The sequence below is a fragment of the Microcaecilia unicolor genome, chromosome 5 (genome assembly GCF_901765095.1).
Source record: "Microcaecilia unicolor chromosome 5, aMicUni1.1, whole genome shotgun sequence".
NCBI lineage: Eukaryota > Metazoa > Chordata > Amphibia > Gymnophiona > Siphonopidae > Microcaecilia > Microcaecilia unicolor.
The window spans coordinates 245998414-246142592 of NC_044035.1; positions in this window are offsets into that span (position 1 = coordinate 245998414).

Genomic DNA, 144179 nt, shown 5'->3' on the forward strand with positions numbered 1-144179 from the left:
TATCTCTGTCCTGAGAGGTCAGCCAGGTATGACCTTTCCCTCCAATCGAGGGCCATCCTCTAGCACCTCCCTTGCCACCTGGTGGCAGACTTTGTCCCTATTGGTCCTTACCTGCTCCTCCCTGGGCTTGTGTGAGCCTTCTTGACCTCTTTGTCCCCTTCGACATGAGGCATTCGCCATCTTGCTTCAGACAGCTATGTCCTGCTGAAACTCCCTGCAATGAACTTGGTTTTTTACCTTGAAAATATCTCCTCCCTAATGAGATATCGCACATTCCAGCCACCCAGCTTTGAACCACTTCTATCTGCTCAACTATTTCTCACCTGCAATAAAGCTATCTCTCTTCAGATTTCCACCTCCAACCACTGAAATAGCTCTAAGGATTACGGAGTCTCTGTGCCCTGGAGCAATACTTCTGAACATCTGACTGTGAGTAAATTACCTGTGATTTATTCAATAAAAGAGACTTCATAAAAATAATAGAGACTCCAGGTGTGACTGGTGTGCCAAGGTTATACTCCAAGATATTGAGACTTTAAGTTAACAAGCCTCAAGAGTCTTGAACAGTGAATCTAGCAGGGAAGGGACCTTTGGAGGCTCTTCCTGAAAACAGCAGATTGGTCCACCAGGACAAATAGGGGGCCCAGTGAAGGAGCAACCTTTGGGAGCATGCTCAGGGCAAAACAGCGACAGAGCAGCCCTTGGGAGCACGTTCAAGGCAGAAGAGGCCTTGAGAGCCCGCTCAGGGAAAGGCTTTGGGGGACACAGTGATCAAGGCCCAATGGCAAAAAAGGTCCTGGGTGTGAAATTGGTGCTCGGAGCCCTAGCGAACACTCCTGGGGAGTTCTGTAGGCACTCAGATCCCAGAGAAGGTGAAAGCTTCTGTGAGCACAATCGGCACTCGGAGCCCGGAGGAGACAAAGGCTCCTGTGAGTGAAATCAGCACTCAGAGCCCAACAGAGGCTCCACAGATCATAAAGGCGCCCAGAGCTCAGCAACAGGGACTGGCCAAGCCTGACTGAATCAACCCCTTGAGAGCATCCAGCAGCTACCGGTCCAGAATGCTCCAGTAGGAGGGTGAGTTCTGGGAGGCCTAGTGGGGATGGATAAAGGAAAAGACTCAAGGAAGGAGTAAGGGGGACATATGTAATGCTGCCACTCCAATAAAAGGACTTAATAAAGGACCAGAGGGATCTGCAGAGTGGAGGAGTAGCCTAGTGGTTAGTATAGCTGACTTTGATCCTGGGGAACTGGGTTCAATTCCCACTGTAGCTCCTTGAGCTGCTGGGCAAGTCACTTAACCCTCTGTTGGCCCAGGTACAAATAAATACCTGTATATAATATGTAAACTTCATTGATTGTAGTTGTAAAAACCACAAAAAGGCAGTGTATGAAGTCCCATTCCCTTCCCCTGTTTAAAGCTGCCACATTGGCAAGGAGATTAACTGAGTTCAGGAGCATTGTTTAGTAGTTTGCTTATTGAACAGAATACTTAGCAAATGTCTTAATGCTTTCATATAATATAAATTGTAAATATTTCAATAAACTGTTTGACATAGCCATACTGAGTCAGATCAATTGTCCATCTAGCCCAGTATCCTGTTTCTAACAGTGGCCAATTAGTAGCAACATTCCATCCTACCAATCCCAGGATAAGCACTGGTTTCCCCATGTCTATCTCAATAGCAGATTATGGACTTTTCCTCCAGGAACTCATCTAACCCTTCTTAAAACCCAGGTACACTAACTGCTGTTACCACATCCTTCAGCAATGAGTTCCAGAGCTTAACTATTCATTCATTGAGTGAAAAAATATTTCCTCCTTTTTGTTTTAAAAATATTTTCATGTAACTTCATTGACTGTCTCCTAGTCTTTGTATTTTTTGAAAGAGTAAAAAAATTGATTCACTTCTACTCATTCTACACCACTCAGGATTTTGTAGACCTCAATCATATCTAACCTCATTAGCATTTCCTCATATGAGAGGAGTTCCATCCCCTTTATCAGTTTGGTCGCTCTTCTTTGGACCTTTTCTAATTCTGCTATATTTTTTGAGATACGGTGACCAGAATTGAACGCTATAAAGGTGAGGTTGCACCATGGAGCAATACAGAGGCATTATAATATTCTTGGTCTTATTTACCATCGCTTTCCTAATAATTCCTAGCATTCTGTTTGCTTTCTTGGCCACCACTGCATACTGGGCAGATTTCAGTGTGTCAATAGTTAAGCTCTGGTACTCATTGCCGGAGGATGTGGTTACATTTCAGCCAGCCTTGTTCACAGCCTGTTTTTTTAATTTCATGGGGGAAAGGTGAGAAATCCCACCCACTAACACCTTTCTTCCTCAGGTAAATGGCCACCAACCGGTTAAATCATTTGTTTGAGGCTATACAGTCACTGTCAGCTGCACTTACTGGTTATCTTCACTGAAAATGACCATTTAGGGCCGAATTAAAAAGCGGCTCACTTGTGGACATTCCAGGGGCAGAGTTGGGTTAAGTGCCGATATTCAGGCCCTCACCACATAAGTAAACCACTTAAAAATTGGGCCGCATAAATAGCAGTCCTATCTTTAAGCTGTTTGGCTTATGCAGTCAAGGACTGAATATTGACTTAGCTGACTATCCAGCTTATAATCGAAAGAGAAAAACGCCTATATTTCGACCCAAATCGGGAGATGGGCATTTTTCTCGCAAAGGCGCCCAAATCTGTATAATCGAAAGCCGATTTTGGGCGTTTCCAACTGCACTCCATCGCGGAAACGAATAAAGTTGATGGGGGCATGGTGGAGGCGGGACTGGGGTGGTTATCAGCCAAGGAGAGATGGGCGTCTTTAGCTGATAATCGGAAAAAAAGGGCATTTTTACCGTGATTTTGGGTCACTTTTTTTTTACCCTTTTTTTTCACGAACAAGTCCCAAAAAAGTGCCCCAACTGCCCAGTTGACCACTGGAGGGAATCGAGGATGACCTCCCCGGACTCCCCCAGTGGTCACTAACCCCCTCCCACCAAAAAAAGCCCCACTTTAAAAACTTTTTTTCCAGCCTCTATGCCAGCCTCAAATGCCGTACCCACCTCCATGACAGCAGAATATGATTGATCCTGTCACAGCCTTTCCCTGGGTCAGATGTGGCTCTCGGGTGCACTACAGGGTCACATCAGCATTGCATTGTGGTTGGTGTAGGGTATTGGGCTCCGTGATTTCATTAGCTTGTGTTACAGTCTCACGATGTTGGTAGTTGGTAGGCTCTTCTCCCATGGTGCTTTTCCCCCTGCCTACTGGGTCAGAGTGTGTCCAGTTTTGTTTCCGGTAGTCCATGAGGTAGTGGCCATTTTTGTAAGCCAGTTTTAGATCCCTTCCATGTGTTAGCCACATTAGAGAACTTAGTTCTTACCTTGAATGTGGCTGAAAGAGAGCATTGTACAGCATTCTGCCAGCTTTGACCTACTGCTAATCTCACTACCAGGGAGACTCGTTGCCAGTGGTGGGGCACAACCTCTGATCTGCAGTTAACTGTGAGTAAGCGTGCTTATTCCAATAAAGGACGTTTTCAGAGAGATTGGTCTTCAGGTGTAAACTGGTGTGCCAATGTTATACAGCAGTAACAAGTCCTAGAGGCCTGCGTGTATGCAGGTCCCTGGAGCACTTTTAGTGGGTACTGCAGTGCACTTCAGCCAGGTGGACCCAGGCCCATCCCCCCTACCTGTAACACTTGTGCTGGTAAATGGGAGACCTCCAAAACCCACTGTACCCACATGTAGGTGCCCCCTTCACCCCTAAGAGCTATGGTAGTGTTGTATATTTGTGGGTAGTGGGTTTTGGGGGAGGGGGGTTGGGAGCTCAGCAACCGTGGTAAGGGAGCTATGCATGTTGGAGCTTTTTCTGAAGTCCACCGCACTGACCTAGGGTGCCCAGTTGGTGTCCTGGCATATCAGGGGGGCGAGTGTACTACCAATCCTGGCCCCTCCCACAACCAAATGGCTCGGATTAGGACGTTTTTGAGCTGGGCATTTTTAGTTTCCATTATCACTAAAAAAAACATGCCCAGCTCAAAAACGTCCATTTTTTTCGAAAATACGGTTCGGCCCGCCCCTTCACGGACCCGTTCTCAGAGATAAACGCCCATGGAGATAAGCGTTTCCGTTCGATTATGCCCCTCCACATCTTAGCTGGCTCAAAAAAAAATGGATATTCAATGCCAAAGCCCAGACAGGGCCCAGCATTTAATATCTGGAAATAACACCAGCCAAACACTTACTGCCGCCTGCTGAATATTGGGGGGATCACAACTAAAAAAATCATAAAAATTCAATATCAAAAAAAGACACACATGCTATGTCTAACAGAAGTCTGATAAACATATACGCCTACATGTATATGTGCCCTACACATATTTTTGTTATCAATAACGTGAATGCCAATATACATATACACATGAAACAGCCTTACAGATTTAACAGTCTGTCAGCCGTTCAGATACCACACATGTACAGTTCTGCACAAAACATTAAAAGTATACCTTTGTTCAACCAAAATTTTAATCGTGATTAATTGCATTTTTAATTGTGGTCCTGAAGATCCCCCCCTCCCAGGCATGAGATAAATTTGCATAAAATATAAATCATTTAGGGGTCATTTTACTAAGGTACACTAACAAATTAGTTTGTGGTAACTGCCATTCAATCCATAAGAATATAATGGAATGCACGGCATTTAGTGTGTGGTATTTGTTAACACACGCTAAATTCATTAGCGCAGCACCTTAGCAAAGGACCTCTTAGACTTTTATTATATAGGCAGCATAGCAAATAAACTGAATCTTTGAACCTTCAATGTATGTAAATAATTCCCATGCTTAGTGTTGATATCCTGAACGCCCAACTAACTGGTGTGGGTGGGGGTTGGGGGGGTGAGGGAGGTCATCACAACAGATCTGGGATGCCCTAAAGCATTGTATGTAGTTTGCAAGTTAGTGTTAACACAAAGGGGAAAACAATAGCCACTGACCCATGTAATTGTGTCCCATAAATATTCTCTTTCACAAGGTAGAAGTATCATGTAATCCAGTGATTCTCAACCCAGGTCTCAGGGCACACCAAGCCAGTCAGGTTTTTATGATATCCATAATGAATATGATAGATTGGCTTACCAAAGAGGCAATGTATGCAAATCCATCTCATACATATACATTGCAAATATCTGGGTAAATATATTGCAATATAGTGATACCAATTGTAACTATCACAACTATGACTTGTTACAAATATTTATTAAATATTATAGACTTACCAAAATAATTTTTAAAACTATTGCATACAAACCACATTGTTGTTCACCACATACACATATATCACTATAACTCCACACACATACTGTCCTTTAAAAAAACAGCACACAATATACTTCCTTGAGGTGGAGCCAATAATAGAGTGTGACAGTCTTCATACTTATCTCCACAATCATTCAACGCAATGTTCCACATGTATAGATATTATTTATTTATTTTATTTATTTATTAGGATTTATTTACCACCTTTTTGAAGGAATTCACTCAAGGTGGTATACAGTAAGAATAGATCAAACATGAGCAATATAATATTCAAGTAACAATACAAAATATGGTATGCTACTTGCAATGACAACACAATACATAATAGAACATTATAATTGATAGTGAAGGGGTAAGACAAAGTTGTAACATATAGATGAGTAAGAAAGTAGGAAGAATTTGAAAGTAAGGTGACTGATTTGAAGAAAGTTGCACATGAGGTCAGAGAGATGGTTAAATATTATCTCAGTTAGGCTAGGAGTGGATAAACATGTCCTGCTGCAGTTTGTGCAGCCCGAGTATATATATATACATTGTGGATATCCTGAAAATCTAACTAGTTGGGTGTACTCCAAGGACTGGGTTGAGAAGTATTGATGAAATCCTTGCAAAAGTACAAGTGGCACAAATACCGCTTTAATAATAATCAAATATAAAAAACAATAGTGAAATACAATTTATTATAAGCAGCCTGCAACCCAATTTGACAGTCAGTCTAAGCCAGTGTTCACCCATTTCTCAGTTGGTTATGCACCAACATGCTATTCAACCTTTCTTCCTCAGATCATTTCAGATCTACAGTACAAAAGTCAAATATAGCTATATTTACTCTACTCTACCTATTATATAAAGCAACATTAAACTCCTACTGAAAAAGAAAAGGGCACAACTTAAATCTAAAAAAAATCCAGATTTCGTTACGAGCCACAGGAGTCAACTTGTCAAAATGACTGGGGCTGCTAAACACAATCCAGCCAATATTCAAAGCAAGTAAACCAGCTGGAAATAACCGCCGACTGGTTAACTCACTTGTATGAGGCTATCCGGTCATTTTCAGCGGCCACTGAAAATGACTGGTTAGCGCCGAAGTGGAAACGGACTATGTCAGGGACGTTCTGAGAGCGTTTCAGGAGCAGAGTCCGGTTAGCTCCCAATATTCAGAGCTCATCAGCCATGCTTAGCACAAAAATAGGACTACATAAATAGCTATCCTATCTTTCGGGGGCTTTTACTAAGCCGCAGTAGCATCTTTAGCATGTGCTAAATGTTAGAGAAGCCCATATATTCCTATGGGCATCTCTAGTATTTAGCATGTGCTCATCATTAGCGCATGCTAAAAATGCTACCGCGCCTTAGTCAAGGACCCCCTTTATGCACTATTCCATGACCGATTGAATATTGACTTAAACGGGCTTGCACCAGCCAGCTTTTTATTTTTTAATGTAAATTCAATGCCGAAGCCTGCACAGAGCCCAGAACTGAATTTCCAGTCTTAGTGCTGGTAGTGGACAAAAAAACATTGTCCACCACTGGCTGAATATACCCAAAATTCAGCCTGCAATGATCTGCAATTTTAAAGTCAGAATATACCTTACCTAATCCGTGCACCAACATTGAATATCCAGACCTTGTCTGGCCACCGAAAGTAGTCCAGGCGTCAGATGATATCTAGACTGGGCTAAAGTTAGGACAGCCTTTTTGCTGTCCTTACTTTATCTGGGCATTTATCTGGTTAATAGTCTGAAAATTGTTGGGTAAACCCAGACTCCACCCCCACTCTGCCCAGACTCCACCCTAACATTAACCAGCTAGTTCTGAAGCAGTCCCTGTGAAAATTCAGTGGCGTTATATTTGGGTGCCGTTGAAAATCTGGGGTTCACCTGGTCACCGTGATTTAACTGGACAAAAACTCATCTTAAATATCAGACCCAACACAAATCACCCCTCCCTAGCAACACTGAAGGAGCTTCCTTAATATTAGGGGTGCTCAGCACTCTCAGGGTTGGCACCTACGGTAACAACAGCTGCCCAACAATGTCTTCTTGGATACTGTTGAAATAAGAGTCAACAAAGAGGTTATAGAAGAAACTAACCCATAGCAAGGCAAGATATTAAAAAATATAAGAATTAGAAACCCAACCTAAAATCAGGAAGGGAGAATTATGTAAAACAAGCTATTCCCTATAGACTGACTGGCGAAAGAAAAAAAAGAGACAACTTTACAGCCTATGACCATTTTTTAAACCATTCTGCACTGAATGTTCCTCTCACAAATCTGCAAAGAAAGGACGATATTAGGAGTCATTCTAAAGGGGCTATAAGCAAGGATGATTATCTAATTACTATCCATTCAGCATTTCTTGGACTGCAATATTCAATCCTAAATGGGACATGAAATGGACTGCATCTGTTCATTCACGTTTCATAAGAGGTTGGAGGAAGGGAGGGGGAAGGCACTTTGTACACAGTATTCACAGAAACAAGACATAAAGATGATCCTTTTCTTTTACATTTCTAAATCAGCACTCTCCCCTAACTTTCTCAACAAACTGACATCGCGTGTGTGTGTGTGTGTGTGTGTGTGTGTGTATGTGTGTGTGTGTGCGTATATCAGTTGTGTGTTGGATGTGTACTGAGCATGTGTTTTGTCTTTTGGAGGTGTAGTTGGGGGAGATGGGTCAGTTGCAGGGAAGTAGTTTTGGAGGGCAGAGAAGTTTCTGAGATGGTGGGAGTGTATAGTTTTGTAGTTTTTAAGAATGGGGCAGTTTGTGGGTGATCAGGAAGTTGGGTGGAAGTTTTGGGGAGTGAGGGTAGTTTGTGGGGTGATGGGGCAGTTGAGGAGGTAATTTTGGGGTAGGGTAGTTTGTAGTATAGTGGAACAGTTGCTAGGGGGTAGTTTTGCGAGGTGGGATAGTTTTTAGGTGGCAGAACATTTATAGGATAGATTTTTTGGGGTGGGTTAACATGCAGTGATGGTGCAGTTGCTGGGAAGTACTTTTGGAGGTAAGGGTAGTTTGGGGTGAGGGTAATCAGGAGAGAACAGGGAGAGGCAGTTCAAAATGAGGCATTCCTATGTTTCACTGTCTGTAAGTTTCTATGCTTCAGGGCTGGAACAACTTCTCCCATAGAAAAGCAATGGGCCCTATTTTAAAGGGGCTTATTTTTCTGGAAACCCAGTCTAAAATTGCTGTGTCTTTTTACTGGTTTTTCCCACATGCCAATTTTCATCCCATTACATTCAATTTTCAGAAAGTTATTTTGCTCCCAGACAGATAGATGGATTAACAGACTCCTTCTGTACTGGAAAGAAGAAAAAAGTTTGTCAGTTCTAGGATCCCCTTCCCTCTCAGTTCCCCCTCCCCCCCAACCACAACTTTTAAACAAAATTTATCAGGTTAGGTTTCTACCCAGTCTGCCCAGCACTGGCCTTGTTCTCCAACTTCTGAAACTGAATGTGTCAAGCCATGATCACAGCACAGACTGTATAAGTCTGCCCAGTACTGGCTTTCTTTCCCAATTACCGGTGTTGCTATCTAATCTCCGCTAAGCTTCTTTGGATCCATTCCTTCTAAACAGGATTCCTTTTGTGTTTATCCCACGCATTTTTGAATTATATTACCGTTTGCATGTCCACCACCTCCCACGGGAGGGCATTCCAGGTATCTACCACCCTGTTGGTAAAAAAATATTTACTGGCATTATTCCTGAGTCGGCCCCTTTTCAACCTCGATTCATGTCCTCTAGTGCTCCTGCCTTTCCATCTCTGGAAAAGGTTCATTTGCGGATTAATACCTTTCAAATATTTGAACATCTGTATCATATCACCCCTGTTTCTCCTTTCCTCCAGGGTATACATGTTCAGGTCAGCAAGTCTTTCCTCTTATGTCTTGCTATACAAACCCCATACCATTTTCATCACTTTTCTTTGAACCGTTTCAAGTCTTTTTACATCCTTACCAAGATTCGGCCTCCAAAATTGAACACAATAACCCAAGTGGGACCTCACCAGCAAATTGTACAGGGGCATCAACACATCCTTTCTTCTGCTGGTTATACCCCTCTCTATGCAGCGTAGCACCTATCTGGCCGTGGCCACTGCCTTGTCGCATTTTTTCATCACCTTGAGATCCTTGGACACCATCACCCCAAGGTCCCTCTCCTGAGCCCCTCCTATCTGGTACATCTCTTTTGGATTTCTGCACCCAAAGTGTATCACTCTGCATTTGTCAGAGCAACAGAGGATGCCAAGCTGGAAGCAGGTAAAGGGCAGTTCTGGAGCGTTTCAAAGGATGCTTAGTGGGGGAGGAAGCACAAGGAAGATGTGACTATGAGCCCAAAGTCAAACTTCAGAGATTGGAGGGGGAGTGAGATTCAGAGCTGACAATTGTTTTCTGAAGGATAAGAGAGAGATCAAGCAGAAGACCCCTAACCCAGCCAAATTTCTTTAAACAGATATCTATCTGAAATAACACAAACCACATAACAAAATTTTGTGACATGGCTAAAGTTATTTTGATTGCAAAAGAGCATGACCGATATTGATTTCTGTCCTGCAGGGCTGGCTGGCCCCTTAGCCACCTTTTGCTTTTGTACCCCCCATCTTGAGGCCAATCTTGCTGTATGAAATGCAGCATCAGCACCTTCCAGTCCTAGCCCCCTCCCCCCCGGATCATCCCTTCCATTCCCAGCCCCCCCAGCATCATTCCCCTTCCAATCCTAGCCCTCACCCAAACCAAGCATCAGTCCCCTACCAATCCCAGCTTCTTCCAAACTCAGCATCAGCCCCTTTCAGCCAGACCTCTCCTCCAATCTTCAGCCACCTTCCAGTCCAGCCCCAGTATCAACCCTGTCCCAGCCCCCATCAGCTCCCTTTGAATCTTAGCCCCTCTCCAGCATCAGCTCCCCAACATCAACCCCCTTTCAGCCAGAGTCCCTCTACCCCAATCATCAGCCCCTTCAAACTGGAGTCCACTGACCTATCTGCATCAACCCCTTTCCAGCCAGACACCCCCACCCCTCCCGCCCATTAATCCTTTACACAGCTGGCAGTAGCACATTCTTTTGTTCCTGCTGCTATGATCTTCTTCTGTAGTGTGCCAGCGCTGCTGCTGGAAATGTGGAGCTGTTGTTGATTTTAAATGCAAGAATCAGCAGTACTTCTATTTTTACAAGAATACAGTAAGTGCCAGTTCTCACTTTTAAAATCTGCAGGTGCGATGCAGAAGAGCACAGCAGCAGGAGTAAAGGAATCCAGCTGTAGTGAAGGGCCAGCCAATAGGGCAAGCTTTCGGCGTCCTTGAGCCTTTGGTGTCCTCAGCAAGTGCCTCACTGGCTCACCTCTGATGCTGATATTATTTTCATATTTGCAAACAAAAGCATATTCCTGCTGTTCAACAGTCTAGCACTCGGTGACACTGATGCTAGGGGGTTGTATACTGAATTCCTTGGCCTCCATTCAACTGATGTAACTGAATTGCCTTCATCATTGAGCTGGTGCATGCACACTGCACATGCTTTCAGTTGATGTGGCAGCTTTTCGTAGCCAGTAATCTGTGACTAATTAATTTTTGAAAGTGATATTAGCAGCCCTGATAGAGATCAGGAGACAAGAGACTGAAGAAAGGGAGTGGTGAAGAATGGAAGCTGCGCTGGAAGTGACATTTAAAGAGCAATAATTACAATAAAGAAAGTGCAAAGTTGTGGGTCAACCAAATGACTCAGTGGCTGTGCTATTCATGGTCACATAGAAGGGTTTAGGTGTAATTCCCAGTTCAGGTTTTCTACTCCTTGGCTACAGACTATTGACTGAGAGAGGCTGCAAAATTCCCCAGTTAGTTGTAAACTGGGTTCCAACGGAGCTGGAAGCCCAAAGGCATAGGAGGAAACAAAATTTGTCTCTGCAATTTGCCTATTTCTTCCTAAGTCCCCTTTCTTTTAGGGCCTAACCAACGTATGACGGGGCTCATTTTCAAAACAGAAAATCATCCAAAAAGTGGTACAAAGCAGATGGACGTTTTTTTTTATCCAAAACGTCCAAATCAATATTTTCAAAACATATTTTAAAGACTTTTTCTATACAGTTTGTCTGCTGTGTGTCCAAATCACAACGGAGGCATGGTAGAGAAGGGATTTGTGCATTCCCCAAATGTGGATATTTTTCTGCCATAATGGAACAATGCAAAAACACCCAGGGCTAAAAGATGCTTTGGTCTAGACCTGTTTCAATCATGACTAAGTCACAAAAAGTGCCCTAAATAACCAGATGGTCACTGGAGGGATTAGGGCATGAACCCCCCCCCCCCCTTTACTCCCCAATGGTCACTGACCCCCTCCCACCCCCCAAAGGTGTAAAAGAAACAGTACATATCAGCCTCTATGACAGCGTCAGATGTTATGGCCAGTCCTATTAGAGCACCAAGCAGGTCCCTGTAGTAGCCTAGTGGTCGGTGCAATGTACTGTAGAGAAGGAGACCCAAGCCCACTTGTGGTGGAAAGTGTGAGCCCTTCAAAACCCAGCAAAAGCCTACTGCACCCACATATAGGTGACACCTGCAGTCATAAGGGCTATTGTAGTGGGTCACAGTTGGGTACAGTTTGGTGGGTTCTGGAGGGCTCACTATACCATATGAAGGGGTAATGGTGAGATGTGTACCTGGGACCTTTTATATGAAATCCACTGTAGTGCCCCTTAGGATGTCCCACTTCTTTGCTGGGATGTCTGTGTGGCCAGTCTACTAAGAATTCTGCCCCCCACCCCCCATACGTCCTAATGGCTTGTTTTTGTGTGTTTTTCCCTTGGACATTTTTTTTTTTTTTTCAAAAATGGTCAAAAAGAAAACACGCTGAGCACAAAATGTCTAGGAAATGGCCATTTTAGAAACAAAAAGATAGACCTTTCTCTGGTTTGAAAATCGCCAAGTTCACCACTTGAAAACATTCAAAATCGGATTTAGATGTCATATTGAAAATGCCCCTCCTCATTTGCTATACTTTCAGGGTTTTTTCTCTGAAAATACAAACTGTGCCTTTTAGTCTATATACACCCCTATTATGAATTGTGTACACCTGGAAGTCTGCTCTTCAGCTACTCATGCTACACAGAGCCATCTCTAGGGAAGGGCAGATTGATTTACCTCAGGAATAGAAAATACTTGCATAAGTGGAATGTCTATAAATGGGCACCTATTATTATGTACCTGGAAGGTGCCTGGTACGATCCTATGCTATAAAAGAGTGTAATCCCTTGCTAGTTTGGGATTACTAGAAGAGTAAGTCCCTGTAAAGAGTCACTGGTGGGGGGGGGGGGGGTGACTGGGAGGTCCCCGGGTGGAAGGAAGTCCAGCCCAAGGGCAGTAGCTTTGGAATAAAATGTACAAAGAAAGTGCACTGGGAGGAAGAGTGACAGGTTAGATGGAGTTAGTTGTTAATAAAAGAGTAAGTTGCCCTTTTGGAGAAGGGAGGGAGAGAACTTGAGTTCTGCCGGTTACTGTGGGTCTTTGGTTGCCTACAAGCCCCTGCCAAGTGACCTGCCAAGTGACCTGATTTAGGAGAAGGGGGATCCCATTAAAAAGAAGTGAATCCATTGGCTAAAGAAAAGGAGAGTTGCTGCTAAGAAAAACAGTTAATGTGAAGGAGAACTCTGGGTGGTCAGTAGAGAGACCCAGCCCAAGAGTGTGGGATAGGAGCCAGGGAGTGTCCATCCCATAGCCAGAATGAGCCAACACAAAGGTCACCCTGAGCGGAGCTCAGACCAGGAGGGTCTGAACCTGAAACATAGAGAGGAGCACAGCCTTTGGAACACTATCTTTGGAGACAGGTACGGACTGGATCTGTACAAAGTGTAAATAATCCTGTTTCAGAGTACCTTGTAAAATATACCCTAAGGAAGGAGAATACAGGAGTTCCCCTTGAGGAATATCAGAAGTATATCTTGGTTAAAGATAGCATCTGTTGATGGAGAGTTTATGCAGTTGAAATGTTCCTGTGGTTTCAAGTTGAAGAATAGACCATTTGAGTATTCAGCTGCTAACTACGGAGTGGTCATTTTGGACTAGACAGTGTATTAGTCCCCTCAAGACAGCCTATGTTTAACTGCCATACTTACTTCCCACAGGGGTTTTGGTCCTTGACCTTTGTGTTTCCCTGGGGAGAAGAGGGTCACCCCACCCACTAACACTTCTTTCCCCAGGTGGAGGCACCGCACTCCAAGTAAGTGAGTGAGTGAGTGAGGGTTCGACGGAGTCTGTCATTCATGGAGGCTCCCTCCCACTTGGACCCTGTACCCAGAAGTGCCTCGGTAAAGGAATGTTACAGGAGCATAGGTGTCTACTTTCCTTTATAGAACACTAACATAACCAGGTATATATGCACATATGCATTTAGGTACAAGCACTTATGCCAGCCATAGAACTGTATTTCAGATGGAAAGGGATGAGAATCCAGTGATGGGAAGCCAGGAGTGGGGAGATAGGGTCAAAACAAGAAGTATGCATGAGAGGATGAACAACTTGGAGGCTTTTCAAAACTGACTGGGGAAGACCAACATAAACAACATTAAAATAGTCCAGCTTTGATAAGACAATGCATGGAGCAGCATCACACAGAAAGTATCTCATGGAATGAATGTAACGAAGAGGAACAGGAGCTGACCACAGAGGAAATATGGGGAGTGAAAGGAAAGTTGACAGTCTAGGATTACCCCCTGACATTTCAGAGTAGTAACCTGGGTTAAACGGGAAGACCAAAGGCAGGGGATGGTCTTGGGTACTGTACCTTGACCAGTAATCCACACAGCTACTGATTTAAAAGAATTTAATACTAAACGGTGCTCAGAGAGCCAGAAGTTGATAGCATCAAGAGTATGTTGAAGAGAAGAAAGATCACGACAAAGAGTATCTTGAGTGGAAACCAGGAGAATGTCATTTGCATAAGAATAGAATTTAGCTGCGAGAAACTGGATCAGAGTGGCTAGAGGACTCAAGAAGAGAGGGGAGAGAATCGAGCCTTGGGGAATGCCACATGAGAGGAGGTAGGGTTTGGATCATGAATAAGGAATAATAATCTGACATGTGTGACCAGACAGGAAAGAGGAAAACCATTTCAGTACCGTCACCGTGCTTGATATGTCTATCTCAGCCAACTGCAAGCAAACGAGAGAGTGACTTACTGGGTCAAATGCAGCTTTTAGATCCAGCAATACCAAAAGGACTCCCTTACCCTTGTCAAAAGCAGAATATATGTCATTAAATAGGGAAGCTAGGATGGTTTCATTAGAATGGCCGGAGCGAAATCCGGATTGGGCAGCATGGCAGATAAGGGAGGCTTCAATATGTTCAGAGAGTTGGAGAAAACTACTCTTTCAACTAATTTAGCAACAAAAGGGATATTTGAAATAGGTCTGTAATTATTCAGATCTGATGCATCCAAGGAAGATTTTTTAAGTAACCAGAGCAATTTTCCATTCTGGGGGGACAAAATCTAAAGAGTATATTATCAACCAAGCCTCTTGACTAGATTACAATGGCCTTGCTGGCATATACCATGCTAAAATATTCCTAAAATACACCACCTAAGCCACACAAAAAAACCCTAAAATATCAGTACCAAAATCTTAAAATTTTACTCTTTCTACCACTACATGTACTCAGTTCCAAAATTACACCCTTAGTATTCTACTTCATTTATTTTTATTTATTTATTTATTTTTGCATTTGTATCCCACATTTTCCCACCGATTTGTAGGTTCAATGTGGCTTACAAGTGTCTGGAGTTGATTGGCTACAGTTTGTATAGAACAAGGTTACAATTATATAGAACAGGCTTTATATGTTTATATTTGTCTCAGGCAAGCACATTAAGTGTTTGGGATAATTGGGTCAGAACTTTCCCTACTGAACATATGGTGCCATGAGCCTTCATCCATAGCTTGTCCCCCACATACTCCCCCCCCCCCCCCCCAATTTTTATTCCCTCATCTTCCTTCCTCTACAACCAGTCATTACACCCCTGAATGCCTTCAGAACAAGTCAGTATGCATGTATCCCAAATTCCACCCATATGTGTTACTGTTCTTCGCTGGCTGGGATTTTCCCCTTCCCCTGCCCTTTTCCTATTCAGCGGGTTGACATTCTGTATTTTAACTGGCAATTGAATTAACTAAAATCATGCTTCCCTGAACTGTTGCCTTGAAAAGAATCCTCAAATGCCCTTATTTGTTTCCTTCTATTTTTCCACACTCTCAATTCAATTTACTTTGTTGTCATGTCAAGAACACAAGAGCTGTCAAAGCAAATCAAAATATTAATATATGAAACTGTTAATGTACAGGCAACAGTAGGGATGTTATAAACTATAATAAAATGATTTCTGATGTCTCCAATAATGTACAAACCATTAAATTGCTGGTAAAAGTATCCCACCTGATGATGTTTGACCGTACTTTTTCTTGTAGTATAATCAACTCCATCACACTCCACCATATCCACTGTCCTCCCACCATTAGGCGTAGCCTAATGTTAGTGCAATGAATGAGAACCAAGAAAGCGAGGGTTCAAATCCCACTGCCACTTCTTGTGATCTTGAGCAACTCACATAGGGCTTCTTTTACAAAACCATGCTAGTGATTCCTGCGTGGCAAATGAGAGGAAGCCCATAGGAACTGAATGGGCTTCCTCTCATTTACTACACAGGAATCGCTAATGTGGCTTTGTAAAAGAAGCCCCTAGCCCTCGACAGCCTCAGATACAACTTATACATGTTTTATATTTTAATTTCTTATGCACTGTCTGCAGGCTATTGGAGCAGTGTACATTCAGGTACAGTAGATATTTTTCTGGCCCTGGAGTGCTCACAATCTGTTTCTTACTAATATACTAGCATTTAACCTAATATGTATCACATTGCAGGTATGAACATTTACACTAACCCAGTGGTTCCCAAACCTGGTCCTGGAGGCACCCCAGCCAGTCAAGTTTTCAGGATATCCACAATGAATATTCATGAGAGAGATCTGTATGCAGTGGAGGCAATGCATGTAACTCTCTCTCAAGAATATTCATTGTGGATATCCTGAAAACCTGACTGGCTGGGGTGCCTCCAGGACCAGGCTTGGGAGCCACTGCACTATAACCCTAGAGCTAGTGAAGGGATTTTGTAAATGTCTGTGCCTTATAGCATTTTATAATCCATGCACATACTTGCCCATGTACTCCCATTTTGCCTAAACTCCACCCATGTGCACACTCACCTGCGAAATATACACCTTGATTCGAAAGTGCTTATTTTGGTGTCATTAATATTCTATAAGAGATCATTTGACTTTATAGAGGTACTCCCAATATGATGTCCCAGAACACACGTGTGCTGATTTTACAATCTCTGCTGGGTTTTACAAAATTGGACATCTAGGGCCAAGTGAAAAAAAAACTCTTTATTTCTGAAATTTCAAGGTGGTTTTTAATATCAGTGAGATAATCACAATTGCCTTCTCAAATACTAATGCAAACCCAAGGTCCAAATGAGCTTTTAGACAATACTCATACCTACTTCATAGCAGCTGTACATGGCAACATCCAAAATTTTTATGTGTATATTGGCATTGTAAAATAAAAAAAATATAGGCATACACTGCTGCCCCCCACACACACACACACATCATACTATTTCCAAACTATGCATGTTATGGATCTAAACATGTAAATAGTGGCTTTCTAAGATTGTCTGTGACATTTGTATATGTAAGTACCACTGTATCCACATGTAAATGCTTTGACCCCTATGCATAAGACCTTAATCAAGGTCTTGCCCCAAAGCTCTGATGGCTTAAACACTACATAGAACATGCAGAAAGTTACTAGTCAAAATCCTAGTTACTAGTCAGATTAAGTGAAAAAAAAATCCTTATCTTCATAAGCTTTAAATAATTCAGATTGGTCATTTTGGTTTCAAGTACAGGCAGTGTGGCCCAATATTCAGTGCTGGATAGTGTTTTATGAGACGTACATGAAATACCATTTTTGAATACTTTTTTTTAATGAAGTGAGCTGTCTTGCTCAATATTTCATTCATATTATCATCCTCATCTGCAGATCCAGAACTCTCTACATCTTTACATCCCTCCTGGGTTTTTTTAAGAGTAGTCATTAACTTCTGACAAAAGGATGACGTCTTGTGGATTGCTGTTTAATTATCTTCGCGTTCCAACCCATGTTCAAACCAAAGGAGATTAGAATCAGTAATAATTTGAAGAAAGAGCTGGAAGGCATTGATGACGAGGGCTGTGGAAGCTTGTGGAGGTCAGGGCTGACAGGGAGAAATGAAACAGTGTTAAACTTCAGGGATATATGAAGAAGGGACTCGTATAATTCATGAGCAAGCCACAACAGTGTCATATGAACTATGGTATTGGCTATAGAAGGGTATGGGTATTTAGAACAATGGATGGCTGAACTGTTTCAGGCTGCATCTGAACCAGGAGAGGGGAGTGATGTTTAATGACTGGAGTTAAACAGGGACAGGCCACCAACAGGCCAATGGGACTGGAAAACTCCAAGACATACCTTTAGCCAAACAGATAAATCCAACTCATTTGGAACTCAGTTCAGATCTTCATTCTCACCCTGTTTGGGCCTCTTTGATCCAATTCAGATGCAATTATTTACATATTGGACTTATATTCGAACTACTGGAAGAGTTGTACAATTTCAGAATACTTAAAATTTCCAAATAGTCAAGTAAATCTAAACCAATCCAAATATAGTAAATACAGATTTTAAAAGTACTGCTTGAATAAGGTCAATGCTGACTCTGTTTATGCCAGAAAAAGGGTCCATCATAGTGGAGGAACAATAAAATCCCACAGGAAACACAAGGACAAAAGAGCAGTGGGAAATGGGACAATGGTTCTTTGGAGACAAACCAAAAAGACTTCAGAAAGAGAATATTTATTGATGATTGTAGACATGTCACAGCACTGTGTTTCGGCACTTTACCAGTACTTTGAGAGCACTTTTGCACTCAGTTGTCATAGGAAATCCACAAAAGGTCTTTTCAAAGACCTCTTACAACTTTTCATTCTTTGAATGGTTTCACTCTACAGACTTAGTAGAAAGACTCCTGAGGCAGGCATCATGGATGGAACACAGTGCTGTGTCAAGTCTACAATCATCAATAAATATTCTCTATCTGTTTATCCCAGTAAATTCTAGCCAAATATTTCTACATTCTACCTTGCTTTTCTAGAAGAGACACTTTGGAGGGAATTCTATAACAAGGCGCCTCAATTTATTGTCCATAGTAACATGGGTAGTGAGCCCATTCTATAAGCAAACTTGTGCACTAACAAGCTTATTTTCAAAAGAGAAAGACGCTCATCTTTCGACACAAATCGGAAGATGGGCATCCTTCTCCAAGGGTCGCCCAAATTGGCATAATCGAAAGCCGATTTTGGGGATCCCCAACTGCTTTCCATCGCGGGGATGACCAAAGTTCATGGGGGGGATGTCAGAGACGTAGCGAAGGCGGGACTTGGGCGTGCCTAGCACATGGGCGTCCTCGACCTATAATGGAAAAAAAGGGCATCCCTGACAAGCACTTGGACGACTTTACCTGGTCCTGTTTTTCTTATGACCAAGCCACAAAATGGTGCCCGAACTGACCAGATGACCACCGGATACAATTGGGGATCACCTCTCCTTACTCCCCCAGTGGTCACTAACCCTCAAAACCCACCCACCCTCAAAAAATCACCTTTAAAAAATTTTTCTGCCAGCCTCAAATGTCATACTCAGGTCCATCACAGCAGTATGCAGGTCCCTGGAGCAGTTTTAGTGGGTGCAGTGCACTTCAGGCAGGCGGACCCAGGCCCATCCCCCCTTACCTGTTACACTTGTGGTGGTAAATGTGAACCCTCCAAAACCCACCAGAAACCCACTGTATCCACATCTAGGTGCCCCCCTTCACCCATAAGGGCTATGGTAGGGGTGTACAGTTGTGGGTAGTGGGTTTTTTTGGGGGGGAGGTTGGGGGGCTCAGCAAACAAGGTAAGGGAGTTATGTTCCTGGGAACAATTTCTGAAGTCCACTGCAGTGCCCCCTAGGGTGCCTGGTTGGTGTCCTGGCACGTCAGGGGGTCCAGTGCACTATGAATGCTGGCTCCTCCCATGACCAAAGGGCTTGCAATTGGTAGTTTCTGAGATGGGCATCCTTAGTTTCCATTATCGCTGAAAATCAGAAACGACCAAGTCTAGGGGCGACCATCTCTAAGGACGACCTAAATGTCAAGATTTGGGCGTCCCCGACCGTATTATCGAAAGATGGACGTCCATCTTGTTTTGATAATACGGGTTTCCCCGCCCCTCCACTGGGACGTTTTGCAAGGATGTCCTCAGCAAAACTTGGGTGTCCCTTTCGATTATGCCCCTCTAAGTGTCCTTATAGAATACTAGTGTAAACCTGACATCAGTGCATCTAAATATAGGCATGACCATTTATGCCAGGTCTATGGCTGGTGTAAATGATTGCACCTAAATGCTACAGGAATGTGCACTACTTATAATATTCTGTAGGTTGAGCATTCAAATGTCAGTTGTACCTATATCCCACCCATGCTCTACCCATTCGAATGCCCCCTTACAATTATGTGCTATACCATTCTAGCATATAATACAAAATAGCATTTAGGAACAAGGTTGACATAGATTTGGGTATGTGCATCCTTACCAAAATGGATGTCAGGATTCTATAACTTTATCCATGCAATTGGCATGTAAATTTAAATCAAATTTTAGTATTTAGTGAGGCATCCAGTGACGCTAAAACTAGAAGTGCAGGCAATAGCTGATTTGACCACGGCACCTTGAAACACTGGCCACAGTCAGTGGGGTCCACAGCATGATATAAAAAGTACTCTGAAAAGCTAAGTTTTTTGTTTTTGATTTGTCACTAATATAAGGGTTGACCAGCAAACCTAAACAACCGTAAGATTTAATGATTCGGTACGAAGGGTTTTTTTTGTGCCTATGACTTGAACTACCCTGTGAATCCTGTCACCATACATAGAAATTGGAAGTGAAGGTTGGGTTCTGTGGATTTTTCTCCTTCCTAGCAATCATACTCAGCAGTTACAAAATGTTTTAATTTAATTATAAGTGAAACAGATTGCCAGTTTTAAGAAGAGTTTATTGTGAATAGAACAGGGGTTCCCAGTCCACTCCTTGGAACACACCTAGCCAATCTTGTTTTCAAGGTAATCACAGTGAATATGCATGAGGAAAAGTTTGCATACAATGGAGGCAGTGCATGCAAATCTATCTCATGTATATTCATTGTGAGTATCCTGAAAACCTGACTGGCTGAGTGTGTCCCAAGGACTGGGTTGAGAAACCCCTGTTATACAATGAGGTTGTTCAGTCTGCTCACTACTACAGACCTCATTAGAGTTTACGGTATGGTTTGGTTAACTGGACAGAAATTTCATCTAAGGCTAATGCTATCTAAAGTTTTAAACAATAAATTGGAAGAGTAGGAAGAGCCCAACCCTGGGGTCCTGAGCTCCTAAAATCATTTCAGTTTCCTAATGGGGTGTCACTGATGGCCAACAGCTAATATCCATGAATAAAGAAATGATCCCTGTGACATGCTGGAATTAGAAAGGCAGAGCAGAGATGTTTATCAAATGACATCGATTCTCAAATTCACCTAATGTGAGTAAAGGGTTATTATCATCATAACAGAAACAAAAGCATTTATAAATGTTAAATTTAGACCAGAGCAGTGTTAAATTGTGGTAATTCAGCTGTGAAATTGTGCTGGGCCATGACAGATGTCAGGGAGAGAGAAAAAAATGTGTTTTAAGCTGCAACCATTCAGTGAAGAACCTGACCAGATTAGTATAATGAAAATGTAATTAACCCTTGTAACTTCATAGCAGACTAGTATGAATTTATTTGCAAGCAGGTAGCTATTCCTTCTGTATATTAATCTTTTTTACTTTATATTTATTTGCATTTTAAGAATATAACCAGGCAATAAGCACTTGTACTGAAATCAAGAGGAAATATAGAGGAAATACAGGAAAAATCTATATGCTGCTTTAATGTTTTTCTTTTATTTGTTTAGATTTTGCTCACACCACCCCGCGTTATTGTGGACTTGAAGCTATGATATATTTCTTTCATCTTCTGCATAGCAATCTGAGAAGGTCTTTTGCTAAAGCGTGCTCACGTTTTTAGCACGCGCCTATTTTTAGCATGCACTAAAAACGTAAGCGTGCCTTAGTAAAAGACCCCCTCAGAGGGGACAAGGAGGCCCATTCAAATTATGGCTTAGATTAGAACCTTTAGCCTAGTGTGGGAGGGAGGGATCACTATTTTTATTTGTTTATTAGGATTTATTTACCACCTTTTTGAAGGAATTCGCTCATGTTTAGCTCTCTCCTGCATATGGGCAATTTTGAGAAGACTGCAGAGAGGTATGCTGTATAAAAATATTCCAGAGGTTTTGTTAAATAGCAGAAGCTGCATAAGAGGGAGGTACAGTCAGATAACGCAAGAATTTCATTTGTATCATTCATGCCACTTGACTTTGGATTTAATTATTTGCATTTCCAAGCCTGTGGCCAAGATGAGTTATAATTCAGATACAATAGGTAAGTCCATGCCCAGAGTTAGCATCTGAAGGTTAGGAGGGCAATTCTATAACTTGGCATCTCAATATAAGCCATAGCCAAACCACACCTTTTTGAGGCTGTTTTTAAAACTTAACCCCTTATTCTTCTCTTTATTACACATGTGTGTTTTTAATCTTTCCCCCTACTAAATAGAACTGCCTAATTTCTTCTTTATCTATTTTTAATCGATTGCAAGCTCTGTAGAGCAGGGACTGTTTCTTATGTGTATATATACAGAACTGTGTACATCTAGTAGTGTTATAGGCAGGGCCGCCAAGAGGGGGGGGCAGGGGGGACAAGTTACATCAGACGAGGGCGGGACACAGGGAGGGAAGGCCAGAAGAGAGGCGATCTGTGACTGCCGCCTTGAATGCAGGGGGCCTGGAGCCATGGAGGCAGGCAGGTGAGACCGCAGACTGCAGCGGCAGGGTGGGCGGCAGCGGCGGGGGGGGGGGCGGCCTTGCCCCGGGCCCGGCCTAGTCTCTTGGTGGCCCTGGCTATAGGAAGCAGAAGTAGTATAGCAGAATAAAATGAAAAATACGTAACAGTGATGTTATTGTCAATGAGATAAATGTGTTACAGACACAACTCGGATCATGATGTTTTCCCTATAGAGTTACTTTCTTGCACCTGCATAATTAAACTTTGATGCTAACAGTGCTTTGTCAGTTCATTAGACCTATTTCATCATCCAGTGCACCTCCTACAATTTCCTCACATCTGTCTGTTCTTTCAGAGAAGGTATCCAACTTCAGTCCTCTAGGACCACAAATCAGCCTGATTTTCAGGATATGCTTAATGAATATGCATGAGAGATATTAATGTGTGCTGTGCCTCAGCTGTATACAAATATAGCTCATGCATATTCTTAGCAGGTATGTACAGATATAGTAAATGAAAAGACATACAGTGGGGGAAATAAGTATTTGATCCCTTGCTGATTTTGTAAGTTTGCCCACTGACAAAGACATGAGCAGCCCATAATTGAAGGGTAGGTTATTGGTAACAGTGAGAGATAGCACATCACAAATTAAATCCGGAAAATCACATTGTGGAAAGTATATGAATTTATTTGCATTCTGCAGAGGGAAATAAGTATTTGATCCCCCACCAACCAGTATCTGGCCCCTACAGACCAGGTAGATGCTCCAAATCAACTCGTTACCTGAATGACAGACAGCTGTCGGCAATGGTCACCTGTATGAAAGACACCTGTCCACAGACTCAGTGAATCAGTCAGACTCTAACCTCTACAAAATGGCCAAGAGCAAGGAGCTGTCTAAGGATGTCAGGGACAAGATCATACACCTGCACAAGGCTGGAATGGGCTACAAAACCATCAGTAAGACGCTGGGCGAGAAGGAGACAACTGTTGGTGCCATAGTAAGAAAATGGAAGAAGTACAAAATGACTGTCAATCGACAAAGATCTGGGGCTCCACGCAAAATCTCACCTCGTGGGGTATCCTTGATCATGAGGAAGGTTAGAAATCAGCCTACAACTACAAGGGGGGAACTTGTCAATGATCTCAAGGCAGCTGGGACCACTGTCACCACGAAAACCATTGGTAACACATTACGACATAACGGATTGCAATCCTGCAGTGCCCGCAAGGTCCCCCTGCTCCGGAAGGCACATGTGACGACCCGTCTGAAGTTTGCCAGTGAACACCTGGATGATGCCGAGAGTGATTGGGAGAAGGTGCTGTGGTCAGATGAGACAAAAATTGAGCTCTTTGGCATGAACTCAACTCGCCATGTTTGGAGGAAGAGAAATGCTGCCTATGACCCAAAGAACACCGTCCCCACTGTCAAGCATGGAGGTGGAAATGTTATATTTTGGGGGTGTTTCTCTGCTAAGGGCACAGGACTACTTCACCGCATCAATGGGAGAATGGATGGGGCCATGTACCGTACAATTCTGAGTGACAACCTCCTTCCCTCCGCCAGGGCCTTAAAAATGGGTCGTGGCTGGGTCTTCCAGCACGACAATGACCCAAAACATACAGCCAAGGCAACAAAGGAGTGGCTCAGGAAGAAGCACATTAGGGTCATGGAGTGGCCTAGCCAGTCACCAGACCTTAATCCCATTGAAAACTTATGGAGGGAGCTGAAGCTGCGAGTTGCCAAGCGACAGCCCAGAACTCTTAATGATTTAGAGATGATCTGCAAAGAGGAGTGGACCAAAATTCCTCCTGACATGTGTGCAAACCTCATCATCAACTACAGAAGACGTCTGACCGCTGTGCTTGCCAACAAGGGTTTTGCCACCAAGTATTAGGTCTTGTTTGCCAGAGGGATTAAATACTTATTTCCCTCTGCAGAATGCAAATAAATTCATATACTTTCCACAATGTGATTTTCCGGATTTAATTTGTGATGTGCTATCTCTCACTGTTACCAATAACCTACCCTTCAATTATGGGCTGCTCATGTCTTTGTCAGTGGGCAAACTTACAAAATCAGCAAGGGATCAAATACTTATTTCCCCCACTGTAGGAACGCATATGGCAAAGGTAGGACAGACAGACTGGTGGCTACAGCAGTCTTAGAAGCCCTTTTACAAAAGGGTTGCCGTGTGGCAATCCGGCACTACCACTGACCTAATGCTGAGGCTGGCAAGTAGTACCGTCCCCAGTACGTGCCATTTCTGGTATGACTGGAATTTTTTTTTTCATTTTTTACCACCAGGGGTGGGAGCCGTTACCACCTCCTCAATGGGGTGCTGGTAAGAGCTTCCCAGAAATGGCTGAATGGCAAGTGTTTACTTACCACACAGCCATTTCCTATTTTGAGTTTTTTACCTGATGCAATAAAAGGGGCCTTAGCACATGGCAAATCCATGTGCCAATGTTACTGCAGTGCCCCTTCTACCGCAGCTCTGTTAAAGGGCCCCTTAGACAGTAGTAGAGTGAGTTCCTGGTCCATGCTTCTCCTAATACTGCACTGCTGCCCTGCCCTTCCATCTCCCACCATCAGCCCACAGAGATTTTGGTTGAAAGAGACCTAATTGTGCAACACAGGGGCGTAACCACGGGTGGGCCTGGACGGGCCCAGGCCCAGCCACTTTTGCTCCAGGCCCGCCAAGCCTCTTCTGCCCGCTCTCCCCGTCTGCGTGGTCTGCTGACTTTTACTGCCCTGAAGCGCCGTTCTCCCTCCAGCACCGGCGATTCCCATAGCCAGCCTTCTGCCAGTGCATGTCGTCGGGGCCTCTTCTCAGGCGCGTCCCGCCTACTCTGCAACTTCCTGCGTCCCACCTTTGTGGAAAACAGGAAGTTGCAGAGTAGGCGGGATGCGCCTGAGAAGAGACTCCGACGACGCGCGCTGGCAGAAGGCTGGCTATGGGAATCGCCGGTGCCGGAGAGAGAACGGCACTTCAGGTCAGTAAAAATGACCAGAACTGACCATGTGCAGGGGGCTGTCTCAGCAGGGGGGGGTAGCGGGTGGAGAGGAAATGCGGTGGCGGCGGGCGGATGGAGAGGAAATGCGGTGGCGGGCAGGGGGTGGTGGGTGGGGAGGAAATGCGAGGCCTGTGCCCACCCAGTCCACCTCCAGGCCCATCTAAAAATTGAACTCTGGCTATGCTACTGGTGCAACATATTCACTTCCTGCAAATCATAGGAGATTTCCAACGACATCAACCAAAGTTTTCATATCATGCATTCATGGGCAGATGCATTTCGGCTGAAACTTAGTGCAGAAAAAACCCAATGCCTGATACTCACCTCTCAACATAATAAGAACAAATTTACCGCCATTAACACACCAAATCTGAACCTTCCAATCTCGAATACCCTAAAAATTCTTGGAGTTACCATTGATCGACACCTAACACTCGAGAACCACGCGAAAAACACAACCAAGAAGATGTTCCACTCAATGTGGAAATTAAAAAGAATAAGGCCTTTCTTCTCAAGGACTGTTTTCCATAACCTGGTACAATCAATGGTGCTCAGTCATTTAGACTACTGCAACGCACTCTACGCCGGCTGCAAAGAGCAAATAATCAAGAAACTTCAAACAGCCCAGAATACTGCAGTCAGACTCATATTCGGTAAAACAAAATATGAAAGTGCTAGACCTCTATGAGAGAAACTACACTGGCTCCCACTTAAGGAATGTATCACGTTCAAGATTTGCTCCCTAGTTCACAAAATCATACATGGAGATGCCCCAGCCTACATGTCAGACCTGATAGACCTACCACCCAGGAATGTCAAAAGATCATCCCGCACATTCCTGAATCTACACTTCCCTAGCTGCAAAGGTCTAAAATACAAACTAATGTACGCGTCTAACTTTACCTTCCTGAGCACACAGTTATGGAATGCATTGCCGCGCAACATAAAAATGATTTACGAACTAACGAACTTCCGCAAACTACTGAAGACCCATCTCTTTAACAAGGCATACCACAAAGATCAACCAATGTGAATATACACAACTCCTCCACTTATATTCAGAACTGTCTTATAATAGTTGCTTGTTATACTACTATCATGTTTTATCATTATCATGTTACCCAAATCCTTTTGTAAGACTAAATGTCTATTTTCTAATATATGTCCACCATTCATGATGTATTGTAAGCCACATTGAGCCTGCAAAGAGGTGAGAAAATGTGGGATACAAATGCAATAAATAAATAAATAGTAACATAACATAGTAAATGATGGCAGATAAAGACCTGTACGGCCCATCCAGTCTGCCCAAGAAAATAAACTCATTACATAAGGTATAAGGTGATTTCAGGGCATAGACCATAGAAGTCTGTCCGGCACTGTCGGTAATGAATTTTGCAAGTGACAATCAAAGTGGTGCCAACTCATTGGTTTCCACTTTTTGTCAAGGCATTACTACTGCACTGAACGTAAATATCAATAAAGTGTCTAGTGTTTAAAGAGAAAAAGAGCAATGAAAATCAGTTGGCAACTCCACCCTGCATACCCTTATTTCTCCATCCCTGGTCATACCTTTATTTCTGAATCAATTAAATCTAAGAAAATGCATAATTTCAGACAGGGGAAGCTAAAAAGCCTCTGTACATAAAAACCCCTGCTTTGAATTTGTAGACTCTCTGTTAAGAACAGAATTGTCAGAGCTGTAAATTCTACCTCCAAAGTGCCTGTTAATTAGTCAATTCTCTAACTCCATCTCTTCTTTTTTTTTAAATTCTTTTATGGCATGCACCCACAGCTGCTGTTTGAAGTTTGCTATCTATTATTTTGTCATAAGAGCCTCTATCATATTGTGCCTCATTATTCTCAGCAAATAGCACCTATCCCCTCTCCCCCCACACACACTCCGGTGCTCCCGGAGTTTCAAAGCCTAACTGTTAGCGTTTTGCCGACGGAGCGCTTTTCACAAATGTCCACAGCAGACACAGACATAGCGGGTGCATGGATAAAATTTCAACTGTTCAGAAGTAAATTACACACAGAACAAAACCAAGAGAATGAATATGTGAACAATGTATTACAGGCAGCTCTCCTGTACTTCTACCTCTACTGCTGCAGCTGTTTTTTGTCATTCTTATCCTTAGAAGTGCAGTAATCTTGTACTTGTTTCCAGTTCTTTACCAAGGGCTGTGTTGTTTCCAGCTGTTTACCAAGGGCTGTGTGAGTGCTGTGACCACACAGGGCACAAATATGAAGAGAGATGCAACAAAATTTGCTCCTTGTTTCCTCTTATTGTTGGCAGGGCCGCTGAGAGGGGGGCAAGATTCCATGGGTCCAGCCTCCAAGGGGGGCCTGGCACCGAGGTCTATCTCTCTCCTGCTCCTGTTGCGCATGCGTGGGCATCCACTTGGACATTTCCACGAGGGTATGGCATCATCATCGAGACCTCAGTGGAGTGGAGGAGTAACCTAGTGTTTAGTGCAGAGGACTTTGATCCTGGGGAACTGTGTTTGATTCCCACTACAGCTCCTTGTGTTTTTTTTTTTCATTTGCCGATAACAGTTCGCACTCTTTCAAGCAATTGCTTATGTGTGAACCACTACATATGCGCACACTATCTTTCCAAAAGGGTTCACCCTCTTTCAAATCAGCGTGCACTCACCAATTTTACTCCTGTGATGACAAAATGACCAAAAGAATGCAAATAAAATGAACATTCCCGAAAACAACATGGAAGACAACACAATACAAAACTTCTGGCTGTCCATCCCTACTGATTTTACCCCCACTGCATGAATGGACTTCAATTTCTGCTTTTTACAGGGAAGCCAAATCTACAAGTCTGTGCATATGATGGGTAAGGCCAAAACTTGAGTACCCTAACATTGTGTATCAGTTTTTGATATACCGCTTTCTATTGAAGCACAAATCAAGGTGGTTTACATATATAAATTAGTAAACAGTCTTGAATGCAAAAATTATAGGGAAAGGCTTATGAACCTCAACATGTATACACTGGAAGAGAGGAGGGAGAGAGGAGACATGATTGAAACGTTTAAATATCTCAAGGGCATTTATGTACAGGAAGAGAGCCTTTTTCAAATGAAGGAGAGCTCTGGAATGAGGGGGCATATGACAAAGTTAAGAGGGAATAGGCTTAGGAGTAACCTAAGGAAGTATTATTTTACAGAAAGGGTGGTAGAGGCATGGAATGGCCTCCTGGTGGAGGTGGTGGAGTCGAGGACTGTTCCAGAGTTTTAAAAGGCATGGGATAAGCATGTGGGATCACTTAGGAACAGGAAGAATTAGGGGTTACAGAGGATGGACAGACTGGATGGGTCATATGGCCTTTATCTGTCATCATGTTTCTATGTTTCTATAAGTCTCTTGCCAGGGTCTTCTGTCCTTTCGACATTTCTTTTCTCTCTATGTCCATCATCCACCTTTCTTCTGCATCCTTATCTGTCTTGACAGCCTTCCCTCTGTGTCCCTGTCCCTATTCTCCCAACCATGTTCAGTATCAATTCTCTGTATCCCCATGTACTAAGGAAGTACTATTTCACAGAAAGTGTGGTGGAGGCGTGGAAAGGCCTCCTGGTGGAGGTGGTGGAGTCGAGGACTGTTCCAGAATTTAAAAAGGCATGGGATAAGCATGTGGGATCACTTAGGAACAGGAAGAATTAGGGGTTACAGAGGATGGGCAGACTGTATGGGTCATGTAGCCTTTATCTGCCATCATGTTTCTATGTTTCTCTATATATCTATTCAGGTACTTGCACTGTCCCAATCTAAGTATATTACCTGGGGCAGTGGAGGGCTAAGTGACTTGCTCAGGGTCACATGGAGCTGCAAAGAGAATTGAACCTGGTTCCCCAGGATCTTAACCCGCTGCTGCCCGTTAGGCTGCAGTGAGAATTGAACCTGGTTCTGCATCCTGCTGCACTAACCATTAGGCCACTCCTCCATCTATCCTAACTGAATCCTTCTCGAAAACAGAGGTAGGTCTGACAGAGTCTTCAAATCTCTGTTAACCAAGAACCACAGGACTATTTCTGTGCATCAACAATGGGGCTCTTTTACTATAATTTAGCACATGCTAAATGCTGAGAAGCTCACTGTTATAAAATAGGCTTCATAGCATTTAGGACCCATTTTAAAAAGCGATGGCACCCGTACTTCTTGCAGTAGTGTCTGCCCTCAACACCTGCCATTTCCAACGCTTAAAATATACTATTATTGTTTTGCACCAGGGGCTTACCTGGCAGTAATTGGGCAGCTCCGTTATCATGGGAGCCCTTACCGCCACCTAAATAAAACTAAAGGCCTTTTATGGAGGTGCGCTGATAAATGGACCTGCGCATGTCCAATACATACGTATACACCAGCGCAGGCCATTTTTCGGCGCACTTTAGTAAAAGGACCCCTTAATGTCCTAAACTTTAGAGCCGATCCCTTAGCTTCTTTTTAACCATTTTCCTCATTTTATCATAGTTGCCCTTTCGAAAATTAAATGCTGCTACAGTAGATTTCCTTTGTGGCTTCACTCCAGATAGTAGCTCAAACTTGATCATGCTATGATCACTGCTTCCCAGCAATTGCTTTCAATGGAAGTAATTGAGCCAGCCGGGTTTTACTTCCATTGCTTGAAAGCAATGGAAGTAAAACCCGGCAGACTCAATCCGTCCTCCTTTTTCTGGAGCCATATGGTAACCCTAGCCACACAGGCAGAGAGATTTGTATTTGGGTGGAGTAAATTTGTGATAAGTAGTGTATTTAGGAAAGCTATTTAGGAAGTGGAAGTCTTTGGGTGGGTGGGTTAAAATTTAAAACGTGTGGAATGTGTTTGTTGTAAAACCTCTCTCTAGAATTGTATTAAGCCACTTATCTACACAGCTGGTTAGGATAAGGGGAAGACAAGGTTACAAAATGCACCAGAAATGTCCAAAAGCACAGTTTTAGAGTAGGAAAATCCAGCACAAGTCTTATCTGAGTGAGTTTCCTTGAGGCAGGAGACAAGTAAGGCCCTTGAAGCTGCCCAGCTCTGAACAGAAACTAGCCCCTCAATCTGGCCTCCTTTTTCTGGAGCCATATGGTAACCCTAGCTAATCGTTTTAGATTGTCTGCAGTAGAGGAGTGTGGTAGCCGTGTTAGTCCACTCTTAAGGTTATCAATAGAAATCAAACAAAATAAAACATGGAAAAGAAAATAAGATGATACCTTTTTTATTGGACATAACTTAATACATTTCTTGATTAGCTTTCGAAGGTTGCCCTTCTTCGTCAGATCGGAAATAAGCAAATGTGCTAGCTGACAGTGTATATAAGTGAAAACATTCAAGCATTGCTATGATAGTCTGACAGGGTGGGAGGATGGGGGTGGGTCGGAGGTATGCATGGGGACATCAAAGCATATCATTGATATTCTAACAGGATGGGTGTGGGTAGGTGAGGGGAGGGTGATCAACAGAGACATACAGTTTTATGGTTTATAATGGGCTAGGAACCCCAGGTCCTTGTTAAGTCCTTTCTGTTGGGTGTTAAAATATTCAATCATTCTGACTTCAAAGGTCTTACGTTCTTGTATGGTTTTAAAGTTACCTTTCAGTATTCTCACTGTGAAATCACTGGTACAGTGTCCTGGTTCTGTGAAGTGCTGTCCCACCGGGGTGGGGGCCCTACTGGCTGTATTGTTCATGTGATGTCTATGTAAATTGAATCTTGTCTTAAGCATCTGGCCTGTTTCTCCAATATAGCATCCTTCGTTACATTTTTACACTGAATGATATATACCACATTGGAAGATGAGCAAGTGAAAGATCCCTTTATGTTGAATATCTTTCCTTTGTGGATGACTTTGGGGTCCTGTGAAATATTTTGGCATAGTTTGCAACTGGATAAATTACAGGGAAGTGTGCCCTTCTGTTCCTTTTCAGTCTGTGATGGAAGTTTACTTCTGATTAGCTTGTGTTTTAAATTGGGTGGCTGTCGGAAGGCCAGTACTGGTGGGGATGGGAATATCTCTTTCAGTAATTCATCCTCCTGGAGTATAGGTTGTAGATCTCTTATGATTTTCCTCAGTTTTCCAGCTCTGGATTGTATGTCACTACAAGCGGGATTCTGTCTGTGGATTTTTTCTTTTTGTACTGTAGCAGATTCTCCCTGGGTGTTTTGAGGGAGGAGGCAATATTCTTGGAGATTATTTTGGGGTTGTAGCCCTTCTGCTTGAAGGATTCAGTCAGGCTTTTAAGGTGTCTGTCTCTGTCCCCTGGGTCAGAGCAGATATGGTGGTATCTTGTGGCTTGACTGTAAATGGTGGATCTTTTTGTATGTGAAGGATGGAAGCTGGAGTTATGGAGGTAGCTGCATCTGTCTGTGGGTTTCTTGTATATGGATGTTTGTATACAGCCATCACTGATTGAGACCGTGGTGTCCAAAAAATTGACTTTTTCTGGGGAGTAGTCAATTTTGAATCTGATTGTAGGATGGTATGTATTGAATGCAGAATAAAATTGTTTCAGAGTTTCTTCACCCTCCGTTCAAATCATAAAAATGTCATCGATGTACCGGTAGTATTTTAGAGGTTTGGTCTGGTGTGTATTCAGAAATGTCTGCAGAAAGCCAGGTGGGAAGAGGATGGGGGATGGGAGAGAGTTCAGTACAATTATAGTCAAGGAAAGAGAGTTTTAATACTATCTGGCAGTTTTGAAATCTGAAATCTAGTTTTTCAGATTTTCAGATATCAATAAAGCAGTTTGAAAACAATCAGGTCACACAGTCAACTGTAAACTGTGCTCTTGGGATCAACTTCACCAATCCCTTCAAAATTCCCCACAGGGGTTCCCTGTTGCACCACCGTAGGCTGCTTCAGGGGAAACACATCATTTTATGACCTCCTTCCAAGGTACCGACTCCATTCAAGATAGTTCGCCATCAGAAACTTTCAAAGACTAATTTTCTGTGCATGGCTTCTCCCAAAATGGCAACCCAATTTGCCAGCTTTCCTTATTGCTGTGAACATTTCTTCATTTGTCTGTTCATTCTCTCCTGGCAGAAGGTAGTACAACCCTTCAAGAATGCTCCTTCCCTTCACACATGGAATTTCTATCCATAATGATTCCATGCTACTATATGTTTCACGTATAATGTTTCTTTTGTTTGATTCAATTCCCTCTTTAACATATAGTGCACATAATTATATCTATAATCCAATTCCAAACCTGAGTCTAAAAAGTCAGGCCTGTTCAGGTCCTTCAGAGAAAGTATTGTGAGACAGTAGCTCTATGGAATTATAGAATTATTTCAGCCTGATCATTCCATCTGAATATAAGTAAGTCTCAAATCAGGGGCAGGTGTTTTTTGTTACATATATTTATTTGTTTTTAACCCCTAACACTTGTTTTTCTCCACACTGCTCTCTTTCTCTTTTTCTCTTATCTCTTTTTTGTAAAATTCAGCAGCTTCTCCTGCATGTGTCAAAACTTCAGTTGTTTTCCCAGGCAGATGCCAATTGCTTACTCCTCTGGCACTTAACATGGACTGAACACTTCTTAGAGTAAGGAGACCACATAGGAATGAAGGTGAGTGGGAATGGGGAAATTTAGAGCAGCCAAAGATTGAACAAGTTGACTTCCCTGCAGAGAATTTATTTTCTCTCCTGGTTAATGTGCTTTACAGTGCTGGCTCCTCAGCAAATCCTCATTGGTTGGATCGCTTTGCTCTACCAGGAAAACGAATATTCATTTCTTGCTCCGCTAGTCAGGAGATTAGGCGCATTAAGAAGTATGCAGTGTGACAGTGTTTATTTTGTATGCCTTTTTTTTTCTAAATCTGGAAGCCAAAGAGAACTTAATTTAATTGCAGGCAGATAAAAATGGTTTGCTGCATTTATAAACAAGTTATCTCTCTGACACCCAACCCTGACATTGTTTGTCTAATGCACTCATTTTTTTTTAAACAGAAGCAATTCCTTTTTAATTTAACTAATACTTTTATAGATTCCTAATGCTGAGAGCAGTAGCTAAGAAACCAGAACTGAACAACAAGCAAAAAGTTCCATTCTGATCTAAAGAAGCCTCTTTCCAGGTCGTGTGTGTGTGTGTGTGTGTGTGTGTGTGTGTGTGTGTGTCATGTCCCCACCGCAATAAACTGAAAATATGGTATGGACAGGAACCAAAGAAAAAAGTTATTAGGAGACCCTCACAAATGTAGAGACATCGCAATTTCATAATCCTTTTCCTTAGGAAGGCAGGCTAATAAAAATGGTGAATGGATTCATGGACCATGTGTTTGGAAAGAGATAAGATTTTTTCAATTATTTTTCTAGCAATATTATGTCTTGTAAAGGTGCCAAATGGATACCAGTGTAACAGAAAATCACCATTTGTTCTCAGAACAAGTACAACGTGACTTGCAACTTAGCATGCTTCTCTATACTGCCCCATTACTGTGCCTCAGCTCTAGTCTGGAACGACCAGAAAGCAAATTATAGTTGACAAGACCCACTACATCACTGTAAATAAAGTAAGTTGGCACCTAGGTTTGTATCATGAAAATGCAGTTTTGATGATTCTTTGAAAGGACTGGAGATTCTGGTGGTGGGAAGACCATTTTTCTCATCAGTTTATTTAACTCAAGACTTAAGAGGATTCAATTGTACAAGTTACCTTGAGTGTGAGGAATATTCTCCTATTTTCTAGTGGTTCCAATAAGCAGGGGCAGACTGACAGTGACCTGGGCCCCCGGGGCAGTAATGAACATTGGGCCCCCTTACCCGCTGCCCACCACCCCACACCGACACATTCCCCCCCCCCCCCTCCCCGCCGCTGACCCAGGTACTTCAAGGCAGAACCGGGAAGGACCTACTACCTTGAAGTGCCCTGCTGTCTAGTGGTTTCTTTGGGGGGCAAGAAGAACCCCCACTCTTTCCTGCCCACTACCGCTACTCTGTCCTGTGTCACCATGTTTTCAAAATGGGAGCCAAGACTTTCCACAGTAGCCCTGCGGGTCTCAACAGTCTTGCGAGACTGCTGCAGGGAGTCTCGGCAGCCATTTTTAAAACACAGCAGCATGGAGCCAGGCAGAATAGCAGCAGCGGGTAGGAAAGAGAGTTGTTCTATCCTGCCCCCGCAGAGGCCAGTAATCCACTAGGGCCCTTCAAAGTGGGACCAGGAAGGGTCCACTGAGGCTCAGGGACTTTGGTGTAACGTAGCATAGTAACATAGTAGATGACGGCAGAAAAAGATCTGCATGGTCCATCCAGTCTGCCCAACACGATAAACTCATATGTGCTATTTTTTGTATATACCCTACCTTGATTTGTACCTGTCCTCTTCAGGGCACAGCCCGTATAAGTCTGCCCAGCACTATCCCCGCCTCCCAACCATCAGCCCTGCCTCCCACCACCAGCTCTGGCACAGACCGTATAAGTCTGCCCAGCACTATCCCCGCCTCCAAACCACCAGTCCCGCCTCCCACCACCGGCTCTGGCACAGACCGTATAAGTCTGCCTAGCACTATCCCCGCCTCCCAACCACCAGCTCCGCCTCGCACCACCGTCTCTGCCACACAATCTCAGCTAAGCTCCTGAGGATCCATTCCTTCTGAACAGGATTCCTTTATGTTTATCCCACGCATGTTTGAATTCCGTTACCGGAATTCCGTTATCGGGGGGAGGGCCTCTGGGTCCTCTAGAGCCTCTGGGCCCTCGGGCACTGCCAGGTTGCGCGAATGGTCAGTCCGCTCCTGCCAATAAGTCTTGAGTCTGAATCTTTAGCAAAGTACTTAGGGGAACCAAAGCATGTGAGCTTGTCTCTCCTCAGCTCTTGTTCAACCAGGTCATTTATTTATTTTATTTTATTTATTGCATTTGTATCTCACATTTTCCCACCTCTTTGCGGGCTCAGTGTGGCTTACAATAAGATATGAATAGTAGAAATACATTTGTAACAACTTGGATATGGAATACATTGTGCAGAGTTGTGTGAGACATTCGATTATCATTAGGAATATAACAATGGGCATAGCAAAAATGAGAATAAGTTGTTGTGTAAGAATCATGGATACTTAGGGCTTTCCTGAAAACCACAGGGGAGTTTGGTTTGAGGGTTTGCAGTTCAGTATCTGACCTGTGAAAAAGTTTTCAGCTATGCTACTTCATACCATGAGAGTATGACTGTCGGGCATAACACCATAACAGAACCTTACATCTTCCATCTATTAACGTGTGTATCAGAAATCCTAGTGATGTTTTGTAATTGTTTTATAGATATTTTGACCTCAGTATTAGAGGCTGACCAAAACTGTCTCAATATACTTTCTAAAGTTTATCTATTTATATTTATCTCATACTTATTTATTTTTATTTTAAAACTTTATACACTGCACAACTCCTAGGCAGATTACAAAAAACCATACATAATAACCATAAGCCAATTAAGGGGTCCTTTTACTAAGATGCGCTGAAAAATGGCCTGCGCTGGTGTAGACGTGTGTATTGGACGCACGCATGTCCATTTTTCAGCGCACCTGCAAAAAAGGCCAAAAATGGATGTGTGGCAAAATAAAAATTGGCACGTGTCCATTATGGGCCTGAGACCTTACCGCCACCCATTGACTTAGTGGTAAGGTCTGACGCCGGTTTCCGCCTTGCGCCGGAAAATAAAAATTATTTTCCGGCGTGCGTAGCAGACATGCATAAAAATCAAAATTACTGCCCGGATCATGCAGTAGTCAGGCGGTAACTCCGAATTGATGCACGTTAGGCGCGCATAAGCGCCTACACGGCTTAGTAAAAGGACCCCTAAAACACACAATATATACACTCAAAATTATAAAACAAACAACTGCTACTGATTTCCCTTTTACAACATCAAAAACTAGTTGCTCCTATCTGAATGCATCCAGAAACAGCTGTGTTTTTAACAATTTTTTAAACTAAGCCAGGAAGGGTATTCCACAATTGTACACAAGCCACAGAAAAGGCAGAAGCTCTACTGTCTGCATATCGCACATGTACTGTAGAGTCTAATGAGGGAAGGTGGAAGAACCAGCCTGCTCACAAACGCCCCCTGCTTACTCCCCACTGCAGGTCAGTGTCACAGAGGGGGGAAAGAAGTTGAGAGGTGACTTTTGGTTGCAATTGCTTGGGCGCCCAAAAGTAATTTGCTACTTTTTTTCAGTACTTGCTCAAGATGAGTTATGTTCAAATACAATAGGTATTTCCCTGTGCCCAGAGGCCTTGCAGTCTAAGAGGCCCTTTCACTAAAAGGTGTTAGAATCTGGGATTAGTGCATCTTAATATAGGACTTTCCCAGGCACTATGTCCAGATTCAATACGGCAGTATTTAGGCCTTTTTGATTTAAATATTTTTGCAGGTCCCGATTTTTTGCAGGTTTAGCATGTGGGACTTACAAAAACATAACTTGGGAGCATTTACCACCTCCTATTTGAGAGGTGTGAAATGTTCCCCCACAGTGACGATCCTAGTGACGATCCCCGGGTGCAGCATGACCCCCCCCTGGCAAAATGACACCCCCTCCCTGGCATATCAACCCCCCCCCCCCCCCACCGGGTGCATCTTTACCTGCGTGGAGCAGCCATGTGGCTCATGCCTCCGCTGGCTTCCTCTGCCCCAGAACAGGAAGTAACCTGTTCCAGGGCAGAGGGAGCAGGGAACCAGCGGAGCCGACAGGCGCGCGGCACCCCCCAGTAGCGTGCACCCGGGGCAGACCGCCCCCACCGCCCTGCCCTTGGTACACCGCTGTTCCCCCATTAAGTCCACTTTATCCAACTAGCGTGCACTGATCAGAATGCACTAGCTGGATAACATTTCCACACCCATGATATGGCTCCTCCTGAAAACAAATTACAAAATAATAAGTAACGCGTGATTAGCACACGCTCACAGGCAAATTACCACAAAACACTTTAATGAGTTTTGCGATAAGCCTTTTTTCCTGCTTTACCAATGAAGGGTTACGTGACTTGCCCAAGGTTACCAGAAGCAGAAGTAGGATTTGAGCCAGACTTCCCTGACCACACCATGAATCCTAACTGGGCACCCCAGTATATCAGTGCAATGTTGTATTTTATAACATGTTCATGCTTAAATAGGTACAAAACTTATTTGATGAACAAAAAATGGGAGGAAAAACCTTATATGACTGTGGCTACACACTTAATCTGGGAAAATGTTTTCATTTTTTTCAATTATAAATAATTGCTAGCACGCTGGCTGTACCGCAGTGATATTCTGATTCAAGATTCGAACTACAATGGTGGTCTCTAGAAGAAGCCTTGGCGAAACGGGTCCGTCGGGACCTCACTGTTTGGAGACTAATTGCTAGCAAGAGAGCAGAGCTCCAGATCAGTGCTTTCATTATTTATAATTGAAAAAAATGAAAAATAATTTCCCAGATTAAGTGTGTCTACAAGGGAGGTTTTTTTTAACCCATGATTACTTTTTGAACTGTGTGCTCCTGATGTGCTATGTGTACACTTTGTTTCTGAGGAACCATGTGTAGCCACAGTTGTATGAAGTTTTTCCTCCCATGTTTTGTTCATCAAATAAGCTTTTTTTACCTATTTAAGCATGAACAAGTTATAAAATAAAACATTGCACTGATATACTGGGGTGCCCAATTAGGATTCACGGTGTGGTTACTGTTTTACAACTTGTTAGGAGAGTGAACTGATTTACAAAATGTAGTCAAACAAAATAATCTTGTAACAAGAAGTACATTTGTAATCATTTTATCAAAGACTTTGTAATTAAACAAGAAATAAATTTACAACCCAAAAAGAAAACATATTTGTACAGATATGAATCTAAGACTGCAAAATAAGGGGGGACCAAGAATCAATAGGCAAAAAGAAGAAACAGATAAATTTTATACAAAATATTTTTTGCATTAATTCAATGCCTAACAGAAATGCTGACTAATTTATGAAGCATTCTTTACAATTGTAGTGCAGGCGTTTCTGTAATATAATACCAATACACTCCTTCACATTTATTCAAGCACAGTCTGGGGTTGCCTGTTATCCAAGAATTGCTACAATTGAGTTGTGTCAAAAAAAAAATATATATACCCCCAAATTCTATTTAAAAAAACGCTAAAAGTTGCATACGCAAATTTGGGCATGCACCCAATTTGTGTATGCAATTTAATTGAATAATGAGCTAATTAGTGCTGATAATTAGCTTTTTAACAAGAAGTTATTGGCACTAATTAGAACATAAGAATAACCATACTGGGTCAGACCAATGGTCCATCTAGCCCGGTATGCGGCTTCCAACAGTGGCTAATCCAGGTCACAAGTACCTGGCAGAAACCCAAATAGTAGCCACATTCCATGCTACCAATCCCAGGACAAGCAGTGGCTTCCCCATATCTGTCTCAATAGCAGACTATGGACTTTTCCTCCAGAATTAATTAAAATGTATATGTGAGTCGAAAAAGGGGGCGCAGAAATGTGAGAGACGGTTGAATTGGGAGCGCTCCTTTCAGTTACATGTGTAATTATAGAATAAGGTACAATCTGCACCCAATTTAGGCATGAGCATTTGCATCATGATTCCATTGGTGTAACAGGTCATGCCTAAATGTAGTCATAGTTCCTGGATGTAAGAGCTATTCTATAAATCATGCCTAACTTTAAGTGCAGTTTAGCGCTGAGCGATTATTTTTCTGTAGCAAATTTTTAGGCACCAAATATAGAATTGAATCCATATTTTTTATCACACCATTTAATCACACATACATAGGGAAACACAACAAAAAGATTGTGCCTCTTGAACAAACCAAACTTCTCATACCTGGAATGACTTTACATCTTTCTTGACAGACACATGAAATATCATGAAAAATTGAAATCATAGAACCCAGAAAGCTAGTGACCAACAATGTTCCTCGAGATAAGGACCCTAGTTGAGAGTCTTTCCAGTAAAGCTGTAACATTTAAACTGTCTGCAGACACATCCTCCAAACTTTGACCGATCACTCTTTCCTGGAGAGCCAGTGACTAGTGGAATTGTTTCTGAGAGGAACTTTAAGGATCTCCCTATAAGACCTGGAATCCAATGGGTTACAAGATCCAAGGCAACATGGTTTTACCAAAGGTGTGGAGGGGCATAATCGAACGAAAACGTCTATCTCCATGGGCGTTTATCTCCGAGAACGGGTCCGTGAAGGGGCGGACCGAACCGTATTTTCGAAAAAAATAGACGTCCATGTTTTATTCGACAATTTGTGAGCTGGGCGTTTTTGTTTTTCAGCGATAATGGAAAATGAAAGCGCCCAGCTCAAAAACGAATAAATCCAAGGCATTTGTTCGTGGGAGTGGCCAGGATTCGTAGTGCACTGGTCCCCCTGACATGCCAGGACACCAACCGGGCACCCTAGGGGGCACTTTTACAAAAACAAAAAAAAAGGTAAAAGAGCTTCCAGGTGCATAGCACCCTTCCCTTGTGTGTTGAACCCCCCCCCCCAAATCCCCCTCAAAACCCACTGCTCACAAGTCTACACCATTACTATAGCCCTAAGGGGTGAAGGGGGGCACCTACATGTGGGTACAGTGGGTTTGGGGGGGTTGGACGACTAAGCATTAAGCAGCACAATTGTAACAAGTAGGGGGGGATGGGCCTGGGTCCACCTGCCTGAAGTCCACTGCACCCCCTAACAACTGCTCCAGGGACCTGCATACTGCTGCCAGGGAGGTGAGTATGACATTTGAGGGTGAAAATAAAAAGTTGTGAAACATCATTTTTTGTGGTGGGAGGGGGTTAGTGACCACTGGGGGAGTCAGGGGAGGTCATCCCCGATTCCCTCTGGGGGTAATCTGGTCATTTAGAGCACTTTTTAGGGCCTTATTCGTGAAAAAACAGGGTCCAGGAAAAGTGCCCTAAATTCTAGCTACAAACGCATACTTTTTTTCCATTATCGGCGAAAGGCGCCCATCTCTGTTCGGGTGATAACCATGCCCCAGTCCCGCCTTCACCACGCCTCCGACATGCCTCCGACACGCCCCCATCAACTTTGTATGCTTTCACGATGGAGTGCAGTTGAAAACGTCCAAGTTTGGCTTTCGATTATACCGCGTTATTCGTTTTTGTGAGATAAACGTCCATCTCCCGATTTAGGTCGGAACTTGGGCGTTTTTCTCGTTCGATTATAAGCAGGAAAGTGTACCAAATGAATTTGATTGAATTCTTTGACTGGACAACCAGAGAATTGTATTGAGGATGTTTGCGAGTTGTAATCTACTTGGATTTCAGCAAAACCTTCGACACAGTTCCTCATAGGAGACTCTTGAATAAATTTGTCAGGCTGAAGTTTGGACCCAAAGTGGTGAACTGGATTAGAAACTGGTTGACAGATGCCAGAGGGTTGTAGTCAATGGAATTCACTCAGAGGAAGGAAAGGTGAGTATTGAAGTGCCTCAAGGATCAGTGCTGGGGCCATGTATTGGGCATACGCTGGACCAGTTTTACCACATCTACAAAAAAATGGCATTTAAAAAAAAAATCTTTATTTATAAGTTTTTAGAATAATACAATAATAATAATAATACACATATGTGTAAGAAATGAACAGGCTCCATATAGCATATCCAATTAATCATCAAACATTTTCAAAGACTAAAATAAAAGCAACAAACCAAAAACGAAAAGCAAAAAAAAAAAAAAGTAGCAATAGGTTAACAGAGAATAAAGCAGAACAATATGTGCATATGAATAAAAGGAGTTGATTTTACCTAATAAAGTTACACGCAAATACCACTTAACATAGTTGTCTAGCAATGACCATGTTTTACGGAAGGACAAAATATGACCAAATTTTATGGCAGCTATTTCCTTATAACGCCTATATGAACAGAGCAAATTCCACCGTTCATGAAATGAGATGTGCAGATTATTTTTCCAATGTAAAACAATCAAGTGAAGAGCAAGTGAAATCATCAAATTAAACAATTTTACATGCTTTAGTGGAACTGACAAACCAGGGGTGGATGCTTTAAGGATTAGCACTTTAAAAGACAAAGCATCTGGAATGCCAAATACCTTTTGAATAATGTCCCAAATCAGTTTCCAATACAGTTGCAAATTATGACAGTGAAAAAGCATATGATCAAGGGATTCCACAGCAGATTGACATGACCAGGAAAAGGGCCTGCGGTAAAAATGAAACCAGCCCAAAACCGGCCTGAGCCCTTAATGCCACCCATTGATCCAGCAGTAAAGGCTCACGCACTACATGCGCAGTGACCAGTCAGCACGTGCCAAGTGCCGATTACCTCTGGAACCAGCGCGCATAGAAGGAAATAAATAATTCATCCAGGCATTATGGGCATGCGCCAAATCTGAAATTACAGCCAGGAGGGCACACTAGCCTGGCGGTTGTCTCATTTGGGTGCACGCTACACGTGCGTAGAGCCTACCATGGCTTAGTAAAAGGGCACCACTATTTCTTCACAGGTTGATTGAAGCCTGGAATGCCCTTCCGAGGGAGGTGGCATAGACAAAAACGGTAACAGAATTCCAAATGGAGTGGGATGAACACAAAGGTTCTCTAATTAGAAAATAGATGATTAACTTAAATGACTGCATGTGTGTGGATGTGGCGAGTGATGCTCAGATGGAGACTCCAGCTATGATGAACTAAGGCCAGTGCCAAGCAGACTTGTATGATCTGTATCCTTACAAATCTAAACTGACAGAAATCACCAACGAAATCAAGAACAGCTTGAGCATCATGGACTCTTGGGCATATGCATTTCAACTAAAACTCAATAAAGAAAAAACACACTGCCTCATCTTCTCATCCCAACACAGCGCGGACAACCCCACAACTATCAACACCCCAGATTACACCCTCCCTATCTCAGACAGCCTGAAAATCCTCGGCATTACAATAGACAGCAACTTAACACTAGAGAGCCAAGTGACATCCACAACAAAGAAAATGTTCCATGCAATGTGGAAACTCAAATGCGTAAAACAATTCTTCCCGAGGGAAACATTTCACAACCTGATCCAATCAATGGCACTAAGCCAGGTGGACTACTGCAATGGAATCTACGTGGGATGCAAAGAACAAACACTAAAGAAACATCAGACCACTCAAAACACGGCAGCTAGGCTTATTTTCGGGAAAACGCGATTTGAAAGCACAAAACCTCTCTGCAAAAAACTACACTAGCTTCCAATCAAAGAAAGCATTGCCTTAAAAATCTGCACTATGGTTCACAAAATTATCTACGGTGAAGCCCCGGGATACATGACAGACCTGATCGACCTACCAACTAGAAACACATCCAGATCAACACAAACGTACCTAAATCTATACTACCCAAGCTGCAAAGGACTCAAATACAAATCTACCTACGCATCCAATTTCTCCTATATAAGCACACAACTGTGGAACACATTACCAAAAGCCTTGCAAACTACGAACAACCACCTAAACTTCCAGAAATCACTAAGAACTAACCTGTTTAAAAAGGCATACCAACCCAACATAAATGCTGATTTCTACAACACAGTAATACTAAAATACGAAAGGACATAACACAACAATTCTGTTGTATGATTCCCTAATGTGGCTGTGCCACATGAACTTTGTCTTACCACAACATCACTTTGTATTTGTTTACACCGGAGTCTTTAAACGCTGCTCCGGCACTATGTAAGCCACAATGAGCCTACAAATAGGTGAGAAAATGTGAGATACAAATGTAACAAATAAAAATAAATAAAATATATTGCAATCTGGTTTAGGTTGAGCTAGAAAGAGCTTTGACAGCAACTTCAGGGACTGGAACTTGAGGACGGACTTTTACGGTTTGTGTCCCACAAAGAAAAAGGCATAGGCTGGAGTGGGAACATAAGGACAGGGCTGGGTGGACTTTTATGATCTATGTCCCAGATAGGCCAAAGAAAGACCATGATCAAGTATTTTACATCACATTCATTACTGATTTAATCTTGAATTGATAATGAGTGTGACAGTTAAGCAGACTGGATGAACCATTCAAGTCTTTGTCTGCCTTCACTTACTATATTACCTTCTCTGCATTTCCAAAGGCAGAACCAAATCACTTTTTGGAAAAATTTAAAATATTCAGCCTTTTAGTAAAGTTCTCAAAAGTCTATTGTCTTCTACATAATGCAATAACATCCTTAATTAAGACTTTGTTAGTATTCTTAAGGTCCACTAATTTCTTCTCCACAATACCAGTCCTCTGTTCCACTGTGTCCATTTGCCTAGTGAGCTGGAAAAACAGTTGTAGAAGTTAGAATCATATCCAAGCAGGAAGCTAAAGAAACTTCCATCTTCACTAAGGCTGCCCAGATTGTATGCAATGTAATTAATAAAGGCTTTTCTGGTATAACATTCGCATAACCAGCAAAATCCCCCAAGGGGGACTTACCCACAACTTGTTGTACTCCTCTTACAGCCTCAGATTCCCTTGAGGCTATGGATTCCTCTTCAATAGACCTCTTCTGATCTTCATTCTGGAGTTCTTTCACAATAGGGAAGGGAACCACTAGGTTAGGCATTCGCTGCTGTCCCAAGCTTTTGCCTCCCAACACAGCTGCCGGGTTCTGCAGCCGTGTTGTTTGCTTCATAGCTCTTCCTGGTGGCATCAAAGGAGGAGAATGCATTTCAGGGTTCAGTGTGGTGTTCTTGCTTCTAGAAGAAGAGATGCCCTGACTCAGCCTCCAGTTATGCTCCATTTGCAAGTCAGGAACAACAAACAGGGGAAACCTCCACAACAAGCAAAACAGACCAACAGGAGTAGAGGCTGACCAACAGACAAAGCCAACTCGGGAGATGGTGCTTGAAAAACATTTTATTGATTGCTTGCACAAAGGACCCGACACAGTCCGTGTTTCGGTGTGATAGAACGCCTGCTTCAGGGGTAACAAATAGTGTTCACAGAGTATACTAACTAACAGTGTTGCCACTGAGCATGCATTCTGTAAAGCTAAAAACAACGAACGTTCCCACTGATCATTAACTCGAGGGGTGGTAAATAAAAACTGTGTTCCAACTAGTATTCATTTGCTTGTTAAAAAAAAGCTTTTAGAAGAAGAGATGCCCTGACTCAGCCTCCAATTATGCTTCATTTACAAGTCAGCCACTCTGGGAGAAGGAACTGCTGCATAAGTGGAGTGGAGAAGTGGCCTAGTGGTTAGGGTGGTGGACTTTGGTCCTGGGGAAGTGAGGAAATGAGTTCAATTCCCACTTCAGGCACAGGCAGCTCCTTGTGACTCTGGGCAAGTCACTTAACCCGCCATTGCCCCATGTAAGCCGCATTGAGCCTGCCATGAGTGGGAAAGCGCGGGGTACAAATGTAACAAAAAAATAAATAAAAAAATAACGAGTTATGCTCATCTGAATCAGGTGAGCTCCCTGTGGGTTCGGGGCTCTTCTAACTTTCACCTGGCCCCTGCACTTCCCCGTAAACACAGAGAAGTACTGCAACCAAACCTCTCCCTGTATCTGTCTGGTGGTCATCTTGACCCCAGCTCCACCCCTCATCAATCCAGTGCTTTAACCACTATGTACTCATCCATGTGAGTATGGAGAAAGTGCTACTGTTATAGGGATAATTCATGGCCAACTGCACAGGAAAGGTGGGAGAGAGCTGAACTCAAAGGCCATTACTGTCTCCTAGAAATCACTTTTTCTTTTCACTTTAAAGATTCTGTCTAAGATCTCCAAGGCTCCTCTAATGCTTTCTCCCCCTCACCCCATACACACGGGCTTTCCTCATAAGTTTGAAAAGTATATTACTTCAATCCTAGTAGTAGTAACAGGATCTCCCTTCTTGCCAGTAAGCTATTTCCTGTGGTTTCTTCCCATGTTCCCAGTCTCAAGCTCTGGCCATTCATTAACAACCCGGCCCCATGATGTAATCTGGACATTCACATTGTTCATTAGGTACTGTACATGCATGCCTGTGTGGAACAACAAGGCACAGAAAGGAATTAGTGGGAGCACTGAATTACAGTTTTGTGGTGAAAAGGAATAAAGCCTGAGGGCATGATTTAGCATAGAAAGTCCTCTGTTTCAGCTGTATTACCTCAACAATACTGGAAACATTATTTTCTCATTAAATCATTTGTGCAGAGTTCATAGTTAAATAATATAGAATTAATACATCTCTATTTGCATGCAAGTCTTGCATCAGACATTGCTGTTAATGTTTCAAATATTTTGACATTTAACATCATGAGAATATGGAAATTATTCTTGCCAGATGTTCATGTAAGTCAGTTTTATCAGGAGTAGTCTAATGGTTAGAAAAGCGGGCTGAGAAAAACAAAGCCAGGGTTCACATGCCACTGATTCTCTATGGAATCTTGGGCAAGTTGCTTAACTGTCCATTGTCTCAAGTGCAAGACTGTAATCCCTCTGGGGACAGTAAAATAACTGATATAGAAGATAAGCATTGCCATACTGGGACAGACAAAAGGTTCATCAAGCCTAGCATCCTGTTTACAACAGTGGCCAATCCAGGTTACAAGTACCTGGTAAGATCCCAAAACAGTACAATACATTTTATGCTACTTGTCCTAGAAATAAGCAGTGGATTTTCCCAAGTCCATCTTAATAATGGCTTATGGACTCTTAGGAAATGATCCAAAACATTTTTAAACCCTGCTAAGCTAACTGCTTTTACCACATTTTCTGTCAATGAATTCCAGAGTTTAATTATATGTTGAGTGAAGAAATATTTTCTCTGATTTGTTTTACATTTACTACTTAGTAGCTTCCTTGTATTTTTGGAAAGAGTAAACAAGCAATTCACATGTACCCATTCCACTCCACTCATTATTTTATAGATCTCTATCATATCTCCTCTCAGCTGTAACTTCTTCAAGCTAAAGAGCCCTAGCCGCTTTAGCTTTCCTCATAGGGAAGTTGTCCCACCCCCTTTATCATTCTTGTCACCCTTCTCTGAATCTTTTCTAATTCCACTATATCTTTTTGAGTATTCGCGGTGCGGTTGCACCATGGAGCGATATAAAAGCATTTTAATATTCTCAGTTTTGTTTTCCATTCTTTTCTTAATAATTCCTAGTATTCTATTTGATTTGTTAGCCATCCCTGCACACCGAGCAGAGGGTTTAAATGGCTACATTTAAAACTCTATCTTTGATTCTCAAGGTACCCACACAAAATGGGCCAGAGTACCTAAAGAAAAAATTAGCTCTCTACACACTTTTGAGACCTCTAAGGTCCTCTCGAAGAGCATCATCTCTACCTGTAACCTCATCAAAATAAATTACGCAATATGATACTGTCCAGTGAACCTTCTCAGGAGTAGCCCCCACAATCTGGTTCTCATTTCCAGAGGGGCTACACTGAACTTAACTGTACCTCTACTTCAGGAAGCATGTGAAAGCACTGTTCTTCTTCCAAGGTTTTAATACATGTGGCAACAGACTATCCATTTACTCCACCAGTAGCGTACCAAGGACGGGGCATTAGGGGTGGTCCATTCCGGGTGCAGACAGCAAGGGGGAGCACGGAGCAGGCGCACAGCTGTTAGCTCTGGCAGTCCCCTGCACCCTCTAATGTTACTTCCTCTTCTGGGGCAGGGGACCAGCAGAGCCGACAGCTGTGTGCCTGCTCCGTGCACGCCCCTGCTGGGAGGAAAGATCAGGTGATGCACTTCGGGGGGTGGTGTGCCAGTAGGGACATGCCAGTGGGGTGCAGTGGTGACCCGCCCCAGGTAGCAAACAAGCTAGGAATGCCACTGCACTCTAAATCAGGGCTATCCTTCAGTCCTGGAGAAAAGTGGACTCTACCTCATTTTAGTGGACCTTTTACAAGGTAGCGTGGTGCCCATGGATGGAAAGGAGAGAGGAGAAGCTGCAAAAAGATGAGATGAAAGGGGGGCATACTGCCATATGGAGAGGATAGGAGAGGAGAGGGGAGGGGACATGCTGCACATGGATGGAAGAGAGAGAAGAGGGGGACATGCACATGAATAAAAAGGGAAGAGGGGGACAAGCTGCATATAGATAGAAGGGAAGAGGTGAAGGGAACATGCTGCAAATGGAAGGGAAGAGGAGAGGGAAGGGGGACATGCTGCTTATGGATGGATGGAAGGGAAGGAGAGGAGGAACATGCTACACATGGATAAAAGGGAAGGGAGGGTAAAGGGGGGCATGCTGCCCATGGATGGAAGGGAAGGGAGAGGAGAGGAGGAACATGCTACACATGGATAAAAGGGAAGGGAGAGTAAAGGGAGACATGCTGCCCATGGATGGAAGGGAAGGGAGAGGAGAGGAGGAACATGCTACACATGGATAAAAGGGAAGGGAGAGTAAAGGGGGGCATGCTGCCCATGGATGGAAGGGAAGGGAGAGGAGAGGAGGAACATGCTACACATGGATAAAAGGGAAGGGAGAGTAAAGGGAGACATGCTACCCATGGATAGAAGGGAAGAGAAGGGAGAGGGGGGGAAATGCTGCATATGAATTGAAGAGAGGGGAAGAGCTGGACAAGTAGATAGATTTGGAAGGAGGCAGAAAAATGAAAGAAAGTTGAAATATCAGTGCTAAAGATGGATGTAGGGCAGGAAGTGAAGAAGAAAGGATGCCCGAGAAAAGAAATAGCACATAAACAGGAGGTAGTTACTGTAAGTGCACAGAGATAGGGAAACAGAACCAGAGACTGGGAACAAGATGATTAGAAAAATCATCAGACAACAACGGTAGGAAAATGATTTTATTTTCAGTTAGTGATTGAATTATGTCAGTTTTGAGAATTTACATCTGCCAGCTTTATTGTGCTAGGTCAATGACTTGCGGTAAGGTCTCAGACCCAAAATGGGCACACAGCAATTTTCATTTTGCCGCACTTCCATTTTTGGCAAAAAAGGCATTTTTTTATAGGTGTGCTAAAAAATAATTCTGCACATGTCCAAAACATGCGTCTACACTACCGCAGGCCATTTTCCAGGGCACCTTAGTATAAGGACCCCTTGATGTTGCACTGCATGCAGAATCAGGCATCTCGAGTTTCATTTTAATTTTTGTCTACATTAATACTTTTAGTTTGTAGTTGCTTATCCTGTATTTGAACAGGGGCTCTCTTGTTCTCTTGTGTGACCGAGGCCTAGATGGGGTGCTGTGGATGAGTATGAGAGAGGAAGGAGATAGGTCCCAAGGGGTTGAGTGAGGGTAGCAGGCTTACTGTGGTGCTCTAGGGTCCAGTCTAATGTTTATAGCACTGTCTTTTCATAGGTGGGTCAGGGCTATTATTGTTTAGTAAGTTTTTCCTGTATTGGTTTTGAGTGTCTTTTTGCAGAGTTTTGTGTTATTTTGCAAAGTGTCTGGCCTGTTTGAAAACAGATTCTGGGGCAAGGGCTGCCAAAGGTAGTCTTCGCATGCTATAGAATCATCACACAAACTAAAACTCAACTATTTTATACAAAGTGTCTGGCAGTGGAAGGAGCTTGTGCTGTTCATAAGGTGATAATCAAAATCTTAATTTTTTTTGTATGGCATGTTCTAAGAAGGATAACTCCATTGTTGGAGAATATGAAGTTTGTGATATAGAACTGGACCTTCAGGATTTATATAAAGGTTCTGACTAATCCTGTAGAGAACACAGAAGGCTTTATAAATAATACTATCAATTATCATGCTAATTTAAAAGTGGGTGGGGAGAGAAGGGTATGATGTGCCAAAATGTCACTTTGACTTGCTCTCCCCCCTCCCCTCCCCTCCCCTCCCCTCCCCCGGTGCCACCCCAAATATTTCTGTCTATAGATGCCACTGAACAGAGGTACATATGTTCAAAATTACTACGGATTTATATGTAGTCATTTTAGTTCCATGCCTCCCCTTTTATACTGGCCCTATTCTTTGTGATATGTGATGGGATGCATTGAATTATGTATCCATATTGGCAACAGCAGCATGAAGTAATTTGTGTTCACTTATTTTGTATTTGGTGAGGCTCTAGCCATGTATATGTTTTCCCAATAAGAGATGTGTTGGTATTCAAGGGACTGGTGTAATATTTTCAGTGATGCTCTTTTATATGTTCCATGCCTGGTAAAGGGGTGTGGCTACTTTATGGGTGGGGCCATAGATAGTGATCCCGCCCCTAAGGTTGCACTGTGTAAGTACCGGTACCTTTTTTCCTAAAAAAAAAAGCACTGGTTATGAGACTTTTAAAAAAATTCACAGAGCTTGTTTTGTGGTCGGAAGGTTTGGTTGTATCCTGATGTTGCCAAAAGTACACAGGACAGAAAAAAGTTGTTTCTGGCTATGAGAACTGAAACATGCTCTTTAGGAGCGTCATTTTTATTAACATAGCCATGTAAATGTGTTATATGTTACTTAGGAGTTAATTATGTATTTTTTTATCCATAACATTTGTGTACCTTCCTGGATACTAAGAAGATCTCCAGTGGGACTTGATATCATAGTGCAGGACGTCTACGTAATACCTGCAGTTAATTCAGTTTAGAGTATTTTTCCCTCATACTATTTATACTTTTGCTGTCCTGGTTATTTTTGTCTACCTGTTATGACTGGGGATGTGTGAGCACTTGTGCCCCGACTGAGCACGGCGAACATGGAGCAACACCGCACTCAGTCAGGCAGCCAGACAACCCCTAGCTTCACCTGCACTTAGCCACTGCCTCCCAGGAGTTGAGCCCCTGGGTTCGAGCGGCCGGCAGGACTTCTGGAACAGGCGGGGTTGCACGACCACTGACCAGACAGGTGGGCAAGCAAACACAGTCCCGAAGCCCGTAAACCGCAGAGCAAAGAATGGTCATGAAACAGTCCAAAGTCAAGGCAGGCAGCAACACAACACGTAGTCCAGAAACAAGCCAAGGTCAGGAACACTGGAACACAGGAACAGAACACAAAGAGCACCGGCATGGACCTCAAACACAATTGAGGCCGAAGCAACGAAGGACTGAAGGCAGGGCCTTAAGTAGTGGAGGAATTAGGCTCAAGCATGTGCAGCTGATTCGAGATGGCTGCCCCCATCAACAAAGGTGCCTACGTCCAAATATGGGCTTCCTTCCTGACCTCGTTACTCCAAGATGGCTTCCCAGGACTTGATCTATCCAAGATGGCTGCGGCCATTGATCCAACCCAGATGACGGTTGCCAGAAATAGGAAACAGAAACAGACCCTCCTTCCTTCCTGAAGCTTAACCAACACCAAGATGGCCGGCTACCTTCGCCGGACCACGACTCGCCGGCGAATCGGCAGCGCAGACCTGGCACCAGGTGAGGAACGTAACACTACCCCTCTTGTTGTTTGGGGTCTAAGGAAGAGTTAAAACATAGATTCCTAATTGTTTATTGTTTTCCTTTTCGCAAATTATTTCTGTATTGCTTTAACAAGTGTTGACTTGGAATTTATTTTCCTAAACTTATAACTAACTAATTTTTTAAAATGGTCTTAGTTTGACCCAGGAAAGTTGATAGAATTTATTTCTTCTAAAGAATAATGTTGTAGCAGTTCTAGATCACTAGCGCTAAGTCTCGGCTGCGTTACGCAGGTTCCCTCTGCTCTATAGTTTGTAATTGTTTCAATTAATGTAATTGAGATTTAAAAATCACATTTCCTAGATCTTGGATCAATTAATTGTGGACTAAAAACTATGTGTGTTTATTTTCCTATTAGGATTTAATTTCCTGATTTTTTCTTTATTTCTTTATATTCAAATTTATGTTTTATTGCATAAATGTAAATGTCAAAATTCATTTAAAAAAATGGTCTTAGTGGGCGGGGAAAAGAACCCACACAAGGGTGTGTTAGTAAAAGGACCCCTAAATTACCAGAATGAGTACACTGGCTCAATATTGGCTCAGTTGTCAATGCCAGTAGATAAAGACCCATATGGCCCATCTTGTTTCTCTCATGTTTCTTTTCCTGTCCCCTGAATTTGGAGGCTGCAGTGGTGCTCTGAAAATGGCAAGAACAAAATCTTTCCTAATTTACTGGCAGCTGCTAAAATGGACTTTTCCCTAGGAGCCGCATCCATTAGCAGGTGTCAGAGGAGAGAACAACTCAATTCCCAATCAATTAGAGATGCGGAACAATCACAGCTGCTGCTGCTTCTAGTGCTCTACCAAAGCAACGGGAAGGGACCTGCACATCAAGCCTGGGGTGTTTCTTCTTTTGTATTGTTATATTTTTAACAGGCCAAGTAACATTATAATAGTTCTCCATTGTGACTGCTGTTTGTCCTCTATTAAGAGCAACAAAGAGTTTGATGCAATTGTCGAATGATAATAAGGACAACATATTGGTCTGGTTTTCGGGATATCTTGCATGAATACTCATCAAATATATCTGTATGCATATGTTCCAAGAGCAAGGTTAATTTGCATAGTTTGGTTTCCATGAAAACCAAACCTTCTCTAACAGAACTTTGCTTGCCTGACATCCACATATTCTTGTGTGTATATCACAAATGCTGTGGTATCAGTCCTTGTTTAACTAGCTTTCCAATGAATTTAAAATGTGTTTCTTCAGCAAAGCCTTTGATACGGTCCCCCACAGAAGACTCGTGAATAAGCTGAAAGGGTTGAACTTAGGACTGAAAGTGGTGAACTGGATAAGAACCTGGTTGACCAACAGGTGGCAGAGGGTGGTGGTAAATGGAATCCACTTGGAGGAAAGGAAGGTGAGCAGTGGAGTTCCTCAGGGGTCGGTGCTGGGGCCTATTCTGTTTAATATATTTGTGGGAGAAATTGCTGAAGGGTTGGAAGGAAAGGTGTGCCTTTTTGCGGATGACACGAAAATAGCCAATAGAGTGGATACCCTGGAGGGAGTAGAAACGATGAGAAGGGATCTCCGAACGTTAGAAGAATGGTCCAGGGTCTGGCAGTTAAAATTTAATCAAACTACCCCTGGTGTTGTAAAATCGTTCGGTTTCTCTTATAATTCCTAAATGGTGTTCCAAAAACCAAAATATGTTACCACTATTTACTACCGTTATTACTTTGTGTTATATGATATAATAGTGCTCAGTGTCCTGTGCTTGTGTTTTAAGCCAATAGACAGCTTGTACCATCGCACCAGCATCCATCGATCATTGTACTATAGGTCCCTTCCTACCTTTCTGTATGTGCTTTATTTTCTATAATGTTCCCTCACCCTATGTTGCTCTTCCTAGAGGTTTACATAGTCAGAGTTGTCCAGATCACTAGCATACCCGACATCCGAAGTGGATCAGCACAGGGATCAACAAGATAAATTATCCGCACTGACTGTATAAACCCTAGGAGGTGCAACATAGGGTGATGGTACATTATAGAAAATAAAGCACATACAGAAAGGTAGGAAGGGACCTGTAGTGCGATGATCGATGATGCTGGTGTATGGTACAAGCTGTCTATTGGCTTAAAACACAAGTACAGGACACTGAGCACTATTATATCATATAACAGAAAGTAATAGCGGTAGTAAATAGTGATAACATATTTTGGTTTCTGGAACACCATTTAGGAGTTAAAATTTAATGCCAAGAAATACACTTGGAGTGCAGAAACCCAAAAGAGAGATACTGGATAGAAGGGGAGAGATTAGTAAGCTCGACTCAGGAAAGAGACCTTGGGGTGTTGGTGTCAGAGGATCTGAAGGTGAAGAAACAATGCGACAAGGTGACGGCTGTGGCCAGAAGGATGCTAGGCTGCGTAGAGAGGGGCAGTGGCGTAGCTATGTAGCTCCTGAGGGGGCCTGGGCCCCCCGTAGATTCCAGCCTGGACCCCCCTCCCGGTGAACCCGCCCCCGTCTACCTTCACTTTTGCTGGCGGGGGACCCCACTCCCCACCAGCCGACGTCCTCTCCGTCCTGCTCCTGCTGTTGCATGCATTGCTGACATCCTGCATGTACAACGTGCAGGATGTCAGCAATGCATGCAACAAGAACAGGAGCAGGACGGAGAGGACGTTGGCTGGCGGGGAGTGGGGTCCCCCGCTAGCAAAAGTGAAGGTAGGCGGCGGCGGGGGAGGGTTTGCAGCGGGAGGGGGGTCGGAAAAGACGTGGGGGCGGCAATGGCGGCGCTGGGGGGAGGGCTAAAATGTGCCCCCCCCTCCCCTCGGGCTTTGGACCCCCCCCCCCCCCACGGAAGTCTGGCTACGCCCCTGGAGAGGGGCATAACCAGCAGAAGAAAGGAGGTATTGATGCCCCTCTACAAGTCGTTGGTGAGGCCCCACTTGGAGTATTGTGTTCAGTTTTGGAGGCCATATCTTGCTAAAGATGTAAGAACACTGGAAGCGGTGCAAAGAAAAGCTACGAAAATGGTATGGGATTTGAGTTGCAAACCGTACGAGGAGAGACTTGCTGACCTGAACATGTATACCTTGGAGGAAAGGAAAAACAGGGGTGATATGATACAGATGTTCAAATATTTGAAAGGTATTAATCCGCAAACGAACCTTTTCCAGAGACGGGAAGGCGGTAGAACTAGAGGTCATGAAATGAGGTTGAAGGGGGGCAGACTCAGGACTAATGTCAGGAAGTATTTTTTCACGGAGAGGGTGGTGGATATGTGGAATGCCCTCCCGCAGGAGGTGGTGAAGATGAAAACGGTAATGGAATTCAAACATGCGTGGGATAAACACAAAGGAATCCTGTTTAGAAGGAATGGTTCAGTGGAATCTTAGCGGAGATTGGGTGGTGATGCCGGTAATTGGAAAGAAAACGGGAGCTGGGCAGACTTCTACGCTCTACTCCCTGATCGTGACTGAATAGATAGGGATGGGCTGGAGTGTAAATTTTAAGGGGCTTTAATGTTAGCTTCAGAACTTAGTACAAGAACAGTACTGGGCAGACTTCTACGGTCTGTGCCCTGAGAAAGGCAAGGACAAATCAAACTCGGGTATACATATAAAGTATCACGTACTATGTAAAATGAGTTTATCTTGTTGGGCAGACTGGTTGGACCATACAGGTCTTTATCTGCCGTCATTTACTATGTTACTATGTTCTTCTACACTGTAGGAATCACCTCTGATGCAAAAGCAGAAACGTAGAAATGTGGAGGCGGATATTCAAAAACACTTTTCCAGTTAGTGTAAGGGGTTCAATATTAAAAAAAAAAAATAAGAGCCACTTACCTGGGCTTTGCAGGGTCCCAGGCTGACTGGAGCCAGCATGGGTGCGGAGTCACAGCTGCCTGTGAACCCGGAAGTGCTCCCGTGCCGAGAAGGGAAGCGATTCAGGATTCATAGGACCGCACTCGGTGGCTGTAAAGTACTTTTGGTGCCGAAGGGGGCATGCAAAGATGGTTGGCAGCTGCATTCCTGTGTTGTAGCAGGCCTTAGTGCTAGAGTGGCTGTGGAGGAGTGGTCTAATGGTTAGTGCCATGGGATGCAGACCTGTGGAACCAGGTTCGATTCCCACTGCTGCCTAACAGTTGGCAGTAGATTAAGATTCTGGGGAACCAGGTTCAATTCTCTCTGCAGCTCCATGTGACCCTGGGCAAGTCATTTAGCCTTCCATTGCTCCAGGTACAATATACTTAGATTGTGAGCCCACCTGGGACAGTGCAAGTACCTGAATAGTTACATATGTAAACCATCTTGATTTGTGCTTTAATAGAAGGCGGTATAGACTTAGACTTAGTTGTGTCAGTGGTATTCCCGCGCTTGCATGATCAGTGTGCATGTACAAACATGAGGAAGAGGTTCCCATGAGGGGAGGGGGAGCATAGGAGTGAGTTTAAAGGCCCGGATGTTTATGGCACGAAAGCACCAGGTAAGGAGAGAGCCCTGATTGGCTAGCTGGCCCAGCAACAGAAGAAGGGAAAAAGAGAGAGTCCCCAGTGAAAACCGACGGCGCTCCACAGGAGTTTCACAATTTGCTTTGACGGTTTTTACTGAATGACGGCGTTCTACTGGAGTTTCTCAAATTGCTTTGGTGGGGATCTGAGTCCCCAACTTGCATAACTTGACATTAAATTTAGATCCCTGAGGTAGGCATTGTTTGCGCCGAAACATGGCCTGTGTTGGGTCTGATTTCAATAAAGGACTCCTGTTGTCTCAGTCATGAAGGCCCAGTTGTGCTTTTATCTCTTGTATGCTTCTTGTGTATACTGCATTACCCTCTCTAGTTGCTTTGAGTGAAAAAATATCAAGTGAAAAGAAGACACTGCATAAAACAGAAGACAGTGGGACCAAAGCGAATAGAAAAACTAAATGTTCAGACAACAAAGGTAGAAAAAAGTATTTTATTCAGAATTTATTAATTGGAATATGTCAGCTTTTGGAAATGTGCATCTGTGATATTTTGCATTTAAGTTTCAATTTCTCTAGTATTGTTGCATGCCGAATCTGAGTTCTTGAGGTAACTTTCCAGTTCAGTATTTTGCCTTCATCTTTTTTGATTTCTAGTTCCTTGTGTCATGTCTGTTGTGTCATGTGTTTTTCATGTGTGATCAAGGTGCAGTATTCTACTAGCGTGTAGCATTTGCAGCCCTTTTTGTTTTGTTTTTTTCACGAGGTAATGTATTGGTGTTTTAGAGCCTGGTGTAATTACAGTTCTGCCTTTCCACGCATAAGGTTGTAGCTCGTCCTGTCCTTGGAATTAGTGCTATCATGGTTTGGTAAGGTTATGAGTGTGTTTTTGCAGAAGTTTTTGTATAGCATCTTGCAGTGGAGAGATTGAGTATTGGCCTTACTGAGGTGGCATCAAAACATCAGAAAGGGTTTTAGAGCCTAAATCATGACATACTACCTCTTGAAGGATCTACATATAGAGCCTATGCATTTCTAAGGTCAACACTGGCATGGTATGGGAAAGGGGGTGGGGAAATACTACTGGAGAGGAAGAGGGAGTGCTGGGTAATGAGGAAAGAAGGAAGGGAGAAAGAGCTGGCTTGATATCTCATACATATTCATTATGGTTATTCCCCAAAAAGCCAGCTCTTTCTCTCTTCCTTCCTTCCTCCATATTAGCATATTCATTTGCATATATATATTATATATATATTTTATATATATAAAATGACAGAAAGTAAAAAATAAAAACCACCCATAACTCACTTCTAGCCTCCAAGGGAGAAAGACCAATATAGTGTTACCAATTCCATTTGACTTTCAAATGACAAAGAGAAGAAAATATATTAATGTGATGGACAACACTTCTTAACTAACTCTGATCTAGTGGGAACAGCCTGTTCTGGGTTTTCAGCTTCCAAAGCCAAGTTTTCTGTGATTTGTATTCTTCTATGTTATATACCAGAGCTTTATGGATTAGAATGATTTTGAAAGGTAGTATGGCTCAAGCTGCAGTGATGTCACAAGACAGTGCTTTACAAGAGCGATAAGAAGACATGGTCCATCCAGCTGTTGGTAACATCTGTGTGCATGGAATCATTTCAGTCCCATTCTGCTACCTACAGGGTGGTCTCTACAGATGAAGACAGCCCATGGGGCTGCTGCTGGGAGATAGAACCCATATTTGTCTTCATTTTCCATTTGCTGGCAATCCATTTCCATTTTGATAAGCTTTCAATTCATTAAAATATTACAAAAGAAAAAAAAAGATATGATTGATAGAATGGGAAAGCTTTTAAGTTTGAAACAGCCAGAAGGTCAAATGAGCCTTACATTGATAACAGCTGAGGTCACTGAACAGAATTTACTGGTTTGGGACAAATTCATTTTCAAAATGAAATAGAATTTTATATATGTCTCATAATCTAAGCCTATGATGTGTAATATTTATCTCAATCTCCCTTTTTCCTAGTTCTATTAATACCTTTAAACAGCTCTCTTTACTGTGGGCTTTTCTTTTCCTATTTTTCAAAGTTTAGAGAAAACTCTAAAGTTGCAGGCTGGTAATATTTGCTGGAGCATAGTATAGGAAAGAATTAGATTTATAGGCTCTCTTAAAAATAAAAAAGTTCTTTTACCTCAAGCCTGCACTGCAGTACCCTCTCTGTCTGCCCTCTTAGAATGGGGTTACCAATAGGATATATTTCATCAGTTCTCCTTCTACAGATCTGCACATGTAGGCCTTTAATTCAGCCTTTCTTATGGGAGTCTGTAGTGCTATGTCTATTTGCATCTAGCAGTGCTGGAGAAATAAATAGGTCTAACGGTTGCAAACCTGAACTATCAATCCATGCAAAGAGTTACAATTATGGCTGGCTTGGATGGAGTCAGATGGCAACCTTATCCTGGAATCTCATCAGGTTACCAACTGTCTCTATGCTTCATGTTATATTGAATGGAAATGACTCCAGCTCTCTGATTTCCTACCACCCATTTTAACCACTGTAGATTAAAACTGCATCCATGCGCCTATAAAAGCTGGCACTTAGTAAAATAATATGCACTGCTGGTTTAATATCATCACCCTGCAAAGTACTACACAAGACAATTCCCAGGTTTGCAAGGACCCTGCCTTTTAAGCATCAGCACAGGGGTTCTGAAAAGCCTGATCAAGTAAGGCCTTTTTCCCATCCATATCTATACAAAAGGAAAAATTGAGCCTTAAGCGATTCATTCAAGTCACACAGCATGCAGTAGATGGGGAAATGCACAACAGGCTCCAGGTTTACAACTCTGTTCCCTGAACTGTACAGGTCAGCCCAGCATACCAACTAAAGATAGAGAAAAGGCAGAAACAGGATTTCATTATGATTTAAAACAAAAAACTCACCGCTACTGCCAGCAACCCCTGGTGATAAAGGCAAGTTTGAAGAACAACAAATAAAAAGAAGGAAGAGGGAGAAAGGGAGAGATGCTGGACCCATGGGGGAAGGATGAAGAGGAAGGAAAGGGAAGAGATGGAGAGAGATGCTAGACTACAGGAGATGCAGGGAACAGAGAGGGAGAGATGCTCATGCCCAGGATGGGGAGGGGGAAACAGCAGGAATGGAAGAGAGGGAAGAAGCTGGACATGGGAAGGGATAAGGACAAAAAGAGGAGATGATGGGCATGAGAGGAGCACAGGGACACAGAAGGGTGATACTGGATCAGAAGATAGGGTTACAGAGGAGTAATGCTAGATATGAGAGGAGAATATGGACACAGGGGGACAATTCTAGATAAAGGGGGTATAGGGATACAGAGGGGCAATGCAGGGAAGATAGGGAAACATGGGCAATGCTGGACAAGAGGATGATAGAGAGACAGAGGAGTGGTGCTGTATACAGAGGGAGAAATAGGGATATAGAGGCATGATGCTGGATAAGCAAATGATAGGGACAAAGGGGTGATACTGGACACAGAGAGAGAAACAGGGAAACAAAGGGATAATGTTGGAAGAGGGTAAATGCTGAACAGGGGAAAATAGGAACATAGAGAGGGGGGATACTGAACACTGGGGAAGAATTAGGACAGGGACACAGAGAGGGGCATAATTGAATGGGGCACCCAAGTTTTCATGAGGGCATCCTTGCAGGACGGCCCCGCGAAGGGGCGGGGAAACCCATATTATCGAAACAAGATGGGTGTCCAAATCTCAACAAGATAAAAAGGCAATTAAGTGTTTATTTTAAAAAGAAGTCTCTGGGGTCCTTTTACAAAGGAGCGCTGAAAATGGCTTGCGGTAGTGTAGGAGCGGGTTTTGGGTGCGCGCCAATCCATTTTTCAGTGCACCTGTAAAAAAATGCCTCTTTTTTCCCAAAAATGGACGTGCCGCAAAATTAAAAGTGGTAAAGAATTTGGGCGGTAATGACCTATGCACGTCAGATGCCACTTGGGGTGCATCTACTACATGCACCAGAAAATAAAAAATATTTTTCAGACGCGCGTAGCGGATGTATGCCAAAATTGAAATTACCGCAAGGACCATGCGGTAACCAGGCGATAACTCCAATTTGGTGTGCGTTGGATGCGCGTAGGCACCTACGCGGCTTAATAAAATGGGCCCTATGTTTTTCTGCGGGAAAACTATACAGATTTTTCCAGATGTATCCCAGAGCACCCAGTTATTAAGGAAACCTTTTTTAGCTTTGAAGAGTAGAGTTTTTGCATTAAGACCTACTTCTTTTCCTTTGATTCCCCTGCAAGTGTTGTATTACCTTTCAGAGGAATCGATTTGTGTTTTATGACTTCACAACTGCTTTTTTCTTATTGTTTCTTTTGATTATTTGATATGGGCTTCATTATAAAGAATTTTTCTTCTTTTGTTTTTTGTAGAGGTAATATATTAGGTTTCTTCATGTCCTGTATTTATGAGTGAAATATATGTATTTCAAAGTTGCAATTAAAAAAGGCAATTAAGAGAAATGGCAGGAAAAAGATGAAAGAGAAGGGGGTAAGTACAGAGAATGGAAATGAAGGACTGGGATAGGGAGTACATTAAATATAAAGGACTAAAGGGCAGAGAGAAACATAGAACAATGGGAGCTCTGAAAAAAGGGATGAAAGAGATGGAGTTAGAAGGTGAGTGAAAAATGAAAAGTTGGGAGAAGAGAGTGAAAAATAAGAAAAATGAAGGCTAAAATAGATATGAGTGAGTAGAGAAGGAGATAAGAGAAAAATGAAGAAAAAAGAAAACAGTGTCAGTGTCACGCTAATCAGATGCATTTGTCACACAGGGTAAAGTGCTGCTTTTCAGTGCATCAGATTTCAGAAAATTTATTTAATAGCCTAACACCCTTTTCAGTGAGCTTTCAGAGGCCAAAACCTCCTGCCTCAGGTCAGTATAATGCTGTTACGGTATCCTCGCCTGACCTACGGAAGGAAGTATTGGTCTCTGAAACTTCATTAACACAGGTACCATATTACTTTATCCTAAATTAAAAATAAAATTATTTTCTTTACCTTTCTTGTATGGCCATTTACTTTTTCTCATTGTGTCACTCCCAGTCTCTAGATTCTGCTTTCCTTCGTTTTCGCTTAACTCTTCTGCCACGGTTTCCTGGCCATTTCTCATTTTTCTCTCCTTTTTCTTTGCTTTCTTCAATATTTTTCTGCCTCTCTCTCTCTCTCTCTCTCTATCCTGATTTAATTCATTCTTACTATCCATTCTTTAATTTCCTTCATCTACTTATGGCTTTTCATCTTTTTCTCACCCTTGTTCTCCCCATGCCCCTTCCTCTTATTCTCCAGTCTTTCACTACTCTCCTTTTCCATCCAGCAGCTCTCTTCTTTCTCTCCCCATCCTTCAGTCTCCCCTCTCTCTCCCCATCCTTCCAGTAGTCTCCCCTCTTTCTTTCTGCATCCTTCCGTCCAGTGTCACCTCTTTCTCCCTACCCTTCCATCCAGCGCCTTCCCTCTTTCTCTCCCCATCCTTCCATCCATCTACCCTCTCTCCTGATCCTTCCATCTAATGTCTCTCTCTCCCTCTTTCTAACCAGTGTCTCTGTATCTCTGTACCCTTTTCTGTTCAGTGTCCCTTCTCTCTCCACATCCTTCCAGTCTCTCCCCTTTCTCTCTGCATCCTTTCATCCATCTCCCCTCTTTCTCTCCCCATCCTTCCATCCAGAGTCTCTCTCCCCATCCATTGATTTTCCCTCTTTCTCTCCCCATCCTTCCATCTGTTTTCCCTCTTTTCTCCCCATCCTTCCATCTGTTTTCCCTCTTTCTCCCCATCCTTCCATGTTTTCCCTCTTTCTCCCCATCCTTCCATGTTTTCCCTCATTCTCTGCCATCCTTCCATGTTTTCCCTCTTTTCTCCCCATCCTTCCATCTGTTTTCCCTCTTTCTCCCCATCCTTCCATGTTTTCCCTCTTTTCTTTTTCCTCGAGGCCCGCCCTGCATACCAGCACCAGCCCCAGCTCCCATTGCTGGCCACTGCTGCTTTTCCTGTTGAGCAGCAGGGCCGGCGCTACAAAAAGAAGAAGCGCTAACGCTAAGGATGAAAAATGTTTAAAAAAAAAAAAGCGTGGCACCGGCAGGCACTGTCTAGGCAGCCTTGAGGCATTGGCTGCTGGCTCGCAGGCTCCTCCCGTCTCTTACGTTACTGCCTCTGCGTCGCTCCAGGAAAAGCAGCAGTGGCCGGCAATGGGAGCTGGGGCTGGCGCTGGGCGGGCCTGGGCTGAAATTGGGTGGGCCTGGGCCCAGCCAGGCCCACCCGTAGCTACGCCCCTGCTGCAGGGCAATAGCTGTGTGAGGACTGGAACCTTACAGCCTTAGTTTTCCTTGTTAGCTATTTTTAAGGTTCACTGTGAAGTAAAACCCAGCTAACGATTTCTGTGCTACTGCTGGCTCTTAAGGTATTAGGGGGGTCTTTTACTAAAGATTAGCTCAAAAGTTATCTGCAGCAAGGCCTGAAGGGAGGCGATCTACTGCCCTGCTGCCAGCAGCACTTTCACACGGAGTTGAGAGGCACTGTGATTTCAATGCAGGGGGCCTGGCCCGGTGGCGGACAGAGGGGGGCGGGTGGAGGGGGGAATGGCGGCAACCTCAGGGGGTGGAGGGGGAAGAGGCGGCGACCTAGGTGGGGGGGGGTGGAGGGGGCGGGGCCCCTGGGGGTGGCTTTGCCCTGGGCCCAGCCCAGTCTCTCTGCGGCCCTGCTCCCTAACTGCAAGGGTCCTGGTGGGAAGGAAAACCAGGTATGAATTTTGCTCTTGCTTTTATACCTAAACAAAATTCTCTCCTAAGCAAAACTTCTCCTTTAATTATAATAACATACTCCTTAACCCCTTCTTTCTAATAGAAATTGTAAAACACGTAGTCGCCTCAGGGATCACTTGCGGTGTATTAAGCGCTGAAAATAAAATAAATAAAGGGAAAAGAGATAATCAGAGCTGTAATTCTGCCAGTGACAGGTTATGTCATTGTACTGTATACACATTTGTTCTCTAATTGGCTGTGTCTGTGAGGATATTCCCAGCAACAAAAAGAATGATGTAGAAAAACCACACAGGCTACGTTATGATTATTTTTAATATATTCTATGTATCTCCAGAGTCTTTAATTGTTACTGATACTGATGTTGTTATCATCTGACTCAGGAATCTCCTGGGAGTTTGGATTTAACCAACTTCCTGGAATCCTTAGTAGATGAGATTTCTACCAGAGCCACCTTGGTGGAGATTTTAGCCAATGAGGTGGACAAAATATCTATTTTGAAAGCTTATTTTCCTAAAACAGAATTGATGCTTTGTGGCCAGACGATAACAATGTTTCCAGAAGCATCTAAAACTACACAAGCATGACGAAAATTGTTTTTTTCAGCTGAAACCCCTTGTTTTGGCAACTTTATTTTTGCATTTTCATGTAAATGCCTGATTAGCTATCAAGGTGTTTGATAAACATATACTGATCTAGTTCATTTTGGGGAAATGTTTCTTGTAATTTTCTAGGGGCCTTTTTACAAAGCCACGGGAGGGCTAATGCACGGGTAGCACGTGCCCAATTGGCACCACTGCTGCAGTAGAGTGTGCGCCTGGTGGTAATTCCGAGTTTGGCACGTGGTGAATCCAGTGGTAGAAAATAATTTTTGATTTTCTACCATGGGGGCGTTCCCGGCAGTAACTGGCAACACGCCCACGTTGGTGCATGCTGCACAGTTACCATGAGCCCTTACCGCTAGGTTAGTGGGTGGAGATAAGGGCTCAGACTGTAAATAGGCAGGCGCTAGTTTTAATTTTTGCGCAGGCCCATTTCCCGGCCCATTAAAATATGGCCTTTTTCCCAGCCATGGTAAAAAGTGGCCCAGTGTGCGCAGAAAAGATGCACCCACAGTACCACTGGCCATGTTCTCATGGCTTTTTGTAAAAGGACCTCCAATTTCCTATTTTGGGGGAGTCTTTTACTAAGGCGCGCTCATGTTTTTAGTGCGCACTAATCGTTAGAGACGCCCATAGGAATGCATTGGTGTCTCTAACATTTAGCGCGTGCTAAAAATGTGAGCGCACCTTAGTAAAAGACCCCCCCCCCTAAATTCTTAATGGCCAAGTTTAGGATGTCAGTTTACCTACCATACATGTACCGTTTCTACCATAATATCACCTTGTATTCACTCATACCTTGTATTTGTTCAGACCGGAACCGGCTAATGCCGTTAATGGTAATATGTAAGCCGCATTGAGCCTGCAAATAGGTGGGAAAATGTGAGATACAAATGTAACAAATAATAATAATAATAAAGTGGTCCTTTTACTAAACTGAGGTAAAAACTAATGGGATTGTCGCGCTGGAGGCCAGTCTGGGGGCGGAGAGTGGGCATGCTCTGCACTAATCGATAGTGGTAGGGGCTAATGCACTAATAGCCACACCCTAATGGGAAAATTAGTGTGTGACCATTAATACAGATAATAGAAAACTTGGCCATTTTACCCCAGTGGTAAAAATCGTCTTAGCGTATGGGAATGTCCTGTGTAAGGATGTGCCAAGGCCACTTTTTACCAGTTTGGAAAAAGGGTCCCTAAGTATTTACTCCAGTTTGTGATTATCCCTCTCTCCCAGTGATGTGGGCTATCTATATAACAATTGGTAACTCTGCTTCCCTGGATGGCTAGGTTTGTAACAGCATGCTGACGTCAGTTCGCCTCCAGCGTTCCCTTCCCTCTCAGTGTCCCGCCCTCACGGAAAAACAAAATTATGTCAGAGGAGGGTGGGACACTAAGAGGGAAGGCAAGGGAAGGCTGGAGGTGACGCGAGCCCAGCCTGCCGCCACTGCGACCTGAGGTAAGATGAACGGCTTAAAGGCAGGGCGGCAGGAAGGACAGAGTCACTGGCCATGGATGGGAGAGGAGGGGAGGATCACTGGACATGGGATGAGAGGGCAGAATCGTGGAACACAGAGGGCAGGGCAGGGCAGAGGAGAATTGCTAGACATGGAGGGGAGGCCAAAATCGCTGGACATGGAGGGGAGGGCAGGGGAAAGAGGAGAAATCGCTTAGAGGAGAACCTTCCTAGGGACTGTTTCATTTTTCACAAAATGGGCTTTGTTGCTTGTGATATATTAATTGGTATTTCTTGTTTATATTTTTCTCTAAATATTGTAATTGTTTCTTAGGCTTTTTTTTACCTTAGTGTAATATGTAAAAGTTTGAAATTGAAAAAAAATTGACTAACATGTTAACAGCCCTGCCAACTTTCTGTTTAAGCAGAAGATGTCTGTTATGGAATCAGTGTCCTTAGCTAACTATGGTACATCTGAAGGTTAACTGTACATAGAGGGGAACTAAGACAGTTTCATAGCATCATGCTTACAGTCAGTTTGCAGATATTTTTGCAATCACATAGCCATTCTGCTTCATTTATTTCACACCAGTCTTAATGAGATACCAAAATCTTTTATTTTTCTTATTACTGTACTTAACTTTCTGTGAGTATTCAAGTGTAAATGTGTCTTTTAACATTTTCTTTGACTCTTATTTAGTCTTTAGTCTGAAACAAAAAATCCTCAGTGGCTATTCAAAAAATATTCTGTACAATATTCAAAATTATTTAACCAGCCAGGAAAAGCTCCTGGCCAGTTAAATAGTGTTTTAGCACCAAACAGTAAATATTCAGCAGGAGATAACTGATTATCTCCTCTGAATATTCGTGGTTAGTGGCTAGCGGCTAACTGGCTATATTGTGTGACATAGTTGATTAGACATGGATGTTCAACGTCAAATCGGCAATGTTTAACTGTTAAAATAGGCCACATAAATAGTAGGCCTATGTTTAACCGCTAAGCACTTAACTAGTTAGCACTGAATATCAGCTTAACTGGTTAAGTTGCCAAAGTCAAAAGTGAAACCAGATATTCAATCCTGGTCTCTGTATATTGGCTGGCATTGAATATCCGGTCTGAACACCTGCATCTGGCAGACACCACGTAGCCCAACACCGGCTGAATATTAGAGGGAATTGTGCATAGAGGATATTTACGTTTCAGTTTCATCACAGAAACTAACCCAAATTTCACTTTCAGTCTCAGTGACTGGGCTATTTAAAGTTTTAGTGGGTTTTAAGTTTCAGCCAAAACTGCACATGTGTTTCAGTGGAAGGTAAATCTTTGGCCTCCTATTTGGCTTCCCTCCCTCTTCTCCCCCCCCCCCCCCCCACCACCTCCAAACAAGCTTTGCTTCCTCCCTCCATTGAACAGCAGTATACCCCCCTTTCCAGACCCCCCATGTGCCTCCTATCCACCCTTCAAGCCCACCTTACAAACCCTGGTGGTCTAAGAGTGTAGTCAGGGAAGGAGTGATCCCCAATTGTTTCTGCCCATGCCAACCATATTCCTATGGGTGTCTCTAGTGTTAGCGCGCACTAATTTTTAGCGTGCCTATAGCTCAGCTTAGTAAATAGGTCCCTAAGTTTGTACCTGAGGCAATGGAGGGTTAAGTGACTTGCCCAAGATCACAAGGAGCAGTAGTGGGATTTGAACTGGCCACTTTAAGTTACTTTCTGTCTTCATCTGGCTTTGCCATATTTGCAGAACTGTTCTAGAAACGATAATAATGTGGAGTTACTAGCAAGCGTGCTTAATTTGCTTATTTTCTTTTGTGTGTATTTTGTTTGTTTTGGTGGGGGGGGGGGGGGGTTTAACCTTCTTAACCATTGTTGTTTCAGTTATCATTGTTATTTTTTGAATATGCTTGTTTGTAACAATCAGAGTTGTGGGAGCAATCCAGGCCTGAATTTGGGCATAAACAACACAGGCATCTGCCTATGGAACCAAAATTTGATAGGCACTGGAAGACCATGCCTTCATCAGAGTCTGCACTGCCATTGCAATTTTTTTGAGTTGTCAACGCACGAACAGCAGCAGCAAAAAACTTAACAGAAAGCAGTGTGGAGACAATTGGAGCCAGTGCACAGTGTCAAGCCTTATTTATTTATTTATTTATTTGTTTGTTTGTTTGTTACATTTGTACCTCACATTTTCCCACCTATTTGCAGGCTCAATGTGGCTTACGTGGAGGGACATAATCGAACGGAAACGCCTATCTCCATGAGCGTTTATCTCCGAGAACGGGTCCATGAAGGGGCGGGCCGAACCGTATTTTCCAAAAAATGGACGTTTTTGAGCTGGGCGTTTGTTTGTTTTTAGCGATAATGGAAACTAAAAACACCCAGCTCAAAAACGTCCTAATCCGAGCCATTTGGTCGTGAGAGGGGCCAGGATTGGTAGTACACTCGCCCCCCTGATATGCCAGGACACCAACTGGGCACCCTACGTCAGTGCGGTGGACTTCAGAAAAAGCTCCCACATGCATAGCTCCCTTACCAAGGGTGCTGAACACCCAACCCCCCTCCCCCAAAACCCACAAATGTACAACACTACCATAGCTCTTAGGGGTGAAGGGGGCACCTACATGTGGGTACAGTGGGTTTTGGAGGCCCACATTTACCAGCACAAGTGTTACAGGTGGGGGGGGATGGGCCTGGGACCACCTGGCTGAAGTGCACTGCAGTACCCACTAAAAGTGCTCCAGGGACCTGCATACATGCAGGCCTCTAGGACTGGTTGCTGCTATATAACCTTGGCACACCAGTTGACACCTGAAGACTAATCTCTACGAAAACGTCCTTCATTGGAATAACCGCCTTTACTCACAGTTAACTGCAGATCAGAGGTTGTGCCCCACTGGCAACGAGTCTCCCTGGTACTGAGATGAGCAGTAGGTCAGAACTGGCAGAATGCTGTACAATGCCCCCATTCAGCCACATTCAAGGGAAGAACTAAGTTGTCTAACGTGGCTAACACAGGAAAGGGAACTAAAACTGGCTTACAAAAATGGCCACTACCGCATGGACCACAACAGGAAACACAACAGGGCACACTCTGACCCAGTAGGCAGGGGGAAAAGCACCATGGGAGAAGAGCCTACCAACTACCAACATCGTGTGACTGTAACACAAGCTAATGAAATCACCGAGCCCAATACCCTACACCCACAACAATGCAATGCTGATGTGACCCTGTACTGCACCCGAGAGCCACATCTGACCCAGGGAAAGGCTGTGACAGGATCAAACACATTCTGCTGTCATGGAGGTGGGTATGGCATTTGAGGCTGGCATACAGGCTGGAAAAAAAGTTTTTAAAGTGGGGTTTTTTTTGGTGGGAGGGGGTTAGTGACCACTGGGGGAGTCCGGGGAGGTCATCCCCGATTCCCTCCAGTGGTCATCTGGGCAGTTGGGGCACTTTTTTGGGACTTGTTCGTGGAAAAAAAGGGTCCAAAAAAAGTGAGCCAAAATCACGGTAAAAATGCCTTTTTTTTCGATTATCAGTTAAAGACGCCCATCTCTCCTCGGCTGATAACCACGCCCCAGTTCCGCCTCCACCACTCCTCCGACACGCCCCCATCAACTTTATTCGTTTCCGTGACGGAGTGCAGTTGGAAACGCCCAAAATTGGCTTTCGATTATACCGATTTGGGCACCTTTGCGAGACAAACATCTATCTCCCGATTTAGGTCGCACTATAGGCGTTTTTCTCTTTCAAAAATAAGCTGGATAGTACCGTAATGGCATTCGCCAATTCAGTTATTAACAAATACAGGTTATATTGTGGTCTAATGAGGTAGGTGTGTATCAGGCACCATGAGGGTCGAAGGGAATGTAGATTGTATATTGTCCAGTACGATAATTGGTTATGCTGTGTTGCTGGGTGTGGGGATTTGCGGTGGATCGGTGGGGTAAGCCTTTTTGAAGAGGTTGGTTTTTAGTGATTTCGTGAAGTTTAGATGGTCATGGATTGTTTTCACAGCTTTTGGGAGTCCATTCCATAATTGTGCGCTTACGTAGGAGAAGCAGGATGCGTAAGTTGTTTTATATTTAAGTCCTTTACAATTTGGGTAATGTAGGTTTAGGTATGATCGTGATAATCCGATTCTATTTCTGGTTGGTAGATCTATGAGGTCTGTCATGTATCCTGGGACTACACCATAGATAATTTTGTGGACTAGAGTGCAGATTTTTCTTTGATTGGGAGCCAGTGCAGCTTTTCTCGGAGGGGTTTGGCACTTTTGAATCGTGTTTTACTAAATATCAGCCTGGCTGCTCTGTTTTGGGCGGTCTGAAGTTTTTTTGTGAGTTGTTCTTTGCATCCCACGTATATTCTGTTGCAGTAATCTGCATGGCTTAGGACCACTGATTGTATTAGGTTACGAAAACTTTCTCTCGGGAAGAAAGGCTTTAATCATTTAAGTTTCCACATTGAGTAGAACATTTTCTTTATTACGGAGTTTACTTGGCTATTAAGGGTAAGGTTGCGGTCAATTGTGACTCCGAGTATTTTTAGGCTGTCTGAGGTAGGAAGGGTGTGTCCTGGGGTGTTTATGGTTGTTGGTTTGTACTTGTGTTGAGATGAGAGGATGAGGCAATGTGTTTTTTCAGTGTTCAGTTTCAGTTGGAATGAATTTGCCCAAGAGTCCATGATGTTCAGGCCGTCATTAATTTCATTGGTTATTTCTGTTAAGTCATGTCTAAAGGGAATGTAGATTGTAATGTTATCTGCATAGATAAATGGGTTGAGGCCTCAATTGGATAGGGACTTTGCCAATGGGATCATCATTATGTTGAAGAGTATTGGTGATAGTGGTGATCCTTGAGGTACTCCGCAGGCTGCTTTCCACGGTGGTGATATGTTTGAGTTTGATTTTACTTGGTATGTTCTGGTGGTTAGAAAACCCTTGATCCAGTTAAGTATGTTTCCATCAATCCCAAAGTGGCCAAGGAGTGTTAGTAGTATATTGTGATTTACCATGTTGAATGCGCTCGACATGTCGAATTGGACGAGAAGTATGCTTTTACCTGTGGCTATTTCCTGATTGAATTTCACCATGAGAGTGACTAGGACAGTTTCAGTACTGTGGTGGGGGCGGAATCCTGATTGTGAGTCGTGTAGTATTGAGAACTTGTCCATGTATTCCGTAAGCTGTTTGGTCACCAAGCTTTCTATCAGTTTGTCTACTAGTGGGATAGGCACAACTGGGTGGTAATTGGTGAGGTCGTTTGTGTTTTTCTTAGTGTCGTTTGGTATTAGGGTGAGTAGGATGTTACCATATTCCTTGGGGAAGAGACCTTGTTGTAGCATGAAGTTAAGGTGGGATGTGAGGTCTGCTATGAAGCAGCCGGGAGCGGATTTGAGTAGATGACTGGGACATATATCCAGTTTGCAGTGGGTGTTGGCGAACCTATGAGTCACTTGTGTAATCAATTAAATGGTGAGGAGGGTAAATGTATGCCAGATACGGTCAGCTGGGTATCTACCAGGGGTTAGGTCCAGGTCGTTGATGAAGTTTTCGATGTCAGTGTTGTGCTGAGGAAGTGTGCTGTGTAATTTTATTATTTTTTTGTTAAAGTAGTTAGCAAGTTTGTCTGCGGGTGGGATGTCTGTGTTGGTTGTGGTGATAGGGGTGGTACCTAGTAACTTATTTACGAGTTGGAATAGTTTCTTCAGATCTTTGTAATCCGGTCCTATTTTAGTTTTGTAGTATGACCTTTTGGTTTGTCTTATTGCATATTTGTATTTTCTATATATTTGTTTCCATGCATTGAGTATACTGTATATTCATCTTTTATTTTTTTCCATGCTCGTTCAAGTTTCCTGGTTTGTGTTTTGAGTTTTTTTAATTCACCATTGAACCATGGTATTGAGTTTTGTCTTCTTGATATTCTTGTCTTTAAGGGTGCTATTTCATTTAGTATGCTTCTACATCTATCCTCCTAGTGATTGAGATAATGTATGGAATTCGTTTGTGTTGTCCATTCGTTGTCATATATCAGTTGCCAGAATACTTGTGGGTCTATTTGCCCTCTCGTAGTGTAAGTTGTATGTTCTGGTGTACGGTTTAATCCCTTCTTCCACCAGTCTAGGGATAGGTTCAGTTTATAGTGGTCGGTCCAAGGTGTTTCTGTCCATTTGATGTCGGTTATTAATAGGTTATGATCCGTGGACAGTTTCTGTGATAAGAGATCCAGTGTGTGTCCCTTGGTGTGGGTAGCTTGCATGTGAGGCCAATTTAGATCCCAGGATTGTAGGAAGTCTTTGCATTCACATGCTTTGGTGGAGTTGGGGTCTTCTAGGTGAAGGTTTATGTCACCTAGTATTAGTGTATTGGAGTTGTTTACACAAATGTTTAAGATGAAGTCCGTGAAGATAGGCTGGCTTTCGTTCCAGTTACCGGGCGGTCCGTAGAACAGGATGCAGTCCAGATGATCGATCAGGGATTTGTTATGGATTCTGAATGAAGCAATTTCTAGTTGGGGTGTTATGGATTCGGCAGTAGTTTCGATGGTGAATTGGGTTCGGTAAATTAGTGCTAATCCTCCACCTCTCTTTCCCAATCTGGTCCAGTGACTAATTTTGTAACCTGGAGGACATAGTTCAAGGATTATGGGGTCCTTTTGATCGTGGATCCATGTTTCATTGATGAAGATAAGATCGAGGTTTTCTGAGCTGATCCAGTCTAATATTGTGTTGTTTTGTTGACTACGGACCCAGCATTAATGTAGCCCACTTGGATATTTTGGTATGGGGCTGCTAGGTTTGATGATATGTGGATTTTTGTTAGTTGTCATTCCTTGGGTGGTGTGTGTTTGTTGTGATCTTTCCTTCCGTTTTGTTGGTATTGTCCGTATTTAGATAGTCTTCCTTTATTTTGGTGGGTGTCAGTTTGGTGAAGTGTGGAGTGTTTGATCAGTCTTTGTTGATTTTGTAGAATGGGTATGATATAATTTTCTGTAAGTGGGATGGATAATATAGAAGCTCCACCTTTGCACAGGTTTTTCTGGTAACAAAAAGCTCTTCTGGAAGAGGATGAGGGGCTTCTGCAAGGCTTCAGCCTCTTTGGTCACCTTAAAATTACCAGATATGATTACTCCAGATCCCACTCTTCTTTTAGAGCAACTTCACTCCCCGTACATAGGTTTGAATGCCAAATGCATGGCCATGCATTATTTAGCATTAAATCTTAGCTGCCACATTCTAGATCATTCTGCAAGTTTTGCTAGATCCACTGTCATATTTTCCAACCCTCCAGGATGTCTACTCTGTTGCAGTAAGCAGGAGACCATTTTGAGAAGAACAGTACCTACTTTGTTCAGCGTGTTATAATAGGTAACTAGGGACTGTAGGTTATATCACCTCATCATGAGGGAAGGGGTAAAAAACAGAACTGCTTATACTGTATGACTGATGACTCGTATCACCTAATAAATTAGAAACAAATATGCACAAAAGATTGTTCTTAATTGCTTGTAATGCTGTAAGTTATTCATGTACACTGGTGTACGTGCTGAGAATCAGATGGTGGGGGAAGCGTGTTATATGACTTTAAAATTAACTCTCTAGGCATCAAGTACTCTGACAAGAAATATCGCATAGCAAAGGAAAAAAAGGAAACAGACAAACTCATAAAAACACATTTTCTTTTTTCAAATCTGACATCTAAGTCCCCAAGGAAGGAACAAGTTTGAAACAAAGGCAAGCATCTCACATTTTGCTGTACTTGCTACGATAACTAATATTTGTTCATTTGCACTGGATTTGGAATGAGGATGAATTTCTTGCCTTTTCCAAATCAAACTTAAGATGAGATACATATTCAGATACATGAAGTTATTTTCCTGCCTCAATGGGGTCACTATCTTGTACCCGAGGTAATGGAGGATGAAGTGGTCGGGTTACTGTTGATTGAGAAGTACCTTAACTGTTTGCTTAATATCTAACCTACTATTTTGTTGTCCTGTAGATAATATTTGATGCTAGCTTGCTTAGAGTGTTTAATTAGCAGGTGTCCAACCAGCTATCAACCTCCTGAATCTTTGAGCGTGGGGTACCACAGGGCTCTCCAATATCACCAACACTTAAATGTATTGATGGCTCCACTCGGAAAAAAACTGGAGATCATGGATTTCAACCTATTCATCTATGCAAATGATGTCACCATTTACATACCTTACAACAACATCACAGAAATAATGGACAAAGTCAAAACAGGTTTAGACCTTATGGAAAACTGGGCAGAAACTTTCAAAATCAAATTAAGTAGAGACAAAACCAAATTCCTGGTACTGTCAAGTCCGCATAACCCCACTGCCCACCAATACTTCACAATCAACCACCAAACATACCAGATTGAAACAGTTAAAAATACTAGGAATCATTCTTGACAAACACCTAACACTAGATAGTCAAATATCAGCAGTAACAACAAAATGCTTCAAAACACTATGGAACTGTGAAGGATCGGTGACTGTTTTCCTAGACAATCATTCTGGATAATAGTACAATCAACGATACTTTCACAACTGGATTACTGCAATGCAGTATATGTTGGTTGCAAGGAAGGCGCACTGAAATCACTGCAAACCATCAAAACATGGCGGCAAGACTAATTTTCAAGAAGTTGAAATATGAAAGAGTACTACTCGACACTCTACACTGGCTGCCAATCAAGGCAAGACTGATCTGCAAAGCAAGCACCACCAGCTACAAAATATTATTTGGTTTGTCTCAAGAATATATATTAGACTTGGTAGAATAATCCCCAAGAAATGCAAGCCCAGAAACTATAAGCTACCAACTGCTGAAACATAACTTACAAATCTATCTACATGGTCGGATTTAACTACCTGGGCTCCAAATGGTGGAGCTCAATACCAAAGATCACAAGAAGCATCACAAACTATCTTTAATTTAGAAAAAAACTAAAAAATTCTACAACAAATAACTTAGCTATCGATATCCATTCCCGTATACTGTCCTTATAGGTCCCAACCAAAATGTAAACTGTAACTGTAAACCATCCCTATAAATCTCAACCGAACTGTAAAATGTAAACCAATACTATAAATGTTAAACAAGAATGCATAAATAAAATAAATAAATAAAGTTGTGTTTTGTTATTGAAAATGGACTACATACTTTAGAGATTGTCATTACAAGGGGGTCCAGGAGCACAGAGGACCCTCATAGGGGAATCTGGGCAAGCAAATCCTCTGGTGAATAGTCTCTCAGCCTTGGCCAGCCCTAGGCACAGAATCCAAATTCCAGGACCTGTAGTGCTCAGCAGAAGGGACTTCCAGGGGCCTGAACATGTGGGGGTTCTGTCTCCATCAGTGGGGGCATTTCTGGGCCTCAGCTATATTTTATTAGCCACCTTTTGTCCAACATCAGAGCAAATATCAGCTGGTAGCCTGGTACATTGTTTATTTATAACACCTCCCCTGCCCCCTTTTTGGCACACCTCTAGACCTAGATTCCAGCACTAGTTTTGCAGACTGTGTAAAACCTGGCATGGATTATCTAAAAGGGGAGGGAGGATTCTTCCTGTCAGTTCCCAAGGTATATTATTAAAAAATATAAAAAGACTCTGCAGATAAAGCAGTGCTGTTCCAATAAGAAGAATTCATTAGAATATTTATTTGAAAGCAGAACAACGGTAACAGGGTCAGATGCAACTTGCAGTTGTCCGGGTCTTGCCACGTCTGAGTAAGTGGAACTGATGTTTCAGTTATTTTGCTGTGGCTTTCTGCAGTGGCCCTAAGAAACTGCCTTTAGGTTTGATATTTATAGCATTCAGTTTTCCCTCCAAGATGCGGTCTTCTCCTACCATTACATTACTGGTAAGGAGAGACCTCCTAATTCAAGAAAGTATTGGGTAGCATTTAAAAATAAAACATCACACAATAATTAGTAAAACCACTAGAGGTCTCTACCCTCCCTGGTTTAACTTTAGGGGTCTCTGCACTTACTTGGTCACAAATCAGTTGTTCTACACATTCGGAGGTACACCTTGAGTAAGGCACCTAACTGCCAAAGTATTTAAAGACAGTGGTCACCATTTCATTTTTAAATGGATAACTGGCCATTTAAAGTATTAGGAGGCAATTTTTAGTGCCTCCAGTTAGGCGCACCAATGCCACACACCAAACTTCAATTCTGTAATGACATCTGTGCACCAAGATACCATTATAGAAACATAAACTCAAATTGGTGCACATACATGTAGGCGCAACCTATTATGCTAGGTCAATGGCAGGTGTGAATGGGCTCGCCTAAGTGCACCATGGGACGTGCATAACTCATAGTATTCTACAGGTAACGCATGTAAGTTGGAGGCACACCCATTGCCTTCCCATGCTCCACCCACATGTACATCCCCTTGCAGTTACATGGTAAGGTACTTACGCTCTATCTTATAGAATAGCAGTTACTGCAATTATGTGGGTAAGTGCTAATTTTCTCAGCACTTATACACTCCACTGTAGGTGCCCAGTTATGGAATTGCCTTGCCCGTATTTTGTATCCATTAATGTGCCAGCTATGAAAAATCATATATCTGTTTAAAAGTAACATTCTAAAAAAAAAGCTGCATCACTTGGGGTTTTGTACTTTTTCATGCCAGCCCTTATACATGTAAGTGTCAGATTTTACAAAGCAGGATATCCAAGAGAAGCCCAGGGAAGAAACTGGGGAGGGAGTCCAAAATCTGTGCCTCCTTTAGCTTGAAGCAGGTTTGCAGATCACTGTGGTAAGGGTGGCAGGGCAATTGCTGTTTGCCACCCCTGAGCCAAATTAGAAAACTCAAATTTTTGGTTCATAGAGAGAGACTCACACATCAGATCCAAGCAAGTAGTTAGCTGTCATGAGTGCCTCAGAACAGGTATAAGTGCTGACATTTGGATTTTGTAATTATGTACCTGTTGCTGTTGAAAAATGAAAAATACAGCCATGCTATTCAGGTCCACCGAAACCAGTCCACAACATAGTCTTCAAAACTGTTCCTGCTGCAGATATACACATGTGAAAATAGCAGCATCTCTAAAATCGTTACTTAAAGGTCTGTTATTTACACATGCAAATGCCACACAAGCTTTCTAAGATGACCTCCTTAGTTTTCAAACATGTCTCCAGACTGTACTCTCCCTCCTTTTCTTCCCCCCTCCCCAGATCCTTCTCCTTAACATACCTAAAAGTATTTGTGTAGTGAAGGTACACACATTAGTAAGCAACTGAAAATTCACTTATGTGGATTCAAGCATTCTACCCAATTAACTCCAATTTTTACCCATATAGATCTCAACTTTGAAAATGTACTTGAGTTCTCCACACAATAAAAACTGACTCAGGAGAAGACACCAAAAAAACGACCACTATATCATTAGGTGATGATTCATTCATACATTTATTCCTATCAAAGACTTGCGAAAACTACATCAGACTACTACCAGCATTAATATCAAACTTAAAACAGTAAAAACCACCATCTTTTATTCTAACCCCCCAAAACATACCTAAAAAACATAGTAACATAGTAGATGACGGCAGAAAAAGACCTGCATGGTCCATCCAGTCTGCCCAACAAGATAAACTCATATGTGCTACTATTTGTGTATACCTTACCTTGATTTGTACCTGTCCTTTTCAGGGCACAGACCGTGTAAGTCTGTCCAGCACTATCCCCGCCTCCCAACCACCAGCCCCGCCTCCCACCACCGGCTCTGGCACTGACCGTATAAGTCTGCCCAGCACTATCCCTGCCTCCCGCCACCGGCTGTGCCACCCAATCTCGGCTAAGCTCCTTAGGATCTACTCCTTCTGAGCAAGATTCCTTTATGTTTATCCCACGCGTGCTTGAATTCTGTTACTGTTTTCATTTCCACCACCTCCCACGGGAGGGCATTCCAAGCATCCACTACTCTCTCCGTGAAAAAATACTTCCTGACATGTTTCTTGAGTCTGCCCCCCCTTCAATCTCATTTCATGTCCTCTCGTTCTACCTCCTTCGCATCTCCGGAAAAGGTTCATTTGCAGATTAATACTTTTCAAATATTTGAACGTCTGTATCATATCACCCCTGTTTCTCCTTTCTTCCAGAGTATACATGTTCAGGTCATCAAGTCTCTCCTCATACGTCTTGTAACACAAATCCCTTACCATTCTCGTAGCTTTTCTTTGCACCGCTTCAATTCTTTTTACATCCTTCGCAAGGTACGGCCTCCAAAACTGAACACAATACTCCAGGTGGGGCCTCACCAACGACTTATACAGGGGCATCAACACCCCCTTTCTTCTGCTTGTCACACCTCTCTCTATACAGCCTAACAACCTTCTAGCTACGGCCACCGCCTTGTCACACTGTTTCGTCGCCTTCAGATCCTCAGAAAGATTTAGTATCATTTTATTCTTTATTTGTAAAAAGAATGTTGTTTCTTTCTTTCTCCTTTCCATTTCACTTTACAAGTTTGAATACTACATTGTATATTGTAAGACTGCATAAATAAAAAATGTTAAAAAAAATTTAAATCTCTCATTCTCAGTTCCCTGGGTAGTGCATTCCACAGAAATGGTGACACAGACATCACAGCTCTATCACGAATGAATGTTCTGTTAAAGATTCAGCAGTCTCCCATCTCCACTAGACTGCAGTGAATAAGGTGCAGCATACATCCATAAACGAGCAGGAGCACATCCCTGCCAAGATCTTAAAAGCTGAGGCACAAATTTTAAACTGACACTGAACTTGTACAGGGAGCTATTGTAGCATGGGGATCACATGATCCCTGGATTTTAGACTCCCTAACAGCTTCTCCTGAAAGGTCACCCTGCACTTGTATTCCATTTTGTGGACATATTTTACTCTTAGCTGTCTGTGACCCTGGACACTAATTGAGACCACTACTACTACTACTTATTATTTCTATAGCGCTACTAGATGTACGCAGCGCTGTACACTTGAACATGAAGAGACAGTCCCTGCTCGACAGAGCTTACAATCTAATTACTACAGACAAGTAGGACAAATAAGAGTAAGGGAATTACTAAAGTGGGGATGATAAAATAAGGGTACTGAACAAGTGAGTAATGGTTAAGAGTTAAAAGCAGCATCAAAAAGGTGGGCTTTTAGCCTAGATTTGAAGACGGCCTGAGATGAAGCTTGATGTATCGGCTAGGAAGTCTATTCCAGGCATATGGTGCAGCACGATAAAAGGAATGGAGTCTGGCGTTAGCGGTGAAGAAGAAGGGTGCAGGTAAAAGAGATTTATCCAGTGAATGGAGTTCCCGGGGAGGAGTGTAGGGAGAGATGAGAGTGGAGAGGTACTGGGGAGCTGCAGAGTGAATGCACTTATAAGTCAATAAGAGAAGTTTGAACTGAATGTGGAAACGGATAGGGAGCCAGTGAAGTGACTTGAGGAGAGGGCTAATATGAGCATAGCGACACTGGCGGAATATAAATCGTGCAGCAGAATTTTGAACAGATTGAAGAGGAGAGAAATGGCTAAGTGGGAGACCTGTGAGAAGCAAGTTGCAATAGTCCCACTGTTATTTGGAGAATTTCAGAGTATCCAAATGTGTGGTGCTGGATAAGAGGATGCTGTATTTGTATAACTTTGTCCTCTGTAAGGAATGTAGTCAAAAGGGTAGTGACTGAGTGACTGTTCCCCTTTGGGAGGTGACCCTGGGTGGAGTTAAGAGATCACCGAGTAAATAACTGAAGGGGGGCACCTATATGTGGGTACATTGGGTTTCTGGTGGGTTTTGGAGGGCTTGCTCTTTCCTCCACAAATGTAACAGGTAGGGGGGGTATGGGCCTGGGTCCGCCTCTCTGAAGTGCACTGCAGTACCCACTGCAACTGCTCCTGGGACCTGCATGCGCTGTCATGGACCTCAGTATTACATCTGAGGCTGGCACAAGATATTTTAAAAGATGTTTTTTTAGGGTGGGAGGGGGTTAGTGACCACTGGGGGAGTAGCGGGAGGTCATCCCCGATTCCCTCCAGTGGTCGTCTGGTCATTTTGGGCACCTTTTTGTGCTTTATTCATTAAAAAAACACGTCCAGGTGAAAACGTCCAAGTTTTACTTTAAGACGTCCTTGCTTTTTTCGATTATGGCTCAAAGACATCCAAATCTTAGGCACGCCCAAGTCCCGTCTTCATCACACCTCTGGCATGTCCCCTTAAAATTTGGACATCCTTGCCACGGACTGCAGTTGGAGACGTCCAAAATCAGGTTTCGATTATACCGATTTGGACGTCCCTGGGAGATGGACATCCATGTTCCCATTTATGTTGAAAGGTGGACGTCTATCTCTTTCAAAAATGATCCTGATAGTAGCATAGTAAGTGACAACAGATAAAGACCTGAATGGTCCACTCAGTCTGCCCAACAGACACACTCATTATCGATTCATGATTAAATCAACAAGGAGCATGATATTATATACTTGATCATGGTCTTTCTTTGGTGTTTCTGGGACATAGACTGTAGAAGTCCAGGTCTGTCCTTATGTTCCAACTACTAGAGTTGATGTAAAAGCTCACTCTGTCCTTTCCAAATCTGTCTTGTCATTTGCAGGACCCAGACCATAAAAGTCTGGCCAGCATTGTCCTTGGTTCCATCTAGTGAAGTTGCCGTTGAAGCCCCTTCCAACCCATCCTAAACTGGATTGCATATACAGAACACAGACCTACAAAATCTGCCCAGCACCGGCCTTAGTTTTTCACAGCCAGAGTCGGCATCTAAGCGTCACTCACTCATCCACACACATGCAGCCATTTAAGGTTTTTTTTTTATATACCATCCATTTTCTAAATAGAAATCCATGCCTTTTTAAATACCGTCACTGTTTTTGTCTATCACCTCCCTCAGGAAAGCATTCTAGGCATCAACCACCCTTCTATTCTCAGTTTATATTCTGCGATACCTCCCAAAGGATTCACTGCGGTTCACAGCATAAGAAGCATCACAATCAGATGGAATTACAAACCTTGCATTTCAATTCAAATCATACCTTATTTATCTCTGAGAATAATACAGTTTTGAGTTGTTTCCTAAATTGTAAATAAGAATTAACAAACCTAATCCGATAATATAAATTATTCCATAATTTTACTCCCAAATATTGAAAATAATTATGTAAATAGTTTTTAAAGTGAAAAAGAATTTCCTGACATTACCCCTAAGTCTACCACCCTGCAACCTCAGCTCATGTCCTCTAGTTTTATCATTTTCCCTTCTCTGGAAAAGATTTCTTTTTATATTAATGCCTATCATGTGTTTAAACGTCTGTATCATATCTCCCCTGTCCCTTCTTTCCTCTAAGCTGTACATATTTAGGTCTTCCAATCTCTTCTCATACGTCTTATGGCACAAGCCCCGTATCATTTTTGTCGCCTTCCTCTGCACCAATTCTAGTCTTTTTACATCCTTATCAAGATATGGCCTCCAAATTTGAACACAATACTGCAAGTGGGGCATCATCAGCAACTTGTACAGGGGCATCAACACCTCCTTTCTTCTTCTGGTTACACCTCTCTCGATGCAACCAAGCATCCTTCTGGCTATGGCCACCACCTTGTCACACTGTTTTGTTGCTTTAAGGTCCCCGGACATCATCACCCCAAGGTCCCTCTCCCTGTCTGTGTATATCAGCCTCTCACCTCCTAGGACATATGGCTCCCTTGGATTTCTGTTCCCCAAATGTATCACTTTGCACTTCTTTGCACGAAATTTTAACTGCCAAACATTAGACCATTCTTCTTTTTTTTTTTATAAGAACTTAATTTTACAAGCACTAAAATAACTTGCCAGAAATACAGAGAAAATAACACACAAGAATTATTTCAATCAGGTAATTCTATACTCTTCCTTAGACCACAAAATAGGGAGAGTGAAACAAGACAAGGAGATCAATTAAACAACAGTAAACAAAGAAAATGTGGTATTAACTAGATTATCCCCAGTTATTATTTATCTGAATCATTATTCCACATTGATCGTCTGGTTGGCTTCTTCAAACCCAAAACGGTGTATAGTCAATTTATTTCGTTGGAAACATACTTATTGTCCAATATTAGTAGAAATAATACACCTGATTTCATTTTTTTCTCTTTTAAAACCAGAAATTATTTAACAATACAAATACTTGAGTCTCTGATCCAATTCCCACTGATTAAGGTAATCCCAGTTTCACAGGCTTCATTCTTTTTGAATTAATATACTAAGAGGAATCATTTCAGAGGAAAAAACTTTAGGAGTCATACCCGGAACTCTGGGAAAACAACAATCTCGATATTAATCATCTGTAATAATATTAATTTTGTTCAAATTTTTCTGGTCTGTTATCATTTTCAAAATCTTAACCGTTTCCTACTCCTGTAGAACTTCATTTGCTGTATCAATTTTTCATTCTCGAAGGATTCGATTAGATTATCCATGTGGCTCACTAATAAGATTATATCTGCAGCAAAATTATTTACTACCACCGTTAGGTCCTGTAGCGCCTTCCAGATGATATTCATTGTAACCTCCACTGGAGCCAAAAGCTCCAAACTGATAGCTCTTACGGATTTAGGAGTGGCACCGCCGACACGGGTTCAGCTGTAAACGACTTCCGTTTCAGCATACACTCCTAACTCACTCCTCCACTCCTTTGGACATGGTGGTTAAATGATTCTGGAGCGATGAAGTTGTTTCTAGGTCCAAGAGCATCGATGCTCCTTCGCCGGCGCTAATCAAAGGACTCACCAACCCAGTCATCTGTGGGCAGCTCGTCGTGCAGCGGTTCCACACTTGCTGCATAGGGGAAAAAACGCTGGCCATCGGCTGCTGACCCCCCATTGTCCCCTTCCTCTCAGTTAAGGTAACTGCAAATGCAGAGAGGAAATTTCAAGTAAACAAAGACAGAACTTCAGAGGACAGCTGGGCCAATGAGTGTACAAGCTTCAGGTCGCCATCTTTCCACTCTCCCTAGTTTGGGACATTCTTTGTCTGGTTTCTCCTCAGAGGCCTGTCTGATAGGGGTAACCGTTCAGCATAGTCCTCTGAGTCATTGAAATACAGAAGCCCCTCCACCACTACAAGATTGTATCAGAAGTCTGTAGACAACACCCTTGTGGATAGAGGTTCCGTCTTCTCTTTTCAGGGCGATCCATATTGCTTCTTCCTTTCCCCAGGCTCCCTGCATTTCAGTTACTTTGATTTTGTTTCTCACATATGAAGCTACTCCTCCAACTTTTTGACCATCTCTATCCTTCCTAAATAGATTATAGCCCAGTATGTTTACGTCCCATTCATGGGAGTCATTGTCTCTGTGGTAGCAGCAACATCTAAATCTACCTCTATCATTGGGGCTTGCAGATCATGAACTTTGTTGCTTAGACTGCGAGCATTTGTGGTCATTGCTTTCTAGCTACATTTCAGTGGCAGTCTCATCTTCTGTATAGTTTTTTTGTTTAGTCTCACCTTCTACGGTATTGTTAAGAAGTGAATTGCTAAGATTGTTGTTTTCATTGCTTTCTTTACTACTGTCATAGCTTGTCTTTTGCTGGGGATGACTACCTAAATTGACCTGCTTCCAATTGCCACCCCCAACTTCTAGTTTAAATGCCTAGACACATATTGTCTGAATCTCTCACAAGGATTCTTTAGGGTATGGGCAAGTTTGTTGTGATTTGATGCAAAGAGATCAGGAGAAGGAAAGTTGACCATAGCCTCATAGCTCTTTGCTCCAACCACAGAAAAAATGTAGAGAAAATATTGGATGAGTTAGACAGGAAACACCCGATGCCACAGTTTTAGTAATATCATAGCTTGGAAAAGCCTCCAAACCTTAAAGATGCATTAGATCCTTATTCCCCCTGAGATGGACAAGAATGCAGAGTTTTACTTTTTAATTTCTAGTTTCCTGTGCTGCAAGGAAGTACCAACTTGTAATCTTTTCCAATAAGATACCTATTCTTCAAGGCAGAGAGTTTTGGGGAAAATATGAATCTGAAATCTAATGAAAAAAGAGCACATTCCTCATGCAATTATCTAATGTTTCATTTCACATTAGTGTTTGGTATCATGCTTTTCACTATTTTCTTTCTCTTTTCACTGAAGGAAACAAAATGCTTTGTTCTGTGTGTAAATGTGATTTTAATGTACCCTATGCATTTTATTATGTTTATTAACTAATTTTGCTAGCTAGTTGATATATTTTATTTGGATTATGTTGAAATGTGCATTGTGTGCTATTGACTCTAATGTCTAGAGAACAATAAGAATTACTATTATTATTGCAGCTTAGCCTACTGAATATGAAAACTGGGTGTAATATATGCCTGGATATTCTATGCCTATGTGGATTTAAACACAATGGACCTCATTCTATAAAGTTTATGCTCCTAAATTTACACTCCTAAATTTATGCTTCTAAATTTACGCTCATAAATTTATGCTTCTAAATTTACGCTCATAAATTTAGGAGCGTAATTTATGCTCCTAGATGTATGCCAAATCTATAAGCATAATAGGCCCCTAAAATAGGAGCATAAATTTAGGAGTATAGATTACGCTCGTAATTTAGGAGCATAAATTTAAGATCGTAAATTTAGGAGCATAACCTTTATAGAATAAGGCCCAATATGATGAGTGACCCTTGATTTGTTCTTACAAAGGACTGACTAACTTGTCCTTACAAAGGTTCAAAGTAGGAGAATTAGTTTTCACTTGAGGCCTCTTTAAGAAGTGACTACTGGCTTTCCCTCTAATTCTATAAAATTGGGTGCACAACTTTACGTTTACCCCCTAATTCTGTAAAAGTTGCCAAAAATTGCACATGCAAATTTGGGCATGTGCACAATTTGTGCACACAATTTAGTTAAATAACAAGCTAATTAACACCAACAATTGGCTTTTTATCAAGCAATTGTTGGCACTAATTTAATTGAACTTTTTGCGTGTAAATTTATACACAAGATCTGTGCCTAAAATTTACACGTGATTTGAAAAAGGGGATGTGGAAATGGGAGGATCATAGGTAGAATGGGGGCATTCCTAAAATTAATGTGCATTGTTATAGAATAATGGGGATATGTGCCTAATGTAGGTTGGTGCAACATTTCAGTTGGTGCAAATGGCTGTGCCTAAAGTTAGGCATGATTCCGGTCCTTAAGCACTATTCTATAAACCACGCCTAATTTTAAGCATGGACCTTTGACTGTGTACATGCTTTGCATCTCAAAATCCCCCATAGTAACAGGCACAAAGTGGAAGGGCTATTAAGTAGAGTGGTCTACTACTACTACAGGTCCCTCTCTCCCACCTTCTTGCACCATGAGCAAGCCCTCTAGGCTTTCCAATCCAGTCAAAAGACAAAACAAGTCCATCAGGTCTCTTCCATTCCACCGTATGCGTAATGATCAGGATAATGACCTCCAGGATAATGACCTCCTATGTCCCCTATCCACCCCGATGACCAAAAATCAGCCTCTAGGGCCCTCTATATCCCATATGATATACTGTAAAATGCTAAAAGATGGCAAAATGTTTTAGTGCAGCAGTAAAACCCACAGAAGGTGTCTGTATGCCCTCCCACCAGTGAAAATTCAGGCATTTTCAGAAGGATAAGTGATAATTCAGGGGCTATGGGGGAGGCTCAAGGGGCTGTTGATATCTTTGGAGTGCTAGCAATGCTACCTTTTAACACATACTCCCAACCTGGTGCTAAATTTACTGGTTCATAAAGACCTCGATAAATTCAGGAATTCTTTGTGGACAGGACAAAATGAGCTCATGAACTCATCACCCTATTGGCATTTGGATGGATTTAAATCTGCTTGCTCATTCTAGTGCAGGTTTTCACCCACTTTTAAATTATTGGTGTCCTGTTATAACAGTAATTTTACATAATATTGATATTCCATGTGCTTAGACTCTGTTTACTTTATCTGCCTTCTGTGCAGTGTGTCCATGAGTTTGAGCCTCACTAAGGGTAGCACAGTAAGGGCCTCTTTTACAAAGCCACACTACCAATTCTTGGTGCAGCAAATGAGAGGAAGCCCATTTAATTCCTATGGGCTTCCTCTCATTTGCCATGTGGGAATCGCTAGTGCAGCTTTCTAAAAGAAGCTCTAAATACAGTAACACAGTAAATGATGGCAGATAAAGACTTGCACAGTCCATCCAGTCTGCCTAATTATATCTAGTAAGGGAAATGTCTTAATATAAAGCAAAATGGCCCATAAATCTTCTTTCAGCATACGACAAAATATTGAGCTCATCAGAAGTAGAATTAGTTCTTTGAACTAAGCTAGAACTAAAAACATTGAAACATATGAGAACTGTGAAAAATTACAGGTAGACCTTTGGAAATTGGAAGACTGGGCATCCAAATAGCAGATGAACGTTAATGTGGGCAAATGCATAGTGATGCACATTGGAAAGAATAATCCAAATCATAGTTACCTGATGCAAGGGTCCACCTTGGGAGTCAGCACCCAAGAAAGAGCTCTAAGTATCATTGTAGACAAGCCGCTGAAATGTTCTGCCCAGTGTGTGGCAGTGGCCAGAAAAGCAAACAGAATGCTGGAAATTATTAGGAAGGGATGGTAAATAAGGCCAAGAATACTATAATGCCTCTGTATCGCTCCATTGTGCGACCTCACCTTGAGTATTGCATTCAATTCTGGTCACCGTTTCTCAAAAAAGATATAGCGAAATTAAAAAAGGTTCAAAGAACAGTGACCAAAATGATAAAAGGGATGGAACTCCTCTCATATGAGGAAAGGCTAAAGAGTTTATGGCTCTTTAACTTGGAAAAGAGACAACTGAGGGAAGAACATAAGAATAGCCATACTGGGTCAGACAAATGGTCCACCTAGCCTGGTATCCTGCTTCCAGCAGTAGCATATCCAGGTCACATATCCAGAAACCCAATTAGTAGCACCATTCCATGCTACCAATCCCAGGGCAAGCAGAGGCTTCCCCCAAGTCCATCTCAATAACATACTATGGACTTTTCCTCCAGGAACTTGTCCAAACCTTTTTTAAGCCCAGATACGCTAACCACCATTACCACATCCTCCGTCAACGAGTTCCAGAGCTTAACCATTCTTTGAGTGAAAAAATATTTCCTCCTATTTGTTTTAAAAGTATTTCCATGCTGGAGGATGTGGTAACAGCAGTTAGCGTATCTGGGTTTAAAAAAGGTTTGGACAAGTTCCTGGAGGAAATAAAAGTCCATAGTCTGCTACTGAGACAGACATTGCTTGCCATGGGATTGGTACCATGGAATGTTGCTACTATTTGGATTTCTTTCAGGTATTTGTGACCTGGATTGGCCACTGTTGGAAACAGGCTTCCCCCGGCTAGATGAACCATTGGTCTGACGCAGTATGGCTAGTCTTATGTTCTTATTCAAAGAGGTTTATATGGGCAGAAGAAGCTCCTACCCACTTAAAACACAACTAGCAGGCTAGGAGGGGATATTCAGCAGCACTTAAGTGGGCAGGGCTGCTGAATATCCCCTTGACTGCCTTAGCACTATCCAGTTAGTGTCAGGGCAGTCTGTAGGTGGAGTCAGGGCTTTGCCATTAACACACAGCCATTTTTAAAACTTACTGCATGAGCACTTACTGCCACCCATTTTGTAGGCAGTAAGGGCTCACATGTCATTCCTGCACTAACCAGTTAGCATATAGTCATGTGGATGCACTAACTGGTTAGTGCAGGAATGTACACTCTCCGCCCTCTGACATGCCCCCTCAAAAAATATATTTTGTAACATGTAGTTAGCACACACACATATAGCAGTTACCGCAGGACACCTGAGCATGTCCGCAGTATGCCATTTTAAGCTGCACTAAGCGTGCATTAACACCTAGTGTGGCTAAGTAAAAGGGCCTCATACCCTCCCTACCCCCCCACCCCCCAATATTCAGCTGGTGACGGTCAGCATTTTTTTAAGTGCTTACTGTCGCTGGCTAAATTAGCCCCCAATATTCAGTGCCAGGCCATGAATATTGGGGGCTACATGTGGGCAGGCTGGGCAGCAGAACTAATGAAGTACCAGGAGCTGCTGTTAGAGGTGGCAGCAGCCATTTTGGGAAGGTGCCACAAGGGGCAGGAGCGAGGGGGCTGCACACCTGCCCCCATCAACCACCACTGCACCACCAGGGATCAAGGTAGGCCTGGGGGATGCATTGGGGGGCTCAGGGGAGGGGCTCAAATTTTAAAAAATTGTTTATGTGTGTCCCAACCTGATATTCAGCCAGGGCCCGCTTAAGCTAAATGGGTGAATTTAGGACAGCCCCCGGCCCACCCCTCACTGGCCCACTTTTTTTGGGCTGGTCGGAGGTGATATTCAGGGGCACTGCCTGGGTTAGTGCTGCTGAATATCAGCGGTTGGGAGGCGAAAGGTGATTTAAGCAGGCCAGATCCTCCCAGGCCCGCTTAAATCACTCTGAATATAGGCCCCATAGTAGCCAAAGTCTATGATCACAGCCAACCTCAAGCAATTTTATACAACAAAATAATATTCAGAATAGTGGTGTATTTAGGGTAGGTGCATTGTGGAGTACACACACCCTGTCAGACCCGTCCTGACCCCACCCACCTTAAAACCCTCTCGGCTTTTTCACCCGGGCAGGCGCAGTGGCTCTCATAGTCTCTGTTCCAGGACTTCCTCCCTGAACTATCCCACCCCCTTTAGGATGAGACAGTTCAGGGATGACTTGCCAGAGGAGGGCCGCAGGCAACCTATGAATGCCGCTGTCGCTGCCCAAGTGAAAAGCCGAGAAGATTTTAAGGGGGTGAGGGGAGATGGTGGCAGGGCAGCGACACAGAGGGGGTGGCACAGGGGTGATGCACCTCCTGTGAAACATTCCTGGCTACGCCACTGATTCAGAATGATTTTATAGGCCAAAAACATTACCATACAGAGAAATCAGTGCATACCACTGCTTCTGACTAGTCCACAGAAAGGCTGGCTGCTAAGACCGCTTACAAATTATTTAGCAGCCACTGTCTTTTCTGCACAGTGTCTGTGTAATAGGACATCTGACCACAGGGACTAGAAATTACCAGTTCAGTGATGTTTGTAACTGACAGGTGTCCCTGTGCAATGCTGTCATTACTTGTCTAATCCTCTAAGAGTTTCTTCTAAGACAGTTCAGTGCACCGTAATTGACCTGAGTGAAAAATGTTTCATCTTTGCAGTGACTAAAGTGAATGCTCCAAAGATTGCATTGGAACATGAACAATGGAAAGCCTCTAGAGGAAAGTGAGGGAAGATAAAATAACTTGTTCTTTATTTCACTACAAAGTGGTCCCTCTCTCTGTCTATTCCTATCAGCCTCCTCTTCCTTCCCCCATGGAGAATATTGCTCTCTAGAGAACAGAAAGGTGACGATGAAAAGCTAAGCCAGTATTGTTCAAACTAGTCTTTGCCCCTCCCCATCTGTTCCACTTGGGTTCCAAGTCTATCCTTAATAGATATGCATGAGACATATTTTCTTGCACACTCTCCAAAGCATGCAAATATATCTCAGGAATATTTATTACACTCCTAATTTTAAAAAAACACTTTGTTATATCGATCCTTTATTCTTTATTGAATCTTTAATAACATTTTAAAAATCCTAACAATAGAATGCTAAATTCTGGGTTTAGCAGCTTGTTCTTCAAATATATAGATTGAACTTTGCCAACTCAACTAATAGCTAATGATGGCCCATGTTATAATTATTATCGAAAATCCTATTAGTCAATTTAAATCACTTACGCCCTTTCCGATGTCAACGTCCTTTTTCTAATGATGCAGATGCTGCTGATTTTCATCAGTCGTTATGCTGTTGAAATGTAGACATTTAATATTATCCTTTGTTCAATCCAACTCATCACACTATGATGTGGTCTTCAATACAACATCACTTGCAACAACTTTATTTATTTATTATATTTACCGCCTTTTTGAAGGAATTCACTCAAGGCGATGTACAGTAAGAATAGATCAAACATGAGCAATAGATAATTACAGCAGTAAAAAAATATTCAAAAATAATACAAAGTATGGCATGGTATATTATTTCCAATGTCAACACAATACGTAATAGAACATTATAAGTGATAGCGAAGGGTAAAGCAAAGATGTAATATATAGAAGGGTAAGAAGGTAGGAAGAATTAGAAAGTAAGGTGATTGATTTAAAGAAAGTTGCACATGAGGTCAGAGAAATGGTTAAATGTTATCTCAGCTAGGGTAGGAGTGGATAAACATGTCCTGCTGCAGTATATGCAGCCTTTGTACTCCGTGTGTGTGTGTGTGTGTGTGAGACTAACGAGTTAGTTACTTCTTCCAGTAAAGGCCTGGTTAAAGAGCCAAGCTTTCACCTGCTTCCTGAAGTAGAGATAGTCTTGTGTTAAGCGCAGCCTTTCAGGCAGTGCATTCCAGTGTGGGGGCTACTCCGGAGAAGGCTCGCTTGCGGGTATCACATCGTGCAATGTCTTTTGGAGTGGGTGTGGTTAGTGAAAGTCCTTGGGAGGACCTTAGTGTCCTTGGCGATGTGTGGAGGATCATCCTATTTTTCAGGTACTCAGGGCCATTTCCTTTCAGGGCCTTGAAGATCAGACATAGAGTTTTAAATTTAGCCCTGTATTGTACTGGTAGCCAATTTTTTGCAAAAATGTTGTGATATGGTCACGTCGCTTGCAACCTTCTATGAGACTTGTTGCTGCATTCTGAATCAACTAGAGCTGGTGCAGGCCCTTTGTAGTCAGACCATTGTATAGTGTATTGCAGTAATACAGTCTTGATGTTATCATGGCATGTACAACTGGGATAAGATTTACCTTCTCGATGTAAGGAGAGAAGCGCAAATAGTAGAAGCAGCTCTTGAAGGTTGCTTGGATTTGGGGAATCAGTGTAAGTGTTGAATCTAACTGTATTCCAAGGATTCTGACTTGTGATTTAAGGGGGAGTTCATACTTCCCAAAAGGGATTTTGATGTCAGGTATGGATCCACTTGTGATAGGGACACAAAGAAGCTCGGTTTTGCTTTGGTTCAAGCAAAGTTTGTTGTGTTTAGCCCATTCTTGAATTGATGTTAGACAGGTAATCAGTTTATTCAAGGCTGTAGGTAAGTCAGGTTCAATGGGTATGAGTAGCTGCACATCATCCGCATAGATGTAGACCTGAGTGTCCATTGACCGAATCAGCTAGTGGTTTGAGGTAGATATTGAACAGAATAGGTGACAGTATCGATCCTTGTGGTACCCCGCAGGTCAGACTTTGAAGATCTAAGTCCGCTAACCGCTCACTGCAGTCTTAAAAGAAATGCGTTTCTGAGCTCCATGTTTTGCCAAGAACGGCGCAATCAGGAGCTAGACTGAAATGTAACATTTCAATCAATATCCAACATAGCATTAAAACATCTTTACTAATACAACGTTACTTAAATTCATGTGAACAATTCCAAAACTTTTCTTACCTCAGGATTTTTTTAATGTTATTAAAGGTTCAATTAAGAATAAAGGATCAATATAACAAAGTATTTTTTAATTAGGAGTGTTCTATACTTTTACCACTTTTGTGAACCTGGTTTAATTTTATAATTATATTTATTAGGGTTTGCCCAACTGGCTGGGAGGGGTAGCTCAAAGGCCAGCTTGAACACCTCTGTGTTATGCAATAGGAAAATCTGAAATTTGGTGTTCTTGCCCATTAACTTTCAGGTTTTTAAGGGACAAAGAGTAGGCAGAATTAGTATATTATCCTTTGACCTCCTCTTGTATGCACAGTGCAAGGCACAGAAATATATTGCCTACTTCCAGAATATCTCTTAATGTATATTTATTTTAGAGATGGACAAACTTTTTCCAGGCCAAGGTCTAAATGTTTGATTCAAATTTGCTTGACTAATCTAAGTTTCATGAACTTTAAATCAGACTCACAGTTACTTTTTCCCCCCAAAACCCCAGATTTATTAGAACTGATTTTTATACTTATGAAAATATCGGTACATTCCAAGTCTTCAACAATTGTGTAAATCCACAAACAAGTGTTTCCAAAACGGCCCTTTATGGTCTATACTAGTGAATATGGAGATTCAAGTCAAGCTGCAATTATCAAAGATTTATATGAGTTAATCCTTGCCTGTCTTATTTCAGTTCCGAGTATCCTGACCCATTCAGCCTGCTTAAGCTCTAGATTAATTCTGAAGGAGCTCATACATCTCTTTTTTTTCTCTTTTTTTTTAGTAGAATTTTAAAAGCGTTGTCTTTTAATTTTGCTTTGCAATCTACTCAGCAAATGAGGCCTGGAGGAAACATTTCATTGAATTCAATTAGTCCCTATACTGAAGCTATGTAAGAACAACACCTGGCATTTCTACCACTTACTTGCTAGTATCTGAAATACCCTTGGCTGCTGGTTATCTGTGTTTTGCTGTGGCCTCTAGGAAATGCTATAAGCTAACATGTTCTTTGAAAATTATGCATAGTACCAAAGAATGCAGCCACATCCTTGGAGGAAGATTCAGGGATAGCCACAGACATCTCTGGTATAAGAGACTTGAGAAGGATCCAAAAACCTAGACTGACTAGAAGGCAGGAACATGCAGCCCTGAAGGTATAGCCTGAGATTAAGGAAGTCATTAGGGTGGAGGCTGAGGCAGGAAGTAGAAAGAAGCTCTCCTTGCTGGCTCTGTTAACTCCCTGACTTCTCTCTCATTGTCTCATTTTGCTGGCCAGATCCAACAGCAGAGAGAGGCTAGAAAACACTATCTGGCTCCTGCAGGGGTAGAAAGGCAAGCACAGACAGTAAACGATTTTGTATGTATGTGCATTTAAGGATCCCTGTAGGACCTTCATTTGTTCAGTATGCTGCTGGCCAGGGCTGGTGCTAGACATGCAGGGGCTGAGGGCAACAACTAGGCAGGTGGCCCTAAAGTCCACCTGCAGACTACGCCTCCTTCAGTTTGTGGCAAGCTTGGGAACCCCTGTTGCATGGGGGCCCAGGGTAATTGTTTTTTTGCCACCCTCTATTGCCAGCCCTGCTCCCAGCCCTAGTAGAATTCCCTCTCAATATAGTAAGGAAGTGTAAACCATTCTACTATAGTATCCCCTGCTTTGACTGTTACCTGCAACCTGTATGTGTCGTACTTTGTGAAGTCCTGCAGCCATCCACTAAATCCACACTGCCACACTGCTCTTATATAAGCCAGAGACTCTTAGACTGTGGTGTGGATTTCTGCATGGTGGTTTTTGCTTAAGTTGTGTGAACTTATGGTTGTCTGCTTAGGGCTCAGCCTTTGGGCCTAAATGTCTAATGTGAAGCCTCCCTTTGGTTTTACGTTACCGTCCAGTGAAGTGTATGTGAAAGTCAGGGGTTTATCTAGTGTTCTGCCTGACTACAGAGAGGAGTGAACCTAGGAGCTTAAGCTACAAGTCAAGGAGGGGGAGAGAAACACCAAACAGGGGCTTAACTATAGGAGAAAGTATTATGGTGAAAAGATTCCATTGAGGTGAGAGAGAAGTTGTGTGGAAGAGGGAATAGGTTTACCCAGCACTTGGGAACCCAGGGACCCAAAGATCTAACATGCAATGAAAGATATCACAGACAGATAAAGGTGAAATGCTACACTGAAACTGTGTTTACTCAATGCTCTAAAACTTCTGAGATGAAAGACTAAATTAAGACCATGTGTGTTTTACACTGGTGTTCATTAGAGTCGATTGGAGTACTCCATGTTAGTCTTTCAGTATTTGTAGCAAAGTGTGGAATCTACCCATCAGCCTTGAAGAGAAATCCCTTCACCTGGAAGAGAACCTACCGCTTGAGAACAGTATGCATGTGCTGAGTGAAGGAGGGAAGAGAACCAAAAGAGAAAATAATTGTTCTGTGGGTCCTTGAGAGCTGCCTAATGGGCTGCCGTGAGGCAAGGTATCCCTTACATGTATCTGTAAAGAGAAAATCAAGAGTATGAGTACAATGTGTGCGGAGAGGCAAAGAGAAGTGAGAACAAGAGTGTGTGTTGAAAGAGAACAATAAGCAGGGAGAAGAAGCGCATGTGTAAGAGGGGAGATCAAGGATAGAAAGAGAAGGGGCAAACAAGGGGAGGGAGCAAGAGAGGCAGAGAGTGGGAATTGATTAAGAGTGAGAGGGAAGGCCAAGAGTGGGAAGAGGGAAAAGAGATAAGATGGGGGAGGGAGGGAATAGCATAGGTGGAGGTAAGAGGGCCAGGAAAGGAAGGGAAGTAAATAACAAGAGACAAGAGGACCCTGGATTGGATGGAGGGGGATGGAGGGGGATGGAGGGGGATGGAGGGGGGATAATGTACAAGAAAAGAGGAGGAACTGTGAAAAGAGAGCAGATAGGAAGGAGAAGACAAGGGGAAAAGTAGGAAAAGGGGACAGAGAAAGAAGGAAGAGACAGTATTAAAGTATCTGCTTCTTAAGGAAAGAGATTAAAAAAAAGATAACAAAGGAAACAGATATTTAAAAAAAAAAGGAATTGGGACAAGGGCAGAGAGAGAAAAGAGAGAGACTGCACAAGAAACTTTTTCATTATCTGAAAGAGAGTATTAAGTAGAAAGTAGTCCTCTTGGAGGGTAGTGGAGGAAGAGAGAAAGTCAGTGTAGCCCTTCCTTCCTCTTCTTCTTCCTCACCCTTGCCCCCATATGCAAAACTGGCACCAAAAAAATAACACACTAAACTCTGTTCTATAAATGACACTATTTATAGAATATGCTTAACACCGGGATCAGCGCCTAACTTTAGACATGACGATTTACATGAAGTAAACCCTGGTGTAAATCCTTGCATCTAAATTAGGCATGGATCCCTCTTATTCTATAACAGTGCATATAAATTGTAGAACTGCCCCTGATCCGCCCATGGCTGTGCTCCCTTTTTGGAGCTACATGTAAATTGTACGCTTGGATTCCTGTAACTAAAAATGCACACAATGCCAATTAGTGCCGATGATTGATTGTTAGCACCCAATTATCAGTGTTAATTGACTTGTTATTCAATTAAATTGCATGCACAAATTGGGTACACACCCAAATTTACATGCAGAAGCACCAACTATAGAATTTCAGTCTAAATGCACCCACCAACCTTTTTGTGAAGGAATATCTTCTGAAATTGCTCCTAAATCTACCTTCATGGAGCCTCATACTTGTTGTTTTGGAGAACTCTGTGTCCTGAAAAAGGCCCCCTTTTCTCTTAGCATTTCTACAAATGTTATATTGTATAGTCTTGCTTGTCCTATCAAGAACATGCTCAGCTGAGTGATATACAAACATTGAATGACATTGTGAATATATATATATATCAGTCATTGGCAGGTGTCCACATTAGTATTGTATCTGGAATATATGATCCTATCACAAGACGTATTGTAATCTATACTGAATGGCACTTTGGAATAATTATGGACATAGAGGAATACATTGATCTGTCTTTTATGTCTAGCCGCCACTTCCTTTCTTCTTATTCTGAGGGTGTTACTTACCTAGTGGTTTGAATTAAATAACTATCTCCCTGCTGTGAGGATCTGTCCTTCTGTCACCATGTGCTCATCACTCATCTTCTACAACAAAGGACTTTTGTAAGTTAAATTATAACCTTTTGATTTAAACTCTGTTACCTTGTTGTTTTAAAGCACAAATTCTCTGTTTTAAGATTCTTTACCTCTCACTGCAATTACTGAAAACTGTATTATAAATAAAACCCTTTTGAAGTTAAATATATGGTTTTCCTTATATGTCCTGAGCGCATGTCTTTTTAAAACTTGCACTGCAGGTTAATGCAATTCAACAAAGTATAATATTTGATTCATCTTTATTCATTGCAATTGTAAATCTTATTACCATATAAGGTAATTGGTGGAGAATTCACCAAAATGTATCTTAAAACTTATAAATATTAGCGACTGCTCCGAGCAATTTCCCCAAGCATAAATTAATTCTTGTAACATATATAATGTAACATATTTAATATTTAATTATATATTGGAGGGAGACCAGAAATGGGATCTTTCTTCTCTGCCAGGGGCAGATCTTTACTTTGGATTCATCCAGGTGATGGCCACCATTGTTGTAATGTAACTCCTTATGTTTCTGCTGTTCTAAATCATCAATGAGGCATTTACAAATCATGCAAAATGCAGTGTTAAAATTGATTATTAATAAGCGTAAGTCAGATCACGTTTCACCTCTATTGAAAAGCCTCTATTTGCTTCCACAAGAGGCCTGCTGTTGGTTTAAATTATGTACATTAGTAAAGTATTTTATGGTTCCATCCCAGATTATTTGGTAAATATCCTTATCCTTGGGAAGTTGGGTCAATCTATCAGGCTGTGTGCCCAAGGTTTACTGCAGTTTCCCATGCTCATAGGAGTCGGATTTAAATCGATTCCGCTATTTACCTTCTAAGTCATGCAAGTCAGTTTGAGCATTCTTCCTCTTTGCTGAAATCTTACCACTGGCTTCCTGTTGAACATAGAATCACGTTCATACTTCTCACACTTTTATGGCCTTTTAGCTGGGTCACCATATTATATTTCCACTCTCACTATTCCCTTCTTTCCCGCCCACTCCCTCTGTTCAGTCAACGATCATCATTTGGTCATACCTGGTCCCAAAAAGGCCAGTTTAAAATCAATACATCACTGTGCTTTTTTCCTTGTTGCCCCTTCCACCTGGAACTCACTCCCAAAATAAACCTGAGCTGAATTATCCTTAGAAAAATGTAAGTCAGCCCTCAAGACCTGGTTGTTCAACTTAGCTTTTGGTTTCACTTAGTTGGGTCACTGACCTCATCACTGAGTACCGTACTTTTGTTTTCACTTTACCCTGTCCTCCCCCCCGCCTCCACCCCTTTTAAGTCCTTCCCTATCTTTGTCTGTGATTTTTGTGAATGGTCCTGACTTTTCTATACGAATATTGCAGTTTTATACAGGGGCATCATCACCTCCATTTTCCTATTGGCCATTCCTCTTCCTTTGCACCCAAGCATCCTTCTAGCTTTCGCCGTCACCTTTTCTACCTGTTTGGCCACCTTATGATTATCAGATACTATCACATTCAAGTCCTGCTCCTCTTTCATGCACAAAAGATCTTCACCCCCCCCCCCCCCCCCCCTAAACTGTACCATTCCCTTAGGTTTTTGCAGCCCATGGGAGAAGGAGAAAGGAAAGGCAAGAAGGCAGAATGATAAAATAGATAGGATGAAAATAAAAAAAAGAAAGAACCACTCAAGCATGGGAAGCTCTGAACCTGAGGGACTGATTTTTTTTTTAAATCTCACTTTGGGGTGCTAATAAGAAAAGGAGAAGTGTTTCTTATATATTTCAACTCTCAGGTGGCAGAAATAGTGAACATTTAATTTTGTCTTTTCCATCGATGAAGGATGTGAAGTTTAAATCTGCCCATTAAAGGTCCTTTGGTTATAGTGTAATTTGTACATGACACCAATTTGTAAGCTTTTGACATGTCTAGAATTGCAATATAAAATTTATGCAGACAATTTGTAATTCTTTTTTCAAGTCAACAATACAATTGATGAAGCACTGAACCATTTGTCTCAGTCTATAACTTTGATTCAAAGATGGCAAGCCATGAATAGATTCCAATTAAATGTTGACAAGACTCAAGTTTTGGTTTTGTCTAGAATCAAGAATAATAACTGTCCTTCTAATTTTATTTGTGATGGTTGTAATGTACCAATTTTGTCAGAAACTCGGTACTTGGGTGTTCTTGTAGAATCCTTTCTTTCTTTGAAGAATCATATTAAACAGATTATTTAAACTTTTTTTTTTAAGTTTACTTAGGAAACTGAAGGATTTGTTATCCACTACTAATTTCTGGATGATGTTGCAGAACTTTGAACTACCACATTTTGATTATTGTAATGCTTTGCTGATTGGTTTGCCAGTTTATAATTTAGGGCCTCTTTTATCATGCCGCGCTAGCATTTCCCACATGCCAGTGCCAACATATCCCATTCAAAGTAAATGGGCTTTGTCAGCATTACCACACCGTGAACTGCTAGTACCGCTTGATAAAAAAGGCCCTAAAATCTGCACAAGTTGCTCAGAACTCCGCAGTTTATCTGAGTGCTCAGACCTCAAGATTTTACCACATTTCTCCCATCCTGGCTTGACTTTAATTTTTAGGATTTAAAAAAATGATGCTTCATCAATCTTGTCTACTATTTTAAAAGTGTATAAGCCTGTTCAGGCTTTAAGTTCTGCTGATAAATTTCTTCTGGAAATTCTGTGCTTTCAAACTATTAATTTACTTGGCCTTAGGTCTTCCACATTTCAAGTAATGGGACCCACTTTAAGGAACTCACTGCCTGTTGGTGTACGGAAAATTGATTCCTATCTCTCCTTTAGGAAGCAGCTTAAGGTTTAATTATTCCAGGATGCATTCTCATAAGGGTTGAGTAAAAGCTGGGACTAGCTCTCAATTGTTTGTTTGTGTGTGTGTGTGTGTGTGTGTGTGTGAGTGTGTGTGTGTGTGACTTGATGTGGACTTCTTGTATGATTTGTGAATGTATTTCATTGTATATTTTTAGTATATGCCATGCATTGTTATTATTTTTACATGTTATGTATTTGAAAATACTAAATGGGAAATCAAGCTGGTAATAAGTGAATGCTAAAAATTAACACCAGCTTGTGCCTATAGCTACTAATCTTTCACAGTTTCCATAGAGATATACCAAAATATATAACAAAGGAAACCTCAAAGCTTCCCAGTGAGGAAATTCAATAATGAATAAAAGTACCATCACCTGGTACACCTCAACTGCAAATGGAGCAGGATAATATCGTTGGTTTCTTAATGAATTAAAGGAGGGAAAAAAAGAAGCAATACAAAAAAAACTCCTTCTAATGGAGAAAAAACATTTTCAATTTCATGAAAATGTGGAACTGTGAAAGAATGTGCTTTAAAAATTGATAATAGCAATCACACTATAAGGGGGGGGGGGGAACAAAAATTGTTTAAGTAGAACATTCAACAGGCCTGTATCAAAAATTGACACATCAAAAAATGGTGAACCAACTTGTACTTATCCAACTAGAGAAGTACTCCAAACTTCAGTCTCTCATATAGACGTCTGCCGTCTCTCTAACAATACTCTTCGGTAGTAGCATTCAAAGCTTTCACCATCCCATCTTTAGTGCACTGTTGAAGTTCACACCAAGCAAACACAAAGATCTTCAACAGGAATGCATTGTTTCGCTGGAGCTCGCTGCTTCAGGAAGAAATGCTGCCAGATAACTTCATGATCGCCAACATTGACTCCAAGATGGCTGCGGAACTTAAAAAGACACCAACTAATGAATCTGCCAATCAGAACCTTAAAGTCTATTAAAGGTATATCACCTCAAAAAAAATGCATTGCATTCTACATTTGTATTTAACCTATAAAGTTCTATGGTGTTAAGCTGGAAGATCCATTGTTGTTCTTTACGCCAGAGCAATTGCGCCAGAGATGGCTAAGGGGGGATATGATTGAGGTCTACAAAGATCGGGAGGCGGGGCTGGTGGTTGGGAGGTGGGGATAGTGCTGGGCAGACTTATACGGTCTGTGCCAGAGCCGATGGTGGAAAGTGGGACTGATGGTTGGGAGGCGGGGCTAGTGCTGGGCAGACTTATACGGTCTGTGCCAGAGCCGGTGGTTGGGAGGCGGGGCTGGTGGTTGGGAGGCGGGGATAGTGCTGGGCAGACTTATACGGTCTGTGCCCTGAAGAGCACATTTAAAAATCAAAGTAGGGTATACACAAAAAGTAGCACATGTGAGTTGTCTTGTTGGGCAGACTGGATGGACCGTGCAGGTCTTTTTCTGCCGTCATCTACTATGTTACTATCCAGCTTATAATAGAAAAAGAAAAACGCCTATATTGCGACCCAAATCGGGAGATAGACGTTTATCTCACAAAAACGAATAAAGCGGTATAATCGAAAGCCGAATTTGGACGTTTTCAACTGCACTCCGTCGCGGATGCGGACAAAGTTGATGGGGGCGTGTCAAAGGCGTGGTGAAGGCGGAACTAGGGCGTGGTTATCGGCCGATCAGAGATAGGCACCTTTCGCCGATAATGGAACAAAAATATGCGTTTTTAGCGAGAATTTAGGGCACTTTTCCTGGACCCTGTTTTTCCACGAATAGGGCCCCAAAAAGTGCCCTAAATGACCAGATGACCACTGGAGGGAGTCAGGGATGACCTCCCCTGACTCCCCCAGTGGTCACAAACCCCCTCCCACCACAAAAATATGCCGTTTCACAAATTTTTATATTCACCCTCAAATGCTATACCCACCTCCCTGGCAGCAGTATGCAGGTCACTGGAGCAGTTATTAGGGGCTGCAGTGGACGTCAGGCAGGTAGACCCAGGCCCATCCCCCCCACCTGTTACACTTGTGCTGGTAAATGGGAGCCCTCCACACCGCCCCCCAAACCCACCGTACCCACATGTAGGTGCCCCCCTTCACCCCTTAGGGCTATAGTAATGGTGTAGACTTGTGGGCAGTGGGTTTTGAGGGGGATTTGGGGGGCTCAACACACAAGGGAAGGGTGCTAAGCACCTGGGAGCTCTTTTACCATTTTTTTTGTTTTTGTAAAAGTGCCCCCTAGGGTGCCCGGTTGGTGTCCTGGCATGTGAGGGGGACCAGTGCACTACGACTCCTGGCCCCTCCCACGAACAAATGCCTTGGATTTATTCATTTTTAAGCTGGGCGCTTTCATTTTCCATTATCGCTGAAAACCAAAAACGCCCTGCTCACAAATTGTCGAATAAAACATGGACGTCTATTTTTTCCCAAAATACGGTTCGGTCCGCCCCTTCACGGACCCGTTCTCGGAGATAAACACCCATGGAGATAGACGTTTTCGTTCGATTATGCCCCTCCACGTCTACAAAATCCTGTGTGGTGTAGAATAGGCAAATAGCAGATAAACAGGAAGAAGTGTTTTAACCAGGCAAGAGGCACTCCTGCCAGGTTAAATCGCTTTGAATATCAGGGGGCGGGGGGTATATCTTTTTAAAGCCCTGCATTGGCAGAAGTCCTGTAAGAGGTATAGACACAGGACAAATTTTTTAAAAAGTATAAAGCCTAAAACACAAAACTGAACAAAAACCATGGTGAAAAACAGGACTTACTATGGGGCTTATTTTCAAATCAGAAAAATATCCACAAAGCGGCAGATGGACTTTTTTTTGCTAAAACATCCAAATCATTATTTTCAAAACCCATTTTTAAGATGTCTTTGTATGCAGTGTGTCCAAATCACAAGGGGGCACATTGGGCATTTCCAAAACTTGTACATTTTTCTGCTGTAATGGAGCAAAGCAAAAACGTCTTGGGCTAAAAGTTAGACGTTTTGGTCTAGACCTGTTTCAATCATGACGTAAGTCACAAAAAGGTACCCTAAATGACCACTAGAGGGATTAAGGCATGATCCCTCCCCCTTACTCCCCCAGTGGTCACTGACCCCGCCCCCTCCCAACCCCATGGTTGAGAGGGGGGTCAGTGACTTGTTTCTGTGCGTTTTTGCCTTGGACTTTTTTTTTTTTTTTTTCGAAAATGGTCGAAAAGGTAGATGCACTGAGCACAAAAACATCTAGCCAATGACCATTTTTTGAAACAGAAAAATAGATGTTTTTCTGGTTCAAAAGTTGCTATGTTCACCACTCGATTTTTGGATGTTTTCAGAAAAACATCCAAGATCAGATGTAGATGACACATCAGAAATGTCCTTCCACATGTGTTTATTTGTACACAAGGTAGATGTGAAATGAAGCACTGATTGCTTGAGTTTGTATAGCTGTCAAAGCTTATTGTTCTGCTGTGGTTGCTTGTGCTTGCACATAGACATTGAACCCTGAATCAGGCCCTGTCCCCAGGTAAATAGTGCCCTTAGAGCAAGCGCAGAGCCTTGAGCTTCTCTCTTCCATACTAACTGCAAAGGATAGTCAAACTTATATTCCCCTCTCCCCATCCATTCCTTTTTCTTTTCCCCTATCCTGGAGTCAAGATTGCAATTCAGGAAGAGACCATGCTGAGACCTCAGTGGGAAACCATCAACATCAGCTGCTAATGGGCAGCATAATAGCATTTTAATGGAATTTGCAAAGAAAATATTTTAAATCATACCCATACTAAACGGCAGAATTAGAGCTCCTTAAAGGGCTGTTGCACAGCGCACTATGCAATTCTATCGCTGAGAGCTGAATTAATGGCTTCTTTCTCTCCTGAAAGCCCGTCTTGTGGCAGAGGGAGAATGATGTATACAGTGCCTTCTTTCTAGAAAGAAAGATGATGGTATTCAGATGCATGACTGTTCTCAGGTAAAGAGAAACAAATCGAGGCAACCACCCAGGATCCAATGCTTTCGGATTGTCATATACAGCTCAATCACAGTCTGAAGTTTCTTCTTTTCTGTCCTTTCTCCCACCAGTAGGAAGCATAATAGAGCAGCACCGTTACCTCCTAGTGCTTCCTCTGTCACTGTCATGGCATTGGAAAAGCACCAGTGAAGGAAAAAGGGGTGAAGAGAAAAAAACACCAGGGGGGAGGGCAATTGAAGAAGAGAGAGATAGAGATGTCAAGAGTGGCCCATCCCAAAGAGTGAGATTCATCACCACAATGAGTGAGATTGAAGGCTAGGTTTTCTAGCAGTGCATCCAGGGTATACATTTGGAATGATCCGCAAGTTGTTTTGCTTTCTTCCCTGACACCCCACCCCCACCCCACCGGGCCTACCTCCTATTGTGAACTGGGGGGGGGAGGGGTGCTGCTTTCAGGAAGAAGACTGCCTTGGGGGCTCAGGGGGGAGAAAATAAAAAGTTATGTGGGTCCCAGCTGGGACCTGCATTAGCTCCAGCATCCAACCCCACCAAAATTAGCCCCCGATACTCAGTGCCAGTGTCCAGACATGGCCCGGCACTGAATATCTGGGGCTAATTCTGCCTGCAGCTGTCAGCATTTAAAAAACCGTTGACCACCGCGGGCTGAATATCTATCCCATACTATGTAGAAACATTCAGGTTCTGCTCTCTGATATGCACAGTGGAGACCTCCAGTGGCAATACCAAAGAGGTATTGATTGACTTTTAATTATAGAATATTCCCCCCGTTTCTGGAAAGGGAGTTGTTTCTTCTATCAGTAACTGACAGTCATAAGAGGAGACACCTCTTTGAGGTAAACTATGCCAATATAAATACCCACTCCAGTAGGAGTTTTCTTGTCTTTGACTCAAGCTTCCTTGGCTATTACACCATTACAGCAAGAGGAAGAGGCTTGGCTCTTACCTCCCTAACTAATGTACAGCTACTGAAAGGGACGAGGATAACTGGCAACCATAGCCACTGCATCTGGATGGATGAGGAGTGGAGTGCATCTAACATGGGTTCCAACCTTTCCATAGCACTGAAACTCTATTACTATCCTTGACCTCTGAGGTTAGACAGGTTCTGTGTTGGGGCAGCAAAATGGTGTTTTTGTAGTTTGACATTTCTGCTGTCTTCGACAGTGAACCATGAAATACTACTAAATTTACCATCTAGCTGTGGTTTGGTGGACTCATTGTTTCTCTGATTTAAGTCATTTTTAACACACACACAATATGTTGTTTTGAAGGATGGCTACTATTCAACCCCTTGGATTTCACCATATGGCGTGCCCCAAGGCTCTCCTATCTCCCCTCTTCTATACCATCTTTATATGAGCACCTTGGAACAGCTTTCCTTGGGGTCTGGTGAGCTGTTAATGTCTTACGCTGATGATATATTTCTTTTAGTTCCAGTTGAGTAGAATTTTGGTCCCATTTCTTCTACGATACATACATGCATTAAGAAAATTGCAGAATGATCTAGTGCTATGGGCCCTGTTTACTAAGCTTTGCTAGAGGTGCGTTAGTGCTTTTAGCGCGCGCTGTGTAGGTGCCCACAAATATTCCTATGGGTGCCTACACAGAACGCACTAAAAATGCTAACAGACCTACTACTACTACTACTATTTAGCATTTCTATAGCGCTACAAGGTGTACACAGCGCTGCACAAACATAGAAGAAAGACAGTCATTTAGGCTGCAGGAAAAGTTAAAAACACAGCAGCTAGACTGATATATAAATTGGGTAAATTTGAAAAAGCTTCTCCTCTTTTGAAAAGCTTACATTGGTTACCAGTGAGAAAAAAAAAAGAACTGAATTCAGAATAGCATGTTTGCTTTTTAAGTCACAACATGGTCAAAGTTCCGAAGGGTTGATTCAATCACATCCTATCCCTAACTGTAGACAAAATTCTCATTTTACACAGCTTGTTGAACTCGGTTATCCATCGGTTAAAAATATTTGGTTGATGTCTTTCTTTGAGCACCCTTTCTCATATCAAAGTGCAAAAACGTGGAATAGCTTGCCTAGACAGCTCAGGCCAATTACTTATTTTCTTTTTCGCAAAACTTTGAAAGGTTATCTGCTTTGTAAAGCAAGATCATTTGATGAGCTTTGTATTGACTGTATGCATTTAATCATTATCTTCCCTCTTTTGTTGAGGCCTTCTTTTATGTAATCCACCATGAATCCTTATTTGGAAATTGAGCGGACTATAAGACAGAGAATAGAATACAATAAGCATCACAAACCAAAAAATGCAAATTTGTGTCACCATACAAACCTAGCTGAGATAGAAAACATGAGCACATCAGCTTCATTTGAAAAAGAAAACAGCTGTAAGAGGTATTTCAATACTCTTTCATCCTTTTTTTTAAGTCCCGTTTTGTCAATGTGACTTCTCAATATTCCAATTTAACTTTAATGTCACAGTGATTATAGTTTGTAATAGGAATTGAAAACTCAAGATTGCGCTGGCCTAGAGCCATCTGGCAACATTACATGTACCTCTTCCTACGTAGTATCCCCAATGGCTGTGAAGACAGCAAAAAGAACGTACATGGTTCTAACTCTCTCTAATGTACCTGTAAGCTATCACAAAGTTCAGAGATGAAAATGTGACTGTTATGGTATAATTACTGCAGAAAACAAACATTAAATAGCAATCTAGTCAACTAACATATTAGCTTATACAATTCTTACATGTAAGATACACAGGTATTTGCAGAATAGTGCTTAAGCACATTTTTGATATATGTGCACATATATGCCAGTAGTCTAATTATTTATTTGTGTATACGTTAGTGTGTTCTTTATAGAATTAACCCCTAAACATCCTTGTCACAAAGAGTTTACCTGAGGCAGTGGGAGATAGTAAGTTTCCCATGGTCTCTAGGAGTGTTAGTGGATTAACTCTGGTTGCTCTGGTTCTCCGTCCATTGTTGTAACCACTAGGCCACATCCTCTCCTCTTACACTCGTAGAGACTGATGCAAAAGTCATGCAGTAGAACCAGCTCAGCGCATGGTTTCTACCACAAAATTAGCAAGAAAAAAATCCCACCAGTATGCAATAAGCAATGAGTATGCAAAGTACTGCCACACTAAAAATGCTGCATTAAAAACCTTAAGTAGCCAGTGGTCTGCAGCGGCTCTGATCTCTTCCATACCCCCCTTCCCAGACCCAACTTGACCATACCCAAACCCCTGCCCTATATTAAAATTAAATTCCCTAGCATCTAGTAGCACATCAGTTTGACTACATTTGCTTGTTGCTATTTGCGCTAATCTTTGGCGCACACATTGTCTCCCGCACTAGAGACCTCTGATCATTCTGCGCTCACTAACGCCAGCGCTAGTCCAGCTCTAATTGCCTCTAGCGCCTGTGTTACATTTTGATCATCGGCCCATCAGTGCTTCTCATTCAGTCATCAGACTTGGAGTGTATCACGTTATCTTCATTTCCACCTTTTTCAACTAAAGGATACAAGGCTAATCCTTATTCAGCTACCGCACACTTAATAAAGCTGTTAGTCATGGCCTGGTAGTACTTAGGTCTACAGCTGGAAAGTTACAGCCAGGCAATTAACACCTGCTTTGTCTCTGTCATGCTTTTTCATCTTCAGGTCCTCGGCTATATTGTGTGGAGAGACATGCGGCAGCAGTAAGCTTATTGCACTAATGGATATGTATTGTCACCAAGCATGGACTACGTCATTCCCAGCTACTTTATTCATGAAATAGCACAGTGCACGCACTGGGCCTTGAGTACTCAAGAAATCTGCCAAGGAAAATATAACATGATGCAGCCCTAAAGGGTGAAGGGGGCACCTACATGTGGGTACAGTGGGTTTCTGGAGGGTTTTGGAGGGCTCACATTTACCACCACAAGTGTAACAGGTAGGGGGGATGGGCCTGGGATACACACACTAAAACTGCTCCAGGGACCTGCATACTGCTATGATGGAGCTGGGTATAACATTTGAGGCTGGCAAAAAAATATTTAAAAACTTTTTTTTAGGGTGGGAGGGGGTTGGTGACCACTGGGGGAGTAAGGGGAGGTCTTTCCCGATTCCCTCCGGTGATCATCTGTTCAGTTCGGGCACCTTTTGAGGCTTGGTCGTAAAAACAAATGGACCAAGTAAAGTCGGCCAAGTGCTCGTCAGGTACACCCTTCCTTTTTCCATTATGGGTCGAGGATGCCTATGTGTTAGGCACGCCCCAGTTCCGCCTTCGCTACGGTTATGGTATGCCCTCCGTAAACTTTGCTCATCCCCGCGACGGAAAGCAGTTGAGGACTCCCAATATCAGCTTTCGATTATGCCAATTTGGGCGACCCTGGGAGAAGGACGCCCATCTCCTGATTTGTGTAGAAAGATGGCTGCCCTTCTCTTTCGAAAATAAGCCTGAAAGTGCCCCAGTGTATGCATAACTGGGGTAAGATGGAACTTCTGAAACTAAAAAAACAGGCAAGTTATAGCAACTTTTGCTGGGGTACAGGCTCCTTTACTAAGTCCTGCCACCTCTCTAGCACATGCAGAAGTTGGACTCGTTGCATGCAGCTATACTCCATTTCTAATCATTGTGGATATCCTAAAAACTGGAGTGACTAAGGCAGTGTTTCCCAAACTGTGCGCTGCAGCACCCCAGTGCACTGTGGCAAACTCACAGGGGTGCCGCAGGGCAGATGGGAGTTCACACGCCGAGCACCGGAACAAAGATTGCTGCGGTGTTGCTCACCTTCCTCTCTCCACCACTCGTCTGCCCACTGCAGGCTGCCAGCAGCGATGTAAGCACTGCCTTTGGCCTGCCCCCGAAGCCCTGTTTGTACAGCATCCTGCCTACGTGGGAACAGGAAGTGCTTGTACAAAGAAAGCTTCCAAGGCAGGCTGAAGGCAGTGCTTATACATTGCTGCTGATGCCGACGGCCTGGAAGTTTGGAGGCCTGTTCCCGCCCCGGGACCCTAGCTGCTCATTATTCAGCTGTCGGGGAGGGAGGCCTTGGCTGCGGGACATTATGTTGCCTCCCTCCTATGCTTAGCTCCGGGCTCTTCTTCACCTTCTCCCCAGGAACAAAGTAAAAAATGGATTACAAGGGTGCCATGAACCAAAAAAGTTTGGGAACCACTCAAGGTTTAAATTACAATGTGAAAAAAGTGAATTCTTTGGCAGCACACTAATGCAAAAGACCTATATCTAAGCTGCGTTGATATATCCATCTGTGTTGGGGGGTTTTTACCTTAACCACTATGGAAGTGTTTTTTGAAGAGTTGCATGTGTAAATCAAAAATAAGTTGGATAAAATCCGGAACACCAGCCCTGTGGCAAAAGTAAATTTGTTAAAGACAGACACAGCCACATTTCAGCAAAAGCCTGCATCAAGGATAATGCAGGTAATGCTTGACTCTCACATCATAAAACAGTCTTAAGGAGAAATGCAATTTGAGGGAAGCACCACATACACATGTATGTAGCAAAATCATCACTTATATGTGTAAGTAGCATTACTGGCCCATGCAAAGCCCTAACTGATACCACTATGTTTTGAATATTCTCTTTTGAACAAAGGTTTCTTCTGATGATCATCATAGCAATTACATATATGTTTTTCACAGCACTGTATCTACTTTATAAAATTCAGTGAGCTTTTTAGAAAATATTATCACAGTTTTGCACACATAGACCTAATTGTATGTTTTCATAGCTGGACGTTGGCATCACATATAAAACTGTTAACCAAAGTAACCTGGAAACCAGGTTCAAATCCCACTACAGCTTCCATCTTTGGCAAGTCACAAAGGACCGCTTTTACAACACTGTGCTAAAAGGGGCCCTGCGCTAGCGACAGCGTGAGTTTTTGCCGCACGTAGAGTCCCCTTTTACCGCCCAGCGGGTAAAAACGGGGACTCTGCACACTTGCCATGCTCCCCCTAAAATGGCCGCACTTGCCATGCGGCCATTTCAGGGGGAGCACTTACCGCCACCCATTGAGGTGACAGTAAGTTCTCCCGTGCTAACCCAGCAGTAACCGGACAGCACGCAACACTGCCTGATTACCGCCTGGTAACCCCCTGCAGTGATAATTTTTGAAAAATTCCAGCAGCACCAGAAATGTCACATGCTGGGGGTTGAACTACTGCCACTGTGGGCTGATGGTAGTTCCAGATTGCCGCGCGGCAGCCCTTTAGTAAGAGGTCCTCAAAATCCTCCATTGTCTTAGATTATGAGCCCTCTAGGGACAGAAAAATACCTCCTATACCTAAATCAGGGGCGTAGCTATGTGGGGACATGTGCCCCCGCAGATTTAGCCCTGGCCCCCCCTGCTTTCACCCCCGCCACCGACTCTTCCCCACCACATTCGGCGCCCCCCTCCCGCCGCCGCCATCCCGCCACCGCTGTCAGGTACCTTTGCTAGCGAGGGTCCCCAACCCCCGCCAGCCGAAGTCCTCTTCAGCGTCGGTCTCCGGCGCGTTGCTGATCTGGATTCTGTTTCTGTGAGTCCTGACATGCTGGACGTCGGGACTCACAGAAACAGAATCCAGATCAGCGAACGTGCCAGACTCGGAGACCGGTGCTGAAGGGGACTTTGGCTGGCGGGGGTTGGGGAACCCCGCCAGCAAAGGTACCTGGCGGTGGCGGGGGAAGGTTGAAACTTGGCAGCGGCGGGAAGGGGGGGTTGAAAGGGACGGGGAGGGGCGGCAACTCCAGGGGGGGGGTCAAAAGTGGCGCCGGGGGGACTAAAATGTGCCTCCTCACCTCGCGCTCTGGACCCCCCCCTCCCTCCGAAGTCTGGCTACGCCCCTGACCTAAAAACATTGCTTAGATAGCTTTCAGGTTTGCAGTTGGTGTATAAAAAGCAGTTAATGTAGCTGCTTTTAAAAAAAGATTTGGACAAATAAGTCCATAAACCATTATTAAGATAGACTGGGGTAAACCACTGCTTATCCCTGGGGCTAAATAAAATGGAATCTTCCTACTTTTGGGGAATCTGCCAGGTAGTTGTGACCTGAATTGGCCACTGTTTGAAGCATGAAACTGGGCTAGATGGTTCATGGTCTGAGCCTGGTGTATTTCCAGGCTGCTATTCAAGTGAGTCATTCTCTGAACCTGTATCACATTTTAAGAACATTACCATAGTACTTCATGCATAGATTCTGTACAACTTGATTCTCATCCTCATCCTCTGAACACTCAACTCAATCTGGGATTCAGGATATCCACCATAAAAATGCCTAACATACATTTGCATAAACTGCTGAATTGGGCTCTTTTATTTTGCTTTTTTTTTTTCCCAATAGCTGTATGTGGAATGATTTATGAACTGGCTTCTGAAATCTGGAAAGTAGTTCGGAATAGTATATTTATTCTTTTCCTTTGAAAGGTTAAAGAATAATATTGTGTGCTTATCTGATCCTTTCATAATATAGATCCATTATTTCTAGCCCGGTATCTACCTCACTGCATTGGATAGAAGGGACAGGAGAAGCTGGTGTTGTTGTGGGTCTTTGTGAACTCTCTAGAACTTTTTGAACAGTTTTCAAGGTTTAATAAAAAGAGGATTTCACAAAATACACCTTATATTTTGAAAGTAGTTTCAAAAATTATTGTTAAGAGATCTTGTGCATAGAAACAAAAAAAGTCATTGTAACTATGGTTAACTTTCCATGTTTATTATTTCTCATATCATGGAGAGTAGAACTGTTTCTCACTCCAAGGGAACCCAAAGCCAGGGCGGGATTAGTACTATATTGAGCCATAGACAAACATATGTTTGTGAGCCCCTACCATGGACCCCCATTTATTTCTTTTCATGACTCCTCTCCCCTCCTTTCAAAGGTCACACTCATTTTTCCCTCCCTACCTCCACACTTCTTTTCTTGACTCTCCCCCCCCCCCCCCCCCCCCCCACACACACACACCCATGGTAACATTCATTTCTTTCCCTCCTCGCACTTCACCTCTCCAGAATGGGCCTGGAGAACACTGCAGCATCTGGGAGTGCAGCAGTAATGGCCTGTGAGTGAGCTTAGGAAGCATAGGGAGTGTACAGCCACATGCTTTGAGTGAAGTGACCTAGTGGTTAGAGCAGTGGGGCCTAGAACCGTGGAAACTGGGCAAATCATTTTCACTTTCCATTGCCTCAAGTATGAAGCAAAAATACCAAAGATGGAATGAGATTTACAAGTTATAAACCTAGAAAGATATAAGTGTCAAAAGACTCACAAATAGAAGAAGCAGCAGAAAATAATATTTAGCTTTGTTTAGTTCATATAATAGGATATAGACAAACCCCCAAATTCTATATATGGCGCCTTGAGTTGTGTGTGCTAATTTGGCCACATGGACATATTGTGCGTACAACTTAATTGATTAGCAAGCCAATCAGCACTGATAATTGGAACTTAACCAATTAGCAGCACTAATTGGCTTTAATTAGAATTAATGCACACAACTTTCTAGGTGTATTCTATAACGTGGTGTGCGTAAATTCTTATGTGCACAGTCAAAAAGGGAGCATGGCCATGAATGTGGAATGGATGAGTTGTGGGCATTTCAATAAACTATGCGCACTATTATAGAATACACCCAGTGGTGTGCTGGAGCCGGCTCGCACCAGCTCGCAAGAGCTGGTTGTTAAATTTTTTACAATTTTGCGAGCCGGTTGTTATTCAGGGCGAGCCAGCTCGCCCGCCTCCCTCCCTCCCTCCCTCCCACCCGCTACAGGGTCCCATACCTGAAGAAGGCAACTGGTTGTCCAGTGGATGCTTCGGAGAAGGCAGGAAAAATCCCCAGTCTTGCCTGCCCGCTGTCGGCGCTGACCCTCCCCCACTGCATTATCGCTCTTTAAAAATGGCTGATGAGACTTCCAGCAGCGGCCTTGCGAGACCTGCTGAAGTCTTGGAGGCCGCCCTTGTAAGTCTCGGCGGCCATTTTGAAGAGCGATCCGGCAGCACCACGGGAGAGTCAGCGCCGGCAGTGGGCAGGAAAGACTGGGGATCTTTCCTGCCTGCCCCGAAGCATCCACTGGACAACCTGGGTAGCTGGAGGGGAGGGGAGGGGGAGAGGAGGGTTGCTGCTGGACATGGGTGGAGGGAAGGGAAGGGAGGGGGTTGCTGGACATGGGTGGAGGGTGGGGAGGGCAGGGGGAGAGGAGGGTTTCTGGACATGGGTGGCTGGAGGGGGGCAGGGGAGAGAAGAGAATCGCTGGGTATGGGTGGCTGGAAGGGGGCAGGGGAGAGAAGAGAATAGCTGGGTATGGGTGGATGGAGGGGAGGGCAGGGGGAGAGGCGGATTGCTGCACATGGTTGGATGGAGGAGAGGGCAGGGGAGAGGAGGGTTGCTGGACATGGGTGGATGGAGGGGAGGGCAGGGGGAGAGGAGGGTTGCTGGACTTGGGTGGATGGAGGGGAGGGCAGGAGGGAGAGGAGGGTTGCTGGACATGGGTGGATAGAGGGGGTGGCAGGGGGGAGAGGAGGGTTGCTGGACATGGGTGGATGGAGGGGAGGGCAGGAGAGAGAAGAGAATCGTTGGGTATGGGTGGCTGGGGGGGGCAGGGGAGAGAAGAGAATCACTGGGTATGGGTGGATGGAGGGGAGGGCAGGGGGAAGAGGAGGGTTGCTGGACATGGGTGGCTAGAAGACAGGGGAGGGGAGGGCAGGGGGGAGAGGAGGGTTACTGGACATGGGTGGCTGGAGGGGGGCAGGAGAGAGAAGAGAATCGCTGGGTATGGGTGGGTGGATGGAGGGGAGGGCAGAGGGGAGAGGAGGGTTGCTGGACATGGGTGGATGGAGGGGAGGGAAGAGAGAGGAAGGAGATGAAATGAGAAGGAAAAGGAAGAGAGGAGAAAAACTGCACATGGATGAAGAAAATAGGCAGAAGCTGGATCCACTGGACAGTCAAGTCTGCGGAGGACCCAGCTTTTACTTACAGATGTAGGGCAAGAAATGAAGAAGAAAGGCGGAAAGTAAAGAAATAAATGGAAAGGAAGCCCTGGAAACAGAGTTAAGAGGACAGATAGCAGCAGAATCGGATACTGGGCCAGCATGATCAGAAAAACAAAGTCACCAGACAACAAAGGTAGAAAAAAATAATTTTATTTTCATTATAGTGTTTGGAATATGTCCACTTTGAGAATCAGGTGCTCAGCATTAAAAGTTTATATTTATTTACTTATTTATGGCATTTTATCCCACATTAAACATGAATTAGATTGGAACCTGGCATCATTTAATTTTTTTTTCCTTGAATAATGCATTGCCCCCCCCCCCCCAGGCTCTCTCCCCAGCTATAGCCAGATCTGCAATTTTTTTTTTTTTGGGGGGGGGGCACAGAGGTGGACCGGGGAGAGAGCCTGTTGTTAAACATTTACCAGCACACCACTGAATACACCCGATCTGTGCCTAACTTAGGCGCAGGTATTTAAGCCTGGTTTTAGGTGGCCTAAATGGGTGTGCCTAAATTTTTGTCACATGAACGTCGTGTGGACATGTTCTATAAACTATGCATAACTTTAGGCGTAGTTTATAGAATCACCCTAACCGTGTGGTTTAAGATGCCTTATATAGAATTCCCCCAAAGTGGAGGCAGTATTAGCATAGTAAAAAAAAATAAAAAATTAGCTTAGAATACTTGAATAAAATGAAGACCGACATTTTATTGTTTGGGGATTTTGAGTCCCTGCCGGCCAAAGAATTAACATTAGAATATGGTCAATTACTGAAAATTGAAAATGAATTTAGAGTGTTAGGTGTCTGGATTCCAGAATATCATATCAAACTCAGATAATCTAACTAGAAATTTATTTTTTAATTATGCCAATTGAGGGCTATTAGGTCATCTTTAAGTAAAGAGAGTTTCAGGGTTATCTCACAAACTATCATCTTTCCTCAGTTGGATTACTGTAACTCTTTGTATTACACATTATCTTCTAAGTTACAACGAAAACTTCAATTTTATAGAATATTGTTGCTAGACTCATATTTTGCAAAGGCAAATTTGAGAGAGCTACTCCTCTTGGTTGCCAGTTGTATTTAAGATCTCCTGTTTGATTTTTAAATCTTTCTATGGATTAAATGCTGAAAGTGTTGTTACGATTTTAAATATTCCTTCTAATCATCTTAATGTATGTGAGATACATAAATTGAAGCTTGGCTTTCCTTCTTTAAAAGGAGTTTGACAAAGGAGACAGATTGAACTTTCTTTCCCCTTTCAGGGGGCTAAAGTATGGAATACTCTTCCTAGTCAGATAAGAGAACTGCTGTCTTATTTATTTTTTCCAAGAGCACTTAAAATTTATCTGTTTTTAATTACGGGCTCCTTTTACCAAACAGCAGTAAAAGAGGCCCTGTGGTGGCATGAGTGCACGGGTTTGCCATGTGCTGAGGCCCCCTTTACCACCGCTGGTAAAAGGCTTTTTTTTTCTTTTTAAAGGAAGGAAATGACCATGTGGTAAGTTAAACACTTGCCACACGGCCATTTCCTGGGGGAGCCCAGCAGTAACCGGTCACTACACTGTGCTGTCCGATCTCCGTCATGCATGCCCCCGGCGCTAGAAAATACAAAAATATTTTTTAGAACTGGAAATAGATCGCAGTGGGGGTAGGAACTACTATTGGTAGAACCGAATTGCCACATGGCAAGCCCGCGGTAGGCTTGCTATGCTTTCATAAAAGGGACACTAAATATCTTCTTGATTCGTTTTAATAGTTTTTAGACAATTTTATTTCTATTGTAGTTCCTCCTATTGCTGGGGCTTCTTTTTTGTAAACTGCTAGAATGTTTACTTTAAGGAGCTAGCAGTATATAAGTTTGTGAATGTAATGTAAATAGTTGCCTAGGTAAATCTCCATGGCTGAAAGCTTTCCTCCACTTCATATGCATGTGGACTTCTCTACTCCATTCCAAATTTTCAAATGGAAACTATTTATATGGTACTAACCCCACCAGAAGAAGACACAGAAACACACATACATATGCACTCACTCGCTCTACAGGCACACACTTATTTTTGGTGTTGTGCTGCAGCCTTCTGCTCATGTGCTTACTTGGTGATTGTCTCCCAACTACCAGAACTGTCCATCATCACATAAAGCTCCAGCTCCTATATATATATCCAAGATTGTCACTAGGGTGATGTGTATCAAGCAGAGGAGACACATGCTGAGTCCTTGGGATAAGCTTTTCCAAATAACAGGGTCTTAAGTGATTTCCTGAAATGTAGATGGCTGTGGATGGTTTTCATAGCTTTTGGTAAAGAGTTCCATAGTTGCAAGCTGATGTAGGAGAAGGATGAGGCATACGTGGATTTGTACTTAAATCCGGTGCAGTTTGGGTAATGAAAGTTTAGATACGAACGGGATAGTCTCAATGCATTCCTGGGTGGTAGGGTGATTATATATATAGGAGATACGTGTGTGTGTGTGTGTGTATATATATATATATATATAGAGAGAGAGAGAGAGAGAGAGAGAGAGCAAAGGCCTTAGGCCTTTGCAGAGAGAGTCCAGTCTACTTAATCACAGTGGATTAACACCAGACTGCCTCAGCTCCACTCAGGCGTCATGCCCTTTTATGAAAAACATTAAGTCATAGGTTAACAGGTCAACAGTTATACATTATAAATCATAAGACACAAACTATGGATAATCATTGGTTCTAGTAATATTCTACTACGATCAGCGGGTAGAGGAAATTCAGGGCAGAGTTCAGCAGCAGTAAACAATTCCAGTAAAGAATATAGCTATTTTAAGAATAAGGAACTCTTTTTGCAGCTAGCATACATTATTTACTGCTTACATCTGTAATGTTCTTAGGGTCAGGGATACTAAAGGTTAAGACATAAATGTACATAAACAACCTAATTCCTTTTTCTTTATTTCTGCTTGCATAGGTTAATAATTTTGGCAATTTCCAGTATCTGCTCTGGATATTAGTTACATGGCATAGCTTACACAACTTGCCTAGCAGACAGTGCATATCCCATTTCATATCTTATTCTTTTATTCTGTTATTTAACTCTTGATACCCCTCTCTTGCTGGCGGATCCTATTCTCAAAGTTGCCCTCAATATCATCACATGAATTGCACAAGTAGACGTGAATCGCTTCTTTACCCTTTCCAAAAACACTAGGACTAGGAGGCATGTAATGAAGCTACTAGGTAGTAAATTTAAAACAAGCCAGAGAAAATATTTCTTCACTCAACATGTAATTAAACTGTGGAATTCATTGCCAAAGAACGTGTTAAAAACAGTTTGCTTAGCAGTGTTTAAAAAAGGTTTGAATAATTTCTTAAAAGAAAAGTCTATAAGTCATTATTAAGACAGACTTGGGAAAGTCCATTGCTTATTTATAGGATAAGCAGCATAACATCTGTTTTGCTCGTTTGGGATCTTACCAGGTACTTGTGACCGGGATTGGCCACTGTTGGAAACAGGCTACTGGGTGTGATGGACCTTTGGTGTGTCCCAGTATGGCAGTGCTTATGTTCTTATATTCAAGAATTTCCTGTATCCCCTTTCCTTCTCATGCCCCCCCTCCACCTCCAGGACAGTCACTGGCTCTAAAGCTCTCTCTAAGTTCAGCCCAGTGTAGAATTTAGTCTCCCACCCCATGCAGAAGCCTCATTTACATAGCACAGGACCTTCCCCATGACTCACACTCACCCTGTAACTAAAGATGACTTCCAGTGCTCTTGCCCCCCCCCCCCCCCTTCCTGGCTAGCCTATATAGTTTTGAGATCTACATAGATAAGGTGTGGTTTGAAGGGTCTCCCTAACAGATTGAAGGTTAGAAGCAGGGAGATGTAAAGCCTCAGACATTGCTCCTATGGCAAGTCTGTTTTATAGTCAGAGGAGGATTCTGCTGACACCAGAACTTCAAAAGCATAGCCAGGTTTTGATGTCAGGGGGAGCAGAATTTTTGTAAAATAGGCGCCGGTGCAAAGCTAAAGGGCTGAGTCGCATAGGCGCCATTTAATTCAAAATCCATTTGGTGAGCATCTGCTCCCCTTGCACCCCACCTAGCTGTGCTTCTGCAGAACTTCCTACTGATTATACTGGACACTCCAGGGCCCTTTTACTAAGGCGTATAGGCACCTACGCATGTCCAACATGCGTCAAATTGGCACTGCCGCCCTGCTACCATGTGCCCTGGGCGGTAATTTCATTTTTGGCATGCACCCAAAACACACAGTAAAAAATATTTTCTATTTCTACCACCACGTGGAGCTTACCCGGCGGTAATCGGCAGTTTATGCGCGTTGAACCCTTACCGCCCGGTTAGCGCGTGAGACCTTACCGTAAGGTCTCAGGCCGAAAATGGATATGTGCTGATTTTAACTTTGCTGCACGTCCATTTTCTGGCACACAAAAATAAGTTTTTTCCAAGCTCGCTGAGGAAATGGACCAGTGTGCATCCAAAACATGTGCCGGCATCGAGGGAGTGCATGTGACAGGCACGAGCTGTCTGCTCTGCCAGTCCCCTGCCCTGGAACAGGAAGACAGCACGCCTGCTCCACGCACCCCCTTGCTTGGAGGAGGGGAGTGTGTGCTTCCTGGGGGTGTACTGCCCAGAGGGGTGCACGCATGCTCTGCCCAGGAGGTGCTCAGCCCTGGGTGTCATATAAGGTAGGTACACAGTTGGAGGCCAGCCAGACGGCTTCTCTGTTTTGGTGGACTAAAGTAGAAGCCACTGAGAATTCAGTGAAACACTCCTCATCACTGAGTTCCTCAGGCTACTACATTTATAAATCCATATTGGAAGAACTTTGAATACTACTGTGGAGTTTGTTATATATCACTATGGGGTCCTTTTTCAAAGGGGTGCTGAAAAATGGCTTGCGGTAGTGTAGGCGTGGGTTTTGGGCATGCACCGATCCATTTTTTAGCGCGCCTGTGAAAAAGGCCCTTTTTTTGCTGAAAATGGACGTGTGGCAAAATCAAAATTGCCGCGCATCCATTTGGGGTCTGAGACCTTACCACCAGCCATTGACCTAGTGGTAAAGAATCCAGGTGGTGATGACCTATGTGCGTCAAATTCCATTTGCTACGTGTCTGTTACGCGCTCCTTAAAATTAAAATTATTTTTCAGATGAACGTATCGGACGCATGCCGAAAATGAAATTACCGCAAGAGTCATGCGGAAGTCGGACGGTAACTCCATTTTGGCGCGCTTTGGGCACACGTAGATGCTTACACAGCTTTGTAAAAGGGCCCCTATGAGCTGCAAAGTTATTTCAAATCACTCCCTCATCAAACAGTGGGGTGTAGGAGAGGAGCAATGACAAAGTGACTAGTTGGTTCCACTCTCCCCCCCCCCCCCCCCAACTCCCCCTACACTCCCCAAACTCCCCTCTGGACCCATCAAATATAAAACAAATTGTCCTCTAGCCCCACAAATCTGCCTCACCAAATGGGGGTTTACCAGGCTCTGGCTACAGAAATAAACCACTTTGACACTTTTTTATATTAAGCAGTATAATAAATCAATAAAAGAGGGATCCATTGGAGTAGACTTACACAGTTTTTGTATGCCCGTTTAATCCCTAGCTGCAAAAATATTACATAGGCAGTAACTTACTCTGACTAAAGTCCATAGCAGCTGAGGATAATTTTATCATTTGTTTGGGTTTAAAGGCTTATCCTACCATATCTGATGGGAGTGCAGTTTATAGATTTTATTAAGCTCTTTGTGAATATTAATTTTCCAGTGAACCCAAAGATTTTTTTTCTTGCTTCATTTTACACTTGAATTAACCCCTACATTGAGAAAACTAATCTTCTCTTCTATAACAGCTGCATGCATTGAAATAGCTTTCACCTGGAAGAGAGACTCCCTCCTGCTATGGATTTCCTGTATCAGCAGGGGCGTAGCTAGGTGGGGCCACGGGGGCATGAGCCCCCGCAGATTTAGCCCTGACCCCCCTGCTTTCACCCAAGACCCTCCCCCGACACATTCGACCCCCCTCCCGCTTTCGCCAGCCAAAGTCCTCTTCGTTGCCGGTCTCCGAGTCTGGCACGTTGCTGATCTGGATTCTGTTTCTGTGAGTCCTGATGTCCTGCACATGGCAGGGGGTTGGAGGCGCTGGGGGGGCGGCTAAAATGTGCTCCCTCACCTCGGGCTCTGGACCCCCCTCTTGCCGAAGTCTGGCTATGCCCCTGTAGTATCAGTGCTTGTGGAACTTGCATTTCCTTACGAAGGAGACAGCTTTAAAACATGATGCATTGAACAATCGTGAAACTGCTTGGAAACCCTATATTGAATGTACTAGTATGCATTTAGGGTACAGTGATTCCTTGTTTCCTTTCTATTAGCTTTTCATTTTAGGGGTCCTTTTACTAAGGTGCACTGAGAAATGGCCGCACACAGAATCATTTTTTAGCATGCCTGTAAAAATGCCTTTTTTTATATTTTTGCTGAAAATGGATGTGCGGCAAAATGAAAATTGTTGCGCGTCCATTTTGGGTCTACGACCTTACCACCAGCCATTGACCTAGCAGTAAGGTCTCATGCGGTAACCGGGCAGTAATGACATGTGCGCATCAAATGCCACTTGACACATGTAGCTGACGTGCGCCAAGAAATACAAAATATTTTTCGGACGTGTGTAGCGGATGCACGCCAAAAATGAAATTACCGCAAGGGCCACACGGTCACCAGGCAGTAACTTGGAATTGACGTGCAGTGGGCACACATGGAGCGGCATAATGGAACAGAAACGCCTATCTCCATGGGCGTTAATCTCCGAGAACGGGTCCGTGAAGGGGCGGACCGAACCGTATTATCGATAAAAAATAGACGCCCATGTTTTATTCGCCAATGTGTGAGCTGAGCGTTTTTGCTTTTCAGCGATAATGGAAAGGGAAAGTGCCCAGCTCAAAAACGAATAAATCCAAGGCATTTGTTCGTGGGAGGGGCCAGGATTCGTAGTGCACTGGTCCCCCTCACATGCCAGGACACCAACCGGGCACCCTAGGGGGCACTTTTACAAAAACAAATAAACAGGTAAAAGAGCTCCCAGGTGCATAGCACCCTTCCATTGTGTGTTGAGCCCCCCAAATCCCCCTCAAAACCCACTGCCCACAAGTCTACACCATTACTATAGCCCTAAGGGGTGAAGAGGGGCACCTACATGTGGGTACAGTGGGTTTGGGGGGGTTGGACAACTAATAAGCATTAAGCAGCACAATTGTAACAGGTTGGGGGGATGGGCCTGGGTCCACCTGCCTGACGTCCACTGCACCCCCTAACAACTGCTCCAGGGACCTGCATACTGCTGCCTGGGAGGAGGGTATGACATTTGAGGGTGAAAATAAAAAGTTGTGAAACATCATTTTTTTGTGGTGGGAGGGGGTTAGTGACCACTGGGGGAGTCAGGGGAGGTCATCCCCGATTCCCTCTGGGGGTAATCTGGTCATTTAGGGCACTTTTTGGGGCCTTATTCGTGAAAAAACAGGGTCCAGGAAAAGTGCCCTAAATTCTAGCTACAAACGCATCCATTATCGGCGAAGGGCGCCCATCTCTGTTCGGGTGATAACCACGCCCCAGTTCCGCCTTCGACACGCCTTCGACACGCCCCCGTCCACTTTGTCCGCATCCGCGACGGAGTGCAGTTGAAAGCGTCCCAAATTCGGCTTTTGATTATACCGCGTTATTCGTTTTTGTGAGATAAACGCCCATCTCCCGATTTAGGTCGGAACTTGGGCGTTTTTCTCGTTCGATTATAAGCAGGATAGGCACTTATGCGGCTTAGTAAAAGGGCCCCTAAGCCCCTCACTATTTTGAGTATATTTGATGAGTGCAGGAGGGAAGAGGGTTGATAGGGATTATTTTAAAACAGTGCTCTCAGCCAGTCAGGTTTTCAGCATACCCACAATGAATATGCATGAGATAAACTTGCAAACAATGGAGGTAATGCATGAAATTTATCTCATACAGCTACAGATAGTTAACTTATAGCCCACCAATTCCAGTCATATAGTTCACAGAGGGTTGATGTAAAGAAAACAGAATACATCAAATTTAAGAGCCTATAGCAGTGCACTTAATTCTTTGCTATGTACTTCTCAAAGAGTAACGTCTTTAAACCCTTCTTAAACATGTCATAACTAGTCAAGAATCTCAGATCAGCTGATAAAAAAAAACTCCAGAATTTTGCTGCTTGATATGCAAATAAAGAGCTTTTTAGATATAATTCCCCGGGGATTTGGGAAACAGAAGAAAAAAATTTCATGTGTTATATATATGTCTAACCGATGAGTAACATGGAGGGGCATAATTGAACGTCGCCGGCGATCTATTTTGGCGGCGGCGCCACAGCTGGCTGGAATCGTATTATCGAAAAAGATGGCCGGCCGATAATACGGTTTAGCCCGGCCAAATTCCAGAGTTTGCCGGGTTTGAGATGGCCAGTTTTGTTTTTCAGCGATAATGGAAAAAATGCCGGCGATCTTCAACCCGGCAACATTCAAGGCATTTGGTCGTGGGAGCAGCCAGCATTTGTAGTGCACTGGTCGCCCTCACTTGCCAGGACACCAACCGGGCACCCTAGGGGGCACTTCTAAAAATTAAAAACAAATATACAAATACCTCCCAGGTGCATAGCTCCCTTACCTTGGGTGCTGAGCCCCCCAAAACCCACTCCCCACAACTCTTCACCACTACCATAGTCCTTATGGGTGAAGGGGTGCACCTACAAGTGGGTATAACAAACTACCCATCTTAAAAAATATTCTGGCCTCCACCTTCAACCAATGAAGCTTAACAAAGTAAGGTGTAATCCTCTCTGATTTTTTTGAGGGAATAAATTAGACGAGCTGCCACATTCTGTATTGTCTGCAGCTTCCTTAGTAAGTTTTGTGTTAATCCCAAGTAAACAATATTACAATAGTCCAACTTGCTAATATTAATGATTGAACAAGTCTAAACATATCTTCAGCTAAATATTTACGAATGGCTCTTAGCTTTTCCATAGTGAAAAACAAACTTCTAACAACAGCATTAATCTGATGTTCCATGGATAAATTGTTGTCCAACACAGCAAAGGTGACACAAAAAAAGTATTCAATGGACTCAAAGAATTCACAACAGGAGTTTTATTCAAATATATGTGGTGGACGCAACACGTGTTTGCCTCAGGAATCCCTGTAAAGAGCATCAGTCAAAATTCTCTCGTTCTATAGTGTCCAAAAATGAGTTTTGCTTCCAGTAAGAAATGCACTTTTGTGTCTGTTACACTTTACTTCACTCAGTAGTGCACGCTCCATTGTACGCTACGATAGATATTTGGTCACTTGTTTTTGGACACATCCCTACTGCTCTTCTTATATTAGGGGACATAACAGGTTCCCTGTAAAGTGGGCTGAGCTTTGTACTTGGACATCCAGACCAACCTCACTTGCAGGGGCGTAGCCAGACAATAGATTCTGGATGGGCCTAGGCAAGAAGTGGGTGGGCACCAAGTGTTCTTCATCACCACCACCAAAAAAATATCTCAGCTGGCGAGAAAACGCTTCTTTCCACCTTGGCTTACCATGAAAGGAAAGTCTTCAGCGGACAGAGCTTGGGATCTCCACCAGCTACCACTAAACGTATGCTACTGTTGGGTGGGCCTGAACCCTAAGTGGGTGGGCCCTGGCCCACCCAGGCCCACCTGTGGCTACGCCACTGCTCACTTGAGACATTTTTAATGAATAAGTGGATAAAAAGTTTCATTAATGAAATGAAAAGGGAGAGGGAGAAAGATGGGGACAGGGAAGGAACAGGGCATAACTTTGGGTTCTGTTCATCAGGCATTCTCAAATGCATTGAATGGAACTTAGCTGCACAGAGGCAGCCTTTGTTAAGACGATATCCACACTCAGGGTGAAATCAATCAAACTTCTGCTGGGAACTATGACAAATGTCACAGAGTTTTTAATTGGAATTAAAGCTGGTACCAAATAGGAACAAGTTTTGCCCTGGAGCAAACCTGTGTTCCATCCCCTCCTTGTGCTATCAGGATTGCACTGAATTTGTTTTCTTCATATATCAGTTTCTCTTCATCAGCTACCTTCACCTATCATTTGGTTGTATTCCTGGTTCCTTTGTGTTTTTGTAAAGTTTGATACATAGTCAAGATGGCAAACATTGTTCTTTGTAGCAATCAATTTGCCTTCCCCACAATATGTTTTTGAATCCATTGTCTTGGATTCAGTTTCATCTACCAAAGGCTTAGAGCAGAGATGCACAAATTCAGCTTTTCAGGATATCCCTAAAGAATATACATGAGAGAGATTTGTATAAAATCATAAAATGGAGATGGTGCATCCCTAACATAGAGGGTTAGCAAGCTCCTTTTAATTCATAAACACTGCTCATTCATTGTTCAGATGTGTCAATGCAATAATAATTAAGGATCTTTCTGATAAGAATTGTCTTGGATGTCTCCTATTATCAATGTACTTTGCAGAGTTCTAGAGAAGCTGATAATTTAGAAACAAAACTTCTGTGATGAGAATAGTGGAGTCTTTTCAAATCATTATTTCTGAAAGAGGGATGAAAGGTGCCAGACTGAAAGCAACTAGAGTATTTCAGCACATACTGCTCAGGCCCTTTCTTGTATGTGTACACTGCTGAGGTAATTTTATACATAGACATTAACAGAATAGTTGGTTAATACCTTTTATGTTGAAAGACTTTTATCATACTGTTCTTGTGCTTTAAAAATGCCCACAGACCTCTTCTGCTGCCTGGGGGAAACATGGCCACATCAGGCATATTTTTAGTAATACATTTTGGAATTCCTGTTTGGACTACTTTATTTACTGGTGCTATGTGTTGCTTCCAACCTTGTGGTATACACTTTCTGACCAGTAAAAGCAGGTGAAAGGAAACGCAGATGCGTGTTGTCAGTTATCTCCTTGGAGTGGAGGAGTAGCTTAATGGTTAGTGCAGTGGCCTGGGAACCAGTAACATAGTAATAAAGTAAGTGACGGCAGATAAAGTCCTGAATGGTCCATCCAATCTGCCCAACGGTCACATTCATTATCAATTCAAGATTAAATCGACAATGAATGTGATATTATAAACTTGATCATGGTCTTTCTTTGATGTTTCTTGGGACATAGACTGTAGAAGTCCGACCGGCTCTGTTCTTATGTTCCAACTACTGGAGTTGCCGTCAAAGTTCACTCCAGTCAATCCAAATTCATCTTGTCATTTGCGGGGCACAGACTGTAAAAGTCTGCCCATTCCCGCTGGCAAATTAACCAGTCAAGTTTACTGGTTTGCCACAGTAAATGTGCATGATACTCTTGAGGGCTCATTTCAAAGCACTTAGACTTACATAGTTCCATAGGTTACCATCCTGCTTATTTTCGAACGAGAAGGCCGGCCATCTTCTGACACAAATCGGGAGATGGCCAGCCATCTCCTGAAGCCGGCAAAATCGGTATAATCGAAAGCTGATTTTCGCCGGCTTCAACTGCTTTCTGTCGCAGGGCCGGCCAAACTTCAAGGGGGCGTTTCAGCAGGGTATGGAAGGCAGGACGGGGCGTGGTTATGAGCACTTCGCCGGCTTCACTTGGTCCATTTATTTTTAGGACCAAGACTCAAAAAAGTGCCCGAACTGAGCAGATGACCACCGGAGGGAATCAGGGATGACTTCCCCTTACTCCCCCAGTGGTCACCAACCCCCTCCCACTCAAAAAAAACATTAAAAATCATTTTTTTGCCAGCCTCTATGCCAGCCTCAAATGTCATACCCAGCTCCATGTCAGCAGTATGCAGGTCCCTGGAGCAGTTTTTAGTGGGTGCAGTGCACTTCAGGCAGGTAGACCCAGGTCCATCCCCCCCTACCTGTTACACTTGTGGTGGTAAATGGGAGCCCTCCTACCCCCCCCCAAAAAAATTAAAAAAACCCCACTGTACCCACATGTAGGTGCCCCCCTTCACCCCTTAAGGCTATGGTAGTGTTGTACAGTTGTGGGGAGTGGGTTTTGGGGGGATTTTGGGGGCTCAGCACACAAGGTAAGGGAGGTATGCACCTGTGAGCAATTTTTGAAGTCCACTGCATTGCCCCCTATGGTGCCCAGTTGGTGTCCTGGCATGTGAGGGGGACCAGTGCACTACAAATGCTGGCTCCTCCCACGACCAAATGCATTGGATTTGGCCGGGTTTGAGATGGCCGCCATAAGTTTCCATTATCGGCAAAAACCAATGGCAGCAATCTCTAATGCCGGCCATCTCTAAGGCCGGCCCAAATGTTGAGATTTGGCCGGCCCCGACCGTATCATCGAAATGAAATATGGCTGGCCATCTTGTTTCGATTATACAGGCGGGTATGCCGCTTTGCGGGGCTGGCCTTAGAGATGGCCGTCCATATAGATGGCCGGCCCCGTTCGAGTATGCCCCTCCATGTAACTTAAGTCCAAGTGCTTTGAAAATACAACATCCCGGCCTCCAGTTTATACTTGTATATTCACTATTGGTATGTAATAAACCAGATCGATATGGTTTATATCTTCCAGACATCCAGATAGGGTTCAAAACGATTGGTTTAGAAACCTGTTACTACTAGGACTGTCTAAAACTCAGAAGCTACAAGGAGCCTGTAATGATATCAGCAGGTGGTAAACAGATCCAGCACTGAGCTGTGGAGACCCAGCAGACATCCCCATGCCAAGAGGCGTAGATGCAGAAAAGCCCTTTATGTATCTCCAGGAGAAGTAGGGAGGTAGATTTTGCTATACACAGGAACACCAAAACAGGAAGAACCTCTACGTCAAATCATTCAAGCAAACAACTATATACAATACTCCTTGCTGGTATTCAGTTTGTTGGTCCACTGATGTTTTACATCTTATTTATCATTACTGATTATTTGTTATTCATTGTTTATATGAAAAAGTTATACATTTATATGTCACTGTTTTTTATTACTATTTTTATTTGTAATTAAGCTTTTTATTTTTGATTGATATATATACTTTGCATTCTCATGTATGTACACTATTTATGAATGATATGTTTATATGTTTCTTTAGAATACCAACAAGACCCCTGACGCAAGCGTTTAGTGACGCCAAAACACAGACCATGTAGAGTCCTTTTGTATCAGCAGAAATAAAGAGTTTTTAAGCACTGTCTCCAGCGTTGGATTCATCCTTTGGTCAGCATCTACTCTAGATTTTGCTATGCAGCCATGAAAAGCCCATGTCACTCATTAAGCCAGGTTGTTTTAATAAATCCACATCAGAATTATTCCTAGCTGCCTGAGTACACACTGGCAGTTTTGTTTTAAGTTCTCTTGGCACTAAACTAAACTGTAAAACTTGTTCATTAAGTCAGAAGTATTTGCAGTCCCAAATTGGTAAAGGTCAAAGCTGTGAACGTGAATCTCCAATTAATTAAGTGCCACTAATGAAGCACTCTTCAAATGCCTGTAATTTTGGAATGTAGGGGGAAACAGAAAAGCTTTTTTTCTGCTCTTTGGATCTGTGCATTTTAAAATATATTTTTTTTAAACAGACTTGGGGGAGGGGAAACAAATTTGCCTGGTTATAAGCAGTTGAGCGGGAAGCCGTTCATGTAAGATTATTTGTCCTGATCATATAAATGTGCATGAAACATAGAAGGTTAATAGAATGTTTAGTTTATCACTGTGTATTCTGATTGATGGGAATTAGTACCCTCAAAAATACCCTTTTCCACTGAGGTTAATTGTTTGAGTTGTCAAGATTAAGAAACCAGCACAGCCCATCTTCAAATGGAATGACACAGAAGGTGGTGAAGAGGAATGAAGGTGACTGAGGGAGGTGGACTGTCCTGCTGCAGTTAATTGTGTGCACTAGTCTAAGCCTTGGTAAGGTAAGGGCAGCCTTCATAAAAAGAAAACTGAATCTAAAAAGCTTTCATCACACCTAAAAGAGCAGCCCTAACATCCAGCCAAATTCAAATGGCCTTCTAGATAGGCATTTTCTATAAGGTTAATTACTTTCTAGTCTCAGTTCCCTTCTGGAAACTGTAAGGTAGAGGGAGGGTGAGGAATTAAGGACAGACAAAGCCTTAATTCTGATTTCCCCCCTTGTTCATAGAATGTTTGTGTTGTCTTGTTCGGCCCCAAGCCGAGTGCTGGTTTGGAGATCTGCTATTAGTTGGTTCAACGGCACCACTTCATGGAAATGGGGGAACATTGAAGCTAGCCTGGTAATAAAGCAAGAGGGCAGCATTGCATGTTGTTAAATTAAATTGAGCAGAAAAAAAAACATAAAAAATGTGTTTTATCATTTGCCGATAATACTCTCTCTTTTGAGAGAATGCGCGCTATTTACAAAGAAGGCCTCATGGACATGTACAAACTATCACTTGTGAACCACTGCGCATGTGCACATAGAGGGAATTCTATAAATGGGGCTCAAAATCAGCACTGTAAAAAATCAGTATTCCATAAAGAGCAGTATTCCATAAAGGGCACTCTGAGATGAGCGATCTTTGAAGAATAGCACTTAGAGCCGATTCACATGCCTACAGCTGAGCGCTGAAGCTTGGTATAAATTTATTTATTTATTTGTTACATTTATATCCCACATTTTCCCACCTATTTGTACACTCAATGTGGCTTACATAGTACCGGAGAGGCATTACAGACTCCAGTGTAAACAAATACAAAGTGATGTTGTGGTACATAAGTACATAAGTAATGCCATACTGGGAAAAGACCAAGGGTCCATCGAGCCCAGCATCCTGTCCACGACAGCGGCCAATCCAGGCCAAGGGCACCTGGCAAGCTTCCCAAACGTACAAACATTCTATACATGTTATTCCTGGAATTTTGGATTTTTCCAAGTCCGTTTAGTAGTGGTTTAGATAAAGTTCATGTGGCACAGCCACACTAGGGAGTCATACAATGGAAGAGTTGTGTTATGTCCATTACATTCTTTAGTTTTGTTGTGTTGCAGAGATCAGGCATTTATGTTGGATTGGTAGAGTATGCCTTTTTAAACAGGTTAGTTTTTAGTGTTTTCCGGAAGTTTAGGTGGTCGTTTGTAGTTTTCAAGGCTTTTGGTAATGCGTTCCACAGTTGTGTGCTTATGTAGGAAAAACTGGACACGTAAGTTGACTTGTATTTGAGTCCTTTGCAGCTTGGGTAGTGCAGATTTAGGTACATTCGTGTTGATTCGGATGTGTTTCTAGTTGGTAAGTCGATCAAGAAGGCCTTTACAGAACATATGAGCATAAGAGTAGCCATACTGGGTCAGACCAATGGTCCATCTAGCCTAGTATCCTGTTTTCCTCACACCGGCAGCCCAAGTGAGATCCAGCATCTTTCTCTCTGTTCCAACCCCCCCCCCCCCCTCGATCCTCTACTTGCCTAGAGTCCTAGGCAGCAGTGATCGAAAGACACTGCTCTACTGGCCATGGGTCCTTCTTCCTGCCACATCTTGCCTATGCAGAAACAGGAATTTACTTCACAGGAGGCGAGACACAGCAGAAGAAGACCAGAGTCGGCATAGCAGTCTTGATCACTGCTGCCTGCCATTCAATGACTCCTGGCAAGTAGAGGACTGGGGGCCCAGGGATGGGTGGCAGTGGGCCCCTTAACATTATTTGCCCCAGGCCCGGCTCTGTCTCTCGGTGGCCCTGTGATCTGGAGGTAGCTTGAAGATAAACAGCAGAATGACAGTCTCACTACCACAAATGTCTAGTAGGCCGGGAGTAATTCTACTGGCATATAATCTATAATAGAAAGTAGATGCCTTTAGACTACCAGGATAAATAGATAGATATGCATATATGTGATGTGGGGATTTTGTACTTCATCCAGATTCTACCCATGTCTATGCCCACCTACAGACTATGCACTATTAGAGATATGAGCATAGCTATAGAATAACATTTAGGTAATATCCAGCACATATACACACATTTGCATATACATACTAGCATTTAAATATCTCTTATGCTGTATCAGCATTCTGTGGCATGTTTGCAGTGTACAATATTATAAGGGTCAACCATATTGCTTGATGACAGCTATATAAAGTGTGATACACTATTGAATATAACAACTTGGAGTTTCCTCCGTATTACATATGTTCAATGATTTACTGAACTCATAGGCGATGGTGTGACACGCTGCAGATTCCTGAGGCAGGTCAGTGGACTGAAACACAGCCCATGTCGAGTCTAATGTGATCTACAATAAAGACGTTTCTGGCACTGGCAGTGTGGTTTGTGTCACCTCCGCTGTTTTTTGTTGTTCAGACTTAAGTTGTGGATGTTTGTTCTTCTGTTTTTTTTTCCTTGGTATTTAAATATCTACATGCATAACTAGCACATAAATATTGATCCAAATAAATAGCAGCAATATCAAAAACTAGGATGCACACAAATTTATTTGTTAAAAACATCAATCTAAAATTACAAATAGCGCCAAGGTTGTTGCAACCTATATCGTTGTCATCAACCCTACCCAAAATGCTTCAATGCTAAGTCTGCATCAGGGGCAAGCATCAAATTTAACAGTGTTTGCCCCTGATGCAGACTTACGGGACCTTTTACCACACTGCAGTATGCAGTAACGTGTGCTTACCGCCGCTTAAAGTGGTGTACCGCGGGACGTGCTGAGGTGTCCCATGGTGCACACACTACCCACATGTTAAAAAATATTTTTTAATTTTTTAGCCGAGGGGCCATACCTGCACTAATCAGCTATTGTGTCAGCATTACCAAGTGCTAACTGATCAGCGCAGGATTAGTGTGCATGCCCTTACTACCTAGAAAATAGGTGGTGGTAAGGGCCCATGTGCTCATTTTTGTTGATGGCCGTACACTAATGGCAACACATTATCACATGGACAATAAATTGGAAAATGGAAAATCAGCCATTTTCCAGCTGTGGCAAAAAGCGGCCTCAGCACGTGGAAAAGACCCACGTAAGGGTGAACTAAGGCCATTTTTTCTTGCAGCTTTGTAAAAGAGACCCTTAGTGCTGAAGCTTGATGGGTTGATGACAATGATATAGGAATCATCTGATGTTTGGTGCACACTGGCTGATAAAACACCCTGTGCATCTTAGATTTTGATATTGTGGCTAATTATTTGGACTTCGATTTTTGCAGGGCTTTTTTTTTTAATCTCTGTGTTGTGCATTACTTTATAGAATTAGTCTATTAAAGGGTTAATGCAGAATAAAACACTTTTGGAATTCCACTCAGATCAGCCTGAAGACTGAGGTAATGTGAATTGCTCTGTTTGCCTAATGTATAGCCAGATTTAAAACTTCTCTTTTGGCCAAATGGTGCATGTAGTATAATATTGAATGGGGGGGGGGGGGAGATGTCAGTTTATTGATTGATTTATTAATTTATTTTAAACTACAGCTAAATTCAGTCTGCCCAAACTAAAGATAAAATGAAAAGGAATGGGCAAACAGCACCACACAGCAAGGGAAGGAACTTGTAAGACACACTGGTGGAGAAAATGGGGAGGCGCAAGAAGAGAAAAGGGAAGAAAAAAACATGCATAGGAAAAATGGAAATGAACATGCACAAGGAAGGAAAACTGGGGAGAGACAGAAAGAAGCACAATCTGGTGAGAGAGATCAGAGATAAATTAAGACAGACAAAGCAACAAGTGAAAATGAATGAAACGGAAGCTTCTGGAGAGAAAAGGCTAGTGAAGAAAAGCTATTTGAATTTCATAAGCTGGGTTAAACCTGCAGGGCTGAAAGAAGCAAAACAAGCTATTCTGAATAAAGATGATATGGAAATCACAAGACTGTTTTAGATGGAAGGTTGCAGATAGGCTGGTTGGAGATACAGTATAATATTTATCCCTTATGATCAGATAGCTCACTCTTTAGCCTCAAGAGGGCTGCACGAGTGATAGGCATAGCACATGCTCTGTTGCTCTGTCTTCAAGAGCCAGTCACCCTCTTGGTTTTGAAAAGCAGGATCACAGTGATGGTGCTTAATAACATGCCAGAATTCAGTCTCTCAATGAAAACCCAGTTCTCCCTTTTGCATAGGAAGGATCAGAAATGTGCTGTACAATTCCACAGTGTTTGAGCTGTGTGTTTTAAAAAAAATGGGTTAGGAGCCTACAAGCTGTTTGCTGAACCCAGTAAGATGAAAAAAAAAACCTCATGACAAGGAACACAAGTGCAGAGTTGGGACTAGGACAGTAGAACCCCAGCCAGTCAGGTTTTCAGAATATCCACAATGAATATTCATGAGACAGATTTGCATGCAGTGAAGGCAGTGCATGTAGGGTTTCCATACGCCCGGATTTACCCGGACATATCCTCTTTTTGAGGACATGTCTGGGCGTCCGGGCGGGTTTTGCCAGTCCACCCGTTTGTCCGGATTTCTGGACAAATGGGTGGGCAGGCGGTGGACCTATCCTAGCCTCCCCTCCCCTTCCCTTACTTACTATCTACTGCCCTGGTGGTCTAGTAACCCCTTCAGGACAGGAAAGAGCCCCCTCTTTCCTGCCCAGAGCGCTGCCCTTGCCCTGCATCCTGTTGCTGTGTGACGGTCTCGGGATTCAAAATGGCCATTGACAGTTGAGGCGGCCTCGCGAGACTTCAACTCTCAGTGGCCATTTTGAATCCCAAGACCGTCACACAGCAACACGATGCAGGGCAAGGGCAACGCTCTGGGCAGGAAAGAGGGGGCTCTTTCCTGCCCCGAAGAGGTCACTAGACTACCAGGGCAGTAGATAGTAAGTAAGGGGAGGGAAGGTGATGGGGAAGGGGAGGGAAATATGTGACCCGGGGGAGGGGAGGGGAATATGTGACCCGGGGGGAGGGGAATATGTGACAGGCGGCGGGGTGAGAGTGAGAAAGGGCGGGGCGAAGATGTGAAAGGGGCATGGTATGGGCGGTGCAGGGGGCACGACATGTGTCCTCTTTTTCAGAGGACAAAATATGGTAACCCTAAGTGCATGCAAATCTCTCTCATGAGTATTCATTGTGGATATTCTGAAAAACTGACTGACTGGGGTGCCTGCAGGACCAGGTTTAGGAACCACTGGAATAGGGGCATCATGCATCAGGGAACGTCAAAACAGGCCACTTTTCACTGTGCAGTACTAACTGTGGCTCAGCAGCTAGTCCAATCCCTACTGGGCAGTCCGCAGCAGGAGATGCTTTTCATTTGATGTCATCTCCTGCTGCCATGAGACTGAATGCAGCAGTATGATGTCAGATGAAATGCATCTTCTGCTGCTAGTCAGTAAGTGTGCATGATGGGGAAGTGGAAAACTTCTGTAGGTCAGTGATTCTTGGGCAGTGTTTTTTTTTTTTTGTACGAAAAAAGGTACCAGTACTCATTATGGGCAACCTTAGGGGCAGGGTCACTATATATGGCTCTGCCCTATGCTAGCCACACCCATTTTACCAGCCATGGAGCATATAAAAAGGCATCATTGAAAATCTTGCACCAGTATAGAAAAAGAACAATAACTTGTGATTTCTTCCATTATAAATAATTTCTGTAACCTGTTATAGCTCCAGTACAGACAAAATTACACAGCCAAATTAGCACACAGACCAGGAATTAGGAGAACAGTCTTGCCAAATCTGAAACACAATGTGTTATCAAAATCTCAGAACCTAACAAATAGGTCCCTATTCAGACACTTGACCTTGCAGTCACACATGCAGAACAGAGATAGCCCCTCTTCAAATACAGGCAGAAATGAACCTGAAATCACAAGAAGTCAGATTCTACATGCAGCACAACACCAGGAAAACAGAAACACATGTTTCCTCCTGTAAAGTGCAGAATAAGACAACAGTTGTAAATTCTCAAATTGGACATATTTCAAACATTAAAATGAAAATAAAATGATTTTTTTTCTACCTTTGTTGTCTGGTGACTTTGTTTTTCTGATCATGTTGGTCCCAGTCTCTGATTCTGCTGCTCACTATCTGTTCTCTTAACTCTGTTTCCAGGGCTTCCTGTCTATTTATTTCTTTACTCTTCTCTTTTCTTCTTCACATCTTGTCCTACATCCATAAATAAAAACTGGGTCCTCCGCAGACTTGACTGGAGGAGGTATAAAGTGGATACAGCTTTTTCCTATTTTCCTCCTCTCTTCCCTTTCTCTCCTTTCCATCCATGTACATCTTCTTCCTCTCTCTTCCCTCCCCGCCATCCATCCAGCATTTCTCTTCCCCCCCTCTATCCATGTGCATCTCCTTCCTCTCTCCCCCTCCTCTCTATCCATGTCCAATACGTCTCCTTCACTCCATGCATGTTTATCTCGCTTCCTCTCTCTTCCTTCTCCTCCATCCATAACCAGCATTTCTTCTCTCTCCCCTCCTCTGTAATCATGTGCATTTCCTTCCTCTCTCTTCCCTCCCCTCCATCCATGTCTAGCATTTCATCTCTCCATCCATGTCCAGCATTTATCCTCTCCCCTCCCCTTCCCTTCTTTCTTCTCTCCCATCCATCCAGCCTCACCTTCTCTCTCCATTTCTTCACCTTTCTCCGTTGTCCAACCAACATCGCCACTTCTCTCTCCCCTCCCCCCAAAGTCCAGTATTTTTCCTCAAATTTCCTCCTCCTGCTTCCAGCATCTGAGAGTCCAGCCCCAGAAGTAATCATACAGTACAAGGCCCAGAACCAGTGCTAACTCAAGCACTGAGGAGCCTTCTCACCCACGTGCTCGGGAGGCCCTGTTGGTTCTGCTCTCTGATACAAATACATCACAGGGATGATACCAACAGGGTCTCCATGATTGGATAGGCTTGAAGGTTCCTCAGTGCTAAAGTTAGCACTGGTGCCAAGTCTGATTGCTGGAGGAGGCCAGACGCAGGAAATGGGAGGGAAACGGGATCAGCCCCATAGTGACGCCAACAGGAAACAAGTAAAAATGGTGTCAGTACACTGTACCGCTGCAAACTTGCACAAAAAAAGCTCTGTTCTTGGGGCACACCCAGCTAGTCAGAATTTCAGGACATCCACCATGAATATGTTTGAGATAAATTTGCATATGACGGAGTCAATGCAAGCAGATCTGTCTCATGCATATTCATGGTGAATATCCTGAAAGCCTTACTAGTTGGGTATGCCTGAAGACTGGGTTGAGAACCACTGATGTAGGAGGGGTAAAGAGAAGCAACTTGGGAAGGGCAGGCCAGGGTAAGAAGAGTGGGAAATAACATCTAGAGGGAGGAAGAACAAGAAAAATGGAAAGATAATTAGGAGAAAGGGGTTGAGAAGGAGGAAACAGCCTCAGCCAGGCTGAGCAAAAGTGGGGAGGATAAATAATATATTCAATCTGTGGCATTGTTCCTTTTTCCAGCACAGCTAGCTAGCCATTGGGCCAAAGAGGTACGCTTCCCCTAGACACGAGTCCAGAATAATTGCTATTTAGTAGTATTCTGTCAGCTAAGCACCTCAGGATATATATATTAGGAGTTGTCCTCCTGGATAAATACCCCTACAGGTGGAGAGTACAAAATGTGAGGCTGAGGGAGGGGGATTGAAAGGAAGTGATGCTGGGTCTTGGGACGGGAGGAAGAGGTGTTGGGATATTTCCTCCTCTACAGAATAAAATACAAAGAAATGCACATTTTCAAATCTGATATATTCATTCTCTCACAACTGAAAATTATTTGGTACATTTGCCTGATCATTTTATTTTTCCAGGTGGGTTGATCCCAGTCTCTCTTTACTTATTCCTCTTGTTGTCCTTTTCCAGGATCTCATTTCCATTTTCTACTACTTCACTCTCCTTATCTTCTTCCCTTCCTATCCTATATCGCTCTCTGACATTGAATCTTCTGTTTCTTCTATTTTCTCCATTTTCTCATCTGTCTTTCTACCTAAAGCCAGATTTAATTCCTCCTTCTCCCACTTCCATTTTCCCACATTTCACCTTTCAGCTACTTACCATCTTTACACTCCTACTCTTAAATCCTTAGTCATCTCATTCCCCACCGCACACATTCTTTCCCCAGCTCCTATTCCACCACATCCTTTACCAAATTTCTAGTCCCCCATTTCCACTCTTTTTCATCTCCCAGGGGTTATTGGAAAGGAGCGGCCATGGACAAGGACTACAATTAAGGATTAGTGAACCACATTGGACTCAAAGAGTGTATCCTATGGTTCCAAAGCTAAGTTGTTGTTTTTTCCTCATCCATTTGGTTGTACTCATTTATTATCAAATAGAAAGGTCCCAGTTTGTATTACATTGTAGATTCTATAGTTATGCGCTGTCCACGTCTTAAGATATGCCCTCCGTTTTTTAGCCACAGCGTTTTTTCTCCTCATAGGAATTTTTTACGCTGTGGTTGTTTTCAGAGGATGGTAGGAGAACCTGTGATGTGAAATCCATTAAAAGTGAGATCAGTTTCTAAAGGTCACTTGGATATCTGAGGTTTCAATTATTAAATTTCATTAAGTTGAGATGGACACTTTACCTATATGAAATATACATGAAAGCCCTTATTCCTATATTGAGTTTCTATTATACGAGCTCTCTAACGCTCATTATATTGATATAGTTCAGTTCTAGTTGCCATATCTCAAAAAAGATATAGCTGAATTAGAAAAGGTTCAAAGAAGAGCAACCAAAATGATAAAGGGGATGGAACTCCTCTTGTATGGGTGACAGAGCTGGTAGTGGGAGGCGGGGATAGTGCTGGGCAGACTTATACGGTCTGTGCTAGAGCCGGTGGTGGGAGGCGGGGCTGGTGGTTGGGGGGCAGGGATAGTGCTGGGCAGACTTATACGGTCTGTGCCCTGAAAAAGACAGGTACAAATCAAGGTAAGGTTTACACAAAAAGTGGCACATATGAGTTTATCTTGTTTGGCAGACTGGATGGACCATGCAGGTCTTTTTCTACCGTCATCTACTATCTTACTATGAGGAAAAGCTAAAGAGGTTAGGGCTCTTCAGCTTAGAAAAGAGACTGATGAGGGGAAACAAGATTGAAGTCTACAAAATCCTGAGTGGTGTAGAACAAGTAGAAGTAAATCGATTTTTTTACTCGTTCCAAAAGTACAAAGACTAGGGAGGAAGCTATATAGAAATACTTTTAAAACAAATAGGAGGAAATATTTTTTCACTCAACGAATAGTTAAGCTCTCGAACTCTTTGCCGGAGGATGTGGTAACAGCGGTTAGCGTATCTGGGTTTAAAAATGGTTTGGACAAATTCCTGGAGGAAAAGTCTGTAGTCTGCTATTAAGGCAGACATGGGAAGCAACTGCTTGCCCGGGATTTGAAGTATAGAGTGTTGCCATGATTTGGATTTCTACCAGGTACTTGTGACCTGGCTTGGCCACTGTTTGAAAAACAGGATACTGGGCTAGATGGACCATTGCTCTGACCCAGTATGGCTACCCTTATGTTCATATGTTCTGTAAAGGCCTTCTTGAAGAGCCAGATATTTAGTGTGGCCTTAAATTTGGGGAAAGAGAGTTTGAGGCAAAGGGGGCCAGCAAACTATTCCATAGCAAGGGTGCGTGCAGTGCACATTGTCTTGCAGAATGCACATCTACCAAACAGAAAAAGTCTTGCAGGGTAGCTGTCCTCTGGAGCAGAACCCAGAATGGGTAACATTCTGGACTCTCTTCAGGAACATTTTGTAGTCCAGAGTGCTGAGTGAGTGGATTATGTGCCAATTGGCCTCCCAGTGTAAAATGATCCCAACTCTACAAAATTTAAAAGTTAGCTAAAGTAACCCACTTGAAGCTCACTTGAGCAAGTAAAGTTTAACCATTTTCCCTATTAAGTAGATTAGTGCTTTGCAACCCTCTCCTGGAGACACACCTAGCCAGTCAAGTTTTCGGCATTAACCTAATGCATATGCATGAGACAGATCTGCATACAATGGAAGCCATGCATATTCATTGTGGTAATCCTGAAAATCTGACTGGCTAGGTGTGCTTCCAGGACAGAGTTGAGAAATGCTGATGTGGAAAGTTGTGACCAGTGCAGATGCCTCGGTTTCTGCATGACTGTTTTAGAACAGATAACCCAACCATTAAAGTTCAACTTGGCAGAATGCTGATAGCAACACCACCTTTGATTTTATGGCTTGCAGCTATTAAAAGTTATTTTTTATTTGATTTATGAAGTACATTTATGTATAAAGAAAGTGTGGGCAAGCAGTGGCAAGCTGCTGCTAGAATATGGCAATTTGAGCAGGAGCTTAGAAAAGGTCAGATTCTTCATTTGGAATAATGAATTTTACATGAAGCCAATCCTACAAAGTCTTTACTGCAACAAAAAAAAAATTAGCAATAATGGAATTTTTTCTCTTTCTTCTCTGAACTCAATGTACCCTCTGTGTTCAGAGGAACATTCTGGAGTCCCTACTCCTAGTCTGACCCCCATCTGCAATGTGAGACAGGGATGCATACAGAGAACAATATTTCATCATCTTTGGGCTTTATTCCCCAATTCTCAGACTTTTGGGGGTTCATTTCACACACATTTGTTAAAAAAATGTAGCATACTAGAAACAATTTGTGTTAATTCATAGATTAACATGCATTAAATCAATTTAGTGGGTACAGATGTTTTAAGGTGCACTAATGAATGCACCTAGTGTGAGATAATAGAGAATGAACCTGTCTGTCAACTTTTCTGTTTGGGCACCTTAAGATCATCAGATATGAATACCCCCAGCTCCCACTGCTCTTTCTTGCACAGAAGTATTATACCCTTATAGGGTGAGAACCAGCAACTGCAAGTTAAAGTCCTTTAAAGCAGGGGCGTAGCCAGACTTTGGCGGGAGGGGGGTCCAGAGCCCAAGGTGAGGGGGCACATTTTAGCCCCCCCCCAGCCGCCGACCCCCCCCCCCCCCAGCAGCGGTCAGTGCTTAAAAATCGCTGGTCGCCACTGGCTGAATCTTGACCCATTGCTATATTAGAAATAGTCACAAGTGCTTTGACAAAATCTGATAAAAGAGACTAGAGTAGTCCAGAGTCAAGAGTAATGTTAGAAGTGGGGGGGGGGGGGGGGGGGGGGGGGGGGGGGGGGGGGGAGGGTAGCGCCCTAATCCAGCCTTCCAACAACAAATATTTCTCCTTCTGCACCAGTAGTGCCTGAGCCTCCTCCCAGGGACCAGGTATCATCTTGTGTCCTTCACAGAAGTCCATGGGAAGGGAAGGAGAAACTGCAAGAGCCCAGTCTGGGAAGGACCCTTTCTGATAGCTGGCTAAATCCTATATTCACAATTAGTTTGCTGTTATCCCTAGGCTGGTTAGACACAACCACAGCTAAGGCTAAAATAAATGAGACTAGAGAGAGAAGTGGAAAGTACCCAGAGAAGTTTGAGAGATCCCAGGAGCAGAAGTTAGTAAGGACTCAACTTAGGAGCGCCAAGTGGTTCATCTGCTCTAGCAGATGTGTTTTCCTCAGTAAGATGAGTGGGACCAGCAAATTGGCTCCCATCTCTACCAGTCCCCTAGGCTAGTACATTCTATACAATCTGTTAAGAGACAACGTTTAAGCAATTTAAATGGCAAGGAGAAGCTCCTGGCTATCTAAATGACTTGTGTGGGGCTATCTAGGGATATTCAGTGGCACTTACCCCCTCTTACTGCCCATGCCAAAATTTATCTAACAATCTGTGGGTGGTCCTGGGGCAGAATTAAGGCAGACCAGAAACATAGATTTTCAGTCTGATAACCAGCTAAGAAACCACATAAGGTTTGGACAGAAAAAAGGCTGTCCTAACTTTATGTCGGGAGTTAACCAAGCACCAGTCTAAATATCGGCCAGTGCCTGGTTAACGTTTGGGTCCTGGCTACCTCCCTCCCTCCCATTCATCCAAAAGCACACAAGCCCCCCCCCCCCCCCCCACTGAAGGTAAAAATGCTGACCAAGCCAACAATTCTTAGCCCTCCCACCCCTGCAGGCCCTCCTGGGCCTACCTTGAAGAGACCTGGTGGTCCAGTCGGGTACTAAGGGCAGGAGTGATGCCCACTTTCTCCTGCCCATGGCAGCTGAATTCCTAAAATGGCTGCTGTGATCTCTAGACCTCTTTCAGGGAGGGGTTGAGAGGAAGGAAGAGGGATCAGCATCATGGGGGAACAGGAGCAGAGGGCCCCTGCATCCCTTATATGGGTCTCAGCTGAATACTGGCTGGGACCCACATAAGCTCTGGTGGCCAGAACAACTTTAATTAGCCCCAGATATTCAATGTCAGCACCCAGACATGGTCTGGCATTGAATATCTGGGGCTAATTCTGCCTATGGTGGTCAGCATTTAAAAAGATGCTGACTGAGAGATCACCTGAAAGCCAGAGAGTGGTGACTTTTAGGCATTGAAGTGGATGCCTCAGGCCTCTGGATCATCTTGGAGAGGCCCCCTGCTGCCAACTACTTTAGTGCATCATTACCACGGTACAAACTAGAAATCACCTGAGAGCCAGAGAGTGGTGACTTGCAGGCATTGAAGTGGATGCCTTGAGCATCTGGGTCATCTTGGAGAGGCCTGCTGCTGCCAGCTACTTTAAGAATATCAATGTGACAGAACAGTGTATTTTAAGCCTGTAAAATGTATTGGGTATTTCTTGAAATGCATTTTTCTAGTTTGGCCAGTAGGTGGTGTATGTTTATGTTTATAACTGTTACAGAGGCATGACCGTTCCTTCTTTTAGTTAACAGACAGATAATAGGAAGTGCCTGCAGAGATGTAACCAGCTATTTTCAAATGTTGTTGTTCTGGGATCTGATTGGCCTGGAGTTTGAAATTACCCAGAAGTGCTGGCTTTTGCTCCACTCTTAGCCAGGAAGAAAAAAGAGTAGGATCTCTTTGCTAAGGCTCTGTGAACAATTATACGTCCTGATCTTCCCAGGTACTATTTAGCTAGTATACAAATGTTTAGATAGTTTCATAATTGATCCATTTTTCAGTTACCTGTTATTGTTTACTGATTGCACTTTTTATGTTCATTGTTTAATAATTTTTTAAGACAATAAACAATTTTCATTTTATTGCCTCTGTTGTCTGGACTGATAAAGAATCCTGGTGGTTTGTGTGTTCATCTGTGAGTGCTTTCTGTGAACTGTAACCTAGAAATCACTGGGGATAATGTCACGGTCTGTCTCAGTTGGTCACTTGAATATCAGACACAGACCCAAAAAGTGAGCCCTTATGCCGATCCCAGGGCAGAGAGCCAGGCCCAGAGGAGAGGAGTTGGTCTATGAATAGGCAGTCGGCTAGGCCCAAGGCTTCACCTGCGGTGACTGCCATTCCACAGAGGTTGAGCCTCTAGGTTCAGGCGGCCGGCAGGACTTTGGTGGAAATTGGGCTGGAAGCGACTACCTGGGAAGTACCTGTCTTGTCTGTGAGGAGACAATGGGGATCCTGGTCAACCAGTAGTGAAGGCATGCCGTGGTCCAGACAGGATCTGATTCAAGCAGAGGTCAAGGCAGGCGGCAATCCAGGAGACAAGTCAGGTTCAGGCAGATGTCAGGACAGGCAGCAATCCAGGAGGCAAAGTCAGGTTCAGGCAGAGGTCAGGACAGGCAGCAATCCAGGAGACAAAGTCAGGTTCAGGAAGAGGTTGTGAGGATCAGTCAGCAAGAAGAAATGCACCAGCACAATCCAACAAGGTTGTAGCCAATGCAAAGAAGCAGTGGAAGATTCCTCGTTTTAAAGCTGAAGGCGCCTGATGTCAGAGGAGCGCGCACCCACAAGTATGTGCCCAGACTGTAGGCGTGAAGTATGTAGATGCCCAGACTGTAGACACGCTGGAATGGAGGTGTCCATACTGTAGGCATGTTTGAATGTAAGCACCCAGACTGTAGGTACGCTGGAATGTAGACGCGCCAGAATGTAGGCGACAAGGAGGAACATCGTGGGCGCATACATCTGGCTCTGCACGTTACACTCCAGGTTTGTGACACAATCATGGGACAAGCACGTAGGATCCCTTAGGAAATGAAGAATCAGTGGTTATGGAGGATGGGCAGACTGGATGGGCCATTTGGCCTTTATCTGTCATCATGTTTCTATGTTTCTAAATGGTAACACATAGAAACAATTTTTTTAGACCTTATTCATTTAGGGGTCTTTCTAGTTATCCTGCTTATTTTCAAAGGAGATCACCGGCCATCTTCCGACACAAATCGGGAGATAGCCGGCGATCTCCTGAACCCGGCCAAATCGGTATAACCGAAAGCCGATTTTGGCCGGTGCCAACTGCTTTCTGTCGAGGAGACGGCCAAACTTCAAGGGGGCGTGTTGGTAGGGTAGCGAAGGCAGGACGGGGGCGTGGTCATGAGATGGCCGGCTTCACCTGATAGTGGAAAAAAGAAAGCCGGCCCTGACGAGCATTTTGCCGGCTTCACTTGGTCCCTTTTTTTTCAGGATCAAACTTCAAAAAGGTGCCCCAACTGACCAAATGACCACCGGAGGGAATTGGGGATGACCTCCCCTTACTCCCCCAGTGGTCACCAACCCCCTCCCACCCAAAAAAAAAAAAATTTACCAGCCTCTATGCCAGCCTCAAATGCAGCTCCATCACAGCAGTATGCAAGTCCCTGGAGCAGTGTTTAGTGGGTACAGTCCACTTCAGGCAGGTGAACCCAGGCCCATCCCCCCCTACCTGTTACACTTGTGCTGGTAAATGGTAGCTCTCCAAATCCCCCCAAAACCCACTGTACCCACATCTAGGTGCCCCCCTTCACCCTTAAGGGCTATGGTAGTGGTGTACAGTTGTGGGGAGTGGGTTTTGGGGGGGATTTGGGGGGCTCAGCACACAAGGGAGCTATGCACCTGGGAGCAATTTTTGAAGTCCACTGCAGTGCCCCCTAGGGTGCCCGGTTGGTGTCCTGGCATGTGAGGGGGACCAGTGCACTACAAATGCTGGCCCCTCCCACGACCAAATGCCTTGGATTTGGCCAGGTTTGAGATGGCCGGCATCGGTTTCCATTATCGGCGAAAACCGATGCCGGCCATCTCTGACATTTCGCCGGCCCCAACCATATTATCGAAACAAAAGATGGCTGGCCATCGTTTTTGATAATACAGCTCGGGACTGCTCTTTGTGGCGCCACCATATAGATGGCTGCCCATATAGATGGCTGGCGCCGTTCGATTATGCCCCTCTATGTGCACTAATGGATTTAGCGTGCATTAAATGATAAGATGCCCATTATATTCCTATGGGCATCTTATCACTTAGCACACACTAATCATTAGAGCACCTAAATAAAAAGACCCATTAGAGAATTTAATGTTCAGAATGTGTAATTTCTTATAGTTAGATATAAGCAGGATTTATTTTAGGTTAGAAACTATATTTCTTCATGCCCAGTCCAAATTTAAGCTTTAAGCTGAAATGGAGAAAAAGAAATAGCAGTCAAAGCTCTCAAAGGTTCTGCCTCTCCCTTTCCACCAGGAGCCCTTATTTATTTGGACTGGTCATTTTGCCATATTTTCCCCATTTTCAAATATCAGTGTCACTTTCTTTTCTGTAGTACCTCCAGTATCCAGTATATTCAGTGGGAGGCTTTGGTGGGAGCAGAATCCTCCTCTAGCTATAACACTGAGACACTTCTTTAACCATGTCTTTAGGTTTGAATCTCCTGCCTCTGACCCTACCACAGAGAGGGAGAACCTTCCAGCCTGCCTACCCAACACAGTATCTAGGTTAGAGGAAAGCCTGTCAGCTGTGTTAGTCAGACCAGTTACCAGTACAATATTGAAAATAAAGAGATAGATTGAAGTGTGAAGGTGTCTGATTCACTGCCCTGTCTGGATCCCTAGATGGATTGGGGACCCCTCTACATCCCTTCTACTCTTTGGAAAACAGGATACTGGGCTAGACGGACCATTTGTCTGACCCAGTATGGCTACTCTTATGTTCTTATTATCAGGCTGCACCAAGTCCTCCTGAATCACATCTCAATTGCCCGGTTAACTGGAAAATAATCTTTGGTGGTCTACAAATTCCCACTAAAACAGAATAGCGCACCATGAGTGTCTCTAGCACTGGGTCATCCAAGATCATAAGAACTTTAATGACCTGGTCAATAGGGCCTAAATGTTCTTTCCCAAAGAAGCATACCACAGAAACTTCCTCTTCCCCTTGGTTGGGGACTGTAGGCCAACTCCTTGCTATCAGCTGAATATAGATTCTCCAATGAGGATAAGCTAGGGATATGGGATGCTGAGTGCTCCCTAGTCTGGTTCTTTTTGCCGCTGGATCCTCCGGCACCTCAGACTCATGCTGTCCCGAAGAGCGATATGCCTGATAAATCCTCATTATGAATTCTGGTGAAGAAAATCTCAGTGGAGAATTGATTGAACGTAGAGGAAGAGCCCACCTGAGCCAAGCTTGAGGGCAGGGAAGGACCCACAAAGAGAGACACAACCATTTATGCCTCTCATTGCAGATTCTTAGGTTGTAGTAATGCTCCCATTTCATCCCTTGCCCTTTATCTGCTAGTGCTGCAGAGGTGTTTCACACCTAAGGCAAAATAAGTCAATCATGATGGAGCTCTGCTTCCTCTCACTACAGCTTGGGTACCTCTTGCCCCTCTCCCGGACCTTTGACATCCTTGTTCATCCCTATTGTGGCCTCACAGTAGCCAAAGCTGAAATTTACAGGTAGATCCACCCTGCAAGGAGCCTCATCCCCAGGAATACCCCCCAATCTGCACACAGAGAGCAGCACAAGAGGGTCTATTCTCAGGTTTTGCCTCCTTTGAACAGTGCTCCATTGTGTTTCTTCACACTCCACACTTTTTAGAGCTAGAAGTGCTGAGAATGCTGCTTTACAAAGGAGGCCACAAAGAAATTCCTTTTTCTTTACTTATATGCCACTGCGCCCCAGTGGAGGGAAGCTAGAGGTTTCTTGCTGCCACTGATTAATAATTACACTCAGCCCTTTCCCCTGATGTGCAAACCCTACAGAAAGAGCTGACCAGAGCTCCACCGCAGCACAATTTTGCTGGCCAAGTCAGCTTGGCATTCCATTGACACAGCAACTCTCCTCTCAGTTGGCCTGTAGGATCGTACTGTCTCTGTAGTGTTCCAGGACCTGCAACTGCAAAGTGCCTTTTGACTTCTCCATGCTGTTTTTTTTTTTTTTAATCCAATCAGCTTTATTTAATCTAGCCAGGCAGTTCTAGACCAAGAGCTGCTTACCTGGTCTCAAGGATCCTCATTCTGAAGCTGGGGGGGGGGGGGGGGGGGGGGGCAGAAGAGAACAGGGAACTGCTTACAACCAGCTGAAAAGACATTTAATTCCCTAGGAACCCAGACCCCTGGAACTACAGGGCCAGCATACAAGTCAGCATGCCCTGCCAGAACCTTTTTGACCTTGCTGCTCTAGACAGCATCTTGGCCTGGTGGAGACAGAGCAATACTGCTCAGCTTTCCTGCTGTGCCAACAAATATAGGGAAGATGAATAGATTTGCTCTGTCTCTATCTGTTGGGAAGAAGGCAAATCCCACTTGTCTGGACTGGTCTGGCATGGACTAAGAGGAACATTTTATATGCAATTCCCTGGCAGCTGATTGAGCAGTCTAGCAGATGTTCACCCTGACCTTGTAACCCCCTAGAGTTCTAACTGTGATGATGCCTTAATATCTACACCTGACCACAGAAAGCAGAACCTTTCAATGGCATGTTGCAATGTGTTTATTTCACATTTATTTATCATGCTGATAACATCTATACTTGCTCTAGACTATATATAGGGCTTCTATTCCTAGGTGTTTATAACATATAAAAATAGGTGTTTATTTTCCAGCTAATTAGGGGTTCTTTGAGGCTGTGTTTATCACATCACTAGGTACCTTTTCTGGTAGAATCAAATATACATCTTTGTGCAGTTGAGGAGTCATCATCACAGAAAATGGCACAAAAACGGAGTGAAGAATTCAAGGGAGGAAAGTGGAAGGAGTGCGAGAGGGTTCTAGGGGGAAATGGTGGTTTTCAGGTGTTTATCCAATAGATACCTGCTTTATTTTACTTATTCATTTATTTAGGGGCCCTTTTACAAAGGTGTGGTAGGCTCTACGCATGTGCAGCATGCACCAAAACAAGATTACCGCCAGGCTAGCGCACTCCCCTAGTGATTTCAGATTTGGCGTACGCCCATGCGTAAATTTCCTACTGAGCGTGGCGTTTCCAGAGTTAATCAGCAGTTGGTGCATGCTGGCCGGTCACTGTGCATGTAGCTCATGAGCACTTACCACTAGATCTATCAGTGGCGTTAAGGGCTCAGGCTCTAAATAGGCACGTGTTGGTTTCAATTTTACTGTAGGCCCTTTTCCTGGACCATTGGAAAACAGCCCTTTGTCCCAGACGTGGTAAAAACTGGCCCAGTGTGCACCAAAAACACATGCCCATGCTACCGCAAGCCACTTTTTGCTGTGGCTTAGTAAAATGATCTCTTAGTTAGTTAATATGATCCTTCCTCCCCCTCTCTCATCCTTGGTGACTTTAATATTCCTGCTAATGATCCTTCCAACTCTTATATTTCCAAGTTACTCGCTTTAACGTCGTCCTTTAATCTCCAACTATGCTCCACCTCCCCCACTCATCAAAATGGTCACTGTCTTGATCTCATCTTCTCCTCCAACTGTTCACCTTCTAGTTTCCTTGCCTCTGAGCATCCCTCCTCTGATCACCATCTTATAACTTTCACACTTAAATCTCCTCCCTCCCAGTCCCGTCCTATCCTATCTAATTTATCTAGGAATCTTCACGATATTGACCCTTCATCTCTATCCTCCCATGTTTCAAACCTCCTCTCTACTGTGGCACCATCCACGTCTGTCAACGAGGCTGTTTCTTCTTACAACAATACTCTATCCTCTGCCTTAGACACTCTTGCACCTTTGATGACCCGCCCTGTAAGGCGTACAAAACCCCACCTTGGCTGACTTCTAATATCCGCTACCTACGTTCCTGTACCCGCTCCGCTGAACGCCTCTGGCGGAAATCTCGGGCCCTTGTTGATTTCTTATACTTTAAGTTCATGCTGACCTCCTTCCAATCTGCTCTTTTACGTGCCAAACAGGATTATTATATCCAACTGACCAACTCTCTTGGCTCTAATCCTCGACTTCTCTTTACCACATTGAACTCTCTCCTCAAGGTGCCCCCTCCTCCAACTCCCCCCTCATTATCTCCTCAGACCCTTGCTGAATTCTTTCACAACAAGGTTCAAAAGATAAACCTTGCTTTCTCTACCTCACCAGCTCTCCCTCCACTAGTCCGTTCCCCTCTCTCTCCTTCCCCTCATTCCCTTTCCTCCTTTTCTGAAGTTACTATTGAGGAAACTACACTTCTCCTTTCTTCCTCAAAATGTACCACCTGTTCCTCTGATCCCATTCCTACCCACCTTCTTAATGCCATCTCTCCTACTCTTATTCCTTTTATCTGTCACATTCTCAACCTCTCACTTTCCACTGCGACTGTCCCTACTGCCTTTAAACATGCTGTGGTCACACCTCTCCTTAAGAAGCCTTCACTTGACCCTACTTGTCCCTCTAATTACCGACCCATCTCCCTCCTTCCTTTTCTCTCCAAATTACTTGAGCGTGCTGTTCACCGCCGCTGCCTTGATTTTCTCTCCTCACATGCTATTCTTGACCCACTACAATCTGGTTTTCGCCCTCTCCACTCAACCGAAACTGCGCTTACTAAAGTCTCCAATGACCTATTACTGGCTAAATCCAGAGGTCAATATTCCATCCTCATTCTTCTTGATCTTTCCACTGCTTTTGACACTGTCAATCACAGCATACTTCTCGATACCCTGTCCTCACTTGGATTCCAGGACTCTGTCCTT